Genomic DNA, 144,179 nt, shown 5'->3' on the forward strand with positions numbered 1-144,179 from the left:
CCCAGTCAGGCTGATTACCATCATCAAGAAACTGTATGACAAAAATTCCTGCCAAATCATCCATGATGGAAAATTGTCAGAAAAAATTGCAGGTTACAAGAGGTATACACCAAGGCTGACTTCTTTCTCCAGTACTCTTCCTAATTGTCCTAGACTGGGTCACAAAAACAGCATATGTCAACTCAGGAAAGCGACTCTAATGGACCCAAACTATGAAACTTAAAGATCTAGAGTTTGCAGGTGACTTAGCCCTGCTTGCAGACAAACTAGAGCATATGCAAGAGAAGACGGATGCCCTACAGGAAACAGATGAGCGAGAAGGCCTCAAGATCACGCAAGGGAAGACCAAGTTGATGCACATTAATAATGGACAGAAAAACAGAATTATACCTAAAGGAAAAGCAGTGTAGGATGTTGATCAGTTTGTGTACTTGGGGAGATTTATCAGCAAGAATGGGAGCAATGAAGAGGACATTAGTGCGAGAATACAAAAGATGCAACAAGCCTTTGCCTATTATGACCAGTCTGGCATACAAGGGCCATTTCAACAAGAACTCCTCCTGTAGTATTATACCATGCTAACACTCCAGGGGAAAGGTGGAATTTTTATATCATTTGTCTATTAATAGGATATTGCCTTTGAAATTCCTTTTCTGACCTACATCTTTGTCCCCAGCCTATTGATTAGAATCACTTTATTAATGAAAGAAATTTTACAGATAATCTTTATTATTGTTTTCTAAAACCCCTTAGTGATACAATGCAGGTTAATTCCTTCCTATTTATTGATATGGCACAGAGAAATGAACAATTGTATCAAAGGCAATCAATTGTACTTTAATTTTTAAAGCTGCTTACTTTGGTGCACTCCATGTACCTTAATAAGATTTACATTTACATTTTGCTGAAATCTGACATCAGCTCACAAGCAGAGGGAATCATGAGTTTAGAGTTCTCCATCTAAGCTGTTGACATTTGAAGCTATTGACCACAATTAAGGCAATTTGCTTACTTTCTGGTACTTGAAAATTGCCTTTCATGTGGTAACACAGTATCAAGTAACTCAGGGAATGTCTACATTTAGATCTATCAAACAAAGCCCAGGCAAAACTGTCCTTCAAACTGAGCTGCTCATTTGTAATTTGACTGTGCTCCTACATAAACCCATTCATAACACACACAAAACCCTTATTTCTTCCAAGGTGTTCAGAGAATTTGTGACCAATGTCAGGGGTGAACTACTGCATAGAGATTTGCTTGATTGTACAGAAGCCATTCCATACACAAGGTATATCCCCTAAGGATCTGGAAAGCAGTATAAAGTAGACAGATCTAAGAAGGCACACCTGTGCAATAGTTGCACATAATTAAAAGCACTCAAACATAACCTAGAATTATGAAATGTTTAATCTGTTGTTAGGTGACTAAATTGTGTTTGGACAACACAGGTAAGTTCCTAAGAATGAGCACAGGGACAGCATCCAGCTAACCCACTGCTGAAAAAGAAGATAACTATTCTGAGTACTGTACCTCACAAAAAAAAATCTGAAAAATGTAGAAAAAGCTCTGCTAGTCTGTACTACTTTCACTTTCTGTAATCAGAACAGTAAGCTGCTTGTCACAATGTGAGAAATATATTCTCTATCTACCAATATGCCTATATAACAGTTTCTTGTATTAATATTTTATTTTCACCTCTGCAGGTGAAACCATCTGGGAGATGTTTCTTCCACAGTGAAGAAGATCAAGTCATGACCCCTACACTGAAGCTGGAAATATCATTAGAAGTTAATCTGCTGGTCTCGCTTACAGAGCTTGATTCATCTCAGGAGCCCTTACTGCACATTGCAGCTGCTGAGTTGCTCACAGTGGCACTGCTGATCAAAGACCCTTTTGACTCAGGAAAGAACAGTTAGGTATATGTGCCAGGTGTAACTATGCTCTTTACACTTGCAGTCTGATCCAGGAGCAATGTCATGTAATGGCAGGTGTCAATATACATAGCAGAGGATTTGCTGAACAGTGTACCTACCATGGCAGCATCTAGTCAAAATTTAGAGTTCTCCATCTGAGGCCTTTCCAAGATAATCTGGCAATAGCTCAAGGTGAGACTGAGTGCATAAGCGAGTGAATTCACAGAAATATTTGCCCTAACAGAACATTATACTGCAATTGAACTGCACTATCACTGAGGATGCTGCTGACATGCCAATATCACCATTGTCTGTAGACAGGAGCACAGTTCAGAAGATGCTGACTGAGCCACAAGATATGTATTAGTGACTACTAGTCACAGCAGTGCACATAATGGAGACTACAATCTGCCAAAAATTCCAATGAATCCCTTAGCGTAGTTTGCAAGAAACACCTCTGATACTGGAGAAATCATTAACCACCAGTTTGCCTCTCTGCCGTCTCTCTCAAATAAGGAGTCACTTCACCTACTGAAAGCTGCAGGTTATTTGGCATTGCATGATATAGGTTCTGCGACCAGAGCTGATAAATCTCTGGGTTGTGCATGTCCAAAAGTAAAAATCACACACACAAAGGGTATGTCCAGGAAAGGGCCCAAATCTGGATCCTGAGATGTAGGAACAGACATGGGACTCATGCCTCTGATATAAACAGCCACATTGAGCATGTGCATGGTTATTAGTAGGTAGCTAATGAGCATGTGCAGCATAGGGTGAGAGACAGGTCAGCAATCTGACTAGCCACAGCACATCCATACTGATTACCGCTTGTCCTAAAGACCAGAGCTGCTAATTGTAATTCTGAGATAATAGCTAGTACTGACCACGTGTCAATGAGGTAAATGCTTAAAGGGATATATGGAAGCCCCAACAGGCCAGTAAAAAGGTCAGCTGCCAGCAAGCTGAAGTCAGTCAGGAGCCAGTGAGAAGAAATTCTGAAAGAATTGCTAGGAAGAGATTGGGAGGCTGGCTAAGAAGACCCAAGAGTTGCTGCAAAGACTCTGAATAGTTGTTCTGAAGAAAGCAACAGCAGCAGCTTCAGTCACAGCAGGGGTCAGCAAGCAAAATATCATGAAGATCCATTTTTTCCAAATTTGGTAAAAAAGTCAATAATTCAAGAATCGCAATGCATGTGAATATGAGATGGTCCTTAACAAATAACAGCAAACCAGACTTTTTGTAAACCCTATTTTAAGAGCAGTGATTTGCAATGTGATACATATTTACTGCAGGATGTTCACAAATTTTATACATATTCTATTTCCTCACACTTTACATGTGTGTGTTTGTACTACTATATATCCGACTTTCACTCCCAAACCCACTTTATGCCAATTTTACTTCACATTTAATTCACCATTTATCAAAAATAATCAGGAGGGTATTTGTTTACTTTGTAATTATAGTGTTGGGAGCCACAGATAAGTCTTTAAAGAACATAAGAATGGCCATACTGGGTCAGACCAAAGGTCCATCCAGCCCAGTATCCCGTCTGCCGACAATGGCCAATGCCAGGTGCCCCAGAGAAGGAGAACAGAAGACAATGATCAAGTGATTTATCTCCTGCCATCCATCTCCTGCCCTTGTACTGAAGGCTAGGGCACCATACTTTACCCCTGGCTAATAGCCATTTATGGACCTAACCTGCAAAAATTTATCGTGTTCTTTTTTAAACCCTAATAGAGTCCTGGCCTTCACAGCCTCCTCCAGCAAGGAGTTCCACAGGTTGACTGTGCGCTGTGTGAAGAAAAATTTCCTTTTATTAGTTTTGAACCTACTACCCATTAATTTCATTTAGTGTCCCCTAGTTCTTGTATTATGGGAAAAGTTAAATAATTTTTCTATATTCACTTTCTCCACACCATTCATGATTTTATATACCTCTATCATATCGCCCCTCAAACACCTTTTTTCCAGACTGAAAAGTCCCAGTCTCTCTAGCCTCTCCCCATATGGGACCCGTTCCAAACTCCTAATCATCTTAGTCACCCTTTTCTGAACCTTTTCTAATGGCAATATATCTTTTTTGAGGTGAGGAGACCACATCTGCACGCAGCACTCAAGATGTGGGCGTACCATAGTTTTATATAGGGGAAGTATGATATCTTTTGTCTTATTATCTATCCTTTTTTTAATAATTCCTAACATCCTATTTGCTTTACTAACTGCCGCTGCACACTGCGTGGATGTCTTCAGAGAACTATCCACTATAACTCCAAGATCCCTTTCCTGATCTGTCATAGCTAAATCTGACCCCATCATGTTGTACATGTAATTTGGGTTATTTTTTCCAATGTGCATTACCTTACACTTACCCACATTAAATTTCATTTGCCATTTTGCTGCCCAATCACTCAGTTTGCTGAGATCTTTTTGTAGTTCTTCACAATCCCTTTTGGTTTTGACTGTCCTGAACAACTTGGTGTCATCTGCAAACTTTGCCACCTCACTGCTTACCTCATTTTCTAGATCATTGATGAACAAGTTGAACAGGATCGGTCCCAGGACTGACCCCTGGGGAACACCACTAGTTACCCCCCTCCACTGTGAAAATTTACCATTTATTCCAACCCTTTGTTTTCTGTCTTTTAACCAATTCCCGATCCATGAAAGGATCTTTCCTCCTATCCCATGACCGCCTAATTTACATAAAAGCCTTTGGTGTGGGACCGTGTCAAAGGCTTTCTGGAAATCTAGGTATATATGTCCACTGGGTGCCCCTTGTCTGCATGTTTATTAACCCCTTCAAAGAATTCTAATAGATTAGTTAGACACGACTTCCCTCTGCAGAAACCATGCTGACTTTTGCCCAACAATTCGTGCTCTTCTACGTGCCTTGCAATTTTATTCTTTACTACTGTTTCTACTAATTTGTCTGGTACTGATGTTAGACTTATCAGTCTATAATTGCCAGGGTCTCCTCTGGAGCCTTTTTTAAATATTGGCATTATATTGGCCGTCTTCCAGTCATTGGGTACCGAAGCGGATTTAAAGGATAGGTTACAAACCACTGTTAATAACTCCGCAATTTCACATTTGAGTTCTTTCAGAACCCTTGGGTGAATACCGTCTGGTCCTGGAGACTTGTTACTATTCAGGGTATCAATTAACTCCAAAACCTCCTCTAATGTCACTTCAGTCTGGGAGAGTTCCTCAGATTTGTCACCTAAAAAGGCTGGCTCAGATTTAGGAACCTCTGTAACATCCTCAGCCGTGAAGACTGAAGCAAAGAAATCATTTAATCGCTCCGCAATGGCACTGTCTTCCTTGATCGCTCCTTTTATATCTTTATCGTCCAAGGGCCCCACTGCTTTTTTAGCGGGCTTCCTGCTTCTAATGTATTTAAAAAACATTCTACTATCATTTTTTGAATTTTTGGCTAGCTGTTCCTCAAAATCTTTTTTGGCTTTTCTTACTACATTATGACACTTAATTTGGGAGTGTTTGTGTTCCTTTCTATTTTCCTCACTAGGATTTGACTTCCACTTTTTAAAAGCTGCCCTTTTCTCTCTCACTGCCTTTTTAACATGGCTGTTAAGCCATGGTGGTTCTTTGTTAGGTCTCTTACTGTGTTTTTTTATTTGGGGGTATACATTTAAGTTGGACCTCTAGTATGGTGTCTTTAAACAGTTTCCATGCAGCTTCCAGGGATTTTAGTTTAGTTACTCTACCTTTTAGTTTCTGTTTAAATAGCTTCCTCATTTTAGTGTAACTCCCCTTTTTGAAATTAAATGCCGGAGTGTTTGACTGCTGCGGTGTTCTTCCCAACACAGGAATATTAAAAGTTATTATATTGTGGTCACTATTTCCAAGCAGTCCAGTAACAGTTACCTCTTGGACCAGATCCTGCGTTCCAGTCAGGACTAGATAGAGAATTGACTGTCCCCTTGTGGGTTCCTGAACTGCATTTATCAAAAATAATCAGGAGGGTATTTGTTTACTTTGTAATTATAGTGTTGGGATTGACAGACATGGCTTCCAGGACACGGGGCAGCCCTGTCTGCTGTGCTTCCAGTTGGCTGTTTTGCTGATAAAGTAGCTGGGCTTTTTGGTAGCTCACTGTTGACAGAGTGGATCGCTCTTGATATCTGCTTGGCAGTTTGGCCTTGACACATCAACAGAAGTTTTGACGGAAGATATCTTCTAACAAAAACATCTATCAACAAATCCATGTAATCTAGACATAGCCTAGAATTGTGGGTTTTATGATAGAGAAGCTTGCAGAGAATTGTGAAGCAATTGGAGAAATAGTTATAACATAACATAATTTGAGATGAAAAACATTGCAAAATCGCAATATTTAACATTACAGATGTCTGTTCTTGGGTTTGTTATCTATTTTGAAAATGTCTGTTCTCTATTTTCATCCCTATAGAAAAAATGCTCTTCTGTGGAAAATTAGCTTTTCAAACAATGTTACTTTTGCAACTGGACTAGTGGATTACCTACATTCCTCTTTTTCAGCTTGCTCTGAGTTTAATTATAGTTTTCCCAGGAAAGAAAAATGTGTTCCCTTACCATATATACTTGGCAGTTCTCAATAAAATAAACTTATTTTCAGTGATCCTGTGCAGTGCAATGCAATGCAGGACTGGAATTAGTCAAAGGTCAAGCGATCACTGATATTGTATCTAAGGTGTCTGCACCACTCTTGAATACGTGAAGTACTTTAAAGCAATTTGCGAAATTAAAACTTATACACTACTTACAATATATTCAAATGTCTTTGCAGTGTTTATAAGGACAAATCTAAGTTTCCAATTGAAACAAAGGTACTGCATTAACAGAAGATATGTTTGATACCATATAGTACACTTACAGTAAATCTGTATTTTAGAGATATATATGTGAACAATTTTCTTTTACAGAAAGTTAGTTCTACTTGTGCAAACATCATCAATAATTGCATGATATGGTCTTTGGGGTATTTCTCTAGATGCAGAGAGGATTTTCTAAAGGGAAAGGAGAAACGGAAAAGTGTTCTCAATGCTGTTGCTACAGACAGATGTACACTTCCCTCCCAATGATATGGTGTATAAAAGTATGTTTTTCAAACTGCAATGTCACTTATGTGCAACAGTGTCCACTGCAAATGTAAAACCCTTCTAAAATTTGTTGGCAAGTGTCAGAGGGACAGCCATGTTAGTCTGTATCTGCAAAAACAACAAGAAGTTTATAAGGTGCCACAGGACTTCTCATTTTTCTAAATTTTGTTGTGATTGAATTCTCAAGGAAACTGAAAATCTTGTCCCCAATAACGTTTAATTAAAGAGTTATCTTAAAACTTCCATGTTACAGTACAGAGAACGCTACTGTTTCTCTATTACGAGAAAATCATGTATGGATAGTTTTCTGGGAGTGTTGCAAAGAACTACAACATTTATTAACATTTATTTTAAACAGATCATGAGGATGCCTACAATATAGGTAATGATGAATATAAGTGGTAAAGCTTGTTTCACTAAATCTAATACTCTATATGGTATTACTATATTCATTTCTGCATAGTGCTGTGAGGATCACAGACTTGTTTCTCCAGCTCAAACGTGTGTAGGAGGAAGCTGAAAGATTCTGAACACAACTGTTTGAGAAGGTCTTTGGGAATTGTTGTTTGCTATCCAGGCTATCCAATTGGGATGGTGTGGGTGTGTGTGTATTGTAAGGGCAGGGGGCAGGTTCTCTGGGAATTGACAACTGCAGCTCAAGCTATTTAAAGGAGGGAGGAAGGGTGAAAAAAATGGAAAGGTTAAGTAAACTTGCAACGTATTTGTAAACCCTACCTAAAAAACGAATTACAGGACTACAACAGATTACTACAACCATGGTGGATAACCCACAAGAACATAATCTAAAATGCTAATTTATACAAATTACAAATTAAAGAAGATCACAATATAAAGAGAAGTGACAAGCAAAAGAGTCATCTTAAACTGAAACACAATAAATAAAGCTGCATTACTATACAATCATCTTAAATAGGAGGAATAGATACAACAGCACCTTTGCATGGGCCACAGAAGTATTCTGTGAATATGACACAACATGCCTCAGTATCTGGTTAAAGACAGAAAATGTGCCATGGCATAGTTATTAAATTAAAGTACAATATTCAAGAGGTACATTGGGAGTGTAAGGCAATGTCTGTTATCTTTTTATCACTTACATGGTACATTTTAGACATCTGAGCAAACTCTAGAGCAATCACGATGGTGTGGTCTAATCTGTTAAGATAACAATTTTTTTTAATACTCACTTTTTCACTTGTACGATGTTGCTGACATAAACGGATGAGGAAGCTGCTTTGACCTTCACTGAACCTTAGCAATTCTTATTTGCATTCTCATTAATGGCTTATTTTTTTTAATTTTTTTCAAATCTGTAATACCATATTACCCATCTTTAAAAAGGCTTTTTCACTAGCAATTAACTCATGTTATTTAAAAGGTGTATTTATATATATATATTAAATAAAATATTTTACATCATGGACGTGCCAGATTAAAATGGATAACATATGTGGTGTTAATAATGAATCTTTCTGATAAAGAATTTTGTTCTAAACCGACATGAATTAAATGGAAAATCTCATAAAACATAACAAAGTGATGACTGCGTTAGTGTTAGGGATTCCTGGAAGCAGTTCAGCATACTTTCTCGCACTTTAGCATTCTTATACATATGAATTTATTTAAAAACTGAATGCTATGCCCCATCCTGTTAAGGTGAAAGACTTAGAGCTCTCCTCAAGAGCTCAAAGGCAAGGCAGCTCTGGTGAGCAGTGTGAGTGCAGCAGTAACTCAGCAGTGGTAGGAATTGTGCTGAGTTTCATAAAACTCAAGTTTTAAAGCATCTTGTTGTCTGGAAATGCAATGCAACTCCGAAAGCTTAAATAAAATGTGCATTGTCGTGTGTCCATGGGGTTCCTTTCGGAGAATGAACAGATTTTTTTAGTCATTTAGAAATCCACTATCAAAACCAGAACCAGCAGTCAGAGAGAGACATTTTCAAAATAAAGCTATTGCAAAATGTTCCATCCATTTTTAAATGAAAAAGTATTTTCAAGAGAGAGCAAACATCTCCTGTCTCCAGCTTTACATTCTCAATCATTTTCTGTCCCAGCCCCCTCACTGTACATTAATCATTCTCAAACCTAGCTGACTACACCAAAGCTTTAAAAAAATATTGATGTCCTGATACCTGGTAATGAAGTATAGGTTGAAACTCTCTAGTCTAGCACCCTCGGGACCTGACTGGTGCTGAGCCAGAGAATTTGCCAAAACATGGGAGGTCAATCTTGTCTAGTAGTATTACAAACACTTTCATGCTTACTGGGCTTGTAGAAGACATTTAGAGACAAATTAGTGCTAAATAACAGCACAGAACACTGAGAACCAGGACTTGTGGCTGTAAACCAACTTTATGGGACCATGGGAAACTTAGCAACACTAAGTCTGTGTCTACACAAGCCCCAAACTTCGAAATGGCCACGCAAATGGCCTTTTCGAAAGGACTCCGCCTACTTCGAAGTCCCCTTATTCCCATCAGCTCATGGGAATAAGGGGACTTCGAAGTAGGTGGGGTCCTTTCGAAAAGGAGCCCCGTCTCGACGAGACGCGCAGCGGCAAGCCGCGTCAATTTCGAAGCGCTGCGGCCGCCCGCATGCTAATGAAGCGCTGAATATGCATTTCAGCGCTTCATTAGTAAACTTCGAAATGGCCATTTGCGTGGCCATTTCGAAGTTTGGGGCTCGTGTAGACGTAGCCTAACTGGATAAGTGGATATTAAGCTAACTAAAATCACATCTGATCATGGATGTTGCCAGACCAGAGAGGTCCAACCAATACATATTTGGTTGAGGGCAAATATATCCATTCTGGTGAAGTCACGAATGTTGATACTCCAATATTTGATGCTATTATTTCCACAAGGAATAACAGAAAATCAGGCATATGCTAAATCCAGTGTCATTATTGTGGAGGTCTTCTCAAGTAGCAGTTGTTTGCCAGATTTTCTTTCATATTTATTCCTTTATGCATTGTGTAAGCCAGAGTGTTTTTCCTCTACATTCACAAATATGTAAATATACCTAAAACCCACACTTTTAAACAAATGATTCTTATACTATCACAAGACAAGTCAGCTGACAAAGTTACTTAATATTTTTATGCTAGCTGCCAGTTCCTGTGATACACTGAACATTTATGAAAATCAATAAACTAAAATCAGTTAAGCTACACCAGAACATCCTGCAATTATTTTAAGCAACCTCCATAATGAAAAAGTGCTGATAGAGAATTTAAAAGGATTGACCCAATTAAGCACATATTGCACATACTCAATAAATCCTGGTGCAAGATACAATGTGGAGCAGAAAGGAAAGAGAAGAGCTGTATGATCCACACAAAGAAGAATTTATGTAAATGGTATGAGAATTGGTATGTACAGAAAACTATTTTTACAGCTGCTATAAGATCACTGTGAGTATGGTCATTTGGCTTAACACCGAACTTCCTTGATACTTTTATCTTGGTTGTAAATAGGAGGTAACAATGTAAGACACCTGGAAAGTAATTTTGGTGTGGGTGTTCCCAGGTAGCAATGGAAGGAGCAACAGTGGGGAGCTGGGGAGTTAGAGACTTGAGGTAATGGAGCGAGCAGGACTAATGGGACAGAAGTGGGCAGACAAGAAGTTAGTTAGATCTGTGTGGCCAAGTAGGAGAGAGCAAAGAGAAGCAGCTAGAGGAAGGACGAATTAGGGTCTTGAGAGAAAGATACAATAGCCGAACCTGTGCAGGAGGAACACAGTCCAGCTGGGAGCAGCTGTGTGTGCCAGTCATGTAGAGTAGGAGCTTGAGAGCACACATACCAGCCAGCTGGAAGAAGCTGCCTGACAGCTGGTAGAAGAGGGGGATGTTTGGAGACATGGCAGGCAAAAGGGAGTAGCTGGGAAAATTTTTGGGAGATGCTTCTTCCTGAGTGGTTTTGTATAATGACAAAACAAGTGTTGGCCTAATTTTCTCCCATCAACCAGTATTTGTTGCAGAAGAAATGAAATAAGTAAATTCTCCTCCCTGTTGGGTGACTCACTTTAAACAGAGCTCCATGCATGCATACAGACTGTGCATCAGCTTTAGTTTAATTCCAAAGAACCAAAATAGCTGATGGATGGAAAACACAAATTCACTGTTTCCAATTAGGTACAGACTTCTGTGTATTCATTTACTGCAGACAATCTTGTCTTGTTAACAATATAAATGGATATTCATGGAGGTGTACCATCCCCGAGTGTACTGAAACAGGAAACAATAGGTCAGCTCCTCACTTGCTTTAGCTGACACCCACAACTTTTCTCAACTTGACTTCAACTGCCCCACCACACAGCCTGCACTGGAATACCTCTCCAGATAACTTGGGACTTCTCACTAGCTTCTCCTACCAAGGTTAATCCACTGTCTCCTTCTGAGCAGTTCTGCTTTCTTAGCACAAGCCCAACATATGCACTAGAAATCAAACATTTCTTGTATCTCAATCAAATACCTACTACAGAAAGGGTGTGAATTTTTAAGCGCCTATATTTGCTATTCTTATGGTAAGGCCCAGAATGCCATCAAGGTGATACCAGACCCATTAACATGTGGGGGGGGGGAAGGTGGCTAGAGGTGGGGGTGCAAAAAGGGACAACTGAACTGGGGCCAGAAGCTTCTGGCAGCTCCACGTGGCTCTGAGAGCAGAGGGTGGAACACACCACAGTCTGGGTGACACTAAGGGCTGGCTGCTAAGGCCCCGCTCCTTCCACCTGAGGCCCAGACCCCACTCCTTCCAGGGCATGGAGCCAAGCCCCCCACACAGTGGCTGCTGGTGCTAAAGGGTAATACATTTCATATGCCCACAAGGTTTTGTAAAGAACAGATTTATATTTCCACATACAGGACTCATTAGCTAGCTGTTAATATCAGACCCATCAGTACTCTACATACTCCTATTTTTCCCCTTCTAGCTTAGCATAACACTTTTTCACACGTATGGTATATAGGAAGAGTACAAGTACAAGGAAGAGGAGAAATGAGGATGAATGGTTAATATGGGATAAGAGGTTAGAAATGGGGTTTGCAAAACCCCTAATTGATCATTGCCAGAAAGAAAACAAGAGTCCTCCCTTCTTACAATCATTCCAACTGAATTCCCTCCTCACCTCCATGCAGTCATGGACACACTGGCTGCGTCTACACGTGCACGCTACTTCGAAGTAGCGGCAGTAACTTCGAAATAGCGCCCGTCACGTCTACACGTGTTGGGCGCTATTTCGAAGTTGAAATCGACGTTAGGCGGCGAGACGTCGAAGTCGCTAACCCCATGAGCGGATGGGAATAGCGCCCTACTTCGACGTTCAACATCGAAGTAGGGACGTGTAGACGATCCGCGTCCCGCAACATCGAAATAGCGGGGTCCTCCATGGCGGCCATCAGCTGGGGGGTTGAGAGATACTCTCTCTCCAGCCCTTGCGGGGCTCTGTGGTCACCGTGTGCAGCAGCCCTTAGCCCAGGGCTTCTGGCTGCTGCTGCTGCAGCTGGGGGTCCGTGCTGCATATACAGGGTCTGCAACTAGTTGTTGGCTCTGTGTATCTTGCACTGCTTAATGAAAGTGTGTCTGGGAGGGGCCCTTTAAGGGAGCGACTTGCTGTTGAGTCCGCCCCGTGACCCTGTCTGCAGCTGTGCCTGGCTCCCTTATTTCGATGTGTGCTACTTTGGCGTGTAGACGTTCCCTCGCTGTGCCTATTTCGATGTTGGGCTGAGCAACGTCGAAGTTGAACATCGACGTTGCCAGCCCTGGAGGACGTGTAGACGTTATTCATCGAAATAGCCTATTTCGATGTCGCAACATCGAAATAAGCTATTTCGAAGTTGGGTGCACGTGTAGACGTAGCCACTGTGACCACCTTAAAAACAAAAAACAAAGAACTTAAGTCCAGCTATAAAGGAGGGAGAGCAAAGAAAGTGAAAATAGGGAAGAAAGGCCTAGAATAGCAAAGGGGCCAAGCTACCTCTGATAGAAGACCGAAGGAAACTAAACAATGGAGTTAAGGACTGATAAAGTCTCCAGGCAGGTGTTTACTCCTGGGAAGATCAACAGTGATGTGGTCGATCTTCTGGAATTTGATTTAGCACTCCTGGTAGGAACGTGATAAACTGAACTCACAGAGCGTCCCATCAGTGCTGGTACTCCTACCACATTCATTCCCATTGACCTCCCACAGTGGAGACAACATGAAAGCACAAATTAACGTATGTCAGCTCAACAGAGTTAGCCTTCATAGACAGAAAAAGGAGGGAGGAGAATGAGCTTTAAAAAATAAAATAATACCCACAGCAGAAAGAATGAGTTCTCTTTGTTCACAATATAAAAAACTAAAATAAATTAACACAACAAACTTGGCACTGATAATATAATCTCTCAAACTACTTGCTTTTTTCCTGCATCTCTTCCCTCAACCAGTTTTCAACTGCATTGTGCCTGGTCAACGGTCAGGTCACTGGGGAGGGACTGTCTTCTAACATGTCAGCAACACATATTAATTAATACTGTGTTTTATAAAAAAAAATCACGCTAATTTCATTCACCATGTATCACTATCAGAGATTTGTGTAATCTTAATCAACTTCTTCCTTGCCCTACAGCAGCCCAAGTTTGGGTTGAAGATTAATATAAAATTTTGAAAAACTTGCATCCAAAGAATTACAATAAGTCACAGGATCTGGGGCTGTAACAGAGCATGTCGTTTTCTTCACCGCTTAGTTTAAAACAACAACAACAGAAAGCATTGAAACTTTGGGTAATCAGACCTCCACTGCAAGCCACTTTCTTGTAACTGCTGTAAGTCACCTTGCATAGTAAAGAGATTCTTCCAGAAACAGTTTTTCCAGAAAAGCTCATGAAAAAAATGCAAATCTGTGGTCAAAATACTTTCACGTACCTTAGCATTAAAAAAAAGTTGTCTCTCCTCCCACTCCCAACGAGAGCACACATGAAATTGGGTACATTTTGATTAACTGTGTGTGTTGCATTTTATATCGCTTTGTTTGTTTGAAGCGTTTTGTTCTTTTTTTAAGTTTAGCTATGCATGAAGCCAATATGTTGTGCAAACTACAAATGGAATCTACTTCTCACATACCAATGCATTAAAAATGTCAGTCCTGCATACACAGTTAAGGTGCACCAATGAGACAGCTAGGCACAGCCTGGCCCTAAGTTAGTGAAATGAAAACCTTCTACTACAGATGACAGGAACATCTTTGACATGAGGGAGAGCCATCAGCATGAGCAGATTTAGAGGCAAATGATTCCTAGAGACATTTTTTCCAGCCTCATCTCAATGAATTCACTTCCATTCTTCAGCTTCCCCCTTCAAACATTCAGAACTAACATCCATTTCTCAGAATACTAACTTCTTGCCAATATGCATCTTTGCCTTAAATATTATTTATTGATCACTTACTAGGTGTTTTATACTCTACAAACATAAGACATTTCCTGTGCCAAGAAGTCATATTCTATGTGCCACAGTCTTATTCAAGCATATTTTGCTGAGGTGGAAAATTTCCAAGTGGTATTAATAGTAAAATGTGTTCCCAAAGTCACAGCCAAAATCATTTAAAAATAAAGCTCAGTTGCAAGGATAATATTAATACCAAAATTAGTGTAATCATTTTGGTTATGAATTATTGTTCTCCTACATGGAAATGAAATATCTTAATATTTAGGCCACTGCCCATTTTATATTTTAAGTAACACATTCAACTTGGCTAAATAACCTTGTGGGAAATATGTCAATTTAGAGGAGTTTTAATTCGATGTATCTATTTGCCACTTACAGTGGGCAATAGAAAAGTATATAGCTTACTATTTTTATCTCATTTGTGAGCACTGACTTCACACTTCATAAAAATTACCGCATGATAATAAAGTGAAACAAATATTTTGCACAGAATCTTAGAAAACAAATGAGTCTAAATTAGAGATAAATATTAATAATTTCTTTTAAAGTTTTCCTACTTGTTTTGGGTACTTCATATTTGGTTGCTTAATTTTTTAAAGAAGTGCTGAACACCTACCTTCCTAGAGAATTCAATGGAAAGTTGAATTCTGGCCCACTGAGGAAATCAGATTTCAGATTTCTTAGACTAGAAACTCAAAGTCAGACTTCCAGTTTGTGTACACACATCACTCATATTACCACTGGGTTTAGGATGTAGGCGTCTGTATGGCAGTGCCAACTGAGATAGGCAAAATTATATCTTTTGGGGAAAAGACTAAGTAATCTACTTTGGTGGCAACACTAAATATTCTACAACATCATGTTTTAAATAGCTATATCTGTACAGCAATATGAAATTATTTTCTTTTTTGCACCATGATGCTATGAGATCAATCACCTTTTAATAAAAGTAAGCCATTTAAGCTAGTATAAACAGAGGGTTGATGATATAAATTGAATCTCTCTAATCTGGCACTTTCAGGACCAGATCACGCCAGATGAGAGAATTTGCCAGACCACAGGAGGTCAATATTGTCTAGCACATTACCAACACTTCCACTAATTACTAGGCTCTTAGATGACATTTAGGGCTAAATTACGGCTAAATAACAGCACTGAACACTGAGAGCCAGGACTGGTGGCTATAAACAAACTTTATGGGACCCCAGCAAACTTGGCCACATCCATGATACATGGCATCTGACTAACTAAAATCATGCTGGATCACGGATGGATGAGAGTGTTCTGGATTAGAGAGGTTCAATCTGTACTAAAGGAAAATTGGGAAAATGGATTAGTGCACCAGATATGACTGGTTTTTATCCCATATAACATTGTTCACAGGTATTGGAAGGGATCTTCATTGAGAATATTCCCTTTAAGCATATACATGTGGGTCACAGAACTGAAATTACGATGGTGAATATTGGTATATTCAGTATCTAGATAGCCATATTAGGTTGGCATATAACATTACTCCTAAATTTAGGACAGCTGTGTACGTTAGAATGATGATATAAATATAGGGGATGGTCTTAATTTAGAAAAGGACTCAACGCTAATCACACACCTAAACTGAATGGGAGTGAAGTTACCCATGTGTTTAAGTGCTGTTCTGAATCACAGGGTCCAGTCCTTTGAATGCATCCATGAAATAAGATTCAGTCCAATGAATATTTTATTCTGAACCCATTTATATTTCATGATTAGGTTTGGAAGCATAGGAATGGATGCGGCAGAGTTTTTGATAATCAAAAGTAAACGTGTACATACAGATTTATAGTATAGTACAGCCAGTAAAGGCCCAGCTGGCATCATTAGGTAGGCAGTCAGGTGAGTGGAGAGCTGTACAAAGCCAGAGCCTAGGATATATACCTTACTCAGCTCTTTACATCCCCAAGTAGTACCTCTCATGTCTACACAGCATGACAACTTTTATAGGCTCCAACCACAGGAAAGACTTGGGCAGTTCCCCACCGCCACTGTGGTGTGTAGCTATACATGGCAGTGATAAGTGTGGGTGCAGCTTGCATTCACGTAAGTGTAGAGTAGGTCTAAATTTACATATAAAAAATATTTAGGACTGCTGTCACATGGCATTGCTCTTTAAGAATACTTAGTGGGTCTAATGACCACTTAAATGAGGGTACATCTTTGTCTCATGCCTCTGCCTAGATGAAGTAAGGCAGATATTAGCTTATTTTGTTTTTACAGATGTTAATGGTAAATAATATAATAAAGTCATTTATTTGAGAAAGGCTTGTATAATTTTTGAATATGGTGAACGAATAGTGCCATAACCTTATAATGAGGTTTTTTTTTTTCTACCCTTCACTACTAGGGAAATTGTAGCACAACCTGTTATCAGACTTTAATATATGAAGAGATTGATTTTATTAGTGTTGTCTATTACGAGTATTCCTTTATGCAGCCCAAGTAATCATACTATGTAAGGGTAGGCAAAATCTGATAAAATCAAGTGGGCAACAGCTTTCACTTGTATTTTGGACCATCTTCAGGATGAAAATAATCACAGTTTTTAACCTGGTATAAATACTAGTTTGAATGGTATAAACAGTACAGTAATTAATGCAATTACAGCCTTGAAAATGATATAAATACTTCCCATAGTAACAGTGAGAGTATTGCCTCTATACATTCGCCTTTATGGGGTCAGTTTCCCAGCTCCCACATTTCAGAAGCCTTCTGGAAAGTAATGTCTGTTGCATCCTTGTGGAAATATGGAGCAGAAGTTATAAAAGGCACGTATCACCCAAAATGTCTCTCTTCCTTCCACTAAATGCATGAGTCCTACAAGACAAATGTGAATATGCAGATACAGAGCTCTCACAAAACCAGTTACCATGTTAACAATTTATTCTTCAAGGTAGTCTCTACATATTTGCACTTGGGGCAATCTTAGAAATAGCAGAACCTGCGAGAAGATGGGGTGAGAAGCTCATTAAACGACTACTCTCTGAAGGTAAGCATTAGATCTAGATTCCAAACAGAGAGTAGTGCTGGATAAATGACTGCACATAAAAACAGGCAGTACTTCTGCCAATTTCTATGATGGAAACTTCACAAAGACATGCCTTAGGCCTATTAGTGAGAACTCCAAGACCCTGACACCCAAGCTAATATACCATAAAACATGGCTCAATGCACAGCCTAATCCAATTAGACAACCACCGAAAGGCAAGGACGCTTCCTTTACACTGATCCCCAAAGGCTACAAAAAGTCTTTTTAACTTCCTAAACACATTAATATGATAAAAATAAAAATCTCAAAGCCCTTTTGACATCTAGTGTACAAAATCTAGTTTTCTGACAGAAGAGAATTTTGATTTGGGAATAATGAAGAGAGATTAATGGTCTGATGCAGATGGAACTAAGACACTACTTTGGGCATAAATTTGGGATGAAGATACAGAATAACTCTGTCCCTATGGAATACAGTAAAAGGATGATCAGCCAATAAAGTCCAAAGTTCCTTCATTCTTCTACTGTTAGCTACAAGGGGAACATGAAGCACCCTCCCAAGGACTCAGACAGAGTTCATTAACCTGATCTGTATTAGATTAAGGTCTCATGATGAAATTGGTTTTCTGACTGGTGAGACACTAATTTGGGCAACAAGTAATAGAATGGTGGGATGACTGAAAACACAATGGTGTCTGTTGACAGGCAATGTGCTAAAATATCAGACAATCACACCCTTGTGGGAAACAAGGAAAAACCAGTATTTTAAATACAATGAATGGTTTAATATTGATTCAGAATATGAAAACACATTTTTAGCTGCTTCCCAGAGAAAAGGAGAACAAAATTTTAGTAATATTCCAACTAACCAAGGCTTTCAAACTTCAGCAGAATCTCTTGTGCTTGCACAGATCTCATTAGGTCAGAGGAACTTAAGGTAGGTCTTTGCTGCAGTTTAAAAACCCATCACTGGCACACGCCAGCTCACTCAGTCTTACACAGCTCAAGCTAAAGGACTGTGTAGACATTTGGGCTCATTCTGCAGGCCAAGCTCTGTGACCCTCCTGTCTCGCAGAGTCCTAGCGCTCAGCCTCCACACATCTACAACACAATTAAACAGATCCTTAGCCCAAGCCCCATGTGCCTGAGTCAGTGAGCAAGGGCTAAACACAGGTTTCTAGTGTGGGTAGACCTACTCTGTGGCCTGGAAGCCGAGCCACATGGCAGAATACCGCTGGATAAGGATGTCAGATGAAGTAGTTTTCCTGAGATAGCAGATTTGATGATTCCCACACAAGAAACTAAAGTTGCATCTAAACTACAACCTAAACTCGAATTTATTAAAAGTGATTTATTAATACTGGGTTTTACCAATTCCATTTTCAGCATCTTAACATTTCCTCATGCTCCCCACAAAATCAACTTACTGCTACCACACACATCTTAAATCAACTGTGGCAGCAGTGTATTGTGGGAACCTATTCACAGTTCCCTGAGCACCATAGCATTCTGTGCCACGGTGCAGCATGAGAAAAAAAATGTCCCACAAATGGATGTAAGTATCTGACAACAGCTTTTCACACTTCATTTCCTACATTTCATTTCCCTCATTCTCCTACCGTGTTCAACAAATGTTCCATTTTCCAGGCGAGGTCTGACCCTCAGAACAAGAATTTTCATCTTCACAACCACTGCAAAACCCTTGCACCCAATCCATAATCTAGAAATATACATCTAAGTACCCACAGGCATTACACTGAATGTCCGCCTGATCACCTTTCAATGGCACTTTCTGTGCCTATGGGTAACGGGGAACTAGGGGTTAATTACAGAGAGGGAGCCTGAGAAACAGCTGCCACATTTGAATGAGTACAGTTTAAATCCTTTAACAATGATCCATTGGAGGGCAAGTCTGGTCCCAGCCCCTGCCTCTGGGCACTTGATGCTCCACTGCCCCCAACTATATCAGCCGCTGGAGACTCTCCCCAGGCAGCTGCCAGCCCCCGAAAATTGTGGCCACAAATGGAGACTTTCCCTGGATGGCTAAAAGATCCCGACTACAGCCAGCCCCAAAAATTGTGACCACAGAGGGAGATCCACCACCTGTCCCTATTACGAGCATGCCCAGGCTTGGATCTAGGTTTGGACCTGCCAAAGAAGACCCTCAGGACAAGAATATTCCTCACTGCAATAACTGAGGTAATTGCATAGCTACTATATTGCTTTCAATGGCCTTTGTAAAAAGACCACGACTATAGTCAGCCCCGAAAATCGTGTCCACCGAGCGAGATTTCCCCTGGGTGGCTAAAAGACCCACAGCTACAGCCAGCACCCAAAAATTGTGACTGCCAAGGGAGACTTTCCCCAGGCAGCTAAAAGACCCGACTATAGCCAGCCCCCTGGACTTTGGATAAAGCATATACAAGAATTTCCTCTGATAGGACAGCCACCCCAGCGACAAAGTATTTTCTTCTGTTCCCTGAAAACCCTGACAGCCCAGGGAGACTTTGCATGGCCAGCTACAGGACCCTCACTGAGTGCAAGCTGCCTGGCACCTTTTATTGGTTCAGGGTAAAGCCACATGATAACCCATTATGAACAGAGGGCAGTGGAAGATTGAAATTCTTCACCTTTCTTCTGCAGTTGGCTCTGCAACACCAACCAGCTCCCTAAGATTTTGCACAGTTGCTAGGGCACCTTGGAGGGCTTTTTTGTTTGTTTTTGTTTTTAAAGCAGACTCATATTTGAGCCTTCCCTCCTTCTCAAACCATTGTTGCCTCACTGCAAATGCAGTGAATTTGTTGCATATACCTTTAATATTAAAGATCCCTCCTCTAATTTTCTTCTGGAGACTGATTTCCAGCCTTTATATTGCTCTAACGTTATGTCTTCATGATGAGGAAAATTGACCTGGGCAGGTTTGATCTTCCAGGGTTCTATTTCATGTGCCTACCTGGGACACCTCAATACTGTGAGGTGTAAGGGAGGTCAAGCTTCTCCTGTCGACCTCCCGGTGGGGATGGCCAGGTAAGTCACTTGTAGATAAGTTGATTCTAGCTATATAATTGCCATAGCTAGAATTGTGTATCTACAATCGACTTTAATGTCTTGTGTGGGCCTGGTCTAAGGCTGTTATTCCCAAAATCACTAATGATTCATAGATTACAAGGCCAGAAGAGACCATTGTATGACTAGTATGACCTCCTGTTTAGAGCATCCCTGAGTTAATCACTGTGGCTGTGTCTACACTACAAAAATAATAACTTCCAAGTTGCTTATTTTGAAATACAATTTCAAAGCTGAGTGTCTACACGTACCCTATCTGGAAGTTAAACTTTGAAACAGGGCACTAACCCTCTCCCAGCAATCGAGTAAGGACTTCAAAGGGAATGGAGTAGCACCCTACTTCAAAGTTCAACTTCCAAATAGGGTAGGTTTAATTTCATAGCAGCGCTCAATTTCGAAGTTATTTTTGTAGTGCAGACACAGCCTATTTGAACTAGAACATGTCTAACATGTGATCCTGTCAGTGTTGGCTTTGATTCCCATCTCTATACTAAGGATACCCAAACTAAAAAAACTCAGTTTGTCTTTCTTTCATATCCTCGTGGATGTCCAACCATTAATTAAAACTTAACATGTCTAAACCTGGTCTTGAACTTTCCTCCCCAAGTCTTGAACTTTCTCTATCATAGTACGCTCATCCTTCATTAAACGAATACTTCATTTACGAGGACTCACTTAAACGCGGGACACACTTACCTACCCTAGTTCATTCTACGAGTGAACTTCCCCCGCTCATACGAGCTTTACCCCCCTCCCCTAGGCTGACCCACCGCCAGCCCCGCAGCCCCAACCTGCTACAGACTGGCCCCCTGCTGGCCCCTGCAGCCTGACACTCCACATTACTCTCCGTGGCCCTGCAGCCCCAAACTGCAGCAGCCTGATGCCCCTGCCAGCCCTGCAGCCAGACCCCATAGCCACCTGTACACCCCACAGCCAGACACCCCTGCCAGCTTCGTGGCACCCTGTACTCCCCCATGGCCAGACCCCACTGCGGCCACCCGTACACCCCCCTGCAGCCAGACCCCCCACAACTTGTACCCCCCATGGCCAGACCCTCCCTCGGCCCCACAGCCACCTGTACCCTCCCTGTGGCCACGCAGCCCAACACCCCGATGGCCCCACGTCTAGCCCCCTCTGCCGCTTATATCTCCTGCAGCTGCCTGTACCCCCATGCGGCCAGACTGCTCCGTGGCCGCCTGTACCCCCGTGGCCAGACCCCACCCCCACCGCCTGACAGGGCCCTCACTGCATGCAAGCTTCCTGGTACCTTGTGCAGCACATTCTTTTATTGGTTCAGGGTAAAGCCACATGATGCATCTGAGTGCTGGAAAGTTGCAGACTGCATGGCGCCTCTGGGGGAGGGAAGGGAGGGGTTGTGGGGGGGTCAGGACAAAATGCAAGCGAATGAAGAGAAGTTTTTCGTCCAAGCACAAGCCCTACCCACAGACTAGCTGCCATGTGATGTGGGCAAGAGAAAGTTTCAGAATGCATGGTGCCTAATGGGAGGGGGTAGGGAGGAAGAGAGAGAATATTGGGGGCAGGACAACACGTACACAGCTGAAAAGAAGTTTCTCATCCTATCATATAAGCATGACCTCCACCCACAGCCTAGCTGCCACGTGGTGCAGGGGGCTGGCAACAGCTGGCACCAGGCAGCACAGAAAAAAGAGGGAGCTAGCAGGGGTATACACAGAACCACAGACCCCACAGCCACACTAATAGCAAACAAAAAGAAAAGAAAAAAGATTTTTCAGCCTCTCATGACCCTACAGCCACGGGCTTCCAGATGCTGAGCTGAAATGGTATTGCTGTTGCCTAATTCCTCCACACCTGAGAGCAGTGGAGATGGAAGAGGTCAAAGTGGAGAACTGTGGGGCATTGTGGGGCACATACAGGACATCTCTGGAGGCTAATGAATTCAATTTAAAGACAAGGCGCTTCCTCACTACGCTTCATTTGGAATTTTAAATTCGAACCAAACACTACCCCCATCTGGTTACTACAATGTTATGATATCGATATTATGTCGATTTTAGTTCACCATAAATCAAGCTAATAGAATTTACAGTGAAGACAAACACTTGGTAAAATCAGGCTAAATGACTTAGAACTGGTATCTCATAGTGTAGACATAGCTTAAGAGTCTTGTGAAAAAGGTGATCCCTACAGTAATACTATCTGACCAATTCTGGAGCAATCAGAAATGCTCGGGCTCAGTCTTATGTCTTTCTCTTCATTAGTGTAATTAAACAAACGGTGGGAAAGTATAAGCTGACTCTTTGCTCCTGTGCAATAAAATTATTTTTGCAATGATGTATCTATCCAAGTGCTCTGGAGAAGTTCAGAGGAAACATTATACTGCTGCTTATCACAAAGAGGGGCAATGAAGAAGCACCACTGAAAACACCTCAATTTCTTTTTCTAGCCCTCATGCCATGAAAACTTTACCAATTCCTCCTTGAAGAGGTGATCCATTTGAGATGGAGAGGTCATGCCCGTGAGGACACTGAACTAGTACCCCTGTGCTGTGCCAATTTCCTTGGCTCTAGATAAGTTGAGGAAATACCCAACACTGACTTTTTTTTCCAATGAAACAAATTTCTATTGGGAGGGAGTTTCTGGCACTAGCACAGTAACAGTTACTTGTGTGGAATCAGATTTCCTATGGATCACAGGAGTCCTAAGAACTTAAGGCATTACTGATACCATGGGACCAGATTCCTGCCCAGGGCAGATGTTCTTTATGACAAAGAGGCCTCAAGGCCCTCAGAAGACATAGGCAACTCAAGCATCAATCTCAGTCTTCCTGACAGAGCTCCTGCCTAAGAAAACAAGTGTGATGGCTCAGGCCCTGCACTTCTAGATGGTTGATGAGATACCTGCACCAGGGACCAAGTTTCTAAGTCTTCTGAGATGACGAAGGTCTTGCATACATACCAATGCAACTGTGTGACTAAAAAAAGAGCCACAGTCGGGTGAATATGGCTCCTCACAGCAGAATAAAAACCAGGTTATGTGCATACACCTTCAGCAATATACAGGGACATCATGCACTTTGCACAAGTCCACAGTTTTGAGCAAAAGTCTCTGCAGACCCATAACTAAGATGTCCAACGAAATCTAGATTCAGATTTAAAAAAAAAAAAAAGTAAATTCTCAATGAGTTTTGGATGAAAATCTATGAAAAATAGTTTTCCTAAAAGTTTATGCCATACCATATGTAGAATGTTTAAAACATATGCCTAGACATGAAAACATTATTCAAAATGTATCATTGTCGCAGTTAAAATTCTGATGTATGTCTACATGGAGCTGTTACCGCAATTCAGCCTTCTTCATTTTGAACAGTCAACTATCCATGGACAGAACGTCTCGAAGACTTGCTGTGCTTGAGTACACACATATTATTGCTTGTCAAGTATCAGAGGGGTAGCCGTGTTACTCTGGGTCTGCAACAGCAATGAAGGGTCCTGTGGCACTTATACACTAACAGAAAAGTTTTGAGCGTGAGCTTTCGTGAGCAAAGACTCACTTCATCAGATGCTCACGAAAGCTCCCACTCAAAACTTTTCGTTGCTGTTACATATTATTGCTGAAATTCACATTTTTTTTCCTACTTGGAAATCACTTCATGGTTTTGTAAAAAATCAGCTATACAATTTTGGTATTTATTTATTTCAGACTCATCCACTAATAGCTTCTGCTGAAAAATGCTGATTTGTTTCCTTCACTTAAACACTGTTGACAAACTTCAATCATGCAGCATTGATTTCCACATATTCCCTCCCAAATGGCAGGATTCTGTAAACGTACCTGTTCTCTCATTTTACATCTACCTGTTTTCAAATTCTGAACAAGTGAGTTTGACTCAGCTACTAATTGATAAAAATACAAAACCCAGACACATTCAGCTGTTTCTCAGGTCTGACAATTTTCCATATTATTTTCATTCGAAAGAGGTTGCTCAGAAGTGCCATCTTTAAGAGCTGGTGCCAGGCCTACAACACCAAAGAAGACAGCATTGGCTAACAGCATGAATAACGATTTCCTACACTGTTGTTTGGGTTACACTTTTGATTCCTTTGACTAACAGAATGGTTTTGGTGGTGGACACTTGCAAGAAGAGCAAATTAAACCACGCCTCTGTTTATTACAAGTAAAATCAGGAGAGAAGGAAGGGTAAAGTTTGTATTCTATACACTGGTTGCTTGGAAGTTGACTTGATATAACATTAGACATCAACCTGTGTCGATAAGGTGGGAGCATTAGTCTGGGAGAGATGGGAGTGCATGTGCTATAGCAGAATCCCATTCCTGTTCATGTCTCAATCCAGTTATAACTCTGCTGTTGAACTAGTACTAAAATGAGAGAGAGAAAACTCAACATTAAAGAGCTACCAAATACACTCTGAGCTATTACTGCTCTTGGAGCTATCTTGTTTCAGTATTCAGAAGCAACATTTTTTTGCCTTCACTCAGGACACACTTCTGTTTTGAATTATTTTTAAAGTTGCTAGAACGTGTATTATATTGAGAGATGCATTTAATGAGGCATATAAATTAAAATGAGCATTTAATTTTCAATGTTTCACAAGCTCATGTTTAATATCTGGTAGGAGAGCTTCATTTTTTAAAATTAATTTGCTATGCAAAACATTGCAGTAGCAGCAACGTGCTGAATACAGAATAAAAGTTTAAAATAAGATTTCTCTATTTAGATATACACTATGATGGCCTGTGTACCTACAGATATTCCAGGAGAGTTAGTGGAGACCTGAGAAACCAAGTAAAATACTTGGCTGCATCTGGGGAGACAAGCTGGTTTAACTGAAGATGAAACCCAGTTTGAGGCACTGAGAGAGGACTATAAACAGAGAACACTGACAGCAGAAAGAGGCTGTAGGGAGAGTATTTGCAGTTATTTTCTGGGACTAGGGAAAGACAATAGGAGCAGTGTTTCTTAAACTTTTTGGCCACATGTACACTAGCCCCCTGCTTTCAGAAGTGGCATGATAATGAGGGATTTCGGTAGATGCTAATGAGGCGCTATCATGAATATCCAGCACCTCATTAGCATAATAGCAGCTGCATGCAATTCAAAAGTGCTGCTTTTGAAATGCATGCCGCAATTGTAGATGGGGGTCCTTTCAAAAGAGGGGGTCATTTCAAAAGGCTCCATCTACATGGGCAGCATACGTTTCGAAAACAGCACTTCTGAATCACGTGCGACCGCCATTATGCTAATGAGGTGCTGCATATTCATGGCATTGCCTCATTAGCATCTGCTGAAATCCCTCATTACCATGCCCCTTCCAAAAGAAGAGGTCTAGTGGGCTATGTCTACACTAGCCAAAAACTTCGAAATGGCCATGCAAATGGCCATTTCGAAGTTTGGTAATGAAGCACTGAAATAAATATTCAGCTTTTCATTAGCATGCGGGCGGCCGCGGAACTTGGAAATTAGACGCGGCTCGCCACCACGTGGCTCGTCCAGATGGGGTTCCTTTTCAAAAGGACCCCGCCTACTTCGAAGTCCCCTTATTCCCATCTGCTCATAGGAATAAGGGGATTTCAAAGTAGGTGGGGTCCTTTCGAAAAGGAACCCCATCTGGATGAGCCGTGCGGCGGCGAGCCGCGTCAATTTCAAAGTGCCGCGGCCTCCTGCATGCTAATGAAGCGCTGAATATGTATTTGCATGGCCATTTCGAAGTTTTTGGCTAGTGTAGACATGGATGTGTAGATGCAGACTGTGAGACCACAGAACACCAACCAATAATATTTTTTATGTGGAACACCTATGAAAGTTTTCTTCAGAAAAACTGCTGCCAGACCAAAAACTAAACAAAACAAAACTCAACAGCAACATATAGAGCAAACACAAAATGAGTAATTTAATCAGGCACCACAGCAATGGAGAAGTAACAGTATATCTGGTTTTAATAAGAGAAAATATAAGTGTATGATATCAAAAAAGCATCAGATGCTTGCGGCACACCTGTGAGTTGTTCACAGAACACCAATGTTCTGCAGAATATAGTCTAAGAAACACTGAGTAAGAGGAATCCTGGGGGAAGGTAAGACCTGAACAGAGACAGCCAAGAGAGCAACAAAGCAGCCAGTGGAAATGAAGCAGAAGCAGCATCGACAGCAGCCGTGGGTCCAGGAGCAAGGTGGGAGTGAGGCCCAGGAAGGGGCAGGGCCAAGGGCCAAACAGGCAGTGCTTAGGGCAGTCACTCCTGGGCCTCCCCCGACCCCAACTACATGCAGACCAGCAGCACAGCGCTATGTGGCATTTCAAAGTGGCCTGGAGCTCCAGCTGCCGGTGCTGGTACACCAGCAGTGGCTGGAACTCTGGGCCTTTTCAAATTGCCAGGCCGAGGGGCAACTTCCCTCTTTGCCCCAAAACCTCCCACTCATCACCAGGCCTATGGAGCAAGCTACATTAGTGAGTTCCAATAAAAGCTCATGATTCAGATTTCTGGAGAACTCTGGGAGATTTTCAGAGAAGGAAAAGCAAGGATTGTTTAACTGTCATGAAAAGCCAACTTGAAGAGGACGGACGTTGGTTTGATACCTTTAGTTGGGGTTTTTTTGGGAGATTTCATGGTAGGGAGAACTTAAAGCGGCTGTAGGGGAAAAGGCCTCAGAAAGGTTGAATGGAAGACAAAGCCAGAGAGACAGCAGCAAGGAACTGGACAAAGCCATTCTTAGCTGCTCTTTATAAGTCGCTGGGCTGGAACCCAGTATAGTAGCAGGGTCTGCATTCCCTTACAAGCCACTGTATTGGTGATGCGAGGTTGGGGGATGGGACAAAGACAACAGAGAAAAGAGAGAGAGCTGCATGGAGTGCAAAGGTTGGGTCAAAGGGCTGATGCAAGGTCTTGAGCTCTGGTTTGTTGGACTTTCTGTTACTCAGAAAAGGGGGACAAACTGTGACCTGGCTGGAAGCCCAAATTACTGGAAGAGATGGCCCACCATAAGATTAGAGTGTCTGCTGGCAAAGAGCAACAGATAAGGACAGAACTGCTGTACCATACCTGGCCATGAGGAGGCATTCCAGCAGTGACTCAAACCCTTCAAAAAACTTATCGTGAAATGGATCAGTTGGGGAAAATACATCATGGACCTGTTTGTTATCATAAATATACAGATTTGCTTTGTATTTTGTTGAGAACTTTGCACTCTGCATTCGTAGTAATATTTCTACTTTGAGGCAGTAATTCACATAAAACCTGCTAATGACAAAACTGTTACATGAGCAGATACTTTTTAAGATTGACAGTGTTGACTGTGAGTTCAAAGGTGAGAATGATTCAAAATTAGAGACTTGCAGGAAATTAATCTTTGATAAAAACCAAAAATAAACTTGCACAAATAATTGTTTGGAATCTCTCTTCACAATACATACAAACATATACAAGCCCCTCAGAAAAGTGAATTGAGTGTAATTACTATATAACAATATTTTCATTCAAAGAAAAACTCAGGGTTTCAGGTCAGAAGAGTCTGTCATGATCATCTAGTCTGCAGGGCACAGAGCCTTCCCCACCCATTCCTAGAATAGATTTGAGGCTGCTTGCTGCTGAATGCTTGAGAGATATGTGGCATACGCAAGCCCTTCCACACTAATACGCAAAATAAGTAGCTACGTAGGGCACCATCAGCACACCATATTGCCCCAAATTTTGTGGTGCCCTGTGCAGCAGCAAACTTTGTATGCAGCTTTGTGGGCTCCAGTGCCCAGCCTCATTCCCCAGCTGCCCATGCTAGCCATGGACTGTACCCAACAGGACCTTCCAACGGGACATGGGGCAAGGGACAACCACCCACTCTGCCCCATTCCACCACTTCTCTCAAGCTCCTCCTTTGAGCAACATGACTCATGGGACTAGCAGTGGGTCTGGTGCCAGCAGAAGGGGTCAGCCTCGCCCCCACACACAGCAGCAAGGGAGAAATGGGATGACCTGGCCCCAGCCCACGCCACTCCATGCCCTCCCAGCCATGTTTCCATTTCCTGCCTAACCCCTACTGCCTCATGGGAATAAGGGGACTTCGAAGTAGGCGGGGTCCTTTCGAAAAGCAGCCCCGTCGGGACGAGCCGCACGGCAGCGAGCCACGTCAATTTCGAAGCGCCGCGGCCGCCCGCATGCTAATGAAGCACTGAATGTGCATTTCAGCGCTTCATTAGTAAACTTTGAAAAGGCTATTTGCGTGGCCATTTCGAAGTTTGGGGCTAGTGTAGACACGGCCCAGAACATCTAGAAATGGCCCTGGGCAAACTCAACTTCCACACTCTTTCAGGACAGTTAAGGATACTGTGCACCTCACAGGAATGCTCAGCACATTACAGGATCAATGATTAAAGGACCATCAGATTTTCTGAAGGTGGACCCAGTGCTCCCCACTCTCACAGTCAGTGGAAGTCAGGAGTAATTCCACGAAATTCAAAATTGGCATGACAGAGAGAACTGCAGGAATGACAATTTATTAAGAAAGCTAAACAACTTTCACATGAGAGTGTCTTTAGGAGAAAGGATTAGGAGTCATCAAACTAATCATACTAAGCCTTTGTTATACCGACAATAAAATCATCCAAGTGATGGCTTAAGTTCATAAATCAACCATCATGCTGGCAAAAGTAAAACTAAAGCTTATAAAGGAAATATTGTTTTCACAAAATAAATTTATGCTGACACTAAATAGATTTATCTGACTGGATTTAACCACCCCAAAAACTGATGCAGTACATTTTTCCAATATTTTTGACTCAGAGCTGAGTTTTAATGGCTTCTGGAAGACAGAAGAGTAGCCAATGACCCAAAGTAACACAGGCTCATTTTCTGCTTAAGGACTATTTGACCACACTTCACATAGCACTAGCATCTTGGCAGTGCAACACACAGATTTTCCTTGTCAGTGTCATTCTCAAAGACAGACCTTGACACTTAAGGACATTTTCACTTTATGAGGAAACAAATAAATAAATAATATAAAGTGCAGTGATCTAGTTTAATCCTGAACTACTTCAAATACACTATGTATTCATTTAGTCAGTTCAGCAGTTGGAAAATGGCACTAATATTTATTTATTCATCTAATACAATGGTGAGGAACCTTTTTATGGGTGGGGCCACTGAAGCACAGAAAATTTAGAAGCAGAAAAAAAAACACACACACACACACAAAACCCACATGAAAGTGGCTCCTGACTGAGACCCCTCACTCCCTTACAGGTTCAGGGCTCAGTGTGTGGAAGGAGGGTTCTGAGCAGCAGGCAAGGGGTCTGGGTGGGAGGCAGGGTGCAGAAACACGCTGGGGTGAGTGTTTGGGGTCTGGATCAGAGGTGCATTCAGGAGCGGTGGTGCTGGGTGTTTGAGGTCTGGGTGGGTGGGAGGGAGGGAGGCTGCAGGAGTGGGCTGGGGTTGGGAGGTCTGGGTTGGAGGTCAGGTACGCAAGTGGGCTGGACACAGCAGAGAGTGTGGGTTCAGGAGCAGGCTGGAGAGGAGGGGTCTAGACAGGAGGGAGGGTGCACGAGTGGGCTGGGATTGGGATCTGGATGAGTGGGAGGGTGCAGGAATAGGCTGAGGTTGGGGGTCTGACCAGGAGAGAGTTGCAAGAGCAGGGTGAGGTGTCCTAGGCAGGAGGACAGGACAGAGTAGGCGGGGCAGTGCAGGGGCATTTACCTCCATGCACCACCACCACCTCTGTTGTGCTCCTGCTCCCCCCACCCCACCCCAGATGAAGGAATGGCAGCAGGGAGAAAAGCAACCTGGAGAGCCTCTTCTCCCAGACCCCATGCTGCACATATTCCCCTCACCCCCACTGTTTCAACTGGCTGGAATTCCAGCCAATAAGAGTGATGGGAGAGGGACTACATCCAGGAAGTGCTCCACTGCCATTCCCCCAGCTGAGGGAGAGGGAGGAGAAGCTGTGGCAGCAGCAGCAGAGGCACAGCTTCAGCAGAGCCAATTCCTGCCCCTGCCAGGCAGAGCCCATAGGCACATTCGGGCCCTGGCTTGCCTGATCTGGCCCGCGAGGCTTGGCGCTCCACACCCTCCACAGGCTGGATACTGGGGAGGGGAGCCCCAAGCCTCAGGGTCCAGATCCAGACAAGCTGTGGTTCACAGTTCTCCGTCCCTGGTCTAGTAAGAGGCTGAATACTCTAAGAAGCTTATTTAATGAAGTAATAATCTCTGTGCGAACTTTCTTAGAAAAGGGTCAGAATGCAAAACTCAAATCCAAACCATGGGGGAAAGAGATATTAAGCCTAAGATCCCTTGAACCAAATGTGTTCCTTTAACTGTGGTTATGTGTTACTCCCAAATCCTAAGAGTACAACTTCCTTATGTCTTTCTGTTCAGTCAGTACAAATCTCATGAGAACAGCTTCCATGGTTTCAGTAGTGTCTGACCTAAAGGTGGGCAACCTTTGACCTGTGAGCCACATGCATCAGAATTCCATATGCGGCCTGCAAGGCATTTTGTTTACTATTCTGCAGGGCCTCCAGATTCCACTGGCTTCCATCTACGTAGTTTTTTCCTACTGGTTTTATTAAAGTGACATGCATGTAAAGCAAGGGCACTGGAAGTGACGTGTGTGCTGACTGCAGATAGCATTCACTGCGAAAGCCATATGCTCCCTCTGCATCCAATCAAAGCAGCGCTCTGGTTCAGTCGGCACACCTCACAAATTCTACACCTGATTGGAAAATCCTTCCTACATAGACTTATCAGTGGTTCACAGACAAACTGAAAGAGTATATCAAATAGGGTTCCACTGTCATCAATTCCGGGTCTGGTTCTGTTCAGTATCTTCATCAGTGATTTTAAAAATGGCACAGAGAATGCAGATGAAACCAAGCTGGAGCATTTTGTCTATTTCTGGGTACATATTTTAGGAAAGATATGGACAAACTGGAGAAAGTCCACAGAAGAGCAACATAAATGGTCAAATATCTAGAAAATATGTCCTCTCAGGGATGACTGAAAAAAATGGGTGTGTTTAGTCTGGTGAAGAGAAGATTGACGGTGGCGGGGGGAGATAATAAGTTTTCATTTACACAAACATCGATCCAAAATCCTGGGAATCTACGTCATCAGATTGAAATATCTGGCAATGATTGCTATGACAGGGCACATCATCCTTTGATAGTATATGTGCAAGCCACGCAAAAGAACTTCGTCTTAGAAGGAAGAACTCTCAGACTTAAGAATTGGGAAATAGACTGACATGTGGTTATTGCAGTTGACCATGCAAATCCAACATTGGACGGATAAGCCATAAGGGAGGCTGCAGACTAAAACATGCCCAATAGATCCTCACCGCCGCTGCTAAACGCCATCTCTCGAGACGAGAGGGGCCATATATACGTAAAAGAAGAGGGAGAAAAATGTTCTAGTTAACTTCTGAGGGCTAGACAAGAAGCAATGGACTTAAATTGCAGTAAAGGCGATTGGCTGGATATTAGAAAAAACTTCCTAAATGTCATGGTGATTAAGCACTCGAACAAATTGGCGAGGGAGGCTGTGAAATCTCCAACACTGGAGACTTCTAAGTGCAGGTTAGACAAACACCCACCAGGGACAGTATATGTAGTCCTGCCTTGAGTGCAGAGAATTGCCCTAGAAGACCTCTCAAGGTTCCTTCCAGTTCTATGAGTCTATGACTCTATGAATAAAACATACAGTATATCTGGCATTCTCTGCTCTTTCAAAAATACAAGGAAAGTGACATGCTGTTAAATATAACTAACACTTCTTTTCTTGCTTTAGTGTTAATTTTAATGAAAATGAAATGATTCTTTGAAGCAGTTTGTGTACTGATACCAAGAGTCCTGCTTTGGGGGATATTAATAACCACATAACGAGCCATGATAATTTTACATAATTATTGTAATTAACTGGCTGATACATAGAGTAGCACTAAGCAAATCAATGCTCTCTACTGGATGTAAAGAGAATACTCTGAGTCCCTCGAGCGCTATCAGAGGACAGTTCCATTCTCCCATGTACCCTGACTATTCTGTACCTATTCTGCGATCCTTGAGGCTTGTGAATTTCCATATTAGGAGGGACTGTAGCAGGCAGGGACACCACCTCCTTGAGGGTCTCAGGAACATTTGGGGGACATCAGGAACTTGCTTGACCTATTATGAACAGAGGGCAGTGGAAGATTGAAATTCTTCACCTTTCTTCTGCAGTTGGCTCTGCAACACCAACCAGCTCCCTACGATTTTGCATAGCTGTCAGGGCACTCTGGAGGGCTTTTTTGCTTGTTTTCATTTTTAAAGCAGACTCATATTTGAGCCTTCCCTCCTTCTCAAACCATTGTTGCATCACCTACAAATGCAGTGAATTTGTTGCATATACCTTCAATATTCAGGATCCCTCCTCTAATTTTGTTCTAGAGACTGATTTCTGGCCTTTATGTTGCTCTAAAGCGATTAACTCAAGGATGCTTTAAAGAGGAGGTCATACTAGTCATACAATGGTCTTTTCTGGCCTTGTAATCTATGATTCATTAGTGATCTTGGGAATAACAGCCTTATACCAGGCCCACACTAGACATTAAAGTCAATTGTAGATACGCAAATTTAGCTATGGCAATTATATAGCTAGAACCAACTTATCTACAATTGACTTACCTGGCCATCCCCACCAGAAGGTCAACAGGAGAAACTTGACCTCCCTTACGCCTCACAGTATTGAGGAGTCATAGTAGGCACACGAAATCAAACCCTGGAAGATTGAATCTGACCGGGTCAATTTTCCACATCATGAAGACATATAGGCCGTGTCTACACTACAAAAATAACTTCAAGTTGCTTACTTCGAAGTACAATTTCAAAGTTGAGTGTCTACACATACCCTATCTGGAAGTTAAACTATGAAGTAGGCACTACTCCTTTCCCAGGAATCGAGTAAGGACTTTGAAGTTGGACACTACTTGGAAGCAGCCAGCAGAGAGTCTACACATTTTCCCTTTCTTCAAAGTTAATTTCATGGTAGAGACACAAACTTTGAAGTCCTTACTCCATTCCCCAGGAATGAAGTAGTGCCCTACTTTGAAGTTTTATTTCGAAGTACAGTATGTGTCGATGCTCAACTTTGAAGTTATTTTTGTACTGTACACACAGACTACTTGAACTAGAACATGTCTAACGTGATCCTGTCAGTGTTGGCTTGATTCCCATCTTTACACTAAGGTTACACAAACTAAAAAAACTCAACTACTAATTAAAACTTAACATGCCTAAACCTGGCCTTGAACTTTCCTCCCCAAGTCTTGAACTTTCTCTGTCATAGTATACTCATCCCTCGTTAAAAGAATACTCCATTTACGAGGACTCACTTAAATGCGGGACACACTTACCTACCCTAGTTCACTCCACAAGTGAACTTCCCCCGCTCATACGAGTCTTACCCCCTTCCCCACAGCTCCAACCCCCCAAGCCAGCCCCACAGCCGCAACCTACTGCAGACTGACCCCGTTGGCCCCGCAGCCTGACACCCCACTGCTGCCTGTACTCCCTGCAGCCCCAACCATGGCAGCCTGATGCCTCTGCCGGCCCCGCAGCCAGAACCCCCACTGCCTGACACCCCCCACACAGGCAAAACTGCACAGCCCCCACAGCCTTAAACCCCCCGCTGCCTTTGCCCCCTCCCAGCCCCACGGCCAGACCCCACAGCTGCCTGTACCCCCCACGGCCAGACCCCACCACAGCAGCCTGTACGCCCCTGCGGCCAGACCCCACCGCGGCCGCCTGTACACTCCCCTTGGCCCCACAGCGCAACACCCTTACTGGCCCCACGGCCAGACCCCGCTGCCACTTGTACCTCCTGCAGCCGCCTGTACCCTGCCCCCGTGGCCAGACCACTCTGTGGCCACCTGTACCCCCCGCAGCCAGACCCCCGCCCACTGCCTGTAACCCCTGCAGCCACCTGTACCCCCCATGGTCCCAACCCTGCAGCCCGACCCCACGCTCCACCACCTGTAATCCCTGCGGCCAGACCCCCCTCCGCCTCTAACCCCCGTGGTCCCACGGCCAGACTCCTGTGGCCCCAAACCGCGGCAGCCAGGCCCCCTTACCAGTCCATAGCCAAACAGCCAGACCCCCTCTGCTGCCTGACCCCCGCAGCCCAACTCTCCACCCCAAACTGCGTCAGCCTGAACCCCCCCAAACCCACCACCAGATTTTAACCCTCCCTCCTGCTCACTGCCCTAAACTACCCCCAACCTTTAACCCTCCCTAACCCAATGTTCACTTACCTTTCAAAAGTAGCGTCAGCTGCTGCCACTCCTTCCCCAAGTTGGGAGCCCTAGGAACTAATCAGAGGCTTTTACATGTAATTTAATGGTAATTTAGTGTCCCTCTTACGAGTTTCTGCCTACGAGCAGAAAGTTGGGAACCAATTGTGCTCGTCAAGCAAGGGATGAGTGTACCACCAACCTTACTGTAGTCAAGCCTATCATCTTGGCTGTGAGTTGGTTTTCTCTTGTGCCACAAATCCAGATAGTATCTCTGGCTTGCAAAGTCTTTTTTTTACCTTTCCTTTCCATCCACAATGGATTAATGTCCAGTCCAAGATCATTTGCTCATTAGCAATGCTGACGCCTGCAAACTCAGATATCCTTCACCTACTGCATGAGTCCACTGAAAATGCTCTACTAAAATAGACAGATCGACATGCGTGGAAAACCTGTCTCCTTTTTTTAAGTATACCTCTTCCACTGCTGTTTGAAAAAGCAGTATGCAAAGCATATTATGGAACTTTCACTGCACAGAAGTAAAGTCCATATGGACGATTAGCAAGCAACACTAATTCCCCACGAAGAAATGCCTCAAGTCTTATTGTAAGTCAATGAAACATGGTCTCCTAAGTGGCTGAAAATAGAGTAAAGGTGGCTAAATCACATAGGCACTTTGGAAAACTTTACTTTGAGCTAAGATGCTCCTAGACTTGCAAATCCATTACAGAGCTCCTCTTATATTCATGGATAATTGCCTGGCTTCTCCAGGATCACTGAACTCATTCACTTTGGCTAAATTCAATACCAGGCCTGCCTAAAGCACCCTCCCTGAGCAGCTTGATCTATTGTATTAAAGCAGTTGATGAAATTGTTGTTAGGGAGTGGCAGCCAGTTTGGAGGAAACAAAAAGCAGTCAAGTAGCACTTTAAAGACTAGCAAAATAGTTTATTAGGTGAGCTTTCGTGGGACAGACCCAATTCTTCAGACCATAGCCAGACCAGAACAGACTCAATATTTAAGACACAGAAAGCCAAAAACAGCAAGCAAAGAGGACAAATCAGAAAAAGACAATCACGGTGAGCAAATCAGAGAGTGGAGAGGTAGGGGGAAGGTCAAGAATTAGATTGAGCCAAGTATGCAGACGAGTCCCTATAGTGACTCAGAAAGTTCCCATCACGATTTAAACCATGTGTTAACGTGCTGAATTTGAATATAAAAGTCAGCTCGTCCACTTCTCTTTCCAAAACGGTGCGATAATGTCTCTTCAGTAACACACATACCTAATGACCTCAAGGTATGTGTGTTACTGAAGAGACATTATCGCACCGTTTTGGAAAGAGAAGTGGACGAGCTGACTTTTATATTCAAATTCAGCACATTAACACATGGTTTAAATCGTGATGGGAACTTTCTGAGTCACTATAGGGGCTCGTCTGCATAGTTGGCTCAATCTAATTCTTGACCTTCCCCCCTACCCCTCCACTCTCTGATTTGCTCACCTTGATTGTCTTTTTCTGATTTGTCCTCCTTGCTTAGTGTTTTTGGTTCTCTGTGTCTTAAATATTGAGTCTGTTCTGGTCTGGCTATGGTCTGAAGAAGTGGGTCTGTCCCACGAAAGCTCACCTAATAAACTATTTTGCTAGTCTTTAAAGTGCTACTTGACTGCTTTTTGTTTTGATAGTGTATAGACTAGCACGGCTTACTCTCTGTTAGTTTGGAAGAAGTGCCTCATGAGATTAAGATTTCTGGATGAAACATTACCATGGACTGCAGCAAAAAAAGAAATTGGAGTTGGGATTACTGAGATGGGAGAATAAATAAGCATTGATTTCCTTTTAAATATATCCGTTCATAATAACAGGACTGGATGGGGTCATTTTCATTTTAAATTAATATGTTAATCATTGGGGGATTCAGTTCCGTGGGCAAAGATGTAATTTATGGGGTTTTTAGATCTGCCACGACCTACCTATTTGCTCTTTCAGCTGCTTTCTAGCAGCCTTAGGCTACGTCTACACGTGAAGCCAACATCGAAATAGCTTATTTCGATGTAGCAACATCGAAATAGGCTATTTTGATGAATAACGTCTACACGTCCTCCAGGGCTGGCAACGTAGATGTTCAACTTCGACGTTGCGCGGCACCACATCGAAATAGGCGCTGCGAGGGTACGTCTACACGCCAAAGTAGCACACATCGAAATAAGGGTGCCAGGCACAGCTGCAGACAGGGTCACAGGGCGGACTCAACAGCAAGCCGCTCCCTTAAAGGGCCCCTCCCACACACAATTGCACTAAACAACACAAGATACACAGAGCCGACAACTGGTTGCAGACCCTGTGCCTGCAGCATGGATCCCCAGCTGCCGCAGCAGCAGCCAGAAGCCCTGGGCTAAGGGCTGCTGCCCATGGTGACCATAGAGCCCCGCAGGGGCTGGAGAGAGAGCATCTCTCAACCCCCCAGCTGATGGCCGCCATGGAGGACCCGGCAATTTCGACATTGCGGGACGCAGATCGTCTACACGGTCCCTACTTCGACGTTGAATGTCGAAGTAGGGCGCTATTCCGATCCCCTCATGAGGTTAGCGACTTCGACGTCTCGCTGCCTAACGTCGAAGTTAACTTCGAAATAGCGCCCGACGCGTGTAGCCGCGACGGGCGCTATTTCGAAGTTAGTGCTGCTACTTCGAAGTAGCGTGCACGTGTAGACACAGCTTTAAAGTAAGACTCTTAAAGCAGCCTTAATACACAAGTTGCATATTTTAAAATAAAAGTTACTATCATGAATTATACACTCAAGACTTTTGAGTTCAGCAACTTTTTCTAGTGGAGGGGGTCCCCCACCCGCTCCAAAAGGACATATTAAGCAAATGAAATTGTCCAGGTTCTCAAATTTAAAACTATGGCATGTCAGATATCAATACCCCATATAGTCTTCACATTCAAGAGAGACCACTAAAGCATGTCCGCAAGATTTCCAAGTTAGAGAAGTCTGTGAATGCATTAGAGCTAAATCAAGTAGAAAATAAACAGCTGGAAGATGTACACAGGCAGATGTAAAGGTTGCAAAATTATGGAGGATTATAATCAGATAGTTAAGAAGTGACAGACTCCATGAAGATTACAAACATTTAAACATGCTTCAAGTACAAGGGCTCCACAATTTTCAAATCATCTTATGCAAATAAGTGTGGTTGTTTTCATGAGGAAAACACAAGCATATGGGGTGAGGAGTTGAGGATGAAAAACGCAATCTCTCCTGGTGCATGCACTTCAGAGATAATGACATTTGAAATGTTGGCGAATTTATGACCAGAGTAATAGTGGTTATGACCTAAACAGCCAATGATTTGTTTAGCTTTTCCTTTCCTTATCTCCAAAAGGACATATGCTACCAGTTCCAAATCTGGTGCTTTTCTTACTCCACAAGTAAATATTTTATACGCCATCAGTGCGTGCCTCATTTCAATCACTTTTATTTCTGTTTTTTTGTACAGTCACTGTAATAAAATACACTCCATGTTCCTACTGATCTGATAAGTGCAGGCAACAGGACCATATCATATCCTGCTGGCTACAAACTCATCATGTTAAGTCTCCATCCTACCCAGAGCTGCAACTTGAAAATATGAGTTGCATACACAAGATTTATTTAGTGCATTCCTGGCATTCACCATCAATATATACAGCAGAATCCTAGGTATCCTGAGGCAGTGGAAAACCTCAGTCACCAAACTCTTTGTACTGCTGTTGCACCATGCACTGAAATACACAATGAACTTTTGATTCTCCCTAGCCCCAGGCAAGGCTCCTTACAAAGGTTGTTCTTTCTCTGCCCTACTTTCAGTTCCTTTTATCATGCAGAGCTTAAAGCCCTTCTTCTAATTTATTTATTGGTCTGAACACCAAGGAAGCCTTCTATTATGATCTGCAGGCATAGCTGCTTTTCAAACAGTTTTTAACCTTAATATCCTGCTGAAACTAGCAGACATAATGCTTAAGAGTGTGTCTGAAAAATACTGACCTAGCCTAAGAGTGATTTAAAATATATTCAACAGTAAAAGGTAAAAGTTAATGAGAAGTGACTGGCATAATCAATTCCCTGATTGAATAATGCATTCAATTTCTTCTATTTGAGTCACCCTGGTTCAAATAATAAGTAAAATAATGCCAACCAACGTGTAATAAAAATAAAATTTAAAATTCCTTATCCCACTAGCCCTGTCAAAGCATTCCAAAAGAGCAATTAGTGGGTTCTCTCTCTGCAATCCCACTGGCATTCCCAGAAAAAAGTTAAACGAAATGAAAAGAACTAGGCAAAGAGAAGTTACTCACCTGTGGTAACAATGGTTCTTCGAGATGTGTCCCCATGGGTGCTCCACAATAGGTGTCGGGCTCGCCCGGCGCCGCAGATTGGAATTCTTCTAGCAGTTTCTATTGGATCGCGCATGCGCCAACGCACGCTGCTCCCTTGCGCGCCCCCGGCCATGTGCGCGATCCAGTCCCCACCAGTTCCTTGACCAACTGCCTCGGATGCTCCCGAAAAACATCAGACAGAGATTCCAAAGTGGGGAGGATGGGCGGGTGGTGGAGCACCCACAGGGACACATCTCATAGAACCATCATTACTACAGGTGAGTAACTTCTCTTTCTTCTTCGAGTGGTCCCCGTGGGTGCTCCACAATAGGTGACTACCCAGCAGTAACCCAAATAAGGAGGTGGGTAATCGATTCATGTGCAGCTTGCCCCCGAGAGGACTGCTGTCGACAGACAGGTATCCTCCTCGAATACCCGATGTAAGGCATAATGCTTGGCGAAGGTGTCGTAGGATGACCAGGTCACTGCTCTACATATGTCTTTTAACGCGATGCCCTTGAAGAAGGCTGTTGACGCCGCCACCACCCTGGTGGAGTGAGCCCTAGGCGGGGCCAGCAAAGGGGTCTTTCGAAGCTCGTAGCACATTTTTATACAGGACATGATGTGCTTTGAAATTCTCTGTGAAGAGAGGCCTTCCCCTTTTGACCTGGGAGCCAGAGACACTAGAAGCCTGTCCGTTTTCCGGAAGGACTTAGCTCTGTCTATGTAGAAGGCCAACGCCCTTCTCACGTCTAGGAGATGTAGGCGTGCCTCCTTGCTGGAGCTGTGAGGCTTCGGGTAAAACGAGGATAAAACTATTGGTTCGTTAAGATGGAACTCCGAAGAAACTTTTGGAATGAAGGCTGGATGTAACCGTAAGGTTACCGCCCCCTTTGAGAATACTGTGCAGGGTGGCGTTGCCATCACTGCTGCGAGCTCGCTCACCCTGTGAGCTGACGTAATCGCAAGGAGGAAAGAGAAGTTACTCACCGTAGTTACGATGGTTCTTCGAGATGTGTCCCCGTGGGTGCTCCACCACAGGTGTCGGGCTCGCCCCGGCGCCGCAGATCGGAAACTTTCCAGCAGTTTCTCCCGGACCGCGCATGCGACGGCACGCGCCGCTCCCTTGCGCGCCCCTGGCCACGTGCGCGATCCGGTCCCCGGCAGTTCCTTGACCAACCGCCTCGGATGCTCCTGAAAAACACTAAACAGAGATCCGAAGCGGGGAGGATGGGCGGGTGATGGAGCACCCCCAGGGACACATCTCGAAGAACCATCGTTACTACGGTGAGTAACTTCTCTTTCTTCTACGAGTGTCCCCGTGGGTGCTCCACAATAGGTGACTACCCAGCAGTAACCCAAGTAAGGAGGTGGGTAATCAGCTTATGTGCAGCTTGCCCTTGAAAGGACTGCTGTTGACAGACGGGTATCCTCTTCGAATACCCGGTGCAGAGCATAATGTTTGGCGAAGGTGTCATAGGATGACCAGGTCGCCGCTCTACAAATGTCTTTTAACGCGATGTCCTTGAAAAAGGCTGTTGACGCCGCCACCGCCGTGGTGGAGTGGGCCCTGGGCGGGGCCAGCAACGGAGTCTTTCGAAGTTCGTAGCACATTTTTATACAGGACACGATGTGCTTCGAGAATCTCTGTGAAGAGAGACCCTCCCCTTTCGACCTGGGAGCGAGAGAGACTAGAAGCCTGTCCGTTTTCCGGAAGGACTTAGTTCTGTCTATGTAGAAGGCCAACGCCCTCCTCACGTCCAGGAGACGTAGGCGTGCCTCCTTGCCGGAGCTGTGAGGCTTCAGGTAAAACGAGGGTAAAACTATAGGTTCGTTAAGGTGGAACTCTGAAGAAACTTTCGGAACAAAGGCTGGGTGCAGCCGTAAGGTTACCGCCTCCTTTTACAATACTGTGCAGGGCGGCGTTGCCATAACCGCTGCGAGCTCGCTCACCCTGCGAGCTGACGTGATTGCAAGAAGGAAGGTCGTTTTTATCGTAAGTAGACGTAGGGGAATTGTGGCTAAGGGTTCAAAAGGTGGGCCCATTAGTGCGCTGAGCACCAGGTCCAAGTTCCACGATGGTGGATGCGGTTTCTGTGGGGGGTACAGATTTACCAGCCCCTTCAGGAACCTGGTAACAATAGGATGGGCAAACACCGTGGGCCCTTCCTCTTCATGCCGAAAAGCCGATATAGCGGCAAGATGGACCTTTAGCGAGGATAGGGAGAGCCCGCCTCTTTTGAGGTCCAGTAAGTATTCTAGTATTACAGGTATAGGAACATCAAGGGGAGCTAACTGCTTGGCAGAACACCATGCAGTGAATCGAGTCCATTTCTGCTTACAAGTCTTCCTGGTGGAGGTCCTCCGGCTACTCTCCAGGACTTGTTGTACTCCCTCCGTACATGTACTCTCTAGGGAGCTGAGCCATGGATTAACCATGCTTGTAGGCATAGGCCTTAAGGGTGTGGGTGCACTATGGACCCCTGGGCCTGTGTGAACAGGTCCGGCGCCACTGGAAGGGGAACCGGTGGGCGGTCCAACATGCGCAGAAGCAAGGGGAACCATTGCTGTCGATCCCACTTTGGGACTAGTAGGATCATGCGGGCTCTCTCCCTCCTGGCTTTCTGCAAGACCTTGTGGATGAGCACTGTGGGAGGAAACGCGTAAAGCAGGGGGCCCTTCCACGAAATCGCGAATGCGTCCCCCAGGGACCCCCGCCCCAATCCTGCCCTGGAGCAGTACTGGGGGCACTTCTTGTTGTGCTGAGTGGCAAACAGGTCTATCTGGGGAAACCCCCATGTATGAAAGATCGGTCGTAGCAGATCGGAGCGGATCTGCCATTCGTGCGTGAGTGCAAAGCGCCTGCTCAGCTGGTCTGCTTTCACGTTGTGAGCGCCTGGTAAGTACGAGGCCTTCAACATTATATTGTTGGTGATGCACCAGTTCCACAGCCAGACTGCTTCCGCACATAGGGCACGGGCTCGAGCTCCTCCTTGTCGATTTATATAAAACATGGTGGAGGTATTGTCTGTATTGATCCCGATTACTTTGCCTTGTATGTGGTCTCGAAAGTGTTTGCAGGCGTTGAACACTGCTCTGAGCTCTAGTATATTTATGTGCAGTGACTGTTCCGTAGGGGACCACAGTCCTTTCGTCACCTTGTCGTCGATGTGCGCTCCCCACCCTATGTGGGAAGCGTCGGTAGTAAGAAAAATAGAGATTTGTGGTTGGTGAAAGGGTACCCCTGTTAGCATGTTCTTGGGGTTTACCCACCATTGCAGGGATCTGCGCACCTCTGTCGTGGGCGACACCACCCTGCGGACAGTGTGGGATGCCGGCTTGTAGACGCTTGCCAGCCAATGTTGCAGGCTGCGCATATGCAATCTGGCGTTCTGCACCACAAACGTTGCCGCTGCCATGTGGCCTAGCAGCTGCAAGCACGTTAAGACCGGCACCGTGGGGCTGTATGTAATGACTTGCACCAGGGAACCGATGGCGCGAAAGCGAGCATTGGGTAGATAGACTCTTGCTGTAATAGAGTTTATACGAGCCCCTATGAACTCTATGTCTTGTGTGGGGTCGGTCTTTGACTTCGCGAGGTTGATGACCAGGCCCAGCGAAGAAAACGTGTTCGCTGTGACATGTATCACGCGTAGTACCTCTGCCTTCGAGGTCCCTTTCAGTAGGCAGTCATCCAGATATGGGAATATAAATACCCCGTCTGTGCAGGTAGGCTGACACCACTGCCAGGGTCTTGGTAAAGACTCTGGGGGCCGAGGAGAGGCCGAACGGAAGGACCTTGTATTGGAAATGTTCTTTGCTGACCATAAAACGGAGAAAGCGTCTGTGTGCTGGGCGGATCGTTATATGAAAATATGCATCTTGTAAGTCAAGGGCTGCAAACCAATCTCCATCATCCAGTGCCGTGAGTATAGAGGCGACTGTGATCATCCGAAAACGTTGTTTGCGCAAGTACCGGTTGAGGCCTCAAAGATCTAAGATGGGCCTCCAGCTTCCTGTTTTCTTCTCTGTGAGGAAGTATCGTGAATAAAACCCTTTCCCCTGGAGTCGCTCCGGCACTCTTTCCACCACCCCTATGAACATAAGATGGTCCACCTCCTGCTTGAGCCTCGCCTTGTGGGCAGCATCCCTGAGATGAGGCCTGGGCAGAGGTTTCGGCAGTGGGAGCGACTGGAAGGGGATCGCGTAACCCGTGGCTATGATCTCCAGTACCCATTTGTCTGTGGTGATCTTTTGCCATTGGGAGTGGAACAGTTTGAGGCAATGATGGAACATGAGATGAGAGTGGCACTGAGCGATGGTGTTGATAGTGCAGCCCCCGACATACCCGTCAAACCTGTTGTCTTTGGGCCTGCCCTGAGGGTGTACGGCTTTGTTGAGAACGTTGCCTGGGAGTTCTGTACTGCTGCTGCCGTTGATGGCGCCTTTGGTCGTAGCCTCGCTGATATTGAGCACGCTGTGGTTGGTAAGCGTAGCGTCTTTGCTGAGGATAAAATTTCTTCTTCTTGTATGGGGGAGTATAAATGCCCAAGGTTCTAAGTGTGGCCCTCGAGTCCTTGCTGGAGTGGACGACCAAGTTGGTTGAGTCCACAAACAGCTTTTGTTTATCAAAGGGAAGATCCACGATCTTCGCCTGCAGGTCCCTGGGGATACCAGACGTCTGGAGCCAGGATTCCCTACGCATGACCACTGCTGTAGCTGTTGAAACGTGCCGCTGTGTCTGCCACGTCCAGGGCAATCTGGACTCCCGTCCGCGACGCTGCATAGCCCTCTTGAACAATCGCCTTTAACACCAGCTTCTTGTCTTCCGGGAGTGAATCCATGAGGGGAGTAAGTCTGGAGTAATTGTCAAAGTTGTGGTTTGATAGGTGTGCCGCGTAATTTGCCATTCTCAATAATAGGGTAGAGGAGGAATATACCTTCCTGCCAAACAGCTCTAGCTTCTTAGCATCTTTATCCGATCCCCCCGATTTGTACTGAGATGCCTTTGACCTCTGCTGGGACGATTCGATCACCAAAGAATTTGGTTGTGGGTGACTAAAGAGGAACTCCATGCCCTTGGCTGGGACGAAGTTCTTCTTATCCGCTCTCTTGTTCGTAGGCGGAATAGAGGCCGAGGTCTGCCATATGTTAGTGGCTGACTCCATAATGGCTTCGTCCAGCGGGATAGCGATTTTGGATGAAGCCAGGGTCTCAAATTTTTCAGGAGTTTATGATGCTTCTCCTGCACCTCTGCTATTTGAATGTCCTGCATGAAAGCTACTCTTTTGAACAGTTCCTGGAATTGTTTAAGGTCATCTGGGAGGGAGACATCCCCGGGAGCCATGGCCTCATCTGGGGAGGATGAGGAGGAACCACTGGGGTAAACCTCCCTCAAATCCTCTGGTTCCCGCGGTCGATGATATACTTGCTCCCTGGAGGATTGTGAAGGAAGGTCCCGGAATTCTGGACCTAACTCCCCCTGAGACAACTGTGTTCCCGTCCCAGAGCGAGAGTGTACACGGGGGTATTGAGAAGCAGGGGAGGACCTGCCCCTGGATCTAGACCTGCAGTGTCTGTGTTCAGCATGATAAGGACGACCACAGCAGCACGGGCAAGGGCCCGGTGATGGAGACCTGGACCACGATCGGAGAGTGTACCCATGATGTCTGGGAGAGCGGGACCTCCGCGACAACATAGATAGTGGTGAAGCTGGTTTGTGATAGTACTCAAGGGGATCCGTGCCCAGAAATGGTGAAGGTGGCCCAAGCCACGGTGAAATTGGTTGGAGGAACAGAGAGGGAGGTCCTAGATAAGCCGGTGGAGTCACAGCCCGTCGGTGTGGCGTGTGTATCTCGGGGGGAGGGCTAGATGATAAGGGCAGCACAGCCCTGTCCAGAGATGGACTGAGGTGCCGAGCTTTTGCTTTTGCTTTTGCCTTGCCCCTCCCCTGCAGGGTGGGTGCCGCCCCTTCCCGTGCCGGGGATCTCGGCCCCGTTGTCGGCGCCGCACTCGGCACAGTCAGCTGCAGTGCTGCGCGGGTAGCTTCCTCCAGCACCGGTAGGCTCCGTGCCGGGTGCCCCTGCGCCGTCGGTGCCGCGGGGGCCGGTGCCGCCTGCGTCAGTGCCGCCGATTCTGGCGCTTGCCTCACTGGCTCTCGCGGCGCCTTGCATGCCATCTGTTGTGTAATCGGAGGCTCAGCCTCTGCCACATGCGCTGCTGCGCTGCCGCTTTCATGAGCTCGCGGCTGGGGACTCTGCGTTCCGCTCGTCCTGCCCGCTGGGCCCGCCGGCAAGGATTGAGCCGGGGAGAGTTTCCTCTTCTTCTGCACCGAGGGGGTCAAAGAGGCTGCCTTCCTCTTATGCAACCCAGAGGGCCCTTCTGCGTGAGGCTTCTCCAGCAGTTCCGGCTGGAGAGCCCTATCAAACAAGAGCATTTTGAGCTTCATCTCTCTGTCTTTCCTGGCCCTGGCTGTAAGCTTAGCACAGTGAGAACACTTCTGGGTAACGTGTGATTCCCCCAGGCAGCAAATGCATTCACTATGCCCATCGGAGGCCGGCATAGCTTCGCGGCATGACTCACACTTCTTAAACCCCGAGGAGGCCATCACGGTGAGTCTTTACTGTTAATAGGGTACTTAGCCCATAATCAGTGCCTTTTTTGCCCCAAATAACAATCACCGGCCTGTGGGGCAGCGGACGGCTTAACTAGCCTTCTTGTCCGCCCGTCTCTCCTTCGTTCCTCTTCTTTCTGCTAGCTGATATTCTCTTTCTCTCTCTCTTTTTTTTTTTTAGTGACAAAACAAACTACACGTAAAAACAACTATCTTATCTGACTCTGGCTTTAGCCTGAGCAGATTCCGTCTGCAGCTGATGGCAGTTGAGAAGGAACTGGCGGGGACCGGATCGCGCACATGGCCGGGGGCGCACAAGGGAGCAGCGCGCGTCGGCGCATGCACGATCCAATAGAAACTGCTAAAAGAATTCCGATCTGCGGTGCCGGGCGAGCCCGACACCTATTGTGGAGCACCCACTGGGACCACTCGAAGAAGAAAGTGTATTACTGATCCCACATATGCCTCTGGAAATAAACATTCTGCTGTAGGGAGACTGGATAATGTTGCTGTTCTTCAAATGCTAGTAAGTGCCTATAACTATACAAGAACAATGAAGTCAACTGCACTGGCCTCATATATAAAACAGAAGTACTTACAGAGGCTTAGCCTCATAAAAGAGCTAAGAAAAACAGGTCACTTTGGAGAAATGCAAAAAGTCAGATTTTTCAACTGATATTACACACAAAAATATTTGAACATGAAATACTATAAAAATGCTCATTTTTAAAAGCAAAACCCAGAGCCCTCACTGCTCTTTTAATTTATTTATTTCATTATTGAAATCTGTGAACTATGGAAAATGCAGAAAAAACAGTATTTCCAAATTCCATTTAATTGTATTTGAACATAAATGCAGTTGCTTAAAGAAAATGCACACAGATACAGATAATAGAATATAATAAAGTACATGCACCACGCACAAAATGCTAAGACTGCAGTTTTTCCCTTAAAATAATATTTTAAAAATGGAGTTAAACAGCAGAAATCTAAGATGTAAAATAATGTTCTATAAAGCACCTTTAGAAGTGAGAACCTTAATAATCCATCGAATATGCAGAAAAATAAAAATCTCTTCATACCTAAATACCAAAACTGATGTTAACTTAACTCCAGCTCCCATTGTTATAAGGTACTTATGGTAAAGTTTCCTAAGAGATTATTATAAATTTGAATTTATAGCATAGAATGTTGTAGGCATATATCAAAATCAATGTTCTAACAAACAGAGTAAACAGCATCACAAATTGCCTTTGCCTCTACCCATACATCCTCGAAGAACAATAAAAATGTAAATTCAAAAATACCCAAATTAAAGTATCTATGTCATCCCAACATCACAGCACTTTGCTAAAAAGATATGTAACTAAATCAAAAACTAGGTCACACTTGAAAACACATTAGTTGCTAAATTGTGGGTTGTAAATCACTTTGTAAATCTGCAATAACTACTGACTTACCCAGTAACAGAGAGGAAGCCGTGCTAGTCTATACTTACCTGGTTTCGATGAGCAATATGTTAGCAATATGATTTTTGGGGAGGAGCAAATCCATAGGTTTGAAGAGCCAAGCCATAAAGAAAGATTTTTTCTTATTTTTTCCTTTTTTTTTTTAAATACTCAAAGAAGGTGCCTTTTGTCATCATTAATTGGATTTCAAGTGGAAAACTGGCCTGTTTAATCTAACTGATTTGCGACAGCAGAACTATTTTGATAGCAGTTGGTAGAAAATACCTTACCGGCAAATTTTTCTTTAACTTAAGGTCTAAATCTAGGCATAGCTGTGAAGTTTTGCCCATTTTCAAACATACCATTTTGTGTCAATTTAAATAATTATTTATACATTGTCAAATAACTTCAGTTTCTAGTCACCAGACCCTTCTGTATAACCAACATTGGCCACAGGTGTCTTGTCAGGATAAGTGTCCTCCCTCAGAAATGGGCCCTCTCCATGGCTACATCTACACATGCCCCTCCCTTTCAGAAGGGGCATGTAAATGAAGCGGGTCAAAAATTCTAATAAAGTGCTGGTATGAATATTCAGCATCTCATTTGCATAACAGCAGTCACCCAAAGTGTTGAAAATGCTGCTTTCAAATTGCAAACTAGCCACATAGATGGGGTTCCTTCGAAAGGAAACCCCGATTCGAAAGCACCCTTCTTTCAAAAAAAAATTGGGAAGAAGGGTGCTTTCAAAATCAGGGTTTCCTTTTGAAGGAACCCTGTCTACACAGCTAGGCACTCTGAAGTAGCGCAGGCACTTCGAAGCACCCACTGCTACATGCATGTCGGCACTTCAAAGTGTGACGCTCCGAAGTTGCCGCAGGGGAGGATTAGCCTAATGAAGTACTGCATATTCACTGCACCACTTCATTAGTAATCTCCCATTACCCTGATTAACATGCCCCCTTCGAAGTTGGGGGCAAGTGTAGCCAACCCTAACATGTATCTTTAATGCCTTTTCTGTTTTAACCATGCAATCCTACTTCTTTCGACAGCGTTATAACCATATGAAGGGTCGAATAACAATACAGCTTCTTCCTGCAAGGCAACAGTCACAAGGAAGAAGGCTCTTTTAACTAGGTCCACATTTGAGGTTGTAGCAATTTCACTATTTTGGATGAAAAATCACAGCTCTAACCAAAGGGCAAATCAGCAGAAAAACTGTACATTTCACAAGCTGGAAATATTAAAATTAAGGCAATGTCTGATATTTTGGGGAACAGTTTATGTGAAAGAGGCAATTCAGAAGATATACATTTTTAGTATAATTTAAAAAAGTGATTTTTGTTAAATTGGCAAAATATTTAGCATCTGGTTCATTGAGCCAGCACCTTCCAATCATTCAACACCCCCTGCCACTCCCAATCAACAGTCTAAACAAGTTTGAGAATTCTCTTTTATGGGTTGCCCTAAGTCTATTAATTGTGCAAATTCTTAGACATTTAACATTCTTTTTGCAATTTCTCTATGAACACGGAAGACATTTTAAAGTGAATTTATTAATAATTTTAAAAATAGCAAGTCTCCTTCCAATCACTGATTCTTCCCCATGCAACCTGTTCTTTATATTTCCTCTATTATACTGTACTTAGACTGTCTACACTACAAGAAAAATTCAAATTTAAGGCAGTTAGCTTGCTATTGCCACATGACTGTCTTCACTGTAAATACCATTAGCTCGATTTTGGGAGCACTAATATCGACATCACTATGTCCTTGGTACCTGATGGGTATAGCATCAAGCTGGAATTCAAAAGTTCGATTAAAGGCCAGTGCGGAAGTGCCACGTCTTAAAAACTGAATTTATTAGCCCACAGAGGTGTCCCATATGTAACACACAATGCCCCTCAGTGCTCCACGCTGGCCACTGCTCTCCAGGGCTACGTCTACACGTGCACGCTACATCGAAGTAGCTTATTTCGATGTAGCGACATCGAAATAGGCTATTTCGATGAATAACGTCTACACGTCCTCCAGGGCTGGCAACGTTGACGTTCAACTTCGACGTTGGGCAGCACCACATCGAAATAGGCGCTGCGAGGGAACGTCTACATGCCAAAGTAGCACACATTGAAATAAGGGTGCCAGGAACAGCTGCAGACAGGGTCACAGGGTGGACTCAACAGCAAGCCGCTCCCTTAAAGGGCCCCTCCCAGACACAGTTGCACTAAGCAACACAAGATCCACAGAGCCGACAACTGGTTGCAGACCCTGTGCATGCAGCATGGATCCCCAGCTGCAGCAGCAGCAGCCAGAAGCCCTGGGCTAAGGGCTGCTGCACACGGTGACCATAGAGCCCCGCAGGGGCTGGAGAGAGAGCGTCTCTCAACCCCTCAGCTGATGGCCACCATGGCGGACCCCGCTATTTCGATGTTGCGGGACGCAGATTGTCTACACGTGCCCTACTTCGATGTTCAACTTCGAAGTAGGGCGCTATTCCCATCCCCTCATGGGGTTAGCGACTTCGACGTCTCGCTGCCTAACGTCGATTTCAACTTCAAAATAGCGCCCAACACGTGTAGCCGTGACGGGCGCTATTTCGAAGTTGGCGCTGCTACTTCGAAGTAGCGTGCACGTGTAGACACAGCCCAGGTGCACAGGAATTAGCTAAGAGGAAGACTGTGACTTTCAAATCGGGACTAGGAAGCCTGTGGAGGTGGGCTCATGTTTCTATGAGAGCCTGAGAAATGTCCTTCTTTGCTGATAGCACTGTGAGCGTATCTACAGATTACAAATAGCCCCAGCATGTAGTTCATGGTTCTGTCTCTACACTTTGTATATTTTTCTGCACTGCCTGGCACCAGCCGCTGCCCCACTGCACCACGTGGCAACAAGGCTGTTGTAGGAGTTGTGCTGGCATAAGAGGCCAAGAAACTTCTCAGCAGTTTAGTTTTGTGTGTGAACCCCCTTCTCTCCCCCACAGGTGCCATACAGTCTGGATCTTTCCCACACTCAGCCACAACACATGGTTAGCCAATGACTCAATGAAAGGATGAGCCTGCCATTCGAAGCTGACCATGCTGCCAGGAAGCACCATGTCCTGGCTTGCAAGCAGTTGGGGCTCCGAAGGTGGGAAAGATTTTCAGGGACTTGCTGCCACCGGGGGGAAGTCTCCCCCAGCAGCTAAAACATGCAAGTGCTTGCTGACACTGGAGGAAAGTCTCCCCTGGTGGCTAAGATATTCAGGGGGACTAATTCAACTGGCCCACCACTCAAACTCCCCATGGCCCTAGCAATGGACCCATGGAGCTTACTGTTGCCACGGGGAAGTCTCCCAGTAGCTAAGATACTCTGGGGCTTGCTTCTGCCAGAGGGGAGAAGTCTCTCCCAGTGGCTAAGATATTTGAGGGAACTACTTTAACATTTCAAACTGGTCTGCAGCTGCAAACCACAGTTCCCCACCCCCCCAAAAATATTATCCTGGGCTTCCTGCTTCATTGCAGGCACTTGCTGCTTTTGATATTTCTATTACAAAATCTTTTTCCTAGTATTTCTTATCTTTCTTCATGCTTTGACACCCCTGCACCCCCTGGAAAAACATAGGGTAGAGTTCCAGTTGAGATTCCTGTTTCCGTTATAAGTTCAGTGTATGAGATTTCACTGCCATCACCCATGTTGGCAATGTCTATGTAGTGAAGACGGAACATAAAAATCTTTTTTCCCAGACTTTTCTATCCTCTTCTTTCTAACTCTGCACCTCTTCATGCATGGAAGAGTGGGTGGAGGACCAGTTGAGAATACGGTCTGTTCCTGTAGTATTTTCAGAGATTGGATGCAATCACAGGAGGCAGGGACAGTAAGTGGATGGCCAGTTGACAATTCAGTGACAAAAGAAAGAGATTTCTTTTAACTTTTTTGCCATCTCTGTGGATGTCCTACTTTCCCTTCCAACGGGAAGAACGGACGTTTGCTTAACACGGGAGAGGAAAATGTAATGTGGGGAGATGATGTCAAAGACCAGTGAGCATATCCAGAATGCTACAGGGATGAGGGAACTGTGGGATAGGTTCCCACAACGCACTATGGCAACAGTCAATGTTTGCCAACTGAGTGTGGCAGCAATAAGTCAACTTTGTGAGGCGCATGGGGGGATGTGAGGATAGTCCAATTCGAATTTATAAATTCCAGAGTTACAAAATTAATATTAATAAACTTGATTTTATCTCATAGTGTAGACGCAGCCTTATTTAGGTAGAGGTGGTCTTCATTTCTGCATCTTAGTCAGCACTAACGAAAAAGAAAATACGAAGCATAACTTACATACTATCATAATTTTGTAATAACATATGGATTTCATTTAATTGATTATGATATTGGACAACAATGTAAAATTAAAATCTTTAGCAAGAATTTAGTCAGTGATCATACTGCAAATGCTGAAATGTTTTTAATGTCCCCGCCACCATACTGATAAGCATACTGCATGTTAAATTCACATCAGTCTGCCAAACTACACACTATAATCACAGAAAATAACAATTTTAAATATCTTAATTTTGCAAGATCTTGCAACATCTTTAGTGTTCAAAAAGTTGAATAAGGCCTTTTGACTTTCAATATGCTGTAGCAAGTCATCTGCACATTAAGTTTCATGAAAACTCTGTAAAGCCTACAATAAAAAAAATGAAAATTGCCTTTTTAAAATCACATTTGTATGCAGATATGTCCCTATGGCTTCCTCATATCAGCTGCCAATGACATAATGTGCACCAGAACTAAATGGAACCAAGCTGCCCATCTGTATGCTTTAAATACAATTGTCTGCCAACAACTTTAAACAACCAGACAAGCTTCTTCATTCTGGAAAATTTAATTTGAAAAGGAAAAGCGTAGTTGTGCTTTGTGACTGTCATCTAAGTTAACAATACATCACTTATCACAGTTTGCAACCTTTGGACAGAAAATATTGCCATCACATTGGCCTCAAGCACCACCAAGAACATGAGTTGTCAGAGTAGGCTGTAGTGGAGAACACAGCTTGACAAGCAGGCACCAATTCCTTCTTCCTAGTTAAAATCAGTTGCCAATTATGAGGCATCAGTCAACGGAAATTTGTGAATTACACATACTAATTGTCCAACGATTAAAGGAAAAAAAGAAATCCATTCTCCTATCTGTCATTTCCTCCTTCTAGCTTCAAGAGTTAGCCTTTCCTTTCATCAATTACACCAACACATGTGGGGACATAGTTCAGATTAGAATAGATATAGAATGACTTTAGTTAGATAACCCATGATTTTTCTTGGTATTCTTTACTAGAACGGTACTTTTCATTCTGCCTTTTCATTTAATATGGAATATTTACAATAAGAGGGTATATTATTGATTGAACTGTATTTTTATAAACTATTTAAACCATTTTTCATATCATATGCACCTAAAAATGTCCATCTTCAAAAAAGCAAATGATCAAGTTCAAAAGATGTCCATTACCTACCACTTGCTTCCACTTCATTCTCCTATTGGGTCTGTCCTTATAAGTTGCCTGGCTTTCACCTTTTACAACACAGTTCACTGGAATACAGTTCTTCTGCCTGTGTCCTTGACCCCCTTTTTGAAGGAACATGAATGTATTTCCCTGTCAAAGACGGAACTGCATGGACATTCCACCCAAATAACCATATTATTTTATAAAACACATTTTATTAAAGGAGAATACAGTAAACCCTCAAAATGCGGGATTTCAAGTTCCACTTAACTTGCATTCGTGTGAGTTAAGGGAAACTCAAAATCCAGCTCCTCCACCCCCAGCCCTGCCTCATCCCCACCAGCCCTGTATGGCCCCGGTTCAAGCCCCACACCGGTGCCACGTAGCCCCAGTTCAACCCTCCCACACATGCTTGCGGCTCACACCTCCTCCTCCAGGGCTTGGCTCAACTCCACCTTCCCACAATCCCTGCAGCCCTAACCCATCCCAGGCTTAACCCCCGCCTCCCTCCCATGGCCCCAACCCACTGCCAAATTTAACCTGCCGCACCTGTCCCCAAGCCCCATCCCAGGGCTTACCTTTCAGAAAGGGCTCCAGGTGCCCCTGCTGCTTCCCCGGCTGCAGAACATGCATTCTGCCCTGGAAGAAAGTCCCCCTGACTTTTGCAAAATTCAAATTACGCAAGGATGCATGGAAACGCAACCTTCACATAACTCCAGGGACTGCTGTATAAAGGATTTAGAATGAAAAGATATGAAAAAATAAAATTATGATGTAGTTACTGCAGCTGATCATTGCCAAAATACACAAAAACCTGGTTGGCAGTAGCATGCCCTGGTTTCTCGATACTTGAAGGCAAGTATTGTAAATGATTCAGTAACTAGGCCTTATAAGAGCTACTCCAGGCAGGGCTAAGACGCCTGGCTAAGTGAAAGGATATTTTACCAGGTCTACCAGGAAAGGGGAAGCTTGCACATACCCTAAGTACAAAACAAAAAGCAGTCAAGTAGCACTTTAAAGACTAGCAAAATAGTTTATTGGGTGAGCTTTCGTGGGACAGACCCACTTCTTCAGACCATAGCCAGACCAGAACAGACTCAATATTTAAGACACAGAGAACCAAAAACAGTAAGCAAGGAGGACAAATCAGAAAAAGATATCCCCACCCTTGCTCTGGCTTATTTATACCTGGCCCTGCAGATTTCCAAGACCAGCATCTGATGAAGTGAGTCTGTGCTCACGAAAGCTCATGCTCAAAACTTTTCTGTTAGTCTATAAGGTGCCACGGACCCTTCGTTGCTGTTAAAGGCTTAAATTGTTACAGTTTGAAGTGAGCAATGGCTGCTCCCTCGTAAAGCCTAGCGGCAATATATGGTAATCACCTGACTCTGCTGAGCTGGATTAACTCTTCTGGGGGTCATGGGCTATTAGACTTTGTGGGACCCTCTAAGCTCCAGAGCGGGGCCAAAAATGAGGGTTTCAGAGTGCAGGAAGGGGCTGCAGGTTGAGGCAGGAGGATGGATGTGGGAGCGGGTAAGCGCTCCCAATGGGGGTGCAGGCTCTGGAGATAAGGAGTTTAGGGTGCAGGAGAGAGCTCCAGACTAGATCCAAGGGGCTTGGACTATGGAAGTGGGTTCAGGACAGAAGACTAAAGAAGGAGTTGTGGGATCTGAATGGAAGTTGTAGGCCTGATAAATAGTTATAAAGTCTCTATTTTACAGCTTAGTTTAGGGTGTTTTATAGTTTTTTTTTTTTCATAAACTTTGGTTTTATAGAAACTGCTATTAGGTATTGTAAAATAGTAAGAAATTGTTTGTGAAATAAATGATTTTCTTTTAACTTTGTAAGTTTATAACAAATCCTGTCTCTTCCTTAGTAAAAGAAATTGCTTTCTCTGAAATGAACTGTCCGCTCAAAACAAAAAAACAGTCCAGTAGCACTTTAAAGACTAACAAAATAATAAGCAGTCAAGTAGCTCTTTAAAGACTAGCAAAATGGTTTATTAGGTGAGCTTTCATGGGACAGACCCACTTCTTCAGACCATAGCTAGACCAGAACAGACTCAACATTTAAGGCACAGAGAACCAAAAACAGTAAGCAAGGAGGACTGTTTCTATTTAACAAAATAATGTATTAAGTGATGAGCTTTCCTGGGACAGACCCACTTCTTCAGATCCAAACAAAAAAGCAGTCACTCAGCACTTTTGTCAGTCTCAGTGCCACATGACTGCTTTTTTGCTTTGTCCTTTGTGCAGGTGTGGAATGCATGAGTGTATGCAGACAGACACAAAACACCAGCACCAGGTGATCAGAGTGATTAACAAGGAATTGCCAATTCAGGTGTTGTTCAAATTCAAGATGAGTGAAGAGGGGCAGAACTGACCCTAACGCAAAGGCACACACCAGTGAATGAGATCTGTGAATGAGATAAACCAGCTGCAGTCATTCCCAGGATATTCATCAAAGTACTGAAGGAGCATGACAATGGAAGCAGCCTTGAAGAAAACAACAGTTAGCAATTACAGGACTCCAGCATGACACAGCAAAACCCACAGACTAAAGTTGGGATTTATAACTAAAACGGTTGGGTGTGCACCCAAGAAGCTTTGGGCTAGTGCTGTAAAGAGAACTTCGGAGCATCAGACTGCAACCAACAGAAGCCGGCTCCTTCCTTGGGCCCAGTCTAATTGGCCATGAGAGAGAGATAATGTGCATGTGTACACATATGCTGATTTCTATGGTGTATTAGCAGTAACTGTGGGGTATTGCCTTTCCTCCCTGAAAATGATCCCCTGTGCTCTTGTAAACATAACACCAACAGGCCCAGGCTGCCAGCAACAGGGATTGAACCTGTGATCACAGAAGCTAAGTCCTGTGCTCTACTGCATGAGCTAAAGGCCAGCTAGCTCTCAGCTAAGGATGTAAAGCAGAGACTTCACCCACCCTCCTATGAGATCTCAGTGCCTCTGGGTACTACACAGGCACAACAGAGTTAGGGTGCTGGAGTTGGCTAAGGGCTGAGACATAGGGTCTAGGTGGGAGTTAAGGACTTATGGTGCAGTAGGGGCTCAGGCTAGGACAGAGGGTTGGGAGTAGGGTACTTACCTGGAGCAACTCCCCTTTGGTGGGGGAGAAAGTAGGTGGCTCAGCATTGCCTACACTACCCTGCACTTGCCCGCAGACACCATCCCCTGCAAGCTCCCATTGACTAGTGGGAGCTGTGGGTATGGAGCCTGCAGGCAAGGGCAGCTCAGGGACAGAGCTTCTCTAGTGCTGGCAGCAATGTGGCTCCAGCCCAGTGGGCAGAGATGGCAGCATGCAGCACCATCTTCCACACAGCCAGGCAAGTCCAGCAAATGTGCAAAGGCTCTGGTGCCTACAGCCCAGGGTTCTGAGTTAAGGCGGCCTTGAAGAAAATCTGCACTTTTGTCAACTCAGTGATCTTCTTGCCTGGGGCCCTGGGCTGCAGCCCCTAAAGCCCTTTCTTAATCTGGCCCTAGCTACACACAGTTCCTGAGATGGTCCTGCTGTGAGTGAGTGTGAGAGGACTCGATGACCTCTCAAGGTCCCTTCCAGTTGTGTGATATGTGTATATGTGTAACTCCTCTAGCTTCATTTCAGCTCCTGGCTTGCCACGTGGCTGCTGCCTCCCAGCCAAGCCCAGACACTGCCTTGTTCAGGGTCTTTCCCTTCATCTGCACCCTAAGTCCCTAGCTCCCTCCCAGATCTTCCACCAAATCCCCTGTCCTTGTCCTGAACCCCCTACTGCATTCTAAATCCCTCTCAGGCTCCCACAGCCGAACTCTTAGCCCACTCTGAGCAGTGGGGAGGGGAGCTGTAATCCTTTGTTTAGCAGATCCAACACAATTTTCTTCACATACCCATATTTAAATTTTGCCCCAACACTAACCTAGATAAAATTCTCAGTCACAAAATAATTAACTTTTAAAATGTTATTATGAGAACATATTTTAGAGTCTGCTCTTCCTGTTGGCATTCAGCCCCATATTGGAGAGCAAGTCAGCCCCATCTGAATTTCCCCAACTACACCTTCAAGGCTTTATCAACCTCATGAGATTTTTAAGTTTTTCCTCTAGTTCCACTTCCTACCTACTCCAAACTTGTTTGCTTAAACCCAGGGAAAAGGTAGAACTATTAGCAATCACTTTGCATGGCGACTGTCTGCTATTGTGCTTTGATGGTTGCACTCATTACTGGCCTTATTTAATAAAGCCAAAGAAGGTGTGGTTTACGCTCCACATCTTGTCTCTGAGAGATTTATTTTTAATAAAGAAGATTCAGCCCATCTTCCCATTTCCCTGCACAACTTAAGAAATATAGCTTTGAAATTAGGGCCAGAGACATTGAGCTTCTGTAACACATAAAAAAGACAATAAGATAAATTGTCACAGTACTGTAATTCTCCTGGTGAAATACACAAGATTTAGGATTATCATAGGTTACATATTCCTAACCTGGAATGAGATTATGTCTCTTAATAAAAGCTATTGAGAGATCAAAGTGGGATATGTGCCCCTTTGAATGCCAATCACTTTCATGGAATCAAACCCATCTTGTATGGGTTTGTTAGTAGATGTTAACCCTTTTATTCCCCTTTATTTTCTTATGTATTAAATTCATTTCCATATTAACTCTTTTCCTAGAATCTTCAAGGTATTAGCAAAGAGTGTGTTTGAGCTTTAAAGCCTAGATGGTTCTTAGCCTGTGGATGAGCTGTATTCAGGAATTTCATGTGTTTTGAGTATTGGGCTGTACCTCACTATTGCTAGTACCTTCAAGTCTGTGGGTATCTAGATATATAAGAAAAAGACCCTCAAACTAAAAGAAGTGTGTTGTAAAGAAGACTAGGTGATTTGTAAGGGATGCCTATGAACTAATTACATTCTGTGATTGACAAGAGATACTTATTATTGTAGATGTCTTCTGTAATGTCAGAAATAATGATACATTCAAAGATGATTTTTTTGACTCATTAAGAGCTGCCAGTCATAGCGGTCCGTAATGATGACCAGATTAGAATTCCATTTAATTTATTAATCACATAAGCTAACGATACTACAAAAGAAATTCTGTAAGTGACTAGGTAAAATGAAAATGTCTAAAACAGGAAACAGTGAAATTAACTGTGGGAATGAGGGAAGTTTGGGAGACCGATGGCTTGGAACTTAGATTGGGAAAGAACACCCTCATCATTACACAAAATCAAGAGAAAAGGTCCAAATTACCTTCTCTTCACTATCTGCAAGGGGTGTTAAAATATATTTTCTTTCCGTATTCTATACAGTGCTACATTAATCTTGGATTAAGTAATTCTATTTGAGCCTATTATTTGACAATCTCAAACTGTTATGAAAGTTAAAAATACAAGAGATTCTTCTTAAGAAGCCTTTTTCCATTGCTAAAACTGTTACATTCAACCCAGTAGTGTGCACACAATTCTACTAATCAGTGGAAGATGCACAGATGGACACGAGGGCAGAATTTGGCTTTGAAATTATATGAAAAGGGGTCTCGCAGCACAGAGAAGACAATTCGGTTTTAAAAAGAACATTTTCAGGCAATTATAACACTTTATTCCTCACATTCTTTTAGGGCAATATCCTTCTGTCCCCATTATGCTACATAAAGGGCTGGCGCTAAGCAAAGATGCCTCAAAAGTCATCCATCCAGAGCCAATCCTTCCGCAGCAGATAAAACAGAAAGCAAGCTAAGACTATATCCTTAGGACCCCCTCAGAAGCATGGAATAGCAGACGAGATAGGGACAGGGCTATATCGTGGTAAGCTTCCAAGGTGAGGCCGCACAAGCCTACTGATCCCATAATTAGAGTGCCCATCCATCGTGTATTTGGTGGGACCATCCCAACGTATTTTTTAAAAGGGACTAATTGTCCCGTATTCCCCCCGCTCCTCTGCTGACCTTTTCTGCCAGCAGCTGCATGTGCACTGGCTGGAGAGCACTTCCCTCAAACCTTGGGGAAGCAGGGAGAGCCGTGGGTGGCTGCTGCGTCCCTACTGCTTCCCCAGGAGGGCTGGCAGCTGCCGTTTCCCTGTGCCTCCTTGGGAGTGCTGGGGGCTCCTGCTTCCCTAGAATCTGGGTGAGGGTTGGTGGCTGCCACTTCCCTGGAGCTCAGATAGCGCTGGGGGCTGCCGCTTCCACAGGGCTCCCACAGAGCCCTGGAAGCTGCCGCTTCCCTGGGCTCAGGGAGGGCCAGGGGTTCCCGCCACCTTCCCAGCTCTCCAGGGCTTGGTGAAGCTGGGAAGAGCCACCCCTCCCTCCATATGTCCCTGTCCCATATTTGGAGCAGGGAGATATGGTCGCCCTACCCATAATGTAGCTGAAATACTATATATTTGCAATGAAAAATAATAGAAATATTTTTTATTTAACCTTGAGTGCAGGTGCTTGAGGAAAGGCAGGTTTAATTAGAGAATCAGGAGGTAGATGGCAATTCTGAAGGGGACTCCTGAGCACTCACAATCTCTGACCCAGCTCCTGCAGCCAGCACCATCCTCCCTCACCAACTTTCTGGGGCTGCACTCACCTCCCACTCACAAGGTGGCAGCAAGCGATGCAGGCGCAGGCCGGAGGATTCCAGAGGCACAGGGGATGGCAGCTAGAGAAAAGCAGCCACTGACTGCACAACTGCCCCCTGCTCCTGCAGAGTCCTCTGGTCAGCCACCACCTGTGCCTTCTGCCTGCTAATGCAGGGCCATCCTTACCCACATGCAGAATACGTAACTAAGTAGGATATCCAAAAATTTGGACACCATTGGGTCTTAACATCCATCCACCTCTTGATATTAATCTTTTGTTGCTCCACTTTCTCTGGTGAGGACCTAGTGAAAAACTGTACCAGACCAATTAGCAGAACAGGAAACCATTTAATAGGCATTTGCCAACCCCAGATACATACTGTCAGTTTCTGAATTGATTATTAGCCTAGAGCAGTGGCTTTCAACCAGTGTGCTGCAGCACACTGGTATGCCACAAGAACTGTTCAAGTGTGGCATGAAATTTCATCCGCTGCCCCTTGCTGCAGCTCTTCGCAGAGCCCCAGGAGAGTGGTGAAGTATTGGAATGCACTTCCTAGAGAGGTGGTGGATTCTCCATCCCTCGAGGTTTTTAAGTCACAGCTTGACAAGGTCCTGGCTGGGATGACTTAGTGGGAGTTGATCCTGCTTGATGCAGGGGGCTGGACTTGATGACCTCCTGAGGTCCCTTCCAGCCATCTGATTCAATGATTCTATTCTATGAAGGGTCTACTCCAAGAGCCAGAGCAGAGCTGACCTATGAATCTAGTCTACAGTGTCAGCCCTGATGATATGTATTAACAACTCCTTAATGAGTTTTAAACTGTTCGAACTGGGGTAAATCAGAGTGAAGAAAGAAATTGTTAATGCATTTCAGTAGTGTCAAAAGAGCTGCTCCTAGCTTGCCCTAGCATGACTTTCCTCAAGCTCCTAATGTTCTGAATACTTCCATGCTCTCCCAACTATATTAGCATTTTGTTACTCTTTTCTGTTGTCTGTACACTTGACAGATTCCATCCATCTCACTAAATCCTCCAAAGTGCTCAAATTTTCATACACAAGAACTAAGATCAGCACATGGCTTCATCCCTGATCTGTCCCCAGTTTTATTCAATATTAAATAATTTGATGCCTCATGCACAGCTGTGTGTGCACTGCATTCTTCAATTTCAGATGGGACTCTAAAGATCATCATCCCCTTTATCTAAGAAAAGTAACAATAAATAGCTGGATACCATTTGAAGAACAATACACATTTTTGCAAGAAGGAAAAAAAAACAAATTTATTGAGGAGCTATTTTAGAGGTATATCTTGGGTAGAGACAGCTTGTCAAAACTTGCATATATCCATCTTCCTGCAGAAGTGCCTTAGGCAAATCTGTTGCTTTAAATTTTTTAGAATAAAGTAGCCTAGTAAATACATGTGGTATGATTATTTGTTCTTAATGAGACAGCACAGTTTTCTACATACACTCAAAACTTGTGACCACATCTGAATTGTGTCTAAATTCAAGGACAACTTCTTAGCCCATATACCTCCTACCCAGTACAATTTCAAGTCACTCATGCAGATTATTCTTCCCTGTAAGGGGAAAAAAATCATGGGAACAAAGTATTTGATCAATGTAAGCACTGTTTTGTTGAAGAGTTCCTTGGCCTTTAACCAGCAAAAGAGAAGTTGGATACTATAACTATCAGAGCTAAAAATAAAACAAAACAATCCAATTACATAAAAGAGAGCTCAAAAGATCCATTTCATAAATATATTCCCCTTTCAAAAAAGAAGTGCAGTTAAATTAACAGCTGTAATATGTATGTCACAGTGCTAGTTATAGCAGAGCCATAAATGCTATGATCGATTCGAAAAGCTAAAAGTTCCAACAAGTGCCTTTACCCAGAGATTGTGGTTGTGACATTTTAGTGGATTTTTATTAATTTGTACATTAAATTTTTAAAAAAGCAACAGCAAACAATTAATTAAGGTTCAGGAAAATAAGTGGCTGTCTGTTTTTAGTAAAAATAGCTAAATTTTGTATTCAATTAATAGATTTTAAATGCAAGACTCACTGGCACACCATGTAACTGTTTTTTTAAAAACAAAACACCCCATTTGTATCATGTTGAGGTTATAAAAAGACAGGGTCACTTCTGCCTTTCTAATTTACTATATATGTTCAAGTATCTTTCCACCACCCCATTATCTTTCATATAAATTGGATGTGGGCGGATGGGGAGGGGTTCACCCAGAATTGCAAGTACACCATACCAGCTAGATATTCATAACCAGCACTCCATATCAGAAGGAGACAGGAGCAGCAAACATAGAGCCACCAGGCAGCGGGTCCTCTAGCATGTCTGTATCACGCCTACCCTTATGTATGCAGAATACTTTATTCACCAATAACAGTAGTACTGTACATTGTAAACTTACATCGTATTTGCTGTATTTATTTGCATTTACTTTGACTACACTGCACTTATGGAAAATGTAACTAAAATTTACTTATGGGTAAAATGCTGGTTATTTGAGAATTCCGGACCATAGAATGCCAGATATGAGAGTTTACTTCAGCAGCCCACTAGAGAACAGGGCTGGGGGAGTACAGCTGCACCAGAGGAACTGCCAATGCAGGACTGTTCAGTAACCCTGTATGATCTGCCTGTCTCCCAGCAACATCCGTAATCCAGCATGATTTTAATTAGCAAGCTGATCACTTATCATGGGTGTCGCCAAGTTTCCGGTGGTCCAATAAAGTTCGTCAGCCACCAGTCCTGGTTCTCAGTGTTCTGTGCTGTTATGTAGCCGTAATGTATCCCTGAATGTCTTCTAAGAACCCAGTAAGCAGAGGGAGAGCTGGTAATGTGCTGGAGAGTATTAACCTCTTGTGGTCCCACAAATTCATTTGTCACCATTCACATCCTGAGAGTACCAGATTAGAGGGCTTCAACCTGTAATCAAAATGTGGTTGGATCAACATTGAGAATATTTGTGCATGAGGCAGAGACAGCAGCCACATTTGAAGTTTAGTTTTGGAGTTGGGACTGAGTGTGAGAGAGAGCAGATGACAGCATAACAGCCCTTGCCCCCACTGTGTGGCTGTATAACGCTTGTGCCACAGTAAATAAAAAACTGTTCTCTGTACTGCTGTTTCCACACTCCCGTGTCTTTGCCTCATCGAGAACACCCCTTCTTTATATATTATTTTTATTTTGCTTGAATTTTTTAAAATATATCCTTTTATTACTTCAAACCTTTTCCAATGAAAACTAAGATGAAAAATAGTTTTCTTGAGAGGCAAGGCTCCTTTACATTTTGATGTTATTGTTATGTTTATCTGATCTGTATATTTTTGAAATATTTCTTTAGTTTATTTTCCTCTCTACAGAAAGTAACATGGCCTGGAGATTTTTTTGTTTTTTTGTGAACCTCCTTATAGGCTCTAGGAAGTCTAGTTGCAATAGCATTGGCTAAGGTATGGCAATAAAGCTAACTTGTCTACTACCCTTAAAGAGGATATCAGTTAAAATAATCATTTGTGCCCCATGTTGTTTTTGAATTGCAAGGGTGCCTCACTCTGGAGGATTAAATATGCAAATTTAATTGCTATCTTTATATACGCAAACACACACACATGTTCAAAGTTCATTCTTTAGATTTTCTAGACAAGTCTGGTGGCCATGTTTATGGAACTATATTACAGATACACAGTTTATCAAATTCATTATTTAGGAGTGTCATATGTGGCTGCATAGGAAACAAGTAAGACATAGCCTACATTATGTGTGTCCTCTGAGTGTAAGTTACACTTAATTTAGAATCCTAATTGTCACGGTAATGCATCTACACAGCTGTTGGATGGCACAAAAAGAAAAAGAAAAAAAAAGAGTAGACAGTGAAATCGAATACTGTCAAATTAAGAAACCAAATTTAGCTAGCTATAGTGGTTAATAGGGGTCAATCTCAACACCAGTGCAACAGTTAATAAAAATGTTCAAACATAAAATAGAGGCTCAAACACGGAAAAATAAATAAATAAAACCAAATGAGTCACCAGCACCTCATGAAGCCCCAGAAGGGCCAGATTTACAGCCTGAGGAGAGCAGGACCTCTGCTGAATCATGCGGTAAGAGAAACACTGAAGAGCAATGCCCAACTGTGAGGTCGAGAGTTCAGTTTGACGAATTCCAAAGGCAAAAAGATTGGTTGTTTGCTTCCATTGGAAAGTTAGAGTGTAAAACATGTAAACACATCTCCGATGTAAAGCTTTTTTCTGCTTGAGGATAAATATCACTCCGCAATGGGCTGAATGCCAGATTTCATCTTTTGAGTAAAAGAAACTGCTCACATCACTTTGAAAAAATTAATGAATACAAAAATGCAGCTGCTGACAACTGAAACTGCAAAAATTCTAGAAACAGCTAAGAAAACCATCCTGATAAACATTAATGAAAAAAATGAAGAAGCAGCATTCAAAACCACTGTTCATATGTTCAGGACAGCTTACTACTTTGTGAAAATGAATTGGTCACATACTGACCACAAAAGCCTGACTGACTTCCAACAAGCGAATAGGGTGAAGATGGGGTGATTGCTTCAAAGTGGAACTGTCTGTGGTGATCTCATACAGCAGTGTTTCTCAATTTTTAAATAAATTCCCCTTTTTCAAAAAATAATAAGTACTACCAAACTTCTCTCATGTCCCCCTAGGGGTATGCGTACCACCAGTTGAGAAAAATGGTCCTAACGTAATCTGAGGTCTTGAAACAAGGACCATTCAACCTTACTGTACCCTGTTTCAGGAGTCAGATTTATTTTGCATATCATGAAGTTATACCTCACTTAAAAAATACTCACTTACAAAAACATGCGAAAATATCACAGAAGAGTTCTACTGAAAACTTGCTGACTTCCTACCATCTTATCATCAAATAAATGAATTGGAATAGAAATATTGCACTTACATTTCAGCTTAATGCATATGAAGAAGTAGAAACAATTACTGTTTAAATGAATTTTTAGATTGTACTGACTTCACCAGCATTCTTATGTAGCCTGCTGTAAAACTAGGCAAATATCTAGATGAGTTGATGTATCCCCTGGAAAGCCCTGGCATCCCCCCAATGGTACACAAACACCCCTGATTGAGAAACACTGCCACAGAGCATGCCTCTCCATAGAAATGAAGAAAAAGAATAGTCTCCCACATAATTGAGACCCCTTCCAGGATCACTGTACTAGTTGATGAATTTACTACTCTTGTTCAAAAATCTATTATTATAATTTTTTTAAAAGCCAATTTTGATGGTGTTATGAATCCTGCAGCATTTTCTTTGGATTTCATTGAGTTAGAGTAAACAGTGCATTGCCTAAGAACATATTAACAACTAATTCATCACAATTCATTCAGGCAATTGTTGACAATGTGAGATGCAAATTATTCACCACCACAGCTAACGAGAATCATCAAAGCACAGTAGAAAGCAGTGTAACTGCTCATCAAACCCTAACTGAGCATGAATCTGTTTTGAAACCTGAAACATGGCAATGACATGCAGAAAATCCATGGATCAGAGAAACTGAAATTTGTGCAATGTGTGAAACTCTGAAGGTCAAGTCACCATGAAACACACCTGAGATTTCTGGAATATATGTCTTGTGCAGCACATCCTGTTCCTGAGAAATTAAATAAATTACTCCTCGCTGTAGACATTCTTGCAGCAAGTAATGCCGACTGCATGCAAGGCTTCAGAGTTATGAACAACATAATCATAGATAAATAGACTGCACTGACCATTTGTCATTTTGCAGATCCAGGTTTATTTCAGTTGTTGGACCTCCCTACTCAGAGTAGAATCCCATTGCATATGTTAAATCATGGCTGAGCATGGGACAATGGGAAGCCCATTCAATTGAGGGCATGGCGCAACAAGAGCAAGCCAAGCCACCAGATCAGACTTACTGTGCACCACTGTGGAAGCGTTTGATTTGGTACAACGACGTCATAAATTTGAGCATCACTTCATGGAACTTGGTAACTGAATTAGCTATCTGAATGACTACTAATTGGTGTGACTGGTACTGTAGTTAAGTAGGTATGGAGACCCTGAGGTTTGTGTGTTGATGGTCACAGAACATAGCACAAGAGCCTCCCTTTATCTTCTTTTATACACGCAGTAGTTAGCTACAGTTACAGCTCAGATATCTCATTCTCCTTTCCAGCAACCTATCATGCTAGGCTGCACTTGCTGAAGGTGTATTTAAGCAACTCTGCTCTTCAATAGCACTGGGACCAGAAGGTGCTGGGACAGGTTGGCTCTGCACAGTTACTAAGTGAGATTTTTGCTTGATAGGCTCCATCTTACCATCTGCTTGTACATTTCTTATTATTTTAATTATCTACAATACTATTGGTAACAGGCTAGAGATATGTTTAATTAGGATATGTGAAAGCCATCCTATAGAAGAACTAAACAAAACCTACTCCTTGGTAGTTAATTACCCCAGGGAGTACAACAGGCCAGTCAAAAAACTGTCTACCTTCTGCATTCCACTTTGTCTAATCATTAAAACAAGCAGCCTCCTCACCAACATCCACACAACTGTGACTGAGGAGACAAATGGATCTTCTCTGGTAATCTGGCCAGTTTCCGCCAGTGCTATGGAGGTTCAGAAAGGACATTAGTTTATAACCTGAAGATCTGACCCAGCATGCCCAATCTGGGGATATTAGATACAACGTTGGGTGGGATTAGTTCATCCCTGCTGTGGGAACACCACATACCTTCTTCCCCCAAATAAACGGCAGTTAAATTCCTCCTCAAGAAACCATTTCAGTGTGACCAGGTTATCACTCTGCCTCTAATCTCCCTGTTTTAAAGGTACATAAGAAGGTAGTAGCTATACAAATTTAGAGTAATCTGAAGGTTTCATATTTCCTTGATCATTTGCAAATGGAGTTGTGAGTTGGATATGGTACAGAGCCTGGTCTAGGCTCATTGATCGCTGATCTCCTCTTTGCCATAGACAAAGATCAGATGTCTGCTGACTTTCCCAAGTGAGTCAGCAGCCTTTGATACCAGCGCTAAGCAACACTGCTGCTGAGTGGTATTGTTCTTTCCTCTCCAACTGTCAAAGCCTCTTCTCATTCAACTCAACAGCAAAACTCCTTTTGATTTCAAATGGGAACAGGGCTTGTCTCCAAGAGATCAGGGAATATGATTCTGATCAACAGCCTGCAAACAGCTCTCAGGCATGTTCTGCCAGGCTTATATGACTGACTCTCCTGTATGTCATGCTGAGAAATTATTTTTTTAAAAAATGGGATGTAATTCTCTAAAGATGCATATGGCACACAGCTCTATGCCTTTTTTCTGTCAAACCCACAGAATGTAGCATCCTTGCTTTCCTGGGGCCTGGTGAAGACCACGACTTCAGTAAAGGCAAGCTGGCAGAAGCTTAGTTTGGACTGGCTGGGGATGGTGTGTCAAGAAAAAGTGGGGTAATTGTCCTTCCCAACTGTCTTTCCTTTAAAATCCTTTTAATTTGGGGTGCTGTTGGATCCTCAGTGACACCGGGAAGTACAAGTGGCATCAGCCACCCAAATCATAACTTTACAACCGACTCTGCTCAGACATTTACTCAGAGATGATCTTACCATTATGATTCATGTTTCCCTGACTTCATTATGATGATGCGTTCTGTTTGGATCCACATTCAAAGACCACTTGGAAATTACAGCAGAAAGAAGGCAGCTACTCACCTGTTTGGCAGAGTTAGCCACTTACAGCATAGTAGACCTCTTCTCTGAAAACTACTTGGACTCTCTGTTTTCTTCCAGGTATAATTCAAAGTCTAGACTATGAGTTATAAATCACTAAATAACTTGAGTCCCAGGTATGCTGAGAAATGTCTCTGAACAAGTGAGCCTGCCATGGCAGTTCACATCAGCTGAAAAGCTTGAGCTAACAGATCTGAGATTCAAATCTGCGGGCAATGGTGGCTCAGCATTTAACGTGAACTGCCCTCAACTTTTTATTTGGTTCCCTCCTACTGTTCTAACAGAGAAAACAATGCCAGTCGGAGACTATGGTCAACAGTTATGATACACTCTGCTTGATACAAAATAAAGCAAAACCTTACTGTGAGCCAGATTCCGCAATCCTTTCTCTTGTTGGATAATACTATATTGCAGGAATAGTGGGAAGTACCTTGTTGGAGCTACTCATGGAGTAAGGTACTATTCAGCGAATGTGAAAATGGCAGAATCTGATTTTTATGGTCCTGTAGGGAGAATGCACCTCAACACTCCGTATGCTCCTGAAATATTTTAGATAAGAGATTATTAAAATTATTAGGCAGCAAAAAGATTTCATTATTTTAAAAATAGGATAAAGGTACAAATAAAAGTTTAACTTAATGGAATTACTGGAAGATTTACCCAGCATTGCTCAGATTCTTAACTCAAATAAGTTTTGTTTTTTCCAACAATGATTTATTGTTCTGGGGTGGGGCTGGAGATGAGGTGTTCAGTACGCAGGCTGTCCCAAGGAGAGAGGACAACCCCAGCCCTTTCTTACTATAACAGGTTGGGGCCAGGTGAAAACCTGGGGCCAGGTTAGGGCCGGGTGTTGCAGGGGGCAACAAAAATGATTAAGGGGCTGGAGCACATGACCTATAAGGATAGGCTGAGGGATTTGGGCTTGTTTAGTTTACAGAACAGAAGACTTAGAGGTGATTTAATAGCAGCCTTCAACTTACTGAAGGGGAACTCTAAAGAGGAGGGTGAGAAACTGTTCTCAGTGAAGGCAGATGGCAGAACAAGGAGTAATGGTCTGAAGTTGAAGAGGGAGAGGTGTAGGTTAGATATTAGGAAAAACTTCTTCACCAGGAGGGTGGTGAAGCATTGGAATGTGTTGCCTAGAGAGGTGGTGGATTCTCCATCCCTCGAGGTTTTTAAGTCCCAGCTGGACAAGGTCCTGGCTGGGATGACTTAGTGGGGGTTGATCCTGCTTGAAGCAGGGAGCTGGACTAGATGACCTGCTAAGGTCTCTTCCAGTCCTATGATTCTGTGCTTCTGTGATTCACTGTAGCTGCAGCCAGCACAGCCAGAAGAGGGGTAAATGCCCCCTCATTGCAGGACAGAGACACACACAAATAGGCAAACTCCCTGAATTATATAGTAAATAGCTGTCCCTCTCTCCACTCCTACCTGCTTCTGACTCCTTCTGCCCCTATCCCCATCTCTGGCTCCTTGCTGCACCCCTTGTGGTCATTCTGGTGTTTTACTGTCCCTCATACCCGACCTCTCCCTTTCCAGTCTATGAGAAACAAATTCCAGGAACATCCCATTATCCTGTTACAACCAAACTCTTGCTGTTCTTTAAGGTATGATAAGAGGAAGCTGCTTATCAAATTGGGTGGTCCTAGCTCTTACCATGGAGAGAAGTGTCTTGATATGACTCACAGGTGGACATACAGGCACACTAAGCTTCTAAAAAATATATAGTAGATATGTGTCTCATGGAAAAGGAAATGTTTTGATTCCTTGATCTCCACTTGCTTAATTGTGTTTTGCTGAGCATCTGAAATCAACTAAGCCTTTGATCAGCTAAGGAGCAGAATCTGATTTTCATCATCCAGAGTCACTTTCAAAAGAATTTATAGCCCTGCGCAGATATACATTTCTGTCCATGGAGGTGGATCTCTACAGATAGAAATTGGAATTCACTGGACAGCAGGGCTCCCTGGAACCACAGCAGACAGCTTTTCCAGCATGGCTGTGCCTCGTTTAGCCCCACCCTCTGTTGAGGCAGATGAATAGATGGAGGAGACACAGCCGCATTGAAGGGCTAGAGCGTGGTTGGGAGACATGAGGCTGTCCAGCAGTCCCATGCTCTGTTCTTTTCATCACTGTGATTCCAAAGCCTTCAGGGCAGTGGGAGGATGACAGAGCCTGCCCCACTCCTCAGTAACCTGCAATTGATCATGGAGATGGCAAGAGCATGGGGACCCCAAGCATTGTGCAGGGTTGGGACAAGTCACAGGGAGTGCCCCATTATGGGGAAGTCCAATATATTCCATTTAGCTGGTGCTCCCCACTCACTGGTAAGATATGGATTCTACTTGCACCACTAATTTCATCACAAGACCTGCCACATCTGCAAATTCAGTGTTTAAACTGAGTGCAAAGGCAGACATTCCTAGCTCAACGCTCCATACAAAATTGCAAACCCAATTCTCATATTTTAAACCTACTCTCCTGATTTCCACACACTGCCGTCCAGGGCCTGCTGATTTAGACTACTGTATCCAAAAGCAGAATCAGGCCTGATCAATGTCTATTAATCTTTCTCAATCTTGGACAAACCCATTGCAGAGAGATTCCTACAAAGGAAATTGTTACTATGGTTTTTATACCTGCCACAACCTGAATTCAAGATTTTGAGTTAATTCTGCAGGGACAAATTCACTACACACTTAAATATAGCACAGGGAGTTGCAGTCTGTACCATTATATAGTAATGAATATGAACAGTGCCTAATCTCAGGTCTTGACAAACAGTAATGAAGAAAAAGATTTCCCACTATTTTAAGACGTAATGATACCTAAATTTGAAGCGCAGACACACTGCAAAGGACAAATACTTCTTTCCACCATCTTTCAAGAAAGTGATCTTGGAGTCATTCTGCATATTTCTCTGAAAACATCCACTCAATGTGCTGCGGCAATCAAAATAACTAACAGAATGCTGGGAATCATTAGGAAAGGGATGGATAACAAAACATCAGACTGCCTCTATATAAATCCATGATATGCCCACACCTTGAATACTGCATGCAGATCTGGATGCCCTCCCTAATATATATATATAAGACTTAGAAAACATTCAGAAAAAAGCAAGAAAAATGATTACGAGTGTGGATTAGTTTCCATATGAGGCAAGATGAAGAAGACTGTGATTTTTCAGCTTTCAAATAGACAGCTAACAGGGGATATGACAGAGGTCTATAAACACATGGTCAGCGTGGAGAAAGTAAATTAGGAAAGTAGCCAAGATGGGCAGAGATAGTGTCCCTTATCTCTTTTCGCCAGAAGCAGGGAATCAACAACAGAGGGGCTGTGTCTACACTACACTCCTCTTTTGGAGGAGGAATGTAAATGAGGAAAATTGAAAATGCAAATGAAGTGCTGATTTACAAATGACATGCTTCATTTGCATAATCCCATGCAATTGCATTTCTGGAAGAGACTTTTCTGAAAACAAAAGCAGCATTGTAGATGAGGTTCTCTTAAGAAAAAGCAACCATTTCTGAAAGAACCCTTCTTCCTCAAACAAATTAGGAAGAAGGGTTCTTTTGAAAATGTGTTTTTTCCCCCAAAGGAACCTGGTCTGCACGGCTGTTTTTGTTTTCGGAGAAGTCTCTTCCAGAAATATGATCACATGACATTATGCAAATGAACCCTGAGATTTGTAAATCAGTGCTTCACTTGCATTTTTTATCCCCCTCATTTGCATTCCACCAACAAAAGGGGAATGTAGTGTAGCTGGGATGGATCACTTGATGGATGCCTGTTTAACTCACTCCTCAGAAGGTATGGCATTAGCCATTCCCAGAAGACAAGTTACTGGGCTTGATGGAGATACACCTATCTCATAGAGCTGGAAGGGACCTTCAGAGGTCATCAAGTCCAGTCTGCTGCCCTCACAGCAGGACCTATCACCATCCCAGACAGACTGATTTTTTCCCCTCCATTTGACCCAGGTCCCTAAATAGGGCCCTGAAAAATTGAACTCACAACACTGGGTTTAGTAGGCTAATACTCAAACCACTGAACTATCCCTCCCACTCCCTTTTGTGTGATTCAGTATGGCTATTCTTATGTTCACCCTCTAGTTTCCCAGTAGTGGAAGGCTCTGAACTCAGCCGACGGTCTCTGGTGCGTTCCTGTAAAGCTGATGTGGGGTGGCTGCACAAGGGATGAATTTTTACATACCTCTCTGCAAGAGATAAGTGGTTGAGGGCTGGGTGGCAAATATCTAGCTATACAGAACCATCACATTCTCTGTCCCTCTCAGAGAAGAGTGCAGCACACCTAGAATCTAGTGCAGCCCTGAGGCTACAAGCAATTGAAGTGAAACATGATGACACATTCTCTCTCTATTTTCCTTGCTTCCCAGCCTGAAGATGACACAGACTCATTTGTTTTTAGAGGGGGTCTATGTGTGTGTACAAATACCTGTGCACATGCACAAACCACCTGAAGCTGAAAGAAACAAAGGTGTTCAGCACATTTAGTGTCTGAAGTTGCACACACAAAATACTGCAGCACCCAGAAACAGAGGTCACTTCTGAAAAACTGAAAAAAGCAACTTCCTTAGAATCAGACAGGAAGCCATGTACAACAGAAAATAGAACCGTTATCTCCGAGCTCCCAATGCCTATGATTAAAGCATGGGATTCTATCTTTACTAATTTGTTAATTGATCCTTGATTATCAGTTACTCATGCTGATTTAATCAGATTACATACAATGAACACTTGTTATGTGATATGCAATTTATGTAGACTAATAATGGTCTCATCTTCATCACTGAAAATACACAATAATAAATATATCTATATATTTATTTGAACATAAGCCAATTTGATCTATCATTTGACGGTGGGGAAAGGGAAATCATGGAAACGTAAGTCTAAATGGAGAGAGACAGAGCTATTCACATGGAAACCTCACAGTTAAAAATTCCTCATGCTGACTCAAACTGTCAAATTTTGATAACCAGGTTGAATTCCCTGTTCCTCCTAGTAAAATGTTTGGCAAAACAAGCGCTGGCATGAAATCTTGACAACACATCATCTTCAATACTTGAACAAAGTCATATGTCTACACACCATTAAAGTAGAAAAGCACAAGTTAGACTAGCTCTTTGCACGGCATACAGAAAAAAATCAACATTATTTACAAGACTCTCATTTCTGGACATCCTGTCATTTTTGAAAAGAGGGATTTTTTTCCTTTTTACCTCTTGGAGAAGCTCATTTTGCATTGAATGCTGATGCATAAATTACATTCAACTCACGGCTTGCATACACAATAATAACCATTATTAACACATTTTGATGTTACATCCTTAGCAGTGAAACCTTGCACCATTTGCAATATTTTCTAACAAGCAGTGATCGTATATTTTGAGGCTGTGACTAACTGGAAAAAAAAAACAAGTATTCAAGCATCTATACAAGAGATGCCAGTATTCTGAGATTTCAGAAGGAAACCAAAAGGGGGGGGGGGTGTCTAAATAACTTGCCAGCACTGTTCCAAATTGTCTTCTGCTGCAGCTATCTACTTCACCTGCTTTTATAATTCTCCAGGGCCAGTTCATATAACTCTATGGCTCCCTGTGAAAGTATTCAGCAGAGCAAGATTCATTTAGGACTTCCTACATACCAACCAGGAATAGCTCTGTCATGCCAAGAACAGAGAACTATTTATATTCCACAGATAGGGGCCTGGAAGAAAAACATATCCAACACTAGTGCATGTATTTTGTCTGGGGTGGTTTTAGTCATATCCACAGAAAAGTCACAACAAACACAGACTGAACCATGTTCCACCTCGCTCTAGATCGCAATTGGTAGTCATCCCACTATAATTTTCCCTGGTGGAATGGGACCCTGATCATCTAGCAAGAGGAGAGGTAGAGGCCTTCTGCAGCTGCAGGTTTGGTAGCCTTCTCTAATATGAAAAAAGCAAACTTAAAATATTGTTGATTTTCAGAAACTGAAATACAGCTTCAGCATTTACATTAACAGATTATTTCTTTATTGTCTGATTATCACCAATCTTATTTCAGCCTTTGAGACCTGAAAGTTGTTTCTACAGTGGGAGACACTAAACTCTGGAACATTAGCTTTGTCTGTTATGACACAAACACAAGAAGCTCCTCCAGCCCATAGCTGCATAATGATCCTTGTAGGGGTTTATGATTTAAGAGTCCAAGATGTCAGACTTAGGAAACTAGGGACTGTTCTCTTCAGTAAGTCCAAGAGTGTACCACCATTATTCACACAAAGTTGTACCTTATTCTGCAAGTAGTTCCCTGGAGTTCAGCATGAGAAAGGGTGACAATAATGTAGCCTCAATCAAGAGACTGCCTTTATGACTGAAGAAGCAGTGTGTAAGCATATGTTACCTGTGAGCTTTGCTGACTGTGTAGTAAAACTTGGCCTGTTTGCACTATTTGTAGAAGTAAACATGCCTCAAAGAGGTATCTTCCCTCAGGATAGGTTCAGGAGCAACACTGTGAGTGATACTGTAACTGAATTGGAGTATCATTTCATTTTCAATCTCAATTTCTAACAAAGCAGGCACTACCAATCATTTTCTTTGTCAACACTGAACAAAGAGAAAACAACTTCAGCACTTAAGGTAAACAACATCAGAACAATGTTTATCTTTTAAGCTCAAGGTCTAAGTATTGTCATACAACTAAGGACAATTGAAATCTATGGAAAAAGACAGGTGAGTAGTTCCTGCTCTAATCTGAACCCACATCAGAAAACGATTTTAGAACAACTTTCTTCATGTGCCTTAGTACTTTTTTCTTCAAATTAACATGTAATTCAGACAACAGAAGAAATGCATATACAGTAAACTCTCACATCTGGAAGCCACAGGACTGGGAGGTTGTCGCATATTTAAACACTCTAGAAAATAGAGAGGTATACCTAGCAATCCTTAACATTAAAGAAAATCAAGATCAGATAGTTAGAAACAAAGAAAAATGTATGAAGAATAATTTATTTACAAATAATTTAGTATCATACACTATAAATTTACACTAAAATTTACTTATGGTTAAAATGATAGTTGTTTGAGAGTTCCGGATGATAGAATACTGGATATGAAAGATCCTGCTGTATCGTATTAATAGGTGAATACAGACTCCTCAAATATTACAATAGATGTATTACTCGTGAAAAGGAAGGATTGTTTTTGGATTAGCCAGAACACTTCACATTTCAATGTAGTTTCCCAAAACGAATCTTGCCTTTACAGAAGAATTAAATGTCACCACAACTATATGACATTACTTTAAAACATTAGTATACAGTTAAAATGACTGTCAAAGTATCTTGTTTGAAAACACATTTCACTCCTTGCTATGGATGTTAACTCTTTGAAAACTGAAAGCCATATAATGATGAAGTTTTCCTATTTTGCAGTGCACATAAGCTTATCACTGAAAATTTGCTGATAATAAGTAGGATGCTGGAATTTGTTAACAATACTTAAAAGAAAAGCACTCAAAAAAGGGAAGTCGTTAGGGGGAGAGCCCCCATTTGTGTCAAATCAGCCAGGCTCAACGGATACGACAGGAATTATGCTGGTTTAAAACCACTGAATTTTTGATCCACATGTAACACATGAACTATCTAATCCAGTCCCTCCAGCAGGGCTTATACTGAAAAAATAGAACAATCAGTTCTTCTTGCACCACATCTAATAAAAGTGTCATAGAATCATAGAATTCTAGGACTGGAAGGGACCTTCAGAGGTCATGGAGCCCAGCCCCCTGCTCTCATGACTTCACTGCTTTTTTGTTTTGATAGATTACACACTAATATGGCTCTCTCTCTCACTCTCTCACTAATATAAGTGTATATGCAGCACACTGTAACACCAGTGACAACTGCATGTGTCATGAGTATTGTCTGATAACACATCAGTCCCCTTCCACCCCTCAAAACACATAGCCTATGTCTACATATCCCCTTCCTTTCGGGGAGTAAGTTGGGAAGATGCTAATGAGCGAGTTGGGAAGATACAAATGGAGCACTGCCATAAATATGCAGCACCTCATTAGCATAACGATGGCCATGCGTGATTCGAAAGTGCTGCTTTTGAATTGCGCGTCATGCATGTAGACGAGGGCCCTTCAAAAGGACCCCCTTGACTTTGAAAGCCCCTTTTCTTAAAACCAAATGGGAAGAAAAGGCTTTCAAAGTCCAGAGGGTCCATTCAAAAGACGGTGTGCAATTCAAAGGCGGTACTTTCAAATCTTGCGCAGCCACCATTATGCTAATGAGGTGCTGCATATTCAAGACAGTGCCTCATTAGCATCTTCCCAACTTGCTCATTACCATGCCCCTTCCAAAAGGAAGGGGCTAGTGTAGATGTAGTCATAGTAGATAACATTTACTGCAAATCGAACTCAGCAGTGTTTAAGAATTCAGGTACGAAAATGAAGGCTCACTGTGAGAAGGCAAACACCCCAAAAGACCTCACTAAAACTACAGAGTAATTTGGTATTGATAATTTAAAACTATAGTTATCCAAACACATAACTAGAAAAAAGCAAGTAACACTTCAGTGAAGTCAGGGAAGTTGCTCCCATTTATATCAGCAATGAATTTTGTCCACAGAAGTAGTTTCCTCAGGCATTTTTGAAGCTTGCAAGACTCAAGTTTGGCTGAGGACAGACAATTTTAAGAAGTCCACTGCTCCTTGTATGAGAAACATGAAATATTCTCATAATAAAAGTAGGGAAGCGATCCTAGATAGGCAGACCAGAGATGTACGTTTATCAATGTACATACAGTAAACCCTTGATTTTATTGACCTAAATTTAGTGCCCTTTGGGAACAACAGACCCCAGGGTCCACAAAATCCTAAATACCCACCCACCTCCTCCCACCAGGGGTGATGCACATACGTGATCGAATGTCACTTGCATACATGCCCCACCACTGGTGGGAGGAGCACGTGGTGGCTCTAGCAGCGGCAGTGGCTCTTCCAGGTGGTGGTAGCTCTTGCTGCCCCCTGCTGCAGTGTAGCTTTTGCTGACACATGCAGAGGGGCCCCCAGCCGTGGTGGGACCCTTGCTACCACATACAGTGGGCCTGCAGCCATGGTGTGACCCTTGCTGCCATGGCAGTGCACCCAAATATGGTGGGGCCCCCAGCAGCAGCTGAAGACTCCAGCATCTCCTCCTGTAGCGGTGAGTAGGGGGCATTTTGGGAGGGACTGGGGGGAGCCTAGCAGGGATGGGTCATAGTAAACCCCATGATTTAAAGGATGTCCAGGTTTAACAGTCCATTAAATTGAGGGTTTGCTGTACAATGACGTGATGCTTCTCTATTTCAGAGAAATCAGTTGAGAACATTTTTAAAAGTACCCTAAATTATAATGCTGTCCAAAAGAAATATTCTTATTTATCACCTTGAAGATTATATGCTCTGGGTGTTGTTATAAACTGAATTTATTGGCTCTTCAAACTCTGCTTTCTAGACTTAAACAACAACAACTGTTCAGAAAGCTAGTTGCATACTACTTTCTAAGTGGTACATGTGAGTGAAAGCTTCTGCATCTTACATGTTGACGAAAAAAGCTCAGAGGGCAACTACAGAAAAGTAAGACAGGGAAAACTGGCCATATATGCACTGGGAATCATTAGAAAAGGAGGATGGAGAAAGACACTTACCCCATGAGAATGGAGATGAGCTCAAACAACTCAACTTTTCTGTGTCATGTGATCCTTTTATCTACAGAATTATCGCACCTCTTTAGTAGCTTCATCTTCAATAAACCTGTACAGCTTCATTTATTTATTGTCTCAGTTAAGTATGAGACAGTTTAAAATGGCAAAACATGACTAAAGATAATTGAAAAAACATAACTAATTCTTTGCTAGGCAAAATGATGAAGAGACAGGGTAAAAACGAGACAACTCTGCACAGAAAAGTAAGTGCTTGTGTTTTTAGATTATGACATCTCTCAATCCCCAGCATAATCTAGAAGTGACTTCATGCTTTGTTTACAGCATTTTTTACTGTAGTCTCCAAAAGCTTTTTGTAAGCAAAAGAGACTAAGTGATGTAGATTAGCTCAACAGATTAAAGTCTACTTTTATATGATCACAGTTAAAACTTTAACCAGTGAGCAATCACTTCTGGGACAACATTTTAGCAAATCTCCATGCAGAAATCTCCAGCATAAAATGCATACTATTCCTGACAAAACCAAAACCACCCAGGGCCCATGCAAGCCATCTTGTTCTAGCTGCTGTCTTTAGTAAAAGAATTGCTTAAAGACAATTTCATATCTCTGGTTTAAACTAACAAGAAAGTACTAAAAGGTAGAAAGAAAGGCCATCTCATATCATCCCCAGTTGACAGTAAAGAGGGCATGTTGCACTGACGTACGTATCACAAGTTTCAAGAAAAAGATAGGAGACGTTGCAAAATACACACTGAAGCCCAATTTAGATAAAACTCCCACAGAACACATTGGCATGCATGGGTCAGTGCACTTGCATGAGAACCTGAAACCTTGATTTTATGGTCAGTTCTTAGCTCTGCCACTAACTTCGATCTTCAAAAAAGTTACTTAATTTTTTTTCATTTCTGAGGCTTTGTCTGCACTTCTAAGATTAAAGTGCAACTGTGTCAGCACTGTTCATAGAACAGTCGCTCAAGTGGAACTCCCCCCGTACATAACCTTCACACACTTTAAAAAAGCCTTTGACAGTGTTGACAGAGACACTTTGTGGAACAGCTGCAACACCATGGCATCCCATCCAAAATTATTAACTTGATTAATTCAACATATAAACCCTCTACATGCCAAGTTGTTCACAACTGTGTCTTGACAGAATCCTTCAGCATACTGTCAGAAGTGTGACAAGGGTGCCCATTGTCACCTTTCCTGTTCTTGATCACAATGGAGTGGATTAGGAGCACGACAACAGATGGTCATCAATGAGGCATTCAGAGGACACTTTTCAAACAGCTAGAGGACAATGATTTTGCTCATGATGTCGCCCTCCTTTCACACCAACATGAAAGCATGAAAGAAAAGGTCACAACACTAGACAAAACTGACTCAATGACTGGACTGAGCATTAACAAAGTAAAGACTAAGACAGTGATGATCAACCCGTCCAACAAAACTGTATTTACAGTGGGAGGGGATGACCTGGAAGATGTGGAGCAGTTTACCTACTTGAGGCATATTATGGACATAGATGGAGAAACAGATGAGGATATCAGTGCCAGGATAGGGAAAGCAACAGCTGTCAACACTCTCCATCCCATATAGAGTTCACAAATAATATCTGTGAAGACAAAACTGTGAATCTTCAACACAAACGTGAAGAGTGTGCTCTTGTATGGATGCAAGACCTAATGTACTAAAAAAGTCTTCAAATTACAAGCTACAGACATTCAGAAACAAATGCCTGAGGTCCATCCTTCACATCAAACGGCAAGACTTCATCACAAATGAGGAGCTTTGGAACAGAATAGGACAAGCACCAACAGACAGTAAAATCAAGAGAAGAAAGTGGGGATGGCTAGGCCACACTCTCAGAAAACTATCATCCAGCATAGCCCATCAAACCCTCACATGGAACCAGAAAGGAAAACACAAAAGAGGAAGACCTCAGACAATGTGGAGAATATCTACTGAGACTGAAGGAAAAGAACTGGGGTACTCCTGGAGCCAGATAGAAGTTTTGTCCCAAGACAGAGTGAAGTGGAAGAGACTTGTAGATGACCTATGCTCCATGCACAGTATAAGAGTTAAGTAGTAGTAAGCAGTGTCTGCATTTTAATATGACAATGTGATTGCTGCAAGAGCACTAGGATATAGTTCTCCCAGCATAGGTGGCAGTTAACATAGACAAGAGAAGGCCAATATTGCCTGTGCTCTCGCTGCCCAATAGGTCAAGGGCCAGGACATGGCTGCTCAGTTCTCTGGCCACCCAGGAAAGATGTAAGGGGGTAGGGGCTGTCGTATGCCTGCTTGGCTCTCTGGCCACATTAGAGGGCTGGGGCTATGGGACAGCTGCTAAGTCCTCTAGCTGACCAGGAAAGATCAGGCTGTGGCCTGGGTACTCCTGCCAGACAGGAAGGCTGGTACCATGTCACATGCTGGGATGGAGGAGACCAAGGGGCCTAACAATGTTCAGGGGCTGGTGGCAGTAATCTGCAGTAGGGGCTAGGCTTGGCTTCCTGGCGAATCAGTGAGGTGGCACGGCCTCAGGTAGAAGGAGCAGGGCTGGGCCTTGCCTTCCTCAGCTGGCTTTCACACCCTGCCCATGTCTCCTAGAACTTTAGGTCAACCTCCTCCACCTGGGAGTAGCACCAGTTCTGGCATCCTAGTTACACCAGTGCTTTACAGCACTGTAACTTGCTGTGATGGGGGGAGTGTTTTTACATACCTTGGAGTGAGAGAGTTACAGTGCAATAGTTTGCCAGTATAGACAAGCCCTGAGTTTCCACATTTGCAAAATGGGGTAATATCATTGTAAAGCACTTTGAAAACCATGAAAGAAAGAGGAGGAAATAGCTATTATTCTCCTCAGTTTTACCTAAATAAGAGCTAAGGCCCAAAACTTCAAAACCATTTAGGTGTAAGGAATATGGAAGCACAAGCTGAAGGAATTTGAGGAATGTGTTCTTCAGAGATCATTTACATGGAAATGGGAAGAGTTTCAGGGTATGTATATGGAAGTAACTGCTTTGTTGCAAGATCTGCTGGGTAGCATATAAGGCAGTAGTGGTTCAACTATCGTAAACAATTTATTGTTGTAAAGCCATCACTCAGTGTAAGAATTGTGGAATAATCACCAATGCCTGAAATTACTGTGACAGCAATGAAGGGTCCTGTGGCACCTTATAGACTAACAGAAAAGTTTTGAGCATGAGCTTTCGTGAGCACAGACTCACTTCATCAGATGTCCAGCATCTGATGAAGTGAGTCTGTGCTCACGAAAGCTCATGCTCAAAACTTTTCTGTTAGTCTATAAGGTGCCACAGGACCCTTCATTGCTGTTACAGATCCAGACTAACACGGCTACCCCTCCGATACTTGAAATTACTGTGGGGATGGATACAGGGCAGTCATCATCGTTGTGTAAGATGTGGCTCAGACAGGGCTCCCTCAGCAGAGCACTGTGGAGTAGAAATGGAGAGGGGGTACTGGTTGAACCAGCTGGGAGCCTTCTGGACCTGCAGCCATAATTTAACTAGTCCTTCCCCCTTCCCCCTGCCCAGTGTTCAAAGACTGAACTAAAGCCCAGATCAATGGTAGGGTCTGTAGTTATTCTGTGAAAATCCACCCTGGTGGATATTGAGGTTCTTGTGGCTAGGCCCAGAGCTGATGCCAGGGAGCACTGAAATCACAAGATTTTGCCTAGCACTAAACCCACAAAGCAGTGGGCAAGTGGCTAGCATAGCAAAATGGGCAAGTGGCCAGCAAGGAGCAGCCGGTGGAGCAGCAGGCAAGCATCCTGCAAGAGGTGGCCAGCAGAAGCAGCAAGGGACCAGCAAGTTAGCCTGCCCCAGTGTGGTAAGAGTCTCTGTGCTGATGTTCCTGTGAATTTTGGGTTGGTACGGACCAGAGTGCACTGTGAGTGGAGAGCTGAGGCAGAGGTATGCTCTGTAAGTGGGGGTGTGCAGATAAAGAGCTCTAAGGAAGGAACTCGGCACAGGAGACTCTGGGGACAGTGTCATGCTTAACGGGGTTTACCTTTCCTTTGTTTAGGCATATTGCACATCACTGTGTAAATTTATATTAGGCTGCTGTTATTAAAAAAGCTGTTTCTATCACAGACTCTATGCTTCAAGAGGGGAATAAATGCCTTTAAAGGCATCCAGCAGGCAGGGTGAGACTGTGTCAGATTACTGGGTGGGGGTTCAAGCCGGCTGGCTGCATTATTGATGGAATCCCCTAGGAACTGAACTTAGCCCTTCTGGCAGTCACCTGCCATTAATAGATGGATTACATATGCATTGCTCTAGTCAACTACGCAACGCTTAACTGACTTCAGTTAAGAGCCTAAATTTCACTAAGAGTCAGTGACGTACCACAGTCAGGCTCCTAAGTGAGTCAGACATTGTAATGCTGCATGGAGCGACACCTAAAAACCTTAAAAATCTAAGCCCAAGTCTTATATTTCTACCACCGCGTGCCCTGCCAATAGCAGAATGTCTTGTTGGCTTGGTATTGTGCCTGGCACTTTCCATCACAGACAGCACAGAGGAAAGTCACAATCTGTTTCTTACTGCATTCTTTACTGTCCACTCCTCTACAGTGCTCTGTGAAGCTCCCTCACAGGACACTTAAAATGAGTGACTAACCTAATAGTATCTGAAGCCAGTGGAGTGGAAGAAAGGCCGTCAGTGTTTGATGAAGGTGCCAAGAAGAGAGGAAGGCCGAGAAGCTTGAAAATTCACACGTACCAAAGACATCTAAAAGGAGACTAGAAGAGGGCAGTAGTAGAGGTCTTTGGTTCAGATAAACGTGAGGCACAGAGGCATCAGGAAGACAATTATTCTTGTAAGATTTGCACCATTTTAGTTGCATAGGCTGGTCCAAAGTGCTTTTGGGGATGGCAAATCTCCTAACTCAAACTACCATATAGAAGGGGTCCAAATCAGGGTCTAAATCAGTGTTCCCTGTAACCTGAGTGCTTTGGCAGCCACCCAGGAGAAATTCAGGTGCTAAACAAGAACACAGGACACTGAGAGTCAAAACTGATGGCTGTAAACAAACTTTACGGGACCACAGGAAACGTGGCCACAGCCATGATAAGTGGTCGTCTGGATAACTAAAATCATGCTGGATTACAGATGTGGCCAGATGAGAGAGGTCCAGATTAGAGAGGTTCAGCCTGTAGTTGGTTTCTTATGGAGGGAACATGTAAAGCAAATTAAAATCCTGTGCTCCAGAGTTAAATACTGAACCAGAACAAGTTTATCCTCAGAATTCTTGCCTAAATGGTGATTTTCCATACTTACATATCTATATACCTAACACTTCTGCGCATCAACATGTTTCGTGGCAATCATAGTGAACTTTTACAAATTAGTGGACATTTATGTTCCTCCATCTTACCACTGCCACCACTCTGGTTACTATCACCTTGGTTACAACTGCACACAGAAAAGAATGAAAGAGTAATACTTAGCGCTTTTTACCAGCAGACCTCAAAACACTTTACAAAGGTGGCCAGCAGACATATTACTGGTGGGGAAACTGAGGTATAGAGAGGCAAAATAACTTGCCCAAGATCATCTGGCAGGAAAGTGCCAGTAATAGAACCAGTATCAGAGAGGTAGTCGTGTTAGTGTGTAGCTTTGAGAATAACAAGTCTTGTGGCACCTTATAGACTAACTGATATTTTGGAGCATAAGCTTTCTTGGGCAAAGACCCACTTCATCAGATGCATGGGGGGGGGTGGTTTCAGAGGGGTATTTAAAGAGTGGGGTCCCAGTAAGAGGGAGGCCAGAGCTGACAAGGTCTATTCAGCAAGGTGGAAATGGCCCAGTATCAACAGTACTTACCAAAAGAGGAAAAAACAAGCCAGATCAGACAGGGGGTGTGAGCCTTTGTCAGAGTCTATTAGGGAGATATTAGCACCCCAAGCAGAGAAACTGTCTTTCTCATCTGATGAAGCAGGTCTTTGCCCATGAAAGCATATGCTCCAAAATATCTGTTAGTCTATAAGGTGCCACAACATTTGTTGTTCTCAAAGCAATAGAACCAAGGACTCCCAGTGCAGTGCATTACTCACTTATCTACCTTGCCTCCAATAAGAATTTTTAGGAAGTGTTAAGGCTGCTGCACTCATTATGCTTATACTTTCCAGCTCTTGTTTTCATAACTGAGCCCTATGTTTTTAAAAATATTTTCTACAAAACTGTTCAGGGTGGTATCATTGTACAGCGGTGCTTAGTTTAAATTAAGTCTTGATGCACCAAAAAGCTAGATGAGGTAATTCACTTGGAGAACTTGGGGCATGATAAAGTGCACAAGGGAGCAAATCTTGAGCTGAAAAGAGTCTTCGCTCAACACATCAAAATGGCACCATATACTCTGCAATTATTTCAGCAATTATTTCACAGAGAAAGGAGACAGAGACAAGTGTTGCTGAACAGAAAATTGCAGTTTCTGCCAGCACAGATATATTGTAAAAATATATAAATAAAACAGAAGTGTTTAGACAGTAAATAAGACTCTGTTTATGATGGGAGAAAATATGAAAGTATAAATATTAGGAAAGCAGGAAGAGAATTACAGTTTCTGCACTGAAATTTTCTTCTTCAGGTCAAGAGGCTACAGTTTCAATTATGATAAAAGATAAAACTCTACAGAATAAAACGGCAGAACTAGAGAAACATGCACAAAAATGAAGTCTTCAAACAAGTATTCCTGTGCAAATAGAGGGTTTGGACTCTGAAGGTTTCTTTCAGTCTAATTTATGTTCCTTGATGAAAGTGGCATATACCCATGCAGAACCTGCAAAACAATTGCCTATTTCTTCGCCATACATGCTGTTTTGATAGTGTGGGACAAATGAGAAGAGGTAATACTCCTGTGGTGAAGACACATATTGGTCCCAACTGCAAAGTAGTCAGTAGTATTTATCAGCAACTACCTACAGCTAACACACTGCTTTCATGTTAATTACCATGAATTAGGTCTTGTATGGAATCAAAATGAAAACCAATGTCACATGGTTCATTAATATTATTGAGAGATGTATGCACAGATGGTGTGTTCAGCATTGTGTGTACCTACTAAAAATATTTTAAACTACGTAACCAAAGAGAGTTGATAAATAGATTTTCTACCAGAGAAAGTATGTGTACGCCCCCCCAATCTCTGATGTAAATTACAAATTGTATATCTAGCACAATGGGAGAGATATGTGCATTCCAAGTTAACATTTAAAAATGCTACAGATTACAACTACAGCAAGTTGTCCTGTCTCTGGAATGCAACAAGGTTGAAAGTTGAGTAATCAGAACAGCTGTTTTCATGAAACTGTAATGCAAACTGGATTTTCTTGAAAGCACTGTAGACAGATATGGACAGACATTATGACGGACTTCTTCAGACAAAGGCTCAGCCAGTTAAAGTTAAATTTAGGCTATAAAACTCTTACAACTTTGATTTTTAACCTGTTCGAGATGTGTGCGTGTCTGTGTGCATTTGCGTGCAGCTTACCTGGTACCTTCTGAATGTGTTCAGTAAACAGGGGCTGGACACCCTAGGAGGACACTTCAGAAGAACTTGGATACTGGGCTGCCCCTAGTGTTAACCTTGAAGGCAAACTCGGGGAGTATCAGAGAAGAATGCTTGAGCAGCTGAAGGCTGCTAATGTCAGGGAACAGACTTCCAACCACCAAAACAAAGGCTCCTTGCTGCAGGCAGAGAGTAACAGAATGACTCACAATCCTAGCTACCTGGATGAAAATGTCACAATTCCCAAATGGAATAAATTCAGGTAATATAGTTTACATTTTCAAGAGAAGACAAGCTATGGACAGTTAAATTGACATGGTGAGATCTAAAATTGTACCATGCATGTTTTATAAACAGCCAGGGCAGTACATGGTATTGAGGTGTGTAGATTACAGCTTTACAATACCCAATGGAGCATTAATATTTGTGCAGAATCATCTATGAAATTCAATCAAGTGCAAGGCATAGCAATGCATATGAAGAGCAGTGGATATTCTTGTCCAAATGTAAAATTCAGTTAAAGGTTTTTTCTTTCTGCTTCCAGTAAAACAAAGCAGCAGAAATGTAGCACTCTATAGACTACCAAAATGATTTATACAGTGATGAGCTTTCATGGGATAGACCCACTTCATTAGATCAATCTCATTTCCAATACAGACTGACATTTATAAGCACAGGGGACCAAAAAAAAAATTGCAATAAAAACTGACAAAACAAATAGTATTGAAGGAATGGGTGAGAGGTGTGGGGATGTTCATTGCCCCATCTGAGATAATTACAAGCATCAAAGGAAGGGAAGCAGTCCTTGTAATGCGTTAGGTAATTGATGTCTCTGTTCACACCACATGTTAATGTGTTGAATTTGAATATGAACTCCAACTCACAAATTTCTCACTCTAATCTGTTTTTAAATTCTTTATGCTCTAGGACACTAATTCTCATTAACACTTTTTTTGGTCCTCTGTACTTATAAATGTCAGTCTGTATTGGAAAAGAAATTAATCTGATGAAGTGGGTCTGTCCCACAAAAGCTCACCACATTTCCTCTGCTTTGTTTTGTTGGAGTACAGACTAAGACAGCTACCTCTCTGTTGCTTCCAGTAAAGTGATGTAAGACAGGTTGAATCTCGAGTATGGCAACATCTGAGGTCCAGCATAATTTTAGTTATCCAGATGACAGCCTATGGGTGTGACTAAGTTTCCTGCAGTCCCATAAAGTTTGTTTACAGCCACCTGTCCTGGCTCTCAGTGTTCTGTGCTGTTATTTAGCTAAATGTCTTCTAAGAGCCAAACTAAGTAGTGCAAGTATTTGTAATGCTGCTAGACAATAATGATCTCCCATAGTTCGGCAAATTCTCTGGTTTGGCACAAGTCAGGTGTTGAGGGTGCCAGACTAGACAGTTTCAACCTATCCACATTTGCAGAATTTTAAAAACAGACAAATAGAAATAAGTCCAGACTTTTTAAATATGAACAATTTTTCTGTTAAAAATAATAAAAATCTTATATCAGCTGTTCTTCTGTTAATATTAATTTTTCACAGACATAACTGCTGCTAGTTAAATATTCAATATTAAAACTTGAATGGATCAAACTTGCAGAAGTAGAGATAATATTAACATGGCTAGGTTGATTGTTCTGCTTTATTACCACAGCCTCCATTCCAATACTCTTGTAAATAGCTCTTGCATCTTATGATTAGAAAAAAATGTTCATCAGAGTAGGTAAAAAGATTAATAAAAATACAATTCTTTACCAAACTGCAACAAATTAAAAATTATTTATTTTTGTTTTTATTCAACATTTTCAGATTTTGTTTAAAATATCTTGACTCCAGGTTTTTTTTTAATTGATCAAACAAGAAATCTGAATTTAACACTTTTTCCCTGCAAAATACCATATTTTTGATCATGTCCACTTTTAGAAATATTACGTACTGCCAACTCTTGACATTAATTTCACCCCTCATCATTTCTTGTAGACATTGTGGATTTCATTATAGATAGTGGAAAATAACGTATGGTGATACGTGCAACTTAAAAGGTAAGGAGTGAGTCTTGATGTATTACTAACCACCAGGATGGCAAAAAGCTGACATGAACTGATTAGTCCAGCTACACAATAGATGCCTCAAATCACAGGACATTATAATTTCATACATCTGATTACTGACCTACATGGATATTCCTTTTCATTTCATAATACCACCTCTGCCCAATCCAGACATTTTAATTTTTCTGACGTGGAGCACTATGTGGTCTCTGATGCTGGAAAAAGGCTCACTCTGTGCTTAAGATTTTTGTTATATATACTGCTTCTAAACAGCTACTGAATGCTGGATCTCTAGGGGATTTTAAAAGATAAACTGAACACTTCAGGCCTGATTGCCCACTGCTTTGGACTTAGAGCAATTTACATTTGTGTAAGGTGGCTGTAAAATGTTACCAAATTTGAATAGAGCATTTTCTAGCAGTGTGCACAGGTGTAAATGAATCCACAAGATGAAAGGCACATATTACGAGTTAGAAACTTTGGAGTATTTTACAGGAGGGCTTTTTTTAAAAAAACTGAATTTCACACTAGCTTGGTCTAGAAAAGCTGACTCAACATTTTTATTTGTCGTTCTACATCACAAAAGTCCCTGACAGCTGTGAACGGCAGAGATCTGTGTGAATGAAACAGAATCCACTGTAGATTCCCAAGCCAAAAGGAAGCATTGTGTACAATGTTAAGTGTTGAAGGCTGGAACACTGTTGCCTCTGCAAAGCGGTTCAGGTTGCTAAGAGCATCTCTCCTTGGAGTGTGTAGCCAGACAAAGTCTCCCCCTTACAAGCCAGCTTGCTCGCTGCCCCTTCCCCCGCAACTGGGAAGCACACAGGGCACGGAAACGGCTGCTGACAGCACAGTCTTCGATGCCCCTCATTGACGCGCAGATGTGCTAGCTCATCGTGACCCTGAGAAACAGAAAGTACAGATATAGGGCTAACAGGCCAAACTGTCAACGGGGGGGGCGGATCTCAGGAAATCACCCCAGCTGGCATTGATGGATATGATGACCACACAGCCATCCCAGAAGAGGAAATCTCCACCCCTGCAAAAGAATGTCCTATACTCCTAAATTGCTTATCTCCTGTCTTACAAGTGCAAATTAAGTAAGAATTGGCCTTGTAACAAACTGGCGTCACAAAAGATAGACCAGTACGATCTGGCACCTTAGATAAGAAAGAGAATACGTAACCTAAAAGGGGCTATAAAGGTGGGCCCAGCAGAACTCTAACTCTGAGTGCATTCCACCAACTACCTGCTGGTCGGTTCAGGTGATTGCCTCCCGAGGTCCACAACTGGGGATGCCCAACCTCATATTCGTCTTTCCGCGGAATTGAGTGACCGATCTGGCTTGGCTACGCTGGTATCGAGAGACACAGAGAAGGTAAGATATACCCATGCAAGGTCTCCTTTTTTTTTGTGCACAGTTAAAGAATTAGAGCTCTGTAACTATATGTCATTGTATCAAGATATCATTGTGTTAGATGGTAACATATCTTTGTATTGGATTGTAACGTAACTTGTTAACACCTGTACTTTGCTAGCATATAAGAAGTGGACAATAGCCTTTTGTAACCACACGCTTATAACTGTAGCTTAATAAACTTGTAACTAGTTAAGATCTAAGCCTGACTGCTGTTACGCTTTTGTCACTGCAACACAGCCGGCACACTAAAAAGAACTTTAACCGTTTGGTTACTACAGCCTGGCCATAGGTGAGAGTGCTAGGAGCTCCCTCCTCTAACAGAAAAAAACTGGGTTGTTTAGGACCCAGGGGAATACCTCACTGCACATTACCCGGCCACCGGCTAACAGAATTGGCGTAGTCGGCAGGATGGTGACACAGGCTGTACTGCAGTGACAAAATGAAACCAGTCACGATAAACAACATGGATTTCCCCAACATAGAGAAGGAATTCACCTGGGAAGGATGGGTTGATCCTAAGTGGGACAAGGAAATGTTGGAAAAGAACTGGGGACAATCAGAGGAATTATGGTTGCAGTTCTGTAAGCAGAGAACTGCTTGTAAACTAAAAGGGAAAAAGGAATATTGGAGCAGGTGTATCTGGCTGTGAGAAATAGCTTCTTGGACAAAAGCCCAGATTATAAGACCTTGAAGAAACTGCCCAACTCTGAAAGCTTTAGTTCAAGTTCTTAACTCTTTGTGGTACAAAGTGTAGTTATGTAAACATTTATGTTGTGGTGTATGTGTATGTGTCATGGAGTTTTGTTTAATGTTGTTTGTTTGTTTGTCTGTCTGTCCTGCTGGTGCATCCATAAGGAGGGGATGCCTTCCGATATGGACACCTTCCAACATAGGAAAAACAGTAAGTTTCGGTATAAAAGAGCTAAATCCCTTTAGTAATACTTAAAATGGTAATATCCAATAAGATGTCATTTTGGAAAATAAGCATGTGATTTGAGGTTAAGAGTAAGTGAGTAAGTCCTTAACTCTGAAGGGCCTGGAGAAAATTCAGAGTGAGTAGCCTGCAGAGTTTAGAAAGAACTGAGCATATTTGTAAATGGAGTATTCCAAGATGTGACCTGCCACCCCAAAGGGGGTAGAAAAGTATTTGTTTGTCTTTCAGAAACACAGAAAAGCTGGTAGTTACTGAAGAACAACCTAAACATCATGAATCTCCTTTTAAAATGAAGAATGTGGTTTTGTATTTTATGTTTGTGCTTACCTTCTTAATAGCATTATCAAATTGTCTATGTTGGTAAGTTAAAATACACAAAGGCTCATTAAAACAAAAATGATCTGTATATTGCTGCCTTATTAAATGCCTTGGCTGACACAGCAGCTAAAGCTGAAGACCTTTCCCCTCTTGGGCCACCTCACTGTCTCCCATTTTTACAGATTCCCAGTCTCCTATTGCAACCCTTATTGATACTGCACTATTCCAAGATCAGGCCCTAAATTCAGAAGAACCTATCTGGAGACTGGATGAATGCCTTTTGCATCCTGAACACCTTTGGCGCTCCCCGGACGGCCGCCTGGTTGCACCCAAGGTCCTTCTCCCTTATCTTGCTTGCATGCACCACAGCCTGACTCATGTAAGTGAAGCAGGGGGATGATTACTGCTGTTCCAACAAAATTGGTTTGCTTCCAAATTCTCCTAAGTGGCCCAAACAACTGTCTGGCTTGCCCTGTCTGCCAAGCCCGCGACATGGGCAAACCTGTAAAGACACTTCTGGCAACCAGATCTCTCCCTTTAGGACTGTTCCTGAAGTTATAAATGAACTTCATTCAACTATCCAAATGTAAATCTTTAAAAAAAAAAGTGCTGGTTATTGTTTGTTTGTTCTCGGGGTGGGTAGAGAAACGTCCATGCTGGAAAGCTGATACCGCACAGAACTCCACTTTAATTAAAGAATCCCTATGGAAGGTGAGAATGCCTAGTGAGTACCACCATGCCACCCAGCAACCCCTAAGTATAGGACATGTGTCAGCCCACCAAAAGAATAACACCCCGGCTGCACAGCTAAATAACCTGGCAGATGCAGCAGCCCAGATCTCTGCCACCCAAGTAGACTGGGAACGTTTGTACCTATGGCTACAAGAGACTCTGGGGCACACAGGGAGTGATGAGCTGGTGCAGCAGGCACATAATCAGGGGGTGGCCTATCACCCACCAACAGGCCAGAGACCTGGTGCAAGCCTGTACTATCTGTGCTAAAACCTGAAAACATATAGCTGAAGGACAGTGGTTTGCTAGGCTAAAAGATAGGAAAACACTATGGGCAACCTGGCAGGTTGATTACATTGGCCCACTTCCTGCTACCAGACAATGGTGGAAATATATTTTAACTGGAGTGGAAGTTGTTTCAGGAATTGGTTTTGCATACCCTGCCCCATTGGCAACAGGACTTTCTACCATCACAGGGCTAAATCGTGTAATCACGATAGTCCCTACACCCCGGGAAATCCAGTCTGACAACAGCTCACACTTTAAAAACAAAGTAGTACAAGAGTGGACTACTAAGCATGGAATTCAGTGGACTTACCACCTCCCTTACCGACCCCAGTCCAACGGCATAGTCGAGCTCTGGAATGGGCTGTTAAAGAGCCACTTGAAGCCCACAGATGGCACTTGGGGAGACAAGCTGGATGAGGTGGTGCAGCGACTAAACAACCAGCAAACCCCTACGGGCAGTCCAATCAGCAGAGGATTCTTCCCTACAGGGAAAAATTCCTCAACCTCGGCTGCACCGCTCAAGGACTCCAAATCTAATCCTGGAGATACTGTTGTAATTAAACACCCTAGCCTGGGAACACAGACTCATATACTGCACTCATACAAAGGTGGGGGTGTGGACTGCTTTAGACTCTGAAAGGAACCACTAACTATTACCGAGGCTTGGATCACATCCAAGACCGGCTGACCTTGTGTTTTCTCTCCAGAAAAGAAGGAACCACCTGGAATGCACACCTCCCTGGGAGGAAGCAAGGCAACGGCCACCTGTAACATCAGTACACATCAAAGAACTTTAATGTACATAATATATGCATGCTGCTATATGCCATATTAATATTAATAGACTCTTAGTAATTGCTATAGGCCTAGTTTTGTTGTAGCTACCTTCAACCCAGATGACAGCATGGCATCTCAACTCCTCGTCATCTTCCTGACTACCTCGCTGACCTCTGCCACACCTAAGCATCCCCTCAGGAATGCCATCCAGTCCATCGTCTCCACCGCTGGTGCCACGGATTGCTGGATGTGTACCCTGCTGAACTCCTCTACCACATTGGGAATTGAGTTTGTCCCTCTGAACCTGAATGATTGGTGGGACAAGAGCGACATCTTCCGGTGGGGACCAGTCTGGTTTGATGACAGCGACGTCCACTCCTACCTTCGCCACGGCCCCTGGGGTTCATGCTGCGATAAGGTGAACTCCTACTTGGATAAGGAATCTGGAAGTTCTGGTTCTGGTTTTGTTATCGTACCCTGTAACGGGATGAGGCTTGCTGGCATCTGAGTCCCTGACAACCTTGTCGTCCCAGGTGCTGGGAGGGTGGAACTGAGTGTCTTGCTTGTACTTCCTCGGAGTGGAAGCCATCGTGTGCGAGGAAGCTCCAAGATTAGGCTGGGCCCTTCTGTCCCGTCCTCCTAGCCAAGCTGGTGTGGGTAGAGGTAACCGGTTTAAACTTTCTGGATTAGACCATAATTCCCATCTGCCTTCCTGTCTAATTGTTCTCTGTCTGAGTGTCAGCAAGGGATGGGTGGGTCTCGAAGTATGCAGTCCTGGCCCAAAAAGGAGGAGTTTGTGCTGTAATTAACCAATCTTGCTGCTTTTAGGTAAACACTCAGAACAGATTAAACAGGATGTATCTGCCATCAAAAATGCAGTTAAAATCTTACATGTTGTAACTAAGAATGGAAAGATTTCATGGTTAAAATGGCTAGCTCAACAATTAGAATTTTCTCTTACTCCATTCCTGCATTCTATTGTAACCACCATTTTGATTGTTCTTATCATAGTAGTTGTGTTTTGTATAACACTGTGCATCGTTAGGAGACTAATTGATGTGGCTATCTCCTCCACACAAATCCGATACATGGAGCTGACAAGTGATCCTAGCCAGTTCCGCGATTCCCCACATACTGATCGGATCATTGGGTACTTTTAGATTTCCTCCAAGGAGGGCAAGAGGTGCTGGCATCACCACCACCTTGCGTTCTGGGATGTAGTGTGGTGCATCAGGGGGTGGAATGTAGCCAGACAAAGTCTCCCCCTTACAAACCAGCTTGCTCGCTGCCCCCCGCCCTCCACTGGGAAGCACACAGGGCACGGAAACGGCTGCTGACAGCACAGTCTTTGATGCCCTTCATTGAGGCCCAGATGTGCTAGCAAATCGTGACCCTGAGAAACAGAAAGTACAGACAGAGGGCTAACAGGCCAAACTATCAACAAGAGAGGCGGGGGGACCTCAGGAAACCACCCCAGCTGGCATTGATGGATATGATGACCACACAGCCATCCCAGAAAAGGAAATCTCTGCCCCTGCAAAAGAATGTCCTGTACTCCTAAATTGCTTATCTCCTGTCTTACAAGTGCAAATTAAGTAAGAATTAGCCTTGTAACAAACTGGCGTCACAAAAGATAGACCAGTACGATCTGGCACCTTAGATAAGAAAGAGCATACGTAACCTAAAAGGGGCTATAAAGGTGGGCCCAGCAGAACTCTAACTCTGAGTGCATTCCACCAACTACCTGCTGGTCGGTTCAGGTGATTGCCTCCCAAGGTCTGCAACTGGGGACGCCCAAACTCATATTCGTCTTTCCGCGGAATTGAGTGACCGATCTGGCTTGGCTACGCTGGTATCGAGAGACGCAGAGAAGGTAAGATATACCCATGCAAGGTCTCCTTTTTTTTGTGAACAGTTAAAGAATTAGAGCTCTGTAACTAGATGTCGTTGTATCAAGATATCATTGTGTTAGATGGTAACATATCTTTGTATTGGATTGTAATGTAACTTGTTAACACCTGTACTTTGCTAGCATATAAGAAGTGGACAATAGCCTTTTGTAACCACACGCTTATAACTGTAGCTTAATAAACTTGTAACTAGTTAAGATCTAAGCCTGACTGCTGTTACGCTTTTGTCACTGCAACACAGCCGGCACAGTAAAAAGAACTTTAACTGTTTGGTTGCCACAGCCTGGCCATAGGTGAGAGTGCTAGGAGCTCCCTGCTCTAACAGTAAAAAACTGGGTTGTTTAGGACCCAGGGGAATACCTCACCACACATTACCCGGCCACCGGCTAAAAGAGTGTCAATACGATTTGTACTAATAGCAGAAAATACAGACTCCTAATTTATCAGACTTCAGTGTTACGCATACAGAAAGATCACAGGCATAGTCTGGTGACAAAGGCACACAAACAGGTTTAATGCCCTCAAGGCACAGTCCTAGTCGCCTGGCTGTAGGGTTACAGATACACTAAAACATAAGTGTCAAATGGCAGAGTGGCTCAGTCAGCAGCAGGAGTCTCTGCTGTTCCCTAGACCACACAAAGGGTTAAGTTGAGGCACCCCAACATTTACAGACTGAGACAAACATTGGGGATAAACACAAGTCCACCATCCAGGAGGGAGGTGGTGGAGCTAGGGAGGTAAATGCACAGAGGCCAGGAGTTTCAAAGGGGTCTGGAGCTCCAGACCACTGCTGCTGCTACTGTGGTAGTGGCAGTAACTGGAACCCTTTGAAACACTGTGAGAGGGCCACTCCACATGGCTCTGAAGACTGGGGGTGGGAGGGACACACAGCCCAGAATGATGTTTGGGGGGCTCTCAGTTCTGACTACCCTCAGCCCGACCCTTCCATCCAAAGCTCCACCCCTACTGCCTTCCCACACCATGTCCCCGGGCCTGCGGCAGCTATCGCCCCACCAATGGATAAATAGCACATGTCCCTTACATATTTCATTGACATCTATTCACTACTTCCCTTTGTCTCCGATATCTTGGTCATGACATCCATTTTCATTTGTTTCTCAAACCATCCTATCTTGTATTAGTGTGCAGAGTACATAACAGGCAGTGAACTGGTGAGACTCTGATTTAATGTGTATGTCCTGACTTTGGTTCTTAAACTCTAATTCAGGCTTGCACCAGACCCAGTGGTCTAGTCTCTCTCCATTACAGACAAACTTAAAACTTTCCCAAAATAAAATCTCTCTCTAAAATAAAAAACCCAGCCATCCAGGACTGATTTTAAAATTACCAGTGTTTGGAGAATCCCCAAGGTCACAATTTGAATTGTTAATTATTCTCAGAAACAGTGTTCCCTGTAAGCTGAGTGCTTGGCCAGTCACTCAGGAGAGATTTTAATGCTGCCCAGCTGATTAGCAGAGTGACCACAGCACTGAGAGCTGGCAGTAAGTGTTTCTACTGGTGATGCCCATCCACACATGCCTCAGCATAAGTATCATTTGTGCACATGTATGGAAGAAAATTAAAAGGAAGATTGTTCACAAGTAAAAAAAAATTATTATGCATTAAATTATGTCTGAATTAGTCTAGCTTCAAATTCCAGCCACTGGATCATGTTATACCCTTCTCTGCTAGAAAGAGGAGACCATTATTAAAATTTGTACCTTATGTAGATATTTATAGACTAATCAAATCACCCCTTAACCTTGCCTTTGTAAAGCTAAATAGACTGAGCTATTCTAGTCCATCATTAGAAGGCATATTTTCTAATCCTTTAATCATTCCCAAGGCTCTTCTCTGAACCTTCTCCAAGTAAACAACACTTTTCTTGACATAATGTTCCAGCAACCACCAACACACCAGTGCCAAACAGAGATAAAATAATGTCCCTAGTCCTACTTGACATTCCAAGGACCCCTTTGCTGCCTTTGGCCACAGTATCACTGGGCTCTAATGTTCAGCTGATTATCCAGCCTCACCTTATAAATCTTTTGCAGCGCCACTGTTTATCAGGATAGACCCCCATCCCGCAAATATGGCTTACAGTCTTTGTTCCTAGATGTATATATTTACATTTAGCTGTATTAAAATGCATGTTGTTTGCTTGAGCCCAGCTTATCAAGCAATCACCAGGGCTCTTCATTATTTACCATTCCCACCTTATAGAAATATTACCTTCATCAACAAAACTTGCAATCTCTTTTTTTTTTAAAGAGAACTCCAGTTAGTCTGACATCTTTCCATCAGCCTATGTTGACTGTTACACTCTCCTTTAAATGTTGATTAATCAAGTCCTGTGTCAGCTGCTCCATTATCTTGCCCAAATGCAATATCAGAAAGACAGGCCTACAATTACCTAGGTAATCCTCGTTAACCTTCATAAATACAGGCACAGCATCAGATTCGTTCAAGTTTTCTGGAATGTCACGTGTTCCTAGACTTATTGGAATTCCCCATTAACAGTCCTATAAACTCCTCAGTAAAAACCTTGGATGCAAGTTATTGAACCTGCAATGATGGCTGTGATCTAATAGAGCTATTTAAACAACTGAAAACAGTGGTTGGATGCTATTAAACAACAGAATCAGAAAAATTATTTAAGGAAAGAAAACTCTGATGGTGAATTAATTCCAAATGATGGAGGGGAAACAAGCAGCAATATATCTCTGTGTACAAAAAATTGTTTTCCGTAGCTACATAGAACTCTCCTAATGTAGAAAAATGCAGATTAGTGCATAGTTTTCATTTTCATTGGAAAAGATAAAGTCCATGGGTAATTTTCCAGTCAAAGAATATACCAAGCTCTGCAGGGTAACCTACTTGATTCCTATATTGAGAGGGCAAACTCACTCCCTAGCTACCAGTAAAAGGGGGAAAAATGCCCCCTACCAATGTCATACATATCTCTGAATATTCTTCTACTATTGACGCACATGGTAAACGTTGATGGGCTAAGACCATTCAGTAAAACTGGATTTCACCTAAACTAAATTTCAAAACATACTACAGTTTAGATTTTGTTCAACGTATTTTATAATACTCATCATTTGTCCTCCAGCTTCGAGAAGCTGAGCCAGCTGACCCTTATTCAGTGCTTAAACAAGCATACGAGTGGGTTATGAATAGTAGCAAGAGAATAGTGTTATTAAAAAATGCACCTTAACCAAAGAAATCTGAAACTGTAAAATTCCTTTTACAATTGCCACTACGAATACAGTAATTAAACTCAAATCCCCTGTATTGTCTTGGAATGCTGATCAGATGCTGACTGACCAGCTCAGGACATTAAAGTGTTGCTCAGAGCACAAATGAACCTTCCCAAATATTCACGAATTAATAAATGAAGTAATACTAACACTGATATGTCCTGTCTTCCCCACCTTTATTTTAAAAGGAAAGTTGAAATAACCTGGTTTAGGTCTAAAACAAAGACGGTTTCACCTGTTCCCTGAAAGATATAAGCTCTTCTCAGTTTCTGTTAGATTGACATTCTACTGCATACATTTTCCATCATTGTACAAAGAGTTTCATCTCTTAAACATCTGCAGAATAAATCTAATGATTACTCACAAATCCCTTTTGTATGCACTGTTTCATAGTTCAGTTCCTCTTGTCTAGTGTAGTGAATTATTCTTTGGCATTCACACTCATGGTATATTACATTTTCTAAAAAATTAAAAGTAGTCTCATTGAATAGGCCTTTCCTGATAAGAAGTTGTGGCTGAAAAGTTCATTATATAATGGCAACTCAGACTCAGAAGTGAATATGCAAATGAAATATCCCAAATCATAAAGTGAAATCCAAGTGATGGAAAAAGAATAGGAAGACTGGGGAAACACTTCCATGTAAAATCTGAAAGTTTTATAAACTAGGAGAAAGATGGTGGAGATAAAAAAATCATTAAATCAAGCTATCTGGAGTTAATTCCACCTATTCCACAGACTTCCCTTGTTGTCTTGGACTATTCATTTAATCCTTTGCCTCAGTTTCTGTGAAAAACGAATAATATTACATGCATATTCTTCTAAAGCTGTTCAGTGCAGGGCTTCTCTACTATATACACCTGGCACCAGAGCACCTTGATCTTGATTGAAACTTCTAGCTGTCACCATTATATAAATACAAAAATTTAACAGCCTTGCAAATAAAATCATAATGTTAAACTCTGCATTCAGGTGAAAGCCCCATTGTTTCTAGCGTACCCTTCTAGTGAGAAGCCAGTTTGAGTCGTGATGTTTTGGGGAAACATGCACTGTGAACAGGAACTCTTGCAATGGCCCCCCACTCTTACAAACACACACACACATACTGGGCTTGTCCACACTTGCCCCCAACTTTGAAGGGGGCATGTTAATCAGGGCGATGGGAGATTACTATGGGCACTTCTAAGTGCCTGTGCAAGTTCAAAGTGCCTTTAATCCCCCAAAATTTTGAGGAGTAAAAGCACTTTGAAGTTGCACGGGCACATCAAAGTGCCTGCAGCTACACACATGCTGGTACTTCAAAGTTTGACACTTCTAAGTTGCCCCGGGGGAGAATTAGCCTAACAAAGTGCTGCATATTCACTGCAGCACTTCATTAGTAATCTCCCATCTCCCTGATTAACATGCCCCCTTCAAAGTTGGGGGCAAGCGTAGACCCAGCCACTGAGTGTATGTGGTAAGAGGTGATTACATGTTATACCTGTGAAAAGTACCATCACGATAGAGGTAATCAAGTTTCTTTTATGGCATTAAGTGCTGATTTTCAACAACAGGTGTTAAGCAGAGAACAGATCTGTCATGCCATAGGTAAGGCTTGGAAGACATATGGCATCTCAGAGTGAAACCAACACCAGCAATTTTTACTACATGAAATCTCTTCACTTTATCATCCTGTTCTAAGTGAATGAACTGCACTGAGTAGATTTTCCCAAATGCTATCACTGTAACTGGTCTATCTGTACAGTTCATAGGCTGCATTTGGCTGTCATGGCAATTTATTTGGAAATAAGTTGAGGTGGGTCATTCCTACTAGAGTCAATTAACACAATAAGGTGTTTTATATAAAGCAACAGCCAGCCCACTGCTGACCATACTTTCAAAATTTTTGACGTATCATAAGATAAGAGAAAGCAGGGTCAAATGTCTTACTCCTATAGCTACAGAGTCAAATTTTCAATCCTTTTCCAAAGCAAATGTGAGCTCTAACCAGCATTGTCTAATGATGGTGTATAGCACACGTCTGAAAATTATGTCCCATCACAGAAGTTCACTTTAGCCGTGTCTACACGTGCACGCTACTGCGAAGTAGCGGCACTAACTTCGAAATAGCGCCCGTCACGGCTACACGTGTTGGGCGCTATTTCGATGTTAACATCAACGTTAAGCGGCGAGACGTCGAAGCCGCTAACCCCATGAGGGGATAAGAATAGCGCCCTACTTCGACGTTCAACGTCGAAGTAGGGACCGTGTAGTCGTTGCGCATCCCGCAACATCGAAATTGTGGGGTCCTCCATGGTGGCCATCAGCTGAGGGGTTGACAGACGCTCTCTCTCCAGCCCCTGCGGGGCTCTATGGTCACCGTGTGCAGCAGCCCTTAGCCCAGGGCTTCTGGCTGCTGCTGCTGCAGCTGGGGATCCATGCTGCATGCACAGGGTCTGCAACCAGTTGTCAGCTCTGTGGATCTTGTGTTGTTTAGTGCAACTGTGTCTGGGAGGGGCCCTTTAAGGGAGCGGCTTGCTGTTGAGTCCGCCCTGTGACCCTGTCTGCAGCTGTGCCTGGCACCCTTATTTCGATGTGTGCTACTTTGGCGTGTAGACGTTCCCTCGCAGCGCCTATTTCGATGTGGTGCTGCGCAACGTCGATGTTGAACATCGACGTTGCCAGCCCTGGAGGACGTGTAGACGTTATTCATCGAAATAGCCTATTTCGATGTCACTACATCGAAATAAGCTATTTCGATGTAGCGTTCACGTGTAGACGTAGCCTTTGTGGCATTTATGCCCAGACTTTAAAGAAAGATTACTACATGGGATCCAAAAATCTACTAATAATTTGCTTGTTGTCTTAGGGCACATCCTCAATACGGAGAACATTGACATTGCCGCAGTCAATCTTCTGGATTTCAATTTAGCGCATCTGGTCGGAACATGTTAAATTGAACTCCCAAGGCACTCCCCCATCAGGGCTGGTACTCCTGCTCCTCACAAGGGACAAGAGAAATCAACAGATGTATTTACTCCTATCAACCTCTTGCACTGGAGGTGTTGCAGAAGCTCAGATTAAGGTACCTTGACTGCAGCTGCGTAATTAGCTTAGCTGGTGTTGCGTATCCTAATTTCACCTTCCCTTTAGCATAGGCATGACCTTACTGTCTTCATCATTTCAGCCACTTCAGTCGGAAGAGGTGTAAAGAGCTCCTAAATTAAGCCAAACTATCTCACGCATAGATCTAGATATTTTACAAAACAAATTAAAAAGTAATGTCATCACACACAAAAATAATTCACTAACATCCTCGTCTCCCTTTCAGAAGGCTTAAAAAAACCCTAACAACTTACTCAGTTGAATATAGGCACACTGACTTTTTAAGGAGTATTCATAGGGAACACTGAAATTCCTGAAGTCAAATTTTGCTGTTTCTTATAGCAGTATATAAGTTCAGAGTCCAGCACTTATTCCAGATCTACAGGAAATGGAGATAAATTGTAATGCTTAAGGCTTGCCATGTTATTGCTGGAAACAAGCACTATATTCCAAAAATATATGCAATGATTTGAGGGGGAAAAAACCAAGGCTGTTAAGCAATTAAAAAAAAGATTGGCGTGTTGTTCTTTAAGACTTCTGAAAGCATGCTCCACGTCTTATTCCACTCAGGTTCTGGAAGGCACTTCAGACTCTTAAACCTTAGGTTGAGTGCTGTAGCTACCTTTAGAAATCTCATATTGGTAAGTTTGTGTGTTTTGTCAAATCTGCAGCAAAAGCGTTCTTACAACACAGAACATACGCAGGTCATCCAGGTCACTATCCAAGACTGCAATAACATGAAATGTATGGCAAAATATGGGTAAAACAGAAAAGCAGACATACAAATCTCCCCAAGGAGTTCCATCATAAATTTAATGAACACTATTATTTTTAACAAGCATCTTCAGCATGTGAACATGTCCTCTGGAATGGTAGCCAGAGCACGATGGGACATATGAACATTTCACACATCTAGCACCTAACTACTTTGCACTGAAAGCTAAAAAAGTGCTATGCAAATATATGTTCTCACTTCCAGGTAACACTGTAAATAAGAAACATTATCCCTATTTAAAGTAATTAGATTGGATATTTAATCCTGAGGAGTGTTTTTTTAATATGTAATTTGAGCAAGATTATGATTTTTACAGAACTGCTATCCAATGAACACCAATTATACATTCATAAAAGATATTTTATGAAAATAAAATATTCAAGATACAAAATACTAACATAGACAGGAAAAGAAATCATGATGAAAAACCAAAATAAAATAAAATAAAATAAAATCACTGAAACTGCTCAAACACTTCACATCGTCAGACAAACTAATTCCAGCAAACAGCAGCTCCCTTAATTTTTCTAAATGACACATTCAGGAAACAAAGCAAAATAAAAAAAATCATCAGCTCACCATTTAGAAAACATGTTGTGACAGTATATTTTTATACTAATTCTCCTCCTCCAATAAAAGTGTCACCTTGCAATCTTTGAAGTCTTTTCAGAGTACACCAACTTGCTCATCTCATTTCTCTGCAGCATAAAACCCAGAGCACACACAATGACAGCATAATCAACACTGAAATGAATTCAAAAGACATTGTCTAATGTTGTAAAGGACCAGGAAAGTTGTAACAGTGAGAAGCCTATTCACCACCCAGCATGGTTCGGTTTCATGAAAGTGAGTCTCTCAAAGTCTCTAATGAAATTAACTAGCAAAGAGAAGAGAGGTAACATCTAGGGAATAATCTTATAAAATACTGAATCCCCACATCTTTGTCTGACTTCACTAGAAGCTGAGATTACTCATCACCATGCAGGACTGGAGTGCAAAATGTTTTATAAATTTGGCAATGCAACCAAATGCATTTATCTACCTTCTTCTGGATGTTCACTCCCACCTCTTTTATCCACGGAAAGTGCTTCTCTCAAGGCCTCTGGCAACAAACATACCTCCAGTTGGAAACAGTTTTATTTCTTTAGATTTATAAAGGTGCATATTCTGCACTTGAGGTGGAAAAACAGAGCTTTACACAAAATAAATATATGTAACAGAATCAGAAATGAATTGCAATGGCTGGGCAGAACTTTATCTAAACAGCCCACCCCTTAGACTAAGAACAACCCTAACTTAATTCATTTTAACTAACTCTACTATTAACACTCTGCACATGTCATTGAAACTCTGCAGGATAACAGTCTCCACATTGTTGGAACAATGCAGATGCAGTGTCCCGCACTGAAAAACATCCTGCCACCAACTCCAACATGTAAAGCAGATGCATGTTAGTTTAACTGTCTCAGCTGTCTGCAATTGTCAGATTACCACATAGCCATGAGATATCTTCTCCTGAGTCACTTCTGTTGGTGAGAGAGACAAGCTTTTGAGCACTTCTTGTCTTTCACCCCAATTGAAGTTGGTCCAATAAAAGATAATACCTCCCACACCTTGCTCAATATATTAGGAATGTAAGGGTGGAGCTACATGTTACAGTTTATCACATTAGCAGAGTAGAAGTTTCTAGACAGCCTTGCTTCAAATCATTTTAGGGATTCTAGTCAAAACCAGTAACTTGGACTGCATCAAGAAACTGCAAATCATTGAAGATCTCATTGTCAACATCGTCAACACCAGCTTTTTAATCATTCACAACATCCCCCATTAAAACTCCTCTTTGCGGTGATGCCTGCAAAATAATACTTGGCCAGTTGGCTTGCTGTGACCACGCTTTGTGTTCACCACCTTCTCTTTGGTTCCTTGTGTTTTCTCAATTATTTTATCCACCCATTTTCTAGAGCAGTGGTCCCCAACCATTTCACTAGCACAGACCCCAATCACACCCTCAACCCATTCGCAGACCCCCATCAAAGCCAGTTCTAGCCACTACGTACACATCATTAAATGAAAAAGGAGACTAGGTGTTTTATAGTACCTATCCTTTGTTTATTCCTATTACAATTTGCAGCGAACTGTGTAGCTTATTACTGTACAATTGCTGTAAAATATTTACCGTGTGATTAGTTGTCAAGACAGTTACACTTAATGCACTCCACATTTCCCGTATATAGAAGGCCAAAGTAATTCTGGCCAACAGCAACACAAACACTTTTAATTTTCCCTTTGTAGTTGGAACGTTTTACATTTTCATGACACTTAATACTCACAAACTTGTAAGCTAGTCAAGCAGTTCTGAGGCAATTATAAGCATATATATTTAAGCGGCTGAAAAAATGAATCTGAAAAATAGATCATGACTTTTAGATATATTTTCACTCTATAAGCAATGTAAAATTTGCTTGCTAACATATTTTATTTTCTCTCCTGCTTTGAAAAGCTTCGTGGACTTCTTGATTAGCAAGCCCTGAGCATAATTTGGCATTTTAGGCCCATTATGTTAACACTGTGTAAATGGACTGAAAGCTTCATTAAAAGGTTAAACAGGGTGAGAAAACACCCTCTTCCTTAAAATATCTACATTGTATTTGAGATCCTTACTTTTTCCTCACAAGTAGGTACTTCTTTCAGCTACTGAAAACACATATTACACAGTTTCTAGATCCCAAGCAAGCTGGATTATCACATTACTTTAAGATACTTTGACAGTACCCAGAGTTACCTTCAATATCTGGTGTTTCAGCCAAAGTCCATCTTTAGCAACATCTTATATATGGGTCTTATAGTATTACAGGAGCACTAAGTGAGGTCCCAGGAACAGGTTCAGATTGTGAATAATCTTGGTTTAAGTTTTGTAAATCTTCCCTTTCTGAGCTTTCATATGGTTTTAGAGAACTCTTGAAGAGCTCTAGAAAAAAACTGCCAGCTCTTGAAACTCTTCTTTTAGCTACTAGTTTAAACCAACTTGCATATTTTACGGTTTTATAGTGAAAACTTAGTAACATTAATGGACATTGCCTTACTGATCCAGCCCAGTTGTTTTCCATACTTAACAAGAATTACTGAAGACCTGAATTCCAAAGCATCAAGCCTATAGGACTGTATCAAAAGGCATCGTATTACTAATATTTTCAGGACACAATTCAAACTTTCTTTGCGCAAGCACAGAGCAAAATACAGTCTAGATTGCTCTATGAGTCAAACCACCAAACTGATTCTAAGGACAGTGTGATCAGAGGAAGCTTAGGGAATGTGTAACTTCAGTCAGAAATGTTTGAAGCAATTCCGGTATGCTTATGACGCATAGTAGGACAATGGGATGCATAAATACATAATTAGATTAGATCTAGCGCTATTAAGCTTATTGACATTGGATCACACCTCATTAGATTTAGCAATTTACGCCACTGTTCTCTCTCATGACCAGGTAATAGAAGAGTTATATAGCACTTTCAGTTGTCTTTAGTGTGGTAAATTATAATCATGCTGTTTATTTTCCCCTTTCCTTTAATCTTATTCTCCCATTTGTTCTGCTGCTTCAACTAGATACAATAATAGCTAACATTTAAATACTGCTTTTCATCAGGTAATCTCAGCGAGCTTTACAATGGAGATCAGTCTCACAATCTTGATTTTAAAATGGAGGCAGGGGTTAAGTGACTTGCATAGGGTCACCCAATATGTCAGTGGCAGTGCTAGGAACAAAACCCAGGTTCGGGCATCCCTGTCCATTGTTTCAATTTGCAGGTCATACTGCCTCCCTTGATACAAGAGATGTTCCTGCATTATATGATGAACACTGCAGGTCTCCAGTAGCCTATGAACTATTGTCCGGGAATCCCTGCATTATTAGATTCTTAGACCCCCCTTGACAGCCTGTGAAATAACAGACTGCTGCAAGAAAAGCAAAATGCTCTTCAGTTTAAAGGACAGAAGTAATTTAGTTTCCTGCCATAATTTATGTGGCTATTAATTTATTATTTTATTGCAGAAGTACCAAGCATAATTTAACAACCCTGTTCCCAAGTCTTCCGCCTCACACACAGTAACCTCAATACCATTTCAGCCAACCTTGAGAAGATTTAATCAGCTTTGAAAAAGCTCCAAGATGTGTGATTTCTCTCTGACAACCGGAGTAATAACACAAGAAAACTGATAATTATAATGGGAAAAAAGACAAAGGCTGCGTCTACACTAAATAAAATTTTATTAAATTTTATTATTTACTAAAATCAATTTTATTAAAATCAATTGCTTAACACTAGGTTTTAACCATTCAATTTTGAGCATCTTCACTTTCCCATGTGCTCCCCACAAAATTGGCCTTCTGCTGCCACACACAAGTAGTTTAAATCAAGCTTAAACTGAGTGTTGCTGCAGTGTATTGTGGGAACCTATCCCACAGATCCCTGAGCCCCCTTGCAGTCTTGCACCACAAGTAGATGTGGGTATATGACTCCAACTTCCCACATTTCATTGCACTCTTTCCCCTGCTGTGTTAAGTATGTTTAAGTATACATGGGTGCTACACAGAAACTCAAATGAATCATCAGAAATGGCCCAGGATGGCCAAAAGACAGTACAATTTTGACAGCCATGAAAATTGTGACTGCCCACGGAGGCCCTTTCAGGAATTTGAATCTGGATTTAGGCCACCTTGGAAAGAAGACCCTTGTGTCTAAGTAAACATGGCTGCTACACTGAAACACAAATGATTCATCAAGCTAAAAGACCCCAGACTACAGCCAGGTTTGCACCTGGAAAACAAGACCCTTAGGACAAGAATATTCCCCACTTCAAGCCTTACTGACAACTGTGGTAATCGTATAGCTAATACATTGCCTTCATTGAAACATGTATGGCTCAGGGTGGCTAAAAGAGCCCCAGCTACAGCCAGGCCCTAAAAATTGTGACCGCCGAGGGAGACATCCCCTGGCCAGCTACAAGACCCCGTGCTTAAGCCAGCCCCCAAAAATTCTGACCACCGAGGGACACGTCCCCCAGGTGGCTAAATGACCTCTGGTTACAGCCAGCCCCCGAAAATCATGACCTTCACCACGCACAATCTGCCTGGCACCTTGTGCAGCGCATCCTTTTATTGGTTCAGGGACAAGCCACATGATGCAGCTGGGTGTGGGAATATTCCAGACTGTGTGGTGTGTCTGGGGGTAGGGAAGAGAGGAGATGTCGGGGTCAGGACAGCATGTAAATGGCTGAAAAGAAGCTTCTCATATTACCAAACAAGCACAACCCCCCTCCGACAGCCTAGCTGACACATGGTATGGGGGGGGCGCCAGCGGCTGGCACCAGGCAGTGCAGAAAAAAAGGCAGCTAGCAGGGGTATAGACAGAAGCACAGACTCCACAGCTGCAGTCCTAGCAAAGAAAAAGAAAGATTTTTCAGCCTCTCATGACCACACAGCCACTGGCTGGCAGGTGCCAAATTGTTACGGTCTTCCTGTTGCAGTGGAGATGTAATAGACCAGAGTGGAGAACATGGTGCATTGTGGGGCATATACAGGGCATCTGTGGAGGCTAATGAATTCGATTTAAAGACATGCCACATCCTCACTAACCTTCATTTGGAATTTTAAATTCGAATGCAGCATTCAATTCGTCAGGTTACTATGATTTTAGGATTTCGCTATCATGTCAGTTTTAGTGGTCCACAAACCAAGTTAATGGAATTTACAGTGAGGACAGGCACTTGAAAAATTTGGGCTAACTGACTTAAAATCGATTTTATCTTGTAGTGTAGACGCAGCCAAAGATATTTGTTCCTTTAAGAGTAAGGCCTCCAGCAGCTTTGCAATTGCTTCCCTGAAAGAAGGAATTAAGTGCTGCATGGTGAGGGCAGCTCAGCAAGAAGAACATGTCTTGTTAGTCCTCTACTACAGTAATGGCCAAGAAACATATTCTCCATTACCCAGAGGAGAAACCTCAATTTCAGGTCTGCTAATCTTTTTCACTATTATAACATTTGTAAAACTTTAACATGGATATGGATGTAACGTTTCAAAGTTATTTAAAGTGAGTTTAGGCCCAGATTCAACTTTCCTTGACGTCAATGAGAGTATTTCTACAAAGTTGGGAGCAGCTGATTCATCCTTATGAGACAGGACATATTAAACATATTCAATGACTTTTTAAAAAACAAACAGATCTAATGTGTGTGGAATACAGCACAAGTCAATACCTGTATTTGTGCTCATCTGACACTTGGTATCTCTGAGACCCAATACTTTTGGTGGGTTTTCTAATGTGGACCGAGAAAAAAAAACTAACAAAAATATTACACAAAGATGACTCATTAGGAATCATAATAGCTCGTCTCCTGTAGTGGAAAAAGCAGAATCACAGAATCACAGGGCTGGAAGGGACCTTAGCAGGTCATCTATTCCAGCTCCCTGCTTCAAGCAGGATCAACCCCCACTAAGTCATCCCAGCCAGGACCTTGTCCAACAGGGACTTAGAAACCTCAACGGATGGAGAATCCAGGACCTCTCTAGGCAACGCATTCCAATGCTTCACCACCCTCCTGGAGAAGTAGTTTTTCCTAAGATCTAACCTACACCTCTCCCTCTTCAACTTCAGACCATTACTCCTTCCTTGTTCTGCCATCTGACATCACTGAGAACAGTTTCTCACCCTCCTTTTTAGAGCTCCCCTTCGGGAAGTTGAAGGCTGCTATTAAATCACGTCTAAGTCTTCTCTTCTGTAAACTAAACAAGCCCAAATCCCTCAGCCTATCCTCATAGGTCTTATGCTCCAGACACTTAATCATTTTTGTTGCCCTTCACTGAACCTGCTCCAGCAAATCCACATCACTTTTATACTGGGGGGCCCAAAACTGAACACAAGCAGTTGGATTTGAACTGAGCATCCAAATGAGAGCTTCTGTATTGGACTGGCAATTCACTGACCAGTTCAGTTCACTCCAACATGGGTTTGGATTTGATGCAGTGGAAAGCAGGTGTTGGTGTGACTCCTTTTGCTAGTCATTTCCACTTTTATCACATACCTTTGCTATGTATTTTCACCGAACAGCTGAAGGTGGGAGCACAAGTATCAGCGGTCGGTAGACATTCCCTCCAATATACAGACCATACTTCACATGGCTATAGGCCTTGGAACAGCCAGACGAATGGTCAGGTTTCTCACAACCCCTCCACCTCTTTTGTGTCCCCATGAGTGCAAATCCAAGTTCCCTTGGCAGAGGGCTCAGGGAACAGAGCCAGAGTAAGCCACAGTATAAAATTACTAACTGTAATACATGTAGGTTGTGCTGAAAAGCCTCATTTACATGCAATGTTGGCTCACTCTCTGTCTTTTTCCCTCTCCTTTTTTTCCTGCCCTCCACGCTGAAGAACTCTGCAGCCTCAGGCTCTGACTCCTTTATCCAGACAACTGCAAAGGTCTGATGCCAGGTGGAATCAGCAGATCCCATCTCTCCTTTGCTAGCAGCAGGAAGAGAAATGCAAGCTCCATAACAAGGGTATTAGAGCAAGAGAACCACCTTGACAAGCTCAGGTTCTGGTGCTTACCGGTTGGGGAGAGGTGGGGAAAGAAAGCAAGGAAGAGATAAAGAAAATGCACATAGGGAAGAAAGAAGAGAGATGGTGTAAAGTGAGACAAAGGAAGATGAAGTGTGTGATAGAGAAGGCACTGAAGAAAAACAAAGCAGAGAGAATGTGTGAGAAATGAGGTGGGATGTCTTTCTGCCACTGAAGGACACCAGTAGCTTCCACTGTCTCCAGTAGGTGTTACCCTCACTCAGCAGTAGAATAGGGCACCAAGGACAAGGAGGGTACATGAAAGGACAGGGGAGGTTAAAGTAAAAGGTGAGAAACAGAAATAAGGAGAATTGAGATATCCAGGTACTTCATTTGTTCAGTGGCTGAGACAGCATAATCAAAAGGAACACTTTTTGTCCCTACTATTCACATCAACTGCCTTGCTCTCTTCCTCAGTCCTTTCCCCTGAAGATCATTAGGTAGAGAAACGAACACTGGATAAAGATGCACAAACAATTTTGAGTAACACAGACTCAGCTTGAGGCAAATCCACTTAAAACTGGTGGTGCACCAGTTTCACATATTTTCTTGGGCCAGGCGTTTCAAGACAGTCTTATATCTTCACTGTTCTATTCATTACCTTTGTAAACGTGTCACATCTTCTCCTCTTTAACACAAACAGACCCAATCTTTTCAGTCTATCCATCCAGATGTCTTACAACAAGTGTATGGTAATTCACTGGGATTATCCATGCATTAACATGGATAAAGTTAATCTGATCGATAGAGAGAGAAAAAAATATCCTTTTGAAGTAGGCTTCTAAATATATAAATTTAGAGTTTTCCATCGCACCATCAACCTTAGCCTGGAGAAGTCCACACAAGAGATCCACTTCCTGGACACTACTGTGTGAATAAGTGATGGTCACATAAATACCACTCTGCACTGAAAACCCACAGACTGCTATGCTTATCTACTCACCTCCAGCTTCCATCCAGGGCACACTACACGATCCATTGTATACAGCCAAGCACTAAAGGTACAACCGCATTTGCTCCAATCCCTCAGACAGAGACAAACATCTACAAGACTTTTACCAAGCTTTCCTGAAACTACAATACCCACCTAAGGAAGTGAAGGCACAGATTGACAAAGCTAGACGTGTACCCAGAAGCCACATGCTACACGACAGGCTTCGCAAGGAAAACAAGAGAACACCCCAGCCATCACATACAGCCCCCAGCCAAAGCCTCTCCAACACATCATCAGTGGACCCATTGTGGACAACAATCCTTCACTCTCACAGACCTTGGGAGGCAGGCCTGTCCTCACCTACAGACAGCCTGCCAACCTTAAACAAATTCTCATGAGTAGCTATAGACCACAACACAGTAACTCTAAACCTGGAACCAATCCCTGCAACAAACCTCGCTGCCAATTCTGCTTACATATCTACACCAGTGATGATATCACAGGACCTAACATCAACCACACTATTTGGGGCTCCCTTACCTGCACATCTACTAATATAATATATGCCATAATGTGCCAGCAATGCCCCACTGCAATTTACATTGGCCAAACTGGACAGTTTCTCCATAAAAGAATAAATGGACATAAATCAGACATCGAGAATGGTAATATACAAAGACCTTTTGGAGAACACTTCAATCCCCCTGGACACTCAGTAACACATTTAAAAGCAGCAATCCTACAACAAAAACTTTCAAAAATAAAATGGAAAGAGAAATTTCTGAGCTGCAATTCATTTGCAAATTTGATTCCATCAACCAAGGACTGAACAGAGACTGGGAGTGGTTGGCCCCTTATAAAAGCAGCGTCTCTGGGCTGGAAGTTCACACCTCCACATTAGCATCTGACAATGGGCTACATCCCTCCTAATAAACTGACTTTTTTCCCCCTCTCCTGATGTTTACTAATCCACATTAACTGCTGATAATGGGCCATTTCCACCCTGACTGAACAGACCTTGTCAGCTCTGGCCCTCCCCTTTACTGAGATCCCCTCTTTAAATCCTCCTCTGAAACCCCTGCACTTATGTATCTGACAAAGTGGGTCTTTGCCCACAAAAGCTTATGCTCCAAAATATCTGTTAGTCTATAAGATGCCACAGGACTTCTTGTTTTTGAAGATACAGACTAACATGGCAACCCCTCTGATGCTTTTAATCAGAAGCGTAATGAGATCTAATGGATCCAGATTATCCTTTGCTTTTTAATGTGGCTCTGGGAACTGAAAATATCAAAGTGTACAGGAAATAAAAGTCCTAGCAAAGAAAATTTAACTTGAGAAAAGTTTTAGACAAACTAGCTAGCTTAAACTAATACAATTAATGTGTACACAAGAAAGGCCTGTTGCAGGTGTGATTTTTACCCCTGCCTCTTAGACCTGGTGGAACCAGAGTTTCTCCCTCAATTCCTATAGGAAAGAAGTTTAATACAGGTGTGATTCTTATCCCTGCCTCCTAGATCCAGTGTGACCCAGATTCTCTCAATCCCTCGGGAAGAAGTAGACATGAACCAGGCGTCCCCAGTCTCAGGAGTTAATTCCAGACCTGGCCAGCAGGTGTAGGTGATTGAAAGTCAAAGGGGGGTGGCCTGCCAAGCCCCTTTATACTGCTTTTGTCACGTACGCTTCTTCCTGGTCTTAAGTGGCCAATTGGGAGGAATGTTTTGAACCCCAGGTTTCCCAGGGAAGATGCAAGGCTCAATTTGCACCTGTGAATTGTGGACAATTGGGCACCTTTGGAGGTGATGGGCGGGGTTCCCCAATCTTCCTGCGGAAGTGATCAAGGCGTGTCAATTACTGAGATCAGCCAGAAGGGCGGCCATTAGCTAGCTCATTCACTGTCTGGTTTTTGTGTATAGTAGAGAGGCTGGGCGAGACAGCACACCTGTGTTCCCAGGACATCAAAGGCCACCTGTCTCCCCTGCTTATTTCTCTCTCTCTCTCCCAGTGGGGGGGAGAGGAAAAAAAAAAGGCCAAATGGGGGGTTCATGTCTGGCTACAAATGGAAAAGGAATTAGACACCGATTTTTACTATATTGTCACAAGCATATTTTAGGCCTCCTCACATTGGGATAGCACAGTGTTGAGGTGTGTCCTCAGGGTGGCAGACTGAGATAGGGGTGATCTCTGATGCAGTGACAATGCCTTATACTTGTTAGTGCATATGCACCTACTTTGACTACCACAGATGACGGTTAGGACTATACCACATGAGCAAAGGTGCTTAAATATAGTGGTATTGGAAGTGAGAACTCAAATAGAACTCTTTTTCAAATTTGAACACAGTATGTGCTAGCTATTGCAAGCACCACCACCACCACCACCACCAGCCATGGGCTCAGCACCCATTGGTGTCTGATGCCTCTCTCACTATTTCCTTTCATCTTTCCCTGTCCAGTGCAGACTAGCTCTGCACCTATTAATATTCCTGATCATCTTATACACCTCCCTGGTCTTACATTAGCTGCAATACCTTTCTATATCTTCACACTACTCCTCTAACCATTTCGCCTTATCCTTTCTGGCCGCTTTCCTTACCTCATTGCATTTCACCCGATATTGCTGTTCTGCCGACTTGGAAACATCCCTTCTGATCTCTAATGCTCTCTTCTCTTGGACCAACTTCAATGTTTCCTGCGTAATCCACTTCTTATTGATCTTCTCTTCTTCCAGAATAGTCTGCTCTTATTGCCTCTTCTATCGCTGTGGCTATCTCTTTGACTCTCTTGTTAAGGTCTTTCTCTGTGGCCACATTCCTAATCTCTCTTCAAACTGTTCTGTATGCATTCTCTTTTCCTTCCTCGTCTAGTCTCGCCATGTCTCTTCTTTTCTTAAGCTGTGTCTTATACTTTCTCTTGAGTTTCATCTTGATGTTTGAGATCATTAGACTGTGGTCTGAGTCTCTACCCGCTCCTTGGAAAGTAAAGCACTGCTGTGCTGATTTTACCCATCTTCTTATCAAAATCATACCTATCATGTTCTTGGACTTCCCATCATTCGATCACCATGTCCACCTCCTACAGTCCTTTTGTTGGAATCTCATGTTGCGGATCACCATCTCATGCTCCGTAGCAAACTAGAAGTTTCTCGCCTCATGTGTTTCTTTCTCCATATCCCAACCTTCCCATGACTCTCTCCCAGCTTTCGTCATCTGTTCCAACCTTCATGTTACAATCTTCTCCAATGATCAACACATCCCTCTTTGATCTCTCCTCCAGAGCTTTTGTCAAGTCTGCATAGAATAGCCGAATTTCTTCCTCTGTACTGTCCAATGTGGGTGCATGCACCTGAATGACCGAGATGTTGAATGGCTTTGCTTCAAGTCTCCCTACCATCATTTTTGTACTCACCGGTCTGTAGTCTAACAATGCTCCTCTCGCTCTTTTGCTGAGAAGGAATCTGACTCCTGCCTCATGCTTTGTTTCATTTCCTAGCCAAATGACTTTGCAACCGCACATCTCTCCCAATGCCATCCAATGCACTTCCACCAGTCCAAGTATATCTCATTGGAATCTCTCCATCTCCTTCTGATGCAGCTCTCATTGTTCAGTCCCCCGCAGTGTTTTGACATTATACATTCCAACTTTTATGTTTATGTGTTTGTGTGTTATGTGTTTATGTGTTAGCTGTAATTTTCTTTCAGTAGCCAACTTATCGACCCAACCCCAACTGCTTGATTGTTGTTGCCGACCTTGTTTATCCGGGCGATGTCCGAGCTGGTTATCATTTAGTTGTACTGGCATCAGATTTCATTCGTATAGTTGTTTCATGGTCCGTGCATTGTCACTCATCTGACCAAACCTCCTCCTTTATCCACACTTGGGACTGGCATGGAACCGCCCCCCCCAAAGGCTTCATGGTGGAGTTGCTATTGCAAGCACTTTCTTCCAACAGGTGAACAAATACAAAGCAACTTGGATGAACCCTGAGTCTAAGTATTGGCATATAACTGACTACTTCATCAAAAAACAAAGAGATCTTTCTGATGTAAAGTTGACTCATGCAATGTGTGGCAGTGGCTCCTGGTTTGACCACTACATGATACACAGTGTTGTCTCCTTGAACCTTTGTCCACCAAATCATCATCATTCTGCTGTATGCCAAAAAAAACTGAAATACCCAAGACATGAGCATGGTTTCAATGCAGTCTTGATGCTTCCTTAGTCATCAGCAATGAAGGTTCAGAGTGGTCACCCACTAATGAGGATGATTGGATTAACATCAAAGAAACAACTTACAGAACTGCTGCTGAGATCCTGGGTTCCCAAAAATGCAGGCACGAGGATTGATTCGATGATAAAGACAGAAATGCCCAAGCTCTTCTTGATAAGATGTATGGGACACGCCTGGCTTGGATCAACAATAAAGAGAATGCCTGCAGGAAATCAGCATATATTTGAGCTAAGCAGGAGGTACAAGTCAAATTATGGCAAATGAAAGGGGACGAGTAGAAATGTCAAGAAGTTAAACTCCAAGCTGCAGCTGACAGACATGATTTTAAAGCATTCTATGATGGGCTGAAGGCAGTCTATAGGCCATGTATTGCTGACTGTACACCAGTGCACTCTGCTGATAGCCTCACTTAGATCACAGATAGTGCCGAAATTATTGACCGCTGGGCTGAACATTTTCACAGAAGTATTGAACCAGGCCTCAACTTTTGACAGCAGCATTCTTGAAGAGATTCCTCATTGGGCTAATGATTTACCACTGGTCATACCACCAACTCTGAGAGGTACAAAAAGCTGTTTACCTGATTAAATCTGGAAAGGCACCTGGCAGTGATGCAATTCCATCAGAAATTTATAAAGCTGCTGGATGACCAGCTGATATGCTATATCACCCATTTATTTAGCACCATTTGGGAGAAGGAGTTAGTCTCCCAGAACTTCAAAAATACCTTGACTGTATTCATATACCAAAGAAAAGGTGACTGTGCATGTTGCGATAGCCATCGGCACAGCTCTCTGCTCTCTATAGCCGGTAAGATCTTGTCCCACATCCTTTACAACCAGCTTGCACTACATGTGTTCAAAAATGGCATTATTCCTGAAAGCCAGTGTGGATTTCATGCCAGTCAAGGCAGTGCTGATATGAATTTGAAGCCACACAGGCACAAGAGAAATATGGAGAACAGCACCAGGATCTATATGTGATTTTCATTGACATGACCAAGATGTTCAACATGGTTGACAGGAATGGGCTCTGGAAAATTGTTCGGTCTATTCATGATGGCATGCTTGGTCAGGTCCTTAACAATGGAGAGACATCAGCACCTTCTGAAATATCAAACAGTACAAAGCAAAGATGTATCCTTGCTCGTCCCCTGTTCAACATCTATTTTTCAATGATACCATTAGTTTAAAGACTGCATGTTGGGCATACCTATTCAGTTCTGAACAGGTGGCAGTATTTTCAATCCTCAAAGACTTCAGGCTCACACTAAAGTGGTTAATACAACTATGTATAACTTTCTGTTTGCTGATGATTGTGCATTGTTGGCTCATTCAGTGAAGGATGCACAGGACCTTTTGATCACTTTTATACTTCTGTTCACTGCTTGGAGCCCAGCACTCCAATGATCGTTGCGGCTGGTATCGTTCTTAAGACTGTTGACAAGTTCTGCTACCTCAAAAGTGTATTGTCCTCTAGCATAAACGTAGATTATGATGTATATGCTTAATTAGACAAAGCCAGGGCTGCCTTTGGAAAATTGACCAAAAGGCCAACATGAAGTCATGTGGCATGTCTCCCAATGATCTGGAAACTGTAGTTCAGGACAGATTGTCCTGGTGGCAAACCACTGTACAGGCTCTTAATTGCTTTAAGAGTCAGCATATCCAGGCACCACAGGAAAATCATAGGATTTGAAAAGAACAATGCCTGCAGATGGAGTTTTTTTATGCTGACATCTGTAATTCACTCTGCTGATCAAAGATTGGTTTAGTCACTCACCAAAAGCATCACAAAAGATGAGATCTGTCGCTCGACAGCTCAGTCCAAGAAGAAAAGATTTTAGGTCTACCCTGCATTTCACCAGTGACACACACAAAAAAGCCACTTACCTTCTGAATTTTTGAGACACTACCAATTCTTGTCATTGATGTTCCACATTTTCCATGGTAACACAGAAGGCCTGAATGCCCTCTGAAGGCAAGAGATTTTGCCAATGTCTTCACTCAGAGATGGCTTAGGTCCTGAGTGAGATCAGTTGTCAGCATTAGGATAGTTTTGATACATGACCAAAATACCTCTTGGTTTTGTGAGAGTTTAAAATGAGATACTTAACATAACAAATATCTGTTTCATAATAAAGATACATTAATTTGCACTGTATTCAAAATTTTCTTCAATAAAGAGACTTCTGATGATTGATGTAATATTTCTCACTAAAACATCCCTAAGATAATTAGGATTTTGAATGTATTAATTTCACTCGATATTTGACTAGCTTGCCTGGTTACCAAGGATGAAACAGGTTTCACAATCATCATTCTATTATGAAACTATGCAGCATTCAAAGCACTATTTCCCGCCTCCTGCCTTGAAAGAAAAAAAAAACACATTATAAATGGAATGCATCAGGGTAGACAATTACGAATCTGTACCTTTATAACTCACTCATGTTCTCCTTGCTCCTAGAAGTGTTGAACACATTGCCTCACCCCATGATTCACGGATTATCCTACGTATGCAAGGATGACCATCATTAGACATTTTAAGTGAGGTAAGGAAGTTACACAACTCCTCTATCCCTGCCTTCCACACAACAGTTGGAGCCAACTGATTTTTCAAGCTTGTTATATGCACTCCTGCTGTTAAAAGGGGAACTATTCTGTAAGAAGATTAGATATTAGCTTAAGCTGCCTTAGTACAACTGAATAAGCACAAGCCTGAAGATATACAAATGCTAAATCCATTGGCATTATAATTTCTTAAGTATTCAGAAATCTCAGAGCTGTTGTAGATGCTAAAGCATCATTCTACACATAAGACTATTTCACAACCATACCAAATCTGTTTATTTTGAACAGAAGCAGCGTTATTCATGTAAAGCTATAGTGCCATAAATAGATTAGGGCATTAGGCAACAGAATTATTAAAAGATTCTCAAAGTGAAGGAAAAAGGATGTCAAAGCTTCTATTCCCAGCAAACATGTAATGAAACTTAAATTCAATCTAACTCAAAATCATTTACCTTTTGGCATTATACATCAGTATACTAAGGCTCAATACAGAAAGCAAATAGCTTTCCACGTTGAATGAAAAATTACTCTGTCTCTTTTGATTTAATGTTAATTTCCAAATTTCACGTAACCTGTAGTCATTTATTTAGTGTACTGTGCTAAGATACTGCTTATTATGCCAGCCTATAGACAGACACTTGCAAGATTTTAATTTGTTTTAATATCTCATGCTCTAGGTCTTGTAGCAGACTTAATCAAAACAAACATAATGTATACTCATCCACCACTTACATTTCTCCATGTAAGATTAAGCAGGCCTTATGCTGGCACTAAGTGCGTAGGTATCACCTCTGCTACAGGATAATATTAAGCACATGATAGCATAGAGGATATGCTTATACAATTTGCAGGTGAGACCATGCTGGAAGAGATTGCAAGCACTTCGGAGGCCAGGATTAGAACTCTAAATTAACTTTGACAAATTAGAGAACTGGTCTGAAAATACAAGGATAAAATTCAGTAAAGACAAGTGCTAAGACCACATTTAAAAAAGGAAAAAATCAAGTGCAGTTACAAAATTGGAAATAATCAGCTAGGCAGCAGTATGGTAAAAACAGGATCTGGGGATTACAGTAGATCACAAATATAAGACAAGAATGTGATGCATTTGCTATAGACCAATATCATTCATGGGTCTATTAACAGGAGTGACTTATGTAAGACACAAGAAGCAATTTTCTTGAGCTATGATGAAAGGTTGAAAGAACTGGCATATTTAATCTTAAGAAGAGAAGGCTGAGGTGGAGCCTGATGAAAAAAGTCTCCAAATACATCAGTGATTGTCACAAATGAGGATGGTGATCAGTAATTTTCCATTTGATGTCCACTGCATTTAGGAGGAGTAATCAGCTGACATTGCAGCAAGCAAGATTTAAGTCAGCTACAGGGAAAAGAGGTGGGGGCTATAAGGGACAATTTAGCACTGGAATCACCAGGTGAGTTTGTGGGTTCCTGTCACTGGAAAATTTTAACAGTTTGACAAATACTTGGCAGGGCTCTTTTTAGAAATACTTAATCCTGCCTCAACATGGAGGGGACACACTAGATGCCTTCTTCAGGTTTCTTTCAGCTCTACAATTCTATGATACTATGTACAGCAAAATGAGTCAAAACCATTTTGATGGCTCCATATGAACTGAAAGTTTTGCTATTACAATGAAGGCAGATGGTAACAGCAGCGTTTGTACCAATGTGTATTAGCACTGGAAAATCTAAATTTCCAAAGTCTATTTCTCAAATTGTGAGAATTTTGACAATGAGGAATTTTGTAGATATAAATTGATATCCAGGGAGGAGCAGAGCTGATAATAGCTTTATCATTATCATCAAAATGGGCATTAGCATCTGGTTTGTCTTCAGTCTCTTGAAATTAGCAGGATTTTCCCAACTGATCCATACATTTCAAGACCAGAAAGAACCACTGTGATTATTACTGTGATATTTTCTAAAACACAGGCCACAGAACTTCCACAAAATAAATCCCAATGACTATCCTGAAGAAAAACATACACTATAGCTGTAAAATGATCAGTGATGCTGCAACTCTTGGGAAATTGTTCCAATGATTTATTATTCTCAGTTAAAAATTATGCACTATTTCCTGTCTTAATTTTTCCTATCATCAGCTTCCAGTGACTGGCTTGTCTTTTGTACCTTTCTTTGCTAGAGTGCGCCCATTCCTAAATATTGCTCCCTATATAGATACTTAGGGACCAATCAACTCATCCTTCAAGCTTTCCTTTGCTAAGCTAAATGGATTGACCTATTTCTAATCCTTTAATCATACTTTTCACTCTTCTCTGAACCCTCTCCAGTTTATCAATACACTTCTTGAATTGTGGATACCAGAACTGGACATAGTATTCCAAGAGCAATCGTATCAATGCCAAATACAAAGTAAAATAACCTCTTTACCTGAGATTCCTCTGGTTCTATATTCAAGTATCCCATTAACCCATTTGGTCTCATTATCACACTGGAAATTCATGATCAGCTGAGTAATTTTTTTCAGAGTCACCACTTCTCATGACAGTCTCCCATTCTGTAAGTAAGCAGACTTTGTTCCTACCTTCATATTTAGCTGTACAAAAACATATATTGTTTCTTGAGCTTACCTTACCAAGTAATCCAGTTTGTGATGTAGCAGTGACTGTCTTCTTTATTATTTACCATTCCTCAAATTTTTCTCATCTGCAAACTTGATCAATGATAATTTTCTGTTTTCTTCCAAGTCATTTATACAAATATTAAACAACATAGGGCTAAGAAATAATCCCTGTGGAACCACATTAGAAACATACTCATTAGGTAAACCATTTAGAGATACATGTTGAGCCTTTTTAGTTATCCAGTTCTAATCCATTTAGTGTGTACTATTTTAATTTTATATCTAATCTTTCTAGGTTTCTTTTAATCAAAATGTCATGAGGTACCAAATCAAATGCTTTACAGAAATGTAAATACATTACATCAATACCATTACATTTATTAACTCAACTTTTAATCTAATCAAAATTATATCAAGTTAATTTTACAGGATGCATTTAACTGACAATTATATTACCCTCCTATAATATTTTATTAATTGAGTCCTGTATCAGCTACTCAGTTATCTTGCCTGGGATCAATATCACAATACAAATACCATTCCATTTACCCTTTTAAAATATAATAAAAAGATGCTATTGTTCCAGTCTTCCTGAACTTCTCTGGTGTTTTTAAGACATATTGAAATGAACATTAAGTTTACAGACTTCTCTAGAAAATTGTTTTAAAACTTTGAGAGCACATTATTTGGACTGGTTCTTTAAAAATGTCTCATTGTAGTAGCTGCAATTGTTTTCCATTCCCAGTAATATATCAAGAGAATGTTAGAATGTTATCATATGATATAACTACATCATCTGTTTTTTGCCCAAATACAGAACGGAAATATTTGATGAACACGTCTTCCTCTTCTACATTATTGATAATCCTATCAGTTCCATCTAGTAATGGATCAATACCACTGTTAGGATTCCTTTTGTTCCTCAGAAGGGTGCACGAACAGGTGAAGTGTGGGAGGCCTGAGCTGGAGGCAGGGTAAAGGAGTAGGTTGAAGGTGTGGGGGGGTCAGGGTCAGAGGGAGGGTGCAAGACCAGGCTGAGGGTGTGTGTGGCGGAGCAGAGTGTGCAGGAGACTGCAGGAACATGCTAAGGGTGGAGGGCATGGGTGAGAGGGAGGATGCAGGAGCAAGCTGAGGGTTGGGGAGGGGCTGAGTGGGAGGGATGGTGCCTGAACAGGCTAAGGGTTGGGATGGGGGTCTTGACCAGAGGGAGGACGCACGAGCAGGCAGAGAGGGCTGAGTGGGAGGGAGGCTGCAGTAATAGGCTAAGGCTGGAGGATCTAGTAAGAGAGAGGATGCAGGAGCAGGTTACAGGTGGGGGGTCTGGATGGGAGGGAGGGCACATGATAGGACTGGTTCTGTTCAATAACGATTTAGATATTGACATAGAAAGTACACTTATTAAGTTTGCAGATGATACCAAGCTGGGAGGGGTTGCAACTTCTGTGGAGGATGGGGTCATAATTCAAAAGGATCTGGATAAACTGGAGAAATGGGCTGAGGTAAACAAATAAGGACAAATGCAAAGTGCTCCACTTAGGAAGGAACAATCAGTGTCACACATACAGAATGGGAAAGGACTGCCTAGGAATGAGCACAGCAAAAAGGGATCTAGGGGTAATAGTGGACCACTAGCTAAATATGAGTCAACAGTGTGATGATGTTGTGAAAAAGGCAAACATGATTCTAGGATGCATTAACAGGTGTGTTGTGAACAAGACACGAGAAGTCATTCTCCCGCTCTACTCTGTGCTGGTTAGGCCTCAGCTGGAGTAGTGTGTCCAGTTCTGGGCACCGCAGTTCAGGAAGGATGTGGAGAAATTGGAGAGGGTCCAGAGCAGAGCAACAAGAATGATCAAAGGTCTAGAGAACATGACCTATGAAGAAAGGCTGAAAGAATTGGGCTTGTTTAGTTTGGAAAAAGAGAAGATTGAGGGGGGACATGATAGCAGTTTTCAGGTATCTAAAAGGGTGTCATAAGGCAGAGGGAGGGAACTTGTTCTTCCTTGCCTCTGAGGATAGAACAAGAGGCAATGGACTTAAATTGCAGCAGGGAAGGTTCAGGTTGGACATTAGGAAAAAGTTCCTAACTGTCAGGGTGATCAAACACTGGAATGAATTGCCAAGGGAGGTGGTAGAATCTCCATCATTGGAGATATTTAAGAAGAGGTTGGATAGATGGCTTTCAGGGATGGTCTAGAAAGTGCTTGGTCCTGCCATGAGGGCAGGGGGCTGGACTCGATGGCCTCTTGAGGTCCCTTCCAGCCCTACTCTTCTATGATTCTATGAGCAGTATGGGAATGCAGGGTCTGGGTGATTATAGGCTCATCACTATTCCCCAGCACCACTCCCCTCTGCTGCTCTGATTGGCAGTAATTGTGGAAAATCTGAGAGGAACGGGAAAGCCTGCAGGCAGCACTGTGCTGATGTTTCTCCAGATGGGGTGAGGGGAAACAGCAGCACAGAGCAACTTCCTGCTCCCCCACCCACACCCAGCCAGAGCCCATGGACCAGATCTGGCTTCAGCTTGCCTGACACCAGCCCATGAGACTCAGTGCTCCACACACACCCGCACCTGGCCACAGGCCAGATGCTGGCGAGGGGTGCCCTGAGCCATAAGGACTGAATCCTGGCAAGCCATGAGCTAGATCTGGACCACTAGCCGGCGTTCTCCACCCCTGCTATAGGAAGAGGATCAGGCCCTAAAACACCTGTGGAATCTTTGTAGTGAACTTCACTGGGAACATAACTGGTCCCTTATTCTTCGGTGAAATCCAGCCCTATCTGAATAATTTCCACATTTCTCTAGTCCTCCTTCAAACTCAAATGTCTATAGTGCGCGTACGGGAGATGTAGTATCTCTGAGAGATTCAAACTGGTGCATTCTCAAGTGGACCTTTTCTTCTCTGATGCTCACTACACAACCAGTTCTCACCTATGACTGCTTGGAGCCACAAGTATGCAACTGCAGCCACACGCCAGTGAACCATCTTGGAAGCGAGTTAAACCAGAGGGTAACCAGAAGTGTATAAACTGATGATGACTTAGGGATTGATCTCCCAAGCATATGAAGACTGCTCTGGTAACCAAGGTGGAAGAGATCATATCCTGATCCAATGGCTTGAAAAGCACTGCAGTGACAAGTTATAGAAAGCAAAAGGTATGATGGGGCACTACAGAAGTTACTGTCCACTGCAGTTAAAGAAGCCTCTAGTTGTAGGTCTTTCTGCCATTGGGTCAAGCTTCAGCTGCCAAGAGAATGTTACTGCCTATGCAACAGCTCTTCCATTTTAATCATCCTTATGCAGACTGCATTCATGCACACCTCTCTTCAAAAGTCCTTTGGTGAATGGGAAAGTGACAGGCAAAGATGATATATGGAAGGTGTAGCCACAAGCCTGCACACACATGGTCTGGGACATTGGTCTCCCATCCCTGACCCCAGGGCAAAAGGCAAGTTCAACGACATCTCAGGTGACAGAACTGCCCTTTTTAGGATTGCCCTGCTCTCTCTGTTTCTAAAGTAAGGGGCTAGGAAAGATGACCCGAACATTAAATCCAGCCAGTTTGCCACAGCTGGTGGATCCTCCTCAGTGAACATGAAGAAAGTATCTATGGCATGGGAAATGACATCAAAACCAAGTTCTTACATTGTCCTGAAAACATTTCAATAAGCATCAGTGAAAGATTCATGAAACTCTGTTACCATTAAATAAGCTGTGATTTGCTACCACATCAGTACGTATGCTCCCACCTTAACAGGCCCTGAGGATACTAAGGAACGGTTCTACCCTGATCCCAACTCTCTCATCAAGTCAACACCACAAAGTGATATAACCTAGGAGATGTCAATGAAAAAGAGACAGGGTGCCACTGGAAAAAAAACCCAGCAGCATTACAAAAAAGAATGGAAATGGTCTCCTATTCAAGTGTACAAAACACAACTGGGAAATTATACAGACCATATTCAGACAGGCAGATCAACATAAGACCACATGGATGCACTCCTCACAATGGCATCTAACAGATTACATCACTGACTGACAATGGGACATAAGGGATGCCATGATCATCAGAGCCATGCATGGAGCAGAAGGCTGGCTGGATCATTATTCCTTTATTTAAAAATAAAGGCAGAACTTTTGTCTGTTACAACTGCTGTGGAAATTCTCATATATCTGTTGCTGGAAAAAGTATTTCCTCATATCCTCCTAAACCAACTGATTTCATCATCTGTCTCAGAAGCCAATCACCTGACACTTAGTGCTGATTCAGACCTGGCTGTAGCACTATAGACATGATTGTCACTATCAGGAACATACAAATCAAAAAAAAAAAAAAAAGCATGAAATAAAAACATGGATTTATTCAGAGTTTCTACTGATCTGACAAATGCATTTGATATAGTCAACAGAGAAGGATTATGGATAATCCTTGGCAGAAATGCCCACCAAAACTGTAAAGATCATTTGTTTATTCCATGACAGGATGGAAGATCAGGTACTTTTTATGGAGATACAGGCTGCATCCTCCCCCCATACTGTTCAACCTTTTCTTGACCCAAGATCTCAATCATGCTATAAATAGGCTCCACAGATGCACAGGTATCAGCTACTGACATGATGGCTCAGCCTTCTATCTTATAAGGCTTAAAGCAAAGCCAGAACAACAGAACTACTGATAGGAGGGGCCATTTCTGTGAGTGATTGTGCCCTCCTAGCACACATAAGCCATGTCTACATGTGCACGCTACTTCGAAGTAGCGGCACTAACTTCGAAATAGCGCCTGTCACGGCTACACGTGTTGGGCGCTATTTCGACGTTAACATCGACGTTAGGCGGCGAGACGTCGAAGTCGCTAACCCCATGCGGAGATGGGAATAGCGCCCTACTTCGAAGTTGAACGTTGAAGTAGGGCACGTGTAGACGATCCGCGTCCCGCAACATCGAAATAGCGGGGTCCGCCATGGTGGCCATCAGCTGAGGGGTTGAGAGACGCTCTCTCTCCAGCCCCGGCGGGGCTCTATGGTCACCGTGTGCAGCAGCCCTTAGCCCAGGGCTTCTGGCTGCTGCTGCCGCAGCTGGGGATCCATACTGCAGGCACAGGGTCTGCAACCAGTTGTCGGCTCTGTGGATCTTGTGTTGTTTAGTGCAACTGTGTCTGGGAGGGGCCCTTTAAGGGAGCGGCTTGCTGTTGAGTCCGCCCTGTGACCCTCTCTGCAGCTGTGCCTGGCACCCTTATTTTGATGTGTGCTACTTTGGCGTGTAGATGTTCCCACGCAGCGCCTATTTCGATGTGGTGCTGCGCAACGTCGATGTTGAACGTCGACATTGCCAGCCCTGGAGGACATGTAGACGTTATTCATCGAAATAGCCTATTTCGATGTCGCCACATCGAAATAGGCTCCTTCGAAGTAGGCTTCACGTGTAGACGTAGCTATAGAGGGAGATCTCCAATGCGTCATAGACCACTTTGCTCAAGTATTAAAATTGTTTGGCCTCTCGATCAGCCTGGAGAAAACTGTGTGTTGCATCAATCATCTCAGCACTCCACATCACATCTCCTAGCATATCCATTAGTGGAATCCAACTAACACAAGGTGACAGTTTTCCATGTCTTGGCAGCAACATATCCAATGATGGATCTCTTGACAAAGAGATCACAAACACTGTACAGAAAGTTTCTCAGTCATTAGTAAAGCTATGTAACAAAGTCCTGAAATTCAACAATATAATCCTTTCAATAAAAAATAAAACTTTGTAATGCTTGTGTGTTCACATCCCCACAATACGGCTGTGAGACTTGGACACCATAGAAATGGCATTTGCACATGGAAAGCCTCCACTGTTTGAGTCTCTGCACACCATTATGGTAGTCACTGACAGGACAAAATTACGAACCTAGAGGTTTTACAAAAGTCAAATTCCTTAAGCATCTAGGCCATGCTGATAAAAACCCAACTATGCTGGGGTTGACCTATAATTAGGATGCCTGAATGTTGACTCCTCAGAAAAATTTTCTACAGAGAACTGGCAAAAGCACATAAGATTCAAGGCCAACCCAGAAAAAGCTACAAGGACAGTATCAAGAACAACATACACTTCAGTGCAATAAAACCAGAAGATTTTCAGAAGGCTGCTTTAAATAGATCAGCATGATGGTACACAACACTCAGAGCTTTCCAAGTCACTGAAGAGGACAGAAATAATCAATTGTTAGCTGCAAGGGAAAAGCATCATGCTACTGCTATAGCTATTAAGACACTTACAGTCAATGACTGTGTCTGCCAGGGCCACTCACAAAAACGCATGTCACACTTCGGACTTCAGAAACAGAGAGAAAGCCGCGCGAGTCTATATACTATCAAAACAAAAAAGCAGTAAAGTATCACTTTAAAGACTAACAACATAATTTATTAGGCGAGCTGGCAGCGGGCTTTGTTGCAAGGAGAAGCACCAAGACTGGTCTTCCTGCAGTATAGACTGTGGCTGTTGGTGAGAATCCTCATAAGGTTGGGAGGTTGTCTGTAGGAGAGAACAGGCATTTCACCTAGGGCCTTCTGGAGTGTGGCATCCTGATTAAGGATAGGTTGTAGGTCTTTAATAATGTGTTGCTGCGGTTTGAGTTAGGGGCTGTAGGTGATGACCAGTGGTGTTCTGTTCTTGGCTTTTTTGGGCCTATCTTGGAGTAGCTGGACTCTGGGTATTCGTCTGGCCCTATCAATTTGTTTTTTTTATGTCTCCTGGCGGGTAATTCAGTTTTATGAATAGTTGGTAAAGATCTTGTAGTTTTTGGTCTCTGTCAGTAGGATCAGAGCAAATGTGATTGTACCTAAGGGCTTGACTGTAAACAACATATCTAGTTATGCGTGCAGGATGGAAGCTAGAAGTGTGTAGGTAAGTATAGCGATCAGTGGGTTTCCGATAGAGCACAGTACCAATCATGCCATCCTTGACTTGTACTGTAGTGTCCAGGAAATTTCTCTCTCGCGTGGAGTAATCAAGGCATAAGTTGATGGTGGGGTGCAGATTGGTAAAGTCTCTGTGGAATTCTACTAGAGTCTCTGTACCGTGGGTCCAAATCATAAAGATGTCATCCATGTATCTTAAGTAGAGGAGGGGTAACAGGGGACGAGAGCTGAGGAATCATTGTTCCAGGTCAGCCATAAATATATTAGCATATGGGGGGGACATGCGGGTGCCCACAGCAGTTCCACTAACCTGGAGGTATAAATTGTCCCCAAATCAGAAATAACTGTGGGTGAGAACAAAGTTGCAGAAGTCAGACACCAGATTGGCTGTGGTGACATAAAGGATGGTATTCCTGATCACTTGCAACCTGTCTTCATGTGGAATATTAGTGTACAGAGCCGCTACATCCATGGTAGCGAGGATGACGTTGTCAGGAACTTTTCCGATGTTTTATAATTTCCTCAGGAAGTCAGTGGTATCTCGGAGATAGCTGGGAGTGTTGGTGGCATAGGGTTTGAGGAGAGAGTCCACATAACTGGATAGTCTGGTGGTAAGGGTGCCAATACCTGAAATGATAGGTCATCTGGGGTTCCCAGGTTTGTGGATTTTGAGAAGTAAATAGAATAATCCAGGATGGGGCTCAGATGGCGTGTCTGAGTGAGTAAGGTCCCGAGTAGCAGCAGGGAGTTCCTTAAGTAGTAGTTGTAATTTCTTTTGGAATTCCGAAGTGGGATCAGAGAAGACAGGTCTGTAAAATGTGGTGCTCGAGAGTTGTCTGGCTGCCTCCTGTTCATAGTCTGACTTATTCATGATGACATCAGTACCCCCTTTGTCAGCTGGTTTGATTATAACATCTTCAGAGTTCAGGACCTCAGAGTTACTTCAGAATCCACAAAGAGAAAATGTCATTGAACAGATGGACTACACTCTGTCCCACTTAAATCTTACAATAGAGTACAAGTGGCCTCACACGGGCCCTCTGCACAGGGATGAATTTCACACTGTGCACTTTAGACAATTCAGGAGTAAAAAGAAGCACTGCAGAGAAAGCCACATGATATATCTGTGAACTACCAGGAGAACTAATAAAAACTTATGGCACTGAGTTATCCACCATGCACAAAGCTGCTCAGAATACATAATTCAGGCCAACTACAAAGTTGCAGATACTCTTTTGTAAAGTTTCTATTCAGTGGGATATGGGCATTTAAGTTGAAAGTGTATGGGTGTGGGGCACCTAAATAATTTAGGCATTGTTAAAAATCCCACTCTACAAGGAGCAGAAAAGTGAACAGACTGACTAGGTGATTTGGAGTCCTTAATAAAATCCTGGCAGGGAGGGGAAGTTATCAGGTATCTTTATTGTAGGATTTTGGATGGGAACAAAGTATCCTGCAAAAAAAAGTATTCCGTCTTGTTAGCATCCTCCTCGAATGCACCCAGATATAGCAAGAAGCCCAATGGATGTATTGATCATCCAAGATTTAGCACATGCAGTTGCGGGCCCCTCTGTGCCAAGAACCTTATTTGATATCTCTTCTGCCATTTCTACATCATCCTTTAAGTTAAACTGAGAAGTCAGAAATAAGAGAAGGGTACAAGACTCTGAAGAGCTGTGCCACTTCAGCTTGCGCCAACATCATGACCATACTCTGTTCAGGCTCTTTCCCATGCTTCACTCTTTTACTAGAGAAAGAAACTGGCTTCTACTGCTTGTGGTGGAGGTGGCAGTTGTATCTGGGAAAAGCAGACCCTTATTCCAAAGGAGTATCCAGTCTTTGTCCCAGCCCCCCAAAATGGAGTCAGATTAAGGGTTGAAACAGATACACAACAACCAACAGGACTTTGGCCTTCTGAATAGGACACTGCCGTCAGGAAATGGAACAAATTAAGTACGCTTCAAGTCAGTATTAGAATCAGTTGAGAATTTTTTTTTTCCTACAACAGTCCTACTCACCAGGCCTTGGTACAATGAACTGATTGGTCTGTGCCTCCCCACCAGTGAAGAACAGGACACTATTTTCAAAAAATATGTACCACAAGTCAGAGTCGCTACCACAATTAGTTACAGTTACTATCAAGGATTTTCAGAAGGAAGTTTACAGATATTTATGTTATTCTGTATGTGAAAAGCAATTCTGCCGTTTTGTGTAATAAGGCTCATTGGCTTTCAGTAGCTAGTAGGCAGATTTCATAACCACTGTATCCCAAGTACAAATATTTTTTTAAAATTCAGTGCTGAATTCCAGGAAGAAAGCAATATGCATGATGAAGTAGCTACTTCCTAAGATGAAAAGAGGTGTCTTACTAGCTCATTTCTGGATCAGAGTCTGTATTATACCATTTACGTACATCACCTCATTACGTCATTTAATGAAACATAACAACACATAGTGGAAAGACTCAGCTGGAACGCAGGCTTGAGCTTACACTGCTACTTGAATTGTGTGTCCAAGTTATCTCCAAACTTGATTCTAAAGTTAATGTTTTTGTGTTTAAGGTATTATCCATTATTATTATAAGGTTTCTTGTTTACATATTTATTATATTACCTTTTAAAAGCTAATTTGTTTTACCATAAAACAGATTGGTTTGCTTATAAACAGCACTGACTTGTTTATGAAGAATTAAATTTGTATGAAATGTGGTGGTTTGCCCATAAACTTCCTTGGCCCATTTCCAGTCAGAATTATTTTACAGTATATCATACAACAGGGGTGGCCAACCTGCAACTTTCAGGCTGCATGTGGCTCTTTGAGCCATTAAATGTGTCTCCTCCTCAGACCCATGCATCAGGAGTGTTGTTCACCGCTCTGCGCTCATGCCCCACTGCTTGGTGGTAGAAGTGCATGGTGGCAGCTCTGGGGAAGTGGCAGTGGCTCTGGTGAGTCGCTGGCATCGAGTTGGGGGTGGGGCTGGCTCTGGAGGAGGGTGCAGGGCACTGAGTTAGAGCAGGAGGTCTGGGGGTGCCTGGCTCTGGGAGAGGAGGAGGGCATTGAGCCACGTATTATACATTTTTTCCAGATAGCTACAGAGAAAAAAATATATACAATATGTGGCTCTTTGCACTCTAGCCACGTGGCTATTGGCCACCCCACCATAAACCTTCATTTTGTATTGTATCTTTTATATCAGCCTTATCCCAATTCATTTTTTTAGGGAAACAATACAAGTAGAAAAGATACAAGAAAAAAAGGGACAGAAGAGAAAGAAATTTAAAATGGCAAAGGAGAAGAAGTATGCTTGGAAGGAGGGAGAGCTAGTTTGATATGGAGGGTGTGAATTACTGATGGAAAATACTTTTCTGATTTAATTTTAGTAATAGTCTATTTTTAATTTATTGGGGGTGTGAACTGCCAGTTTTCATGCTCAGAGAACAAACAGTTTATAGCAGGTAGACCTCTCAGTGTATCCTGGCATGGAACAGATGCAACAAAGCATTCAGCTTTTAACAGCAAGGGGAGAAAAGGGGCAACATTTCTCATAATGTTCTGATGGGTCATAAGATGCATCAGGCATTTATGAAAAGATCCTACAATCTATAATAGACAGTCTTTCTTTCTTACACACACATGCACACACAAACACATTTTAATTGAATTAGGTTTAGAGAAATTTCCATAGGATATCATTGGCAGCATCATTATTAAATTCAATAAGGTTTTTCAGCATGGTATGGTAATTGCACTTGGTCTTCAGCCTGAAATTTAATTTATTTTACTGATTTTCTGTGGAAACATTTTACAATTTTGCATTTCTAAATGACATTGGCTTTGATTTTGTGACCCGTAACTCAAAAGGAGAAATGGTTCTGTAACATTGCTAGAGAAAAGCTGTAAAATACAAAGAAAGAACTTGCTATAGGATATCAGTTGCAAAGGGGGTCATCCAAAAAAAATGCCTTGCTACTGCCTGCTTCATTTCATATGGCTCTGGAACTTATCTGAGGGTATCTGGATTTATGTGCTGCCTAGCAATATGAGACAAAATCCAAGACTGAATTAACAGAAAGGATGAAAAAGAAGAATCCCATAATTCCTAGGAAGCTCAGCTTGCCATATATCAGTTTTATGTTTAAAAGCATCGTTTGGTAGAAAATCTTTGCTAAAAGGGAGGGTCTTGTAGTGTATTCTGAGTAGTTACGCTTTGGGCTAGTTTAACCCTATTATTAGCACACTCGATAGCCCAGTCCCTTGATCAAGAATATTTTACCTCTCTCTAATGTGCTTATTTGGGGTTGCATTAGCTGCCTGTTCAAAGAAATGTGTAAAATGCAGCTTCTTTACTCTGTTAATTAGTAGACATGGGATAAGACAATCATAAACAGAAATATGGTGGTTAATCTCAGGGGCCAAGAACCTGAATTGGCAACAGAAATCGAAGCAGATAGGAAGGTACAAAGCAGATTTTATTCTCAAACACTGGTAAATACAGCCTCACTGCATGCAAGCCAAAGCATTTGTCTTGCTTCTACCTTTTCATCACCAATTGCAGCATGTTATAGCAATGCACTCTAGTGGTGAAGCTATACAAGTTACTGTGGCTATAGCCTTATTTAATAAGGATGTGCAGCAAGAGAGAGAAAAGAAGGTGCTATTGGTATACTGTTCAGCAACATTCTTGATGACTCACCTTCCTGCCAAGTGGCTTCATGAAGATCTGGAACAGAATGGACAGGACAGAACATGTGGTGATCCACGAGATGAACACTTCAGAACTGGAATAAAAATTGCCCATTCACCACCACTCTGGGTTCTGTTGGAATAGGGTGACCATCAGTCCTGTTTTTAATGGAACTGTCCCATATTTAAGGCAACTGTCCTAATCTTGCTCTTTTTTTTTTTTTCGTGACTGACAGGAGAATGATAGGCAAGCCGTGGCGAGCAGGTGATGATCTCAGGCAGGGCTCAGAGGCAGACACAGACACAAAGCCAGTTGGAGGAGAGGCAGCCTATGGTTTTTAGAGGGTTGCAGGGGAGGGCTGTCATCCTTCCCCATGTGCACCCTAAAGCAGCATTTTTCAATGGGGCAGTAGAGTCCGCCAAGCCTTTCAGGCTGTGGGGCTGAACCCCTGATCCTGCCCCCACTGAAGCTGGGAGCTGCAGAGCTAAAGTTGGTAACCCCACAGGGCTGAGGACAGTAAATGAGGGCTGAAGCTCCAATCCTCCTTGTGCCCATCCCCACCAGCTGAAGACCTGCTCCCCAGTGCACCATTCTCTTCCTCCTTCCCTGGCTGGAGCCCCAGTCTCAAGCATGCTCCCCCCCCTAGGCTGAAGCCCTGATCCCTATTCCCTATCTCTTCTGCCAATAAGCTGGGAGTTGCAGGACTGCATGCCTGAGCCCTGGGAATCCCTGTGTGCCTCTCCCTGCTCAAATTTAAGTAAAATAGCAGGACAGTCCCAGAGGCAGACCCCAAAAAAGAAGTTATACTACACCTATACCTGAAAGCCCCCTGGCCCCTGAACCCAGACCCTTGTGACCCCCCTCCCCACTGGACCATGGAGTTTTTAAGGCATGTTGGGAGCAGGGCTTCTCCCACAGGTCCAGAAAGGCCCACGCCACTCCCAGCTTTTGAGGGCTCTCATCATAATACAAAAAGTAAAAAAAAAAAAAACAAAAAAAAAAAAAAAAAAAACAAACCACACATGGAAACAAAAGTAGGTTCCAAAATAGTGAGACAGAATTGGAATACTTTTTATTATTAACAAATGATTTCTTAACCTATCAAATGCCAAAAAATTAACAAATGTCTAAATCTGAGGCCCCCTTTGAACTTGAGGTCAAGGTCAAATGGCACTCCACACACACACACGATTGGCCATGGTTAGGGGAGTGTACCACATAGTTCTGACCGCCATTCAACTCACTTGAATTTGAGCAATTTACTAGGTGTCCCATATTCATCATAGGGAAACATGGTCACCCTATGCTGGAAGGGCACAACTGGAACCATTTCACTAGTGAACAATTATTCCATCTAGATCATGTAAATGGATTAGCAATACTTTGTGCCAAACTACATTGTAAACTGCAAATTGAACAGCATGAGGATTGAAAAACAGAGCCTCTGTCATTCACTAATATAGCTAGTCAGCCCCAATGCTACAATCTAGGCTGAAGCCTGATTAGAAGCCATTCTGAATATCAAAACATACCATGCATTGTTGAGTCATGGTTGTCACTATCTTCTCAGTTAATTTGGCTGCGCACAAGAACATTGAGATGGGATAGATTTAGAAGGGCTATTGTGTATTAAGGGTTGACTTTCAGAACCAGTTGAACTGCCACACTTTTTAAAGAGGCAGTAGGTTTGTTCTTCTCAAGGAAATATTTTTGAATAGGTTTCTCCTACACATTTGTTTACAGGTATATGTGTATGCACACAAACAACCTCTGCTCAGCGGAGAGGTAGATTGTGGGTAGCAGGATGGAAATCATGCCAGGTACGATACATTCCAATTTTCAGCCTAAACCTGCTTCCCTGAAAAAGGCTCATCTTTATATCTTTTTAAGATTACTCAGCACCACCATAAATCACAGTTAACTGATTGAATAGGAAGTTATGAATAATTGTTTATTTTGGGAAGAAATTAAAGCAATAGGACAATATTTCCATGAGTTACACTGTGCTTCTGAAACTACCTGCTGAACAGAAACACTGAAAATGTTGCCGTTAACTGAAATAACTAGAGTAGTTATAATGGTGCTCTATGCTACATTGCTCTGGATTGCAGAGAACAAAAATATTTAAGTTCTAATGTACGTGGTATGGTTGTTTTTTGTCTTATTAACCCTGAGTGGCACAGCTAAGGAGAAGTAGTAACAAGCATCAACGTAACAGGAAAATATATTTGTAATTCCCTTTTCAATATCTGTTGCATAAAATAAAATTTGCTCCTTTGTGCAAGCTGCACTCTATTAGATTCAATCTCTAAATCCCTTTTTGGACATACTTTTCCCATTTTGTTTTATCTGAATGTGGCCAAAATAGCCCACATTTTAATTCACATAATTTGAGAAAGCTGCAGTGAGCATCCCACTTGTTACATTACACTGGAAGCAGAGCAACAGAGAGGCACAAATGGTTGAAGAATACCAAAGGAACAGTTTAAAGGTATTTGGGTTGTGTGAGGTGGGTGTTGTGGGTTTGTTTTTTTTTTTGTAAATTAAAGAAAGCATGGTTCTCAGATCACCAGGAAGAATATTAAGGAAAGCAGTTAATATGTAGTTAAAGGAATCTTAATTTACATGAACATATGTTATTTTACCTAATTTTTATAAACTTAAAAGCAAAAAAGGTCTATATTCTTTGAGTTGGGTTTAACATACCATCTGGTTTAATTATTCCTTAGGTAGTATGCTATAAAGTTAATAGTAAAAGTATCAACTAAGTCTATCAGGAAGAACATTTTCATTGTGATTGTTCACTGTGAATGTTTCTTTTAAACTCATTGAATGTGAGGTCAATGTAATAAGCTTGTGCATAAGTGTTATATTACTACTAGGGCTTAGCAGATGTTAGTTTGGAATTTCCGCCTAGATATTGAATAACATTTTCTGACTATCCATGATTAAATGAATTTAGCATCTTCAGTGCCTGATTCTAAGTTTAACTACAGAAATGTTTCCAAACCAGAATAAAAAATATGCTTCTCAGATGAAATCTTAACTTCAGCAAGTTACAATCTTAGCCTAAGCAGGTTTCTCACCTACTTCCAATTCCATAAGATTTCAAAACCTTTGGATGAATGATCAACTTTTCTCAGATGCACAAGAGCCACCACCTCTTCATTCCGCCCTGTAATGGACAACTATGAGGGTCTCTCCCCTTTCTTTTTATCATACACAAAATGTTTAAAATTAGTTATCTGAAATCTAATCCCAGACTAAGTTCCTCTTCCATGCTGACTGCGGATGCTAGGCTGACCGGTGCAGGCTTCCTGCTGTCTTGGCTCCCACTGGTGACATTTGCAAAGAAAGTAGTCTGTTCCTGAAACTTCCAATAGTTTGAAATATTGGCCTGTTCCTTTGTTTATCAATTCTCCCAACATATCTAGTTTAGACACACCAGTAACATATTTCCAGCATATGTTATAAAGTTCTTCATAGGTTCACTGTATATTCTTCACGCAAGAGTATTAATGAACATTCAACTATTAATTTTTCGATGACATATCACGTGTTACCAGTTGGGCAAATACTATGACAAAATGTGTTAGGTGAAGTGAGTGTGTCAGTCCTGAAAGGGAAGCTAACCGAGTACAGAAGCACCAATGGCCTTCTGTCACACGGGGTTGCTTGTGATGGCAGGGGACAGGGCTCAGCAGCCCCCAGGCTCAGACTCACTTTCTGTTTATGTCTTCTGTTCCTAAGAGCATGTGCTTAGCATTTCAGCTGGTCACCTGCATGGGCCAGGACTGGATCTTCATCCTTCGAAGCATCATGTCCACAGCTGGAGATGGAATACTTGATTGGAAAGATCAGAGGTCTGAGCTGGCAACAAGCACTCTCTCTCACAGGTGAGTGGTTGGCTAGCTCTTGCTCACACACTCAAGAGTTAACTGATCACCATATGATGGATTTGGAAATATTTTTTCACCAGCTCCGATTGACAGGGAGATTCAGTGGTTCTCACCTTGCTCTGCAGCACGGGATGCCATCACTTGCCAGGATTATCTGGCTATATTTCACTTAACCATTTCCTTTCAATTGTGGAAGCCTTGGGCACTGGTGCACCTAAGTCTCTGGTCTCTTTTGTTTGTTGTACATAATATCCTCATATCCTGGGAGTTGTAACACTTTGGTCTATTTTCATTTCATGGATTCTGTGTTGTGTTGGTGGCCTGTGATATACAGAAAGTCAGACTAGATAATCTGATGGTCACTTCTCGCCTTAACTCCATAACTCTGTCTTTTGAAAATCCTACAATAAAACTACTGTCAATGTTCTTTAGTTTTGAGGATAACATAAAACTGAATTCCATAGCATGATCTTGAGGAATTGGACTTTTTAAAATCACTAGATCATAAATTAACTGAGATCTGAGCAGGAAATTAATATTTGTAAAGTTTGTTAGGAAACGGTACTGAACAAAAAACCAAAAACGCTCAGACTTCCATTTCAAAAGAAGGTTTAGAAGTGATTCAGAACCCACTTTCAGTATTTCTTCCAATATTATTCAACTGCATATGCACCCCCTAAATTAATAAAACAGAGGCCTGCCCTGTTAATTAAGTACTGTTTTTATTAATGATAATTATGGAGTGCACATAGAAAAAAGAATAGTGGTGCTATCAGTGATCGGGAATAGTATGGATGCCAAAATAACAGATATTTTTGTGTCTATGGGTATATTAAGAGAGCTTGAACTTTGTACGATCCACTTCCTAACAGCATACAATTCTGAATATAGCCAGAGACCACTACAGAAGTCACATCATAGCTATATGGTATTTAATATTTGCACTGTCATCAACTAAGTTTCGTTAGCTTTATACAGTATCTTCCCCATTCGAGACTTCACCGAAGTACTTTAGGAAGCACGGAGAGTACAAATGATGGTATTGTCATAATGGCACAGGCAACCTGGACTGGAGCTTTCCCCATACTCTATAAGAGGCAACAAAGCTGCTTAAGTGGGCAGCTAAGGTTTGTAAGTCGCTGTAATATTTAATGTCCTTACATCTGAGTGTAATCATCAGCACCAAAGAGCTGCTCTAAATTACAGCAGCAGCCAGAATGGCCTTTAGCAGTCCCAAGAATCATGGCAGAGCAAAAATCACTTAGCCACCTTTGCCTGTTCCCACTTACAGCTACACCGAGTACTGGCACAGCTAAAGAGTTGACCCCGTGGTCTGCACAGGGGATGCCATGTACTCAGCAGCAAACCTTAGTGTCCCAAAACTTTTGGATCCAATAGTGCAGCACACCCTCAGACAAGCATTTCAACTGAGTCATACAAATGAAATGGCTTATTGGAAAATTACAAGGAGTGCTGGGGCACTATAAAGACAAAGATTTATTTGAGTGTAAGTTTTCAATGGCAAAGGCCCATTTCGTGAGACTCATGGAGTGCAGATTTACAGAAGCAGGCATAAATAAATAAATATATATAATATAATGTATGTACATTTATGCCTGCCTCTGTAAATTTCCACTCCATGCATCTAAGAAAGTGATCTTTTGTCCATGAAAACTTATGCCCAAATGAATCTTTGTCTTTATGGTGCCACAGAACTCCACATTGCATTTTCGGATACAGATTAGCATGGCTACCTTTCTGATAGTTGCAAAGACAGGCCAGATCTGCACTAGATCTTAAAGTAGATCCTAGGTGCACGATTTCCAGCTACAGCTACTGCATAGCTGGAATCAACATATCTATAATCGACTTCCCTGACTGTTCTCACCAAGGAAGGTCAACAGGAGAAACTCTCCCATCAACCTCCCTTATTCCTCACAAGACTGAGGATCGCAGGAGTCGACTGTCAATCCCGATAATTTGATTTCACCTGTCCCCACTCGACATACAAAATCGAACCCCAGAAGACCTACTCTGACTGGTTTGGTCTTCTAGGTAGTGAAGACATACTCTTACTGTATCTAACTGGACACTGTCAGATCATGGGTACTCACTGATAACATCACTGCATGGGTACTCACTGTCCAGTTCTGGAGATGCACCCTTGCCACGTTACTTGTGTCCCATTACTTTAATATGCAAGACAGTGCAACATGGTTGCAGCACATATTTAAACACATCCCATGCATGTCCCTTTTGATGGCATATCCGCTGTAGGACATTCATCACCATCTCGTACAGCTGACTTGGAGACAAGATATACAAGATTCAAGTCATGCCAAATAATGCAGTACTTATGTGTTTTGACAAAAAACAAACTACACACCCCAATTGTGGCAGCTATTCCAATTTTATATTTAAAAGTAAACTATTAGTGCTTGTTATTTTGTACAAAACAGCAGCATTCTTAGATTGACTATCTGGAAAGCAAGAAGAAGAATAGCAATTTTATAAGGGATACCATTTTTAGTGAAATATTGTTTCTACTGAGGGAATAATTGCTGTTGCTAATAAGTTATTAGAAAATTTCTAGTCAGCTACTGAAATAAGATTTATAAAATCCTCTAAAAAGGACTATAATTCATTAAAATTAATCTGAAAGTGAATAATGTATTCTAATATAAAAATAATCAGTCTGCTCATACAGATATCTGCTATTAAAAATGCATAATTGAATACATAGCTCTCTGGCCCTTCAAACTTGGGCAGTTACCTACATTTATGAAAAGAGCTTAAAAAAATAGAGCGTCGAAGTGACTGTGGACAGTAGGATAGGGTGTTAGATTCATGACACCAGGATAGGGTGCTAGACAGAACTATGGAAACACTTTCAGAATTAAGCAGCTGCTCAGCTTTTTCTCTCCTTTCGTAAGTAGAGCTACAGAACCTGCCCAAAGAACAACATATTCACTGAATATAACAGGCATTTCTCACCACTCAGTTACTTAAAAATTTTGTCCCCCCATTTGTTAAAAACAACGTACTTTAAAAACGGCACCTCTAAATTGCATTACTCTGGAGAATTTAGCCCAAATATTTTCAGGTTCTTTTTTTAAAAAGCAATGTACAGTAAACCCTCAATATAATGGACTAATGGGGGTAAGGTTGTCTGCTATTCCCAAAAGTCTGTTATATGTGTGGGTTTTCTGCCAACCCACCCCTGCCAGCCTCTCCCCAACCCCAGCCCCATTGCCCCTCCATCAAAAATAAAACCCTGCCACTCATTGGAGCTGCTGTCGCTGGAGGAGCTGCTAGACGCTGCCACATGGCTGGAGCTATCTCGCCGCACATGGCTGGAGGCACCCTGCTGCTCATCTGGAGTGTCCTCGCCATGCGTGGCCAAAGTGCTTTGCCATGTGACTGGAGCTACCTTGCCATGTGCAGCCAGAGATGCTTCACCTGGAGGTGCCACTGCATGGCCTAGAGGAGACACCACCATGTATGCACGGTGGCTCCAGCAGAGGAGATGGTGGCTTCTCCAGGCTGCACCAGTGTTAAATCTTTTAATGCCCACAACCCTAAGCTTTCATCCAATTTGGCACACACAAAGCTTCAGCCAAGGTCTTTGACTTCAGCGGAAGTCATCAAACCCTTAGAAAATGATGGGGGAAGACATGCTGTACTTAAACAGCAAGAGTGTTGTAGGTCAGTAATACTGCATAGGTAAAAGGTGTGATTTTTTTGGTTGGAGTGTCACTGCAGACATCACTGTAATGGCACCGAGATCATTCATTGCAAATGTCAAGGCACTGACACATAGCTCATACTGGGTAGCAGAATACAGGTAACTGCACTCTTCGGCTATGGCTATGAGAGAGTTTTGTCTACAAAACACGCAGAGCCTCCACATTCCCGTGTCTTTCTGTCAACAATAAATCGACAGACTGCAGCACTTTTGTTGACAGTATTCTGCTGCTCCCCCATGAGCCAGAATGCTTCTGTCGACAGAAAGCCAGCATGGACATTCCAGGGGGCCATCTGTTGACAGACAGGTCTTCCAGGACACCAGGCAGCCCTGTCTTCTATGTTTCTGGTTGGACGTTTAGTCGAGAGACCAATCTGGCAGTCCAGTTGCTCTCTGTTGACAGAGCAGATCACTCTTTTGATCCACTTTGCAGTTTGGCCAAATCTGTCAACAGAAGTTTTGTCAAAAGATATCTTCTGACAGTAACTTCTGTCAACAGATTGCTCTAGTGTAGATACGGCCTTCTTGCCAGCTACTTTTCTTGCTTCCTGTCAGTAAGTTGGTGGTGTCTCCTGGCTATCAAAATATTGCAACATGAGACTCTTCATAAAATGTTTTTTATAGCAAGATTACTTCACACTATAAGTTTTTTAAGACTTCAGAACATTATAATCTACCATAATAAAATCCATTACGTTGGTGAACGTGAAATTACCAATATAAGCAGGTCATCTTTTTCCCCCCCTACGAACCTTTAATTCATTACTAAGTGTTGAGTTGCAAAGCAAGGCATATTGCACACCATACTGTTTGGGCCAAGTCAGCACTATAATTCTCCCATTCTCAGGAAAGGGAGACTAAACATGAAGCTTTCATCACACATTAGGGAAAGATGAAAAATTCTGGGCTTGACCAACGTATCAGCACTAACTCTCTAGCAACAAATAAATACATCGCACTGACCCACAAAGATGGATAACCTCAGATCTTCTGAACATTTCCTTCAATGTAGCATAGATGTATTGGTGACAGTTTGCACCGACACTTGAAGCTCCACTTCTTCTCCTTCCCACATAAAATGAAATGAAGAATAATAGCAGTGGCTGAGCCAACGAGGCTGTCAGCACCTCCTTTCTTGGTGGCAGTCTATCACCCACCTTATAATATGCACTAGTGGAACAGTTGTGGAGAGTTCCCATATCAATGCCTGGTGTCTAAACTCCTTTTTCTAAGTAAGTTATTTGAGAAGCTAATTTTGTTTTAGAAAAGCCCAGCATCAATTCATCAGGCTTCAGGTGAGTGCATAATTTTTGAGACAACACTTATTATTCTCATTGTTGACCTATTTATATGCAAGTAACTCATAGAATGCTCATTCTAATGCTACTTTTAGCAGTTTTGGCAAAGCTGACTACCAAACACTCCTGTTCCCATCTCAAAAGACATCCACAAGATATGAACAGGAAAGACTTCAAATGGCTCAGGTCAGGCTGAACTCAAAAGGGAAAAAATGATGAGCAATCACTTCATCTTCAAAGTCCCATACTTCCTACTATCATAGCTCCTCAGCTATGTGTGGGGGGAGGGATGGTGAGATCACTGTTACTAACATGGATATTGCACAGGATTCTAAACCGTCCCTCTCTTTACTTACTTGCATGAGAAATACGCAGACCAATATAAAAACAAGCCTACATGCATTTCCCTGCCACCACTTCCTCAACATTCCAGACCATTCTTTAAGTGGGATCAGAGTCTCCAGGAACCATCCAGGGTCCTTCTGCTATAGAAAGTGGTTTCTCTTGTCAACTGTAGAACCTCTATAGACCACTAGCCTTCTTTGACCTTGGCTCATCCATGCCTTTCCTCAGGTCTTCTCCAAAGGGTCCTGGGTAACTCCATGGCTATGTGAACACTATACACCACAGTTGCACCCATAGCGCACTACACAGGTTAAGGAAAGGCTCTGGCATGGGGAAGCCACAGGAAAAAAGGCTCTGGCAGCTCTTTGCGGCAGGGAAAGGTTCTGGCAGCAGATCATCTGGATGCTGAATGCCTAAAACTAGCAGCATAACTGAGGGAGGTACTACTTGGGACAGAAAGATGTGTAAGGCACATACTCTGAGTGCAGATGTGTCTGTACACTACTCCCTTAAGCAGTACTTTGCTGTCTATATATATATCCCAACAACAGAATAAGACAACTAAGGGGGGGCACAATTGAGGTCTAGAAAATCTTGACTAGTGTGAAGAAAGCAAAACAAGGAAATGTAATTTACTCCTTCTCATAAACACAAGAACTTGGGGACACCAAATGAAGTTAAGAGGTAACAGGTGTAAAACCTACCAAACCAAGGTGTAAAACCTACCAATAAAACCAAGTATTTCTTCACAATACGCCTTTGGAACGCTTTGCCAGAGGATGTGGTAAAGCCCAAGATTATAAACAAAAAAGACCAAGATAAATTCATGAGGTTAGTCCACCCATGGCCATTAGCCAGGATGGTCAAGGATAGCGTACCCAGCCTCTGGTTGCCAGAAGCCCAGAATGGGCAACAGGGGATGGATTATTTGATAATTACCTGTTCTGCTTATGCCTTCTGAAGCACCTAGCATTGACCACTGTCAGAAGACAGGATACTGTGCTAGACATACTTTTGTTCTGGTGCAGTATGGTCCTTATATTCTTAACATCTGGTTCTTTGGTTGTTCTGGTGATTTTCTACTCTCACACTTCCCTGGCCCCTGAGAGAGAAGTTTGGAAGAACTGGTTTTCCCTTGGTTCCAAATACCAAGCATAAGGCACTTCACCCTGATTAGGTGGTTGTTGAGTTCTAAATGACCCACCCATTCTTGGAGGAACATATTTCAAGCCTTGTCAATTCATAGTGAAACACACAGACATGGAGGCATTTCAGTGTAATACAACTTTTATAACAAAATACTTCACAGTATCAACTATAATTCATAAATTACATAGACAGATTGTCTAAAAGGTCACAAAGTACAATACTGGTTAAAAGATTACATGAATTACACTGAAATTACCAAAGAGAAGCACATGTTAAAAGAGATAACCTGGAATTACTAACTGTGACAAGGTAAGGCTGGGAGGGGGTAAGAAGAAGAGGGAAGAGCAGGGCAGGCAAACAAGCAGAGCATGAGCAGCTGGGGAGGAAGCTGCCCTGGATCAATTGAGGCCAGCTGGTCCCACTTAAGCTTGCTTTTAAAAGAACCCTTGCCCAGTAGGCAGGGGGAGGAGAGAGAGCCAGAAGACAGGAGCAAAAAGCAAAAAGAGTTTTCTATAGGCACCAAGAGAAGAAAAGGTGTGCTCAGCCGCAAGGGGCTAAAGCCCTGCCCAGGAGGCCCTGAGATTTGGTGTTAGGCCAAGCGGGCTGAACACACAGGAGGAGCCAAGCCAGAAACGGGAACAAGCTGCTGCTACTGCTACTCCATGGCCAATACCTGGAGGAGGTATGGGGGGGAGGAGTCATCTGGGGAAGTGACCTAGGGAAGAGTTGCGGTGCTCATAACAAGGGAGCCCTCCCCCACCGCCAACAGCCACACGGGGTCTCTGGGTTGGAACTTCCCTTCCCACGTCTCAAGGGCAACGGTGACCTGGCCATAGGAGAGTGGACTAAACAGAGGCCTGGAGCCCCGGAGCCAGACCAGCCTCGCCACACAACATAAAAGTTATTGCTTGCGAAGAGGAGCTGTTCTTACACTACCAATGCATCACAATGAATTAGAATACATAAACAAAAGCTTATCTGACAGAGTATGAGACACTGCACTTAAAAAAGGGAGGCATATTCTAAGCCATGCAGCAGATCCAGTTGTCAACCCTTATGTAAAGATAGATGAAATGGAGACTTTTACCAAGTAGGAAAGGTGCAGAATCAACGTGAAAGATTGAATAATACAGATTCACTAAAAATAAATAAAATCATAGATTCCTAGGGCTGGACCGGACCTAAGGAGGTTGTCTAGTCCAGCCGCCTGCCTAAAGCAGGATCAAACCTAAGTAAATCATCCCAGCCAGGACTTTGTCAATCTGGGACATAAAAGCCTCTAGGAATGCAGATTCCACCACCCTCTCTAGATAAAGCATTTCAGTGTTTCACCACCCTTCTGGTGAAATAGTTTTTCCTAATATCCAACCTACGTTTCTGTCTGTAGCTTCAGACCATTGCTCTTGTTCCAACCTCCATTACCAAGAACAGCCTTTCTACATCCTCTTTAGAGCCCCCCCTTCCCTTTAAGGAAGTTGAAGGCTGCTATCAAATCACCACTCACTCCCCTCCTCTGCAAACTAAATAAGACCAAATCCCTCAGACTCTCCTCATAGGTCATGTGCTCCAGACCCTAATCATTTTTGTTGCCCTCCACTGAACCTGTTCCAGTGTGTCCACATCTTTTCTATACTGGGGCCCCAGGACTGGATGCAATACTCCAGATGTGGCCTCACCAGTTCCAAATAGAGGGGAATAATAACTTCTCTAGATCTGCTGGATCTCTAGATCTTCTTCTAATGCACCCCAATATGCCGTTAGCCTTCTTGGCTACAAGGCACGCTGTTGACTCATATCCAGCCTTTCATCCACTGTAATGCCTTTTCTGCTGCACTGTTACTTAGCCAGTCAATCCCCAGCCTGTAACAATGCTTGGGATTCTTCCATCCCCATTACAGGACTCCTCACTTGTCCTTGTTGAACCACACCAGATTTCTTTTGGCCCAATCCTCCAATTTATCTAGGTCACTCTGGACTCTATCCCTACCTTCTGATATATCTACCTCTACCCCTAGTGCATCATATGCAAATTTGCTGAGGGTCTAGTCCATCCCATCATTTAGGTCATTAATAAAGAAGTTGAACAATTTGAGCCCTAGAACCTTTCCTTGGGGCACTCTACTTGAAACCGACTGCCTACCAGACATTGAGCCATTGATCACCACCCATTGGGCCTTATGATCTAGCCAGCTTTCCATCTATCTTACAGTCCATGTATCCAATCCATACTTCTTTAACTTATTGGCAAGAATGTTGTGGGAGACTTTATTAAAAGATTTGCTAAAGTCAAGGTATATCACATCCATTGACTTCCCCATGTCCACAGAGGCCATTGCCTCATCACAGAAGCTAATCAGATTGGTCAGGAATGACTTGCCCTTGGTGAATCCACGTTAAATACTCTTGATCATGTTCCCCTCTTCCAAGTGCTTCAAAATGGAATTCCTTGAGGATCCCATCCATGATTTTTCCAGGGACTGAGGTAAGGCTGACCAGTCTATAATTCCCTGGATTGGCCTTCTTTCCTTTTTGAAAGGTGAGCGCTATATTTGCCTTTTAACGATCATCCAGGACCTCTCCCGATCTTCATGAGCTTTCAAAGATAATAGCCAAAGGCTCTGCAATGACATGTGACAATTTCCTCAGTATCTCTGGATGCATCAAATCCGGATCCATGGATTTGTGTGTGTCTAGCTTTTCTAAATACCTCCTAACACATTCTTTCCCCATTGAGGGCTGCCCACCTCCTTCCCATACTGCACTGTCTAGTGCTGTAGTCTGGAAGCTGACTTTGTCCATGAAGTCTGAGGCTAAAAAGGATTGAGTATTTCAGCCTTTCCCATATCATCTGTCACCAGGTTACCTCCCTCATCCAGTAATGGTCCCACACCCTCTCTGATAACCCTCTTATTGTTAACATGCCTGTAGAAACCCTTGTTGTTGCTCTTCACATTCCTTGCTAGCTGCAGTTCCAATTGTGCTTTCACTTTCCTGACTACTCCCCGGCATCCTCCAGCCATATATTTATACTCCTCCTTACTCATCTGTCCAAGTTTCCACTTCTTGTATACATCCCTTCTGAGTTTAAGCTGACCAAGGATTTTCCTGGTAAGCCAAGCTGGTTGCCTATTATATTTGCTTTTCTTACTGCACATGGGATCCCAGTGGTTTCGAGCTCAGTGGTTTGAGCACGAGCCTGCTAAACCCAGGGTTGTGAGCTCAGTCCTTGAGGAGGCCATTTAAGGGTCTGGGACAAATAGATTCAAAATAAAAAATCTGTCAGGGATGGTGCTTTGTGCTGGCGAGAGGGTAGGGGACTGGACCTGACTTCATGAGGTCCCTTCCAGCTCTGTGAGGTACGTATCAGGATGGTTTGCTCCTGTGCTTTCAATAAGATTTCTTTAAAATACTGCCAGTTTTCCTGAACTCCTTTCTCCTTCTTATTAGCTTCCCAGGGGATCCTGCCCTTCAGTTCTCTCAAGGAGTCAAAGTCTGCTCTTCTGAAATCAAGGGTCTGTATTTTACTGCTTGCTTTTCTTCCTTTTGTCAGAATCCTGAAATCTACCATCTCATGATCTCTGCAGCCCAGGTTGCCACCCAGTTCTATTTTTGCCTACTAGTTCACTCACTAGTTTCACCCATTAGTTCACTCACTACTTGTGAGCAGCAGGTCAAGGTCGCTCAGCCCCTGGTCAGGTCCTTCAGCACTTAAATGAGGAAGCTAGCCCCCATCATTCACCAAAAACTTCCTGAATTGTCTGTATGCTGCTGTAAAGGTCTCCCAACAAATGTCTGGGTGATTCAAGTGTCCCATGAGAACCAGGGTCTGATCTGGAAGCTTCTCTTAGTTGTCTGAAGAAATCCCCATTTACCCAATCTGTCTATAGCAGACACCAACCACATCATCACCTCTGTTGCTTATGCCTATAAGCTTAACCCAAAGAGTCTCAACTGGCTTTTCTCCCTCCATTTATTGGAGCTCTGAGCAATCATACTGCTCTCACATACATCGCAACTCCTCTTCCTTTTCTCCCTGCCTGTCCTTCCTGAACAGTTTATACCCTTCCATGACAGTGCTCCAGCTATGTGAGTCATCCCACTAAGTCTCCGTTATTCAAATCACTTTATACTTCTTTGACTGTGTCAGGGCCCCTAATTCTTCATGTCTGTTTCCCAGACTTCTTGCATTTGTGACAAATACCAGCTGACCAGACTACTTTCTCCTTTCAAACCAGAGGTCCTGCTTACTTGTTCCTTCCTCCTTCCCCACTTACCTCATGGCTTTTTTCACCATCCCCCGACAAACCTAGTTTAAAGCCCTCCTCACTAGGTTTGCAAGCCTGCCCACACACA

General features: G+C 42.7%; 2 pseudogenes; both read left to right on the forward strand.

The window, feature by feature from the left end:
- The first annotated feature begins 212 nt into the window (after positions 1-212).
- On the forward strand, positions 213-63,906 carry LOC142004706 (uncharacterized; annotated as a pseudogene).
- Positions 63,907-63,989: 83 nt separating this feature from the next.
- On the forward strand, positions 63,990-65,307 carry LOC142004822 (uncharacterized; annotated as a pseudogene).
- Positions 65,308-144,179: the final 78,872 nt, after the last annotated feature.

This window comes from Carettochelys insculpta, chromosome 1, assembly GCF_033958435.1.
Source record: "Carettochelys insculpta isolate YL-2023 chromosome 1, ASM3395843v1, whole genome shotgun sequence".
NCBI lineage: Eukaryota > Metazoa > Chordata > Testudines > Carettochelyidae > Carettochelys > Carettochelys insculpta.